The sequence below is a fragment of the Astatotilapia calliptera genome, chromosome 20, assembly GCF_964374335.1.
Source record: "Astatotilapia calliptera chromosome 20, fAstCal68.1, whole genome shotgun sequence".
NCBI classification, from domain to species: domain Eukaryota; kingdom Metazoa; phylum Chordata; class Actinopteri; order Cichliformes; family Cichlidae; genus Astatotilapia; species Astatotilapia calliptera.
In genome coordinates this window covers 8,930,902-9,075,080 of record NC_137441.1, presented here as the reverse complement: position 1 = coordinate 9,075,080, position 144,179 = coordinate 8,930,902, and the positions used below count along the sequence as shown (strand labels likewise).

General features: G+C 39.4%; 7 protein-coding genes and 2 long non-coding RNA genes across 16 annotated transcripts in view; 3 read left to right on the top strand and 6 right to left on the bottom strand.

Moving 5' to 3' along the window:
* Positions 1-7,865, bottom strand: part of rap1aa (RAP1A, member of RAS oncogene family a) — a 20,719-nt gene extending 12,854 nt beyond the window's left edge. Inside the window, exons 1-3 of one of the 4 annotated variants that reach the window (XR_013904333.1) lie at positions 7,705-7,842; positions 2,950-3,079; positions 721-808 (exon numbers count right to left, since the gene is read on the bottom strand). Coding sequence is in view for 3 of the 4 variants with exons in the window: in XM_080295488.1 (XP_080151614.1) it covers positions 721-777 (57 nt within the window). In the remaining variant the exon portion in view is untranslated. Of the gene's footprint in view, positions 1-720; positions 809-2,949; positions 3,080-6,349; positions 6,378-7,658 lie in introns of those variants that run through there. The other 3 variants (XM_080295488.1, XM_080295489.1, XM_080295490.1) reach the window with 3 other exon arrangements.
* Positions 7,866-19,691: 11,826 nt separating this feature from the next.
* kdm5bb (lysine demethylase 5Bb) lies at positions 19,692-44,863 on the bottom strand. Of its 2 annotated transcripts, XM_080295011.1 has the most exons (28): positions 44,459-44,863; positions 43,139-43,216; positions 42,681-42,803; positions 42,192-42,362; positions 38,914-38,970; positions 37,546-37,695; positions 37,335-37,428; positions 36,891-37,012; positions 36,287-36,445; positions 33,968-34,087; positions 33,721-33,879; positions 33,413-33,594; positions 33,126-33,288; positions 32,876-32,995; positions 31,435-31,629; positions 30,979-31,160; positions 30,749-30,873; positions 27,662-27,812; positions 27,436-27,550; positions 26,527-26,882; positions 25,546-25,684; positions 24,449-24,628; positions 23,793-23,954; positions 22,919-23,404; positions 22,324-22,408; positions 22,021-22,229; positions 21,685-21,939; positions 19,692-20,610 (listed from the first exon to the last, which is right to left on the bottom strand). In XM_080295011.1, the coding sequence occupies exons 1-28, from the start codon at positions 44,609-44,611 to the stop codon at positions 20,473-20,475; spliced, it is 4,629 nt and encodes a 1,542-aa protein (XP_080151137.1). In that variant the 5' UTR covers positions 44,612-44,863; the 3' UTR covers positions 19,692-20,472. The 2 variants fall into 2 exon arrangements, with proteins under 2 accessions (XP_080151137.1, XP_080151138.1); XM_080295012.1 differs by lacking the exon at positions 38,914-38,970.
* Positions 44,864-51,479: 6,616 nt separating this feature from the next.
* Positions 51,480-61,255, bottom strand: tuba5 (tubulin alpha 5). The gene is made up of 5 exons (XM_080295013.1): positions 61,027-61,255; positions 59,105-59,330; positions 57,044-57,192; positions 54,113-54,793; positions 51,480-51,920 (listed from the first exon to the last, which is right to left on the bottom strand). Exons 1-5 carry the CDS (start codon positions 61,027-61,029, stop codon positions 51,630-51,632), a joined length of 1,350 nt encoding a protein of 449 aa, XP_080151139.1. The 5' UTR covers positions 61,030-61,255; the 3' UTR covers positions 51,480-51,629.
* Positions 61,256-69,134: 7,879 nt separating this feature from the next.
* klhl12 (kelch-like family member 12) lies at positions 69,135-84,841 on the bottom strand. 4 transcript variants are annotated; one of them, XM_080295008.1, is made up of 12 exons: positions 84,329-84,838; positions 82,187-82,413; positions 81,858-82,011; positions 80,493-80,710; positions 77,947-78,096; positions 77,717-77,831; positions 77,525-77,631; positions 76,022-76,217; positions 75,742-75,900; positions 73,486-73,584; positions 72,024-72,210; positions 69,135-70,103 (listed from the first exon to the last, which is right to left on the bottom strand). In XM_080295008.1, the coding sequence occupies exons 1-12, from the start codon at positions 84,384-84,386 to the stop codon at positions 69,977-69,979; spliced, it is 1,797 nt and encodes a 598-aa protein (XP_080151134.1). In that variant the 5' UTR covers positions 84,387-84,838; the 3' UTR covers positions 69,135-69,976. The 4 variants fall into 4 exon arrangements, with proteins under 4 accessions (XP_080151134.1, XP_080151133.1, XP_080151135.1 ...); XM_080295007.1 differs by lacking the exon at positions 72,024-72,210 and having other exon boundaries at positions 84,329-84,441; positions 84,536-84,835; XM_080295009.1 differs by lacking the exon at positions 72,024-72,210 and having other exon boundaries at positions 84,536-84,841.
* A 55-nt stretch (positions 84,842-84,896) lies between these two features.
* Positions 84,897-101,394, top strand: ptpn1 (protein tyrosine phosphatase non-receptor type 1). The gene is made up of 9 exons (XM_080295010.1): positions 84,897-85,385; positions 87,558-87,648; positions 91,884-91,984; positions 93,823-93,921; positions 94,036-94,173; positions 95,035-95,244; positions 96,523-96,684; positions 99,114-99,268; positions 100,550-101,394. Exons 1-9 carry the CDS (start codon positions 85,329-85,331, stop codon positions 100,809-100,811), a joined length of 1,275 nt encoding a protein of 424 aa, XP_080151136.1. The 5' UTR covers positions 84,897-85,328; the 3' UTR covers positions 100,812-101,394.
* A 3,959-nt stretch (positions 101,395-105,353) lies between these two features.
* On the top strand, positions 105,354-107,814 carry LOC145422979 (uncharacterized). The gene is made up of 2 exons (XR_013904121.1): positions 105,354-105,636; positions 107,636-107,814. It is a non-coding gene; the product is annotated as an uncharacterized LOC145422979 (long non-coding RNA).
* Positions 107,815-117,316: 9,502 nt separating this feature from the next.
* On the bottom strand, positions 117,317-119,175 carry cebpb (CCAAT enhancer binding protein beta). Its single transcript, XM_080295005.1, has one exon. It carries the CDS (start codon positions 118,689-118,691, stop codon positions 117,813-117,815), a length of 879 nt encoding a protein of 292 aa, XP_080151131.1. The 5' UTR covers positions 118,692-119,175; the 3' UTR covers positions 117,317-117,812.
* A 4,991-nt stretch (positions 119,176-124,166) lies between these two features.
* Positions 124,167-141,984, top strand: peds1b (plasmanylethanolamine desaturase 1b). Its single transcript, XM_080295004.1, has 8 exons — positions 124,167-124,387; positions 127,092-127,211; positions 127,305-127,396; positions 127,475-127,619; positions 127,759-127,971; positions 138,750-138,898; positions 139,846-139,971; positions 141,385-141,984. Exons 1-8 carry the CDS (start codon positions 124,252-124,254, stop codon positions 141,529-141,531), a joined length of 1,128 nt encoding a protein of 375 aa, XP_080151130.1. The 5' UTR covers positions 124,167-124,251; the 3' UTR covers positions 141,532-141,984.
* LOC145422975 (uncharacterized) lies at positions 133,953-137,242 on the bottom strand. The gene is made up of 2 exons (XR_013904120.1): positions 137,126-137,242; positions 133,953-134,352 (listed from the first exon to the last, which is right to left on the bottom strand). It is a non-coding gene; the product is annotated as an uncharacterized LOC145422975 (long non-coding RNA).
* Positions 141,985-144,179: the final 2,195 nt, after the last annotated feature.

Genomic DNA, 144,179 nt, shown 5'->3' with positions numbered 1-144,179 from the left:
ATAAAAACTTTGCAACTGTGTGTGTTGTAATATTATATACACACACACATTTTTTCTTTGTCTGTTTGTTTTAATTAACAGCAAAATCATAATTATTTAGCAGTACTAGAGTTTGAAAATATAGTGGATTTTTAAAGTCTGTAAAAGAAGAACGAATGCCCTTTAACCTTAATTATAACTCAGCTCTATGCTTTATAACTACTATACAACCCAACTATAATAAACTGTATAAATAAATATGAACCTTCCTCTGTCTAATGGGAAGTAATTTAGGACTTTAAGGGGCCCATTTTACACTTGTCGTTCTTGCCCTTGAACACCAAAAAGTGATGTCACTGCCACTGAATCGAGCCACGCTTTGGTGTCATTTTGGCTGTCTCTCAATTTTTCTAATCAAACATGGGTCCCGTGGCAAATGATGTGTACGATTGTACACTCCCAGAGTATTGCAGCAATTACTCGTGGAGCTGTGGCGACATCACTATTTGCACTCAACATGACCAATGTGACGAATATAATGGACCCATTACTCAGTGTCAAAAGTAAAGGAAAAGGATGTGCTGAAAGGGAAACTGAGCACATAATAAATATTTTAGCGATTATTGATTAATGGACGCTAAAACTGTGATTAAAATTAGGATTGGATTCATTTACAGTCTTGCATAAACTCATTAAAAAAATACCCTCGGCTTTCAAGCTTTAGTAGCAGCCATCGCTCACCAGTGCAGACTTTCCCACGCCTCCCGACCCCAGCACCACAAGCTTGTACTCGCGCATGGTGGGCAACTTCACTGGACAGCGCAAGAATCTGTGAAAATACAGAAGACAGATGCTAAATATCAGACAGACAATCAATGTGTTACTTTCACTGAACTGTGTGAGATTATTCTGAATAAGCAAAACATTTTCTGGCACTAGTTTTCTTTATGTTCTCATCTCCCCTGAAAGAAGCCTTTAAATAATTAAATGACAGCCAAACGGGTAAGGTTTTTAAAAGACTACAAGTAATAAGTAATGACCCTAACACTGGTGCTGGGAGCCAAACAACCTACTGTGGCAGAGCATTGGATCTAAACCAGAACCTGCTGTCATGAAAAGTGTCTGATGAAACAACAGATGCCAAAATGTGCTATCAGCAGTGCCTCTGCCTGACATACAAGCAAAAGAAGTCCTGACAACTGAGATTGACTGGAGTCTTCATTTTTAGTGTGCCTGGAGGGCAATAAGCTCTTAGGATAAGCACTGATGCATTTTGAATAGTGAATCTACTGACTAGACACTGATGTCAGTGTGAACACCCCCGTCAGTATCCACAACAATGAGAAGTCACTGTTGACCACAGAGGATTGAAACCTAATCATTCGTCTGCCAAAAAATTTTGCTCGACTTCCCACCCACTATCAAGAGACTTCATGATGATACGGGCGTCACCTCTTTACATACAAAAAGAATTAGAAAAAAGTTTGAAAAAAGATGGGCTTACTCTCTCCAGGAATTCAAACCAGTATTTTTCCTGGAGGTAAAACTCAAGAAAGAACTACATCTGCAATACAAACATGCAAACTTTAATCTGAAGCACACTGTGAGGCAGATTCTGACAGTGACACTGCAGTCAGCAGGTAAGCCACAAATAACTTCATCTCATTATAATACAGAGGAGAAAGGCCACAGAGAATGACCCGTCATTAAACTCCATCAGCCTGACACATTTCTGTAAGCGTGACCTAGAAAATATTGGCAGAGGAGACAGGAGATGTGGGTTTTCATCTACTGCCTGTTTGATTATTTAAGAGGAAACTTCAGTAGATCTGACTAACTTCCTGTGTGCTTTCAGTGTTGACTGATTGAAGAATTTTCATTTTAACTTGAAAGTGCAGAAATAACAACCAGTAACAACAATGACAAAGTTTCAAAGTAGTATTAAAAGAGAGGCGTATTTTAAATGTTATTCTGAAATGCAAATGTAATGTTCATTTGATGTATAAATGTCAAAGAGGGGGTGATGCAGGCTAAAATCTCATTTGAGAGCCTCTTTGAATCTACTAATTATGCTAGGTCTGTGGGACCTTTGTCAAATGTTGAGCCAAACAATACAAAAACCACTCTGTCACACTCGAACAGCATTTGCAATTCTAATGACGACGTATGAAGCATCACCAGAAACCCACAGTGTGAGGCAGGCACACGAGGCCCTCTACAAAGCGCCATTGTAATGACCCTCATCTACTCGAGTACGCCAAACAGAAAACAGAGATCAGAGCGAGCATGACCACTGCACTGAAATCATTATTGTGGCGAGGAGGGTAGGTGTGCACGTTGAGACGCCAGCGTGTGCCTGATGCATTGGTTGATGCATAAAAATGAAGGCTGCGGAAAATGAAACCGTGTTTAAAATGTAAATTTATGTAGGTGTCGCAAAACTTGCTTCAAAGCCTTGGTATCAGATAAGAAAACTAAGCCTTCCGGTGATTAGATATGAGCCTGGATTCAAACAGTGGCCCTATCGAGCATGCGAGCTGTGGCCACCTTCGCTAATCCCACTCATTAATTTTTGCTGGCTTTGGTAATGAGAGTACGTGCCTGTGAATGCTAGCAGCACTGACAACTAAATATTCAACTCCATTTACAAATGAACAAAGACCCTTAAAATCCATTTTTAAAAATGACACATTAGCCATTTCCAGGTCCAAAGGCAAACACACAGCGAGGCACTGAGAGTTAAAAAGGTCTAAATTATTCTTCAATAAAATGCTCAGTGTGGCTGTTTTCCCAGATGTTGTAAAAAAGGTTAGTGTCCAGGCATAAATGAAAGAGAATTTCCAAAACTGAGCAAGAAGAAGCTAACTACTTACAAGATGATATACCATGTTCAGACTTCAGTAGACACTAGGACATGGACATATTTTCATTCTGTGAATAAAACACAACAAACAAAACTGCTCAACTCACTGTGTACACGGCTGCTGAAGATTACAACTCCCTCTACATCTGGGGAGGAGGGGCTGGCAGATCCTCAGGTACAGGGATGTCAACAGGAAGGGTCCAAGGGTCGCTCAGGTGCCAGCAAGGCCACGCCAAACTGTTCAGACAGGAAAAAAGTTCTAAATTGAACAATTATCATCCAGCAGGAATGACAATTACAATTTGACATAACTGCACATCAACTTTGGGAGCAACTTTTGTTTTCTTTCAAACAAATTTTCTTGAATGCCAACTACAGATATAGAAGAAAACTAACCAAACGTTGTCAAAAATGACACTAATGGAAAGAGTGGTGCTGAATTATGGTTGTATTGCTTAGTGTTTCTTGCACTGAAAGAAATTCAGCTTGAGAACTGCCAGCACAGGCGTCAACTCGTAAAATGCTCTCGCGCAACCTTTAGCCAATTAGATGACATTATACAAATATCCTGAGCGTGAGATGTGCCTGTGCAATCCAGCATCAAAATTAGGGGTGCAACGATATTCGTATCGATATTGAACCGTTCGATACAGTGCTTTCGGTTCGGTACGCATATGTATCGAACAATACAACATTTGTAATTTATTTTATCAATTTTCCTTCTGACGATGCTGTCTGTGTGGAGCGCTCAGTGAATCTGCGTTCGACTACTCCGCCTAGGCTGCACTGTCGAGCGCAGATCCACTGAGCGCTCAACACAGACAGCATCGTCAGAAGGAAGAGCGCAGGGCACCTCCCCCACCCTCATTCAGTTCTGGCGTTTGGAATTATTTTGGTTTTCATGTGACGTATGACCCTGAAGGTAAGCGAGTCATGGACTAAAGTAAAACAGTATGTTGGATGTGCCATGAAATGCTCAGTTACATTGGTGTAAACTAGTGTGCTAGCGCAGTTAGCTCGTTAACGTGTTGGCCGTCTAGCCCCATGCACGGAGCGATCGGCGGTAGCTCGTTAACGGAGATTTGCCGTGTTGTGGCGTTAAGGTCATTTCAACGAGATTAACCTGAAAGCACTAGTGGGAACACAACGAATATGACTCCACATTTACGCCGACATCATCCTAGTGCAAAGACAAAAACAACAAGCATGCTACTAACTTTAGCCGAGTCATTTAGACAGCTGTTAGCACATGATTCTCCTTATGCTGCTGAGAATATAGCCCAGAAGAAGCGGATAGTATAGCTTTTATTTTGGAAAGAGCCCTTTCTCTGTAATAAACTCTCTTTTCCAAAGATGAGTGATTCCTCAATCAGATACAGGGCTCGCAATATCGCTAGCCCGACGTCCCGGAGCTAGCAATTTTTTCAGTCGGGCTAACAAAATCTATCTCTTCCCTGCCCGTCGGGCTATTGTAGGAAAAATATATGTCAATGCTTTTGCATTCTTTCAGAAATGTAGCTGGGTAATTATGTCATTGGCATCGGTGAGCCACTGTCAATATGTGACATATTGAAGTCGCGTTTGAATTTGCGCTTGTTTTTTTGCTTTCACTTTGCAATCGTGCGAACTGTGTATAGAGAGCGACAGCACTGATCTGTGAGTGATGATAATTTGCGCACCAATTCCTCTGACATCGTCTTATTAATCGTTAGCTTACTATGCAAACATGACAAGTGAAATCTCCCGCAGCAAGCTTAAACATGTGAGAGGTTGATTGCGCAGAGAATCGCTGAGCTTATGTGAGTGAGTGTGTAAAAGCATTTCAGTTCTGCTGAGCCAAATAAGACAGGTCAGGGTGAAGAAGTGACAGCCAAAGAAAAGCTTACCACAAAACGGAGAAGTTATGACAAATCAGACTATAAGGCAAAAAGAAAGTGCAGCTTTATGGTTTCATGGACAAAAGAATTTCTGTGGCTGCAATATGACGAGCTAAATAACCAGGGCTGCACATAAGTGGTCCGCAGGTGCGCATTCGCTGTCAAAATAAAAAACACGCACAAGGGTTAGGGTTAAATTTAAAAACTGTACTTTTGAGTTAAAATATATATTTATAATTTTAATAAATGACAAATTAAAAATGCATGAACATTTTTTTGTATCGAAAAAATATCGAACCGTGACACCAAAGTATCGAACCGAACCGAACCGTGAATTTTGTGTATCGTTGCATCCCTAATCAAAATGTAGACAAAGTTGATCATTGCAGTGAATAATTAAACTGTTGTAAAGTCCTATATAAGAGTTACTAACAGGCAGCTAGCTTGACTTTTAACAAATGCCGATACGCAATAATAACCTATTACACCAGCAAAGATACAACCCACCAATGTGAGGAATCTCCTCCCATTAAGCACTGAAGCAGCGCATCTGTTAAGTTTGTGCTGAGGGACAATGATTTCAGGCACTGACAATGAACAAGTTGCACTTTACAACTTGTTCTCCAATTTGTCTTTCTCTTATTTTTGTATATTTCTCCTGTTTGCTATTTATTCCTGCTGTTATTCCTATTTACATTTTAATTTGACACAGTTAGTGTGGAGCACCCACAATTTCGTTGTACAAGTGCAATGACAATAAAGAGCTATTCTATTCTAGGTGACTGGCAATAGCTACCCACTCAAGGCAATTTTTATCCAGTTTCCTCATTGATGCATTATATAAATAATTTCATTACTCCGAGATTAACTAATTCAATCTGTCACAGTTTCTAAGTGTGGATGGGCGCAGCACAAGCTCACGCCTGGACTTCCACATGCTTTGAAGTTAATGTGCGCATATGGCTGCTGTACTGATGGATCATAATCATCATCAAAGGAGAGAAAAAAGGAGGAGGATACTTCCAACAGGTCTGGAGCCAATTACAGTTGGCTAAATCATTCAGCGTATATCATAGCTTGTATATCAACCTGCAAAGATTTGACATGTTGAAACCAAGAAGTTATGGAAACTCAAACAGGCCAAATTCTACCGGCCAGCTGTTCTGCTACTACAAAACAACTTTTTTGGGGCGGGACAGTCATAAGTCAAAATTTAACTCACTAAACTCAAACATCCGAGACGTTAATTCAAAATGTCAACTTAACTCTGTCAGTCAGGAAGCTCCCCCCCCCCCTTTCCAGTGGTGGACACAAGTTTCAATAAGAAATGCACTCCTGGAGCGTTATTCCCTTTCATCTGTGCATTCTATGCCACACATTGTACATTATGGAGGGTAGATGGGCTCTTCTGTCACCTGGCAGCTAATCTATCAGTCATTATAAATGAAATGCTGCTTCATTTGTTTTACGCTGCAGAAACTTCAGCTAATAGAACTGAAAAATGATTGTTCCTATTAGAGCTCTTTAAAAATAACTAAAAAAATAAATAAATAAATCACAGAGAACATTAAATGAGTAGAAACCTTTCACTCAATTACGGTTAAAACAAACAAGCAAAAAAATAACTTACCGGTAAATATGATTTATTACAAACTCTTAACACCTGATAGGGAAAAAAGCCATTTCATTCCGAGCAAACATTACACCAGTCTCACAAAAGAAGGTGATCAGAAGCACTGTAAAACTCTACTGTGGTGCGTTTGTGCAGTCACATGGACAGCTTGATGGACGACTCTTTATGGCTATTTAAATAAGCTAAGCTCAGCTGTCATGTTACATAACAAACGCAAAGTTACTCACTGTTTACAGGACCTGTTGCTGATCAACAAACAGACAGTAAAATATGCTGTTCTGAACTATTTAATCACACAGAGTAATATTTTTTAGACCCCTGTTTCCAACCCTGAGAGATACTAGTATCATGTGTCAGAGCCAGAGGGAGGGGGGATTTCAACTTAAAAGCACAAAAAAATACTTAAGTTAACTTCCCTAAATAAATAAAACATGTTTTTGAAGAAGTCTTTAAAGTAAAACTTTATACATTAAAACAGAAGGCTTCCATTCGACAATTAAATGACAACTTGTTTTCGGGATAACTTTTGTAACGTAGTTAGTTTCGAAAGGAAGGGTGTGGCTTTTAGTTTCTCAGCGCAGCAGACCTTCCCTGTCAAGCGTATTAAAACAACCAGTCACAGAGAGAAGTATCACCAGTTAAACACGAAACAAATGTGAGCCGAATGCCAAGTCTGGGAGTCTAAGATGCCCCAAAAGTAGTCACACTTCGACAACTCAAATGTTAGCATTCTGCTAGCACATTCCGGTGAAAGCTAGCTAACGTCCTAGCCCGGAAAAGACATGGCGAAGCTGTGCGGGACAAACGCCGCGTTAAGTAATGTCGGTTCCGCGGAAGAAATTCCATCGAGTTCACGGTTTAATATTAGTTCCAGTTTGACAAACTCTATTTTAAGTTGCGCTACGGGTAAAAGAACTGTTTAGCAAACACCGGGGCTAATAAGTTAGCTAGACCGTTAGCACAAGAGTGAACTCTTAAAAATAGCTTTTTCTGTTTCATCTGATGCTAACGACTCTGGTTACGCACAAGTTAGCAAACAGACATGCCACTAAACATGTTAGGATAAATGTTTAAAAATATAATCGGATGTTAAAGGACTTGAACCGCAAACCACATTTGCACCGATAACTCATTAGTTACTTGTTAGCACCTCAATCTAAGTTAGCTTCGAAGCTAAGCTATTTTACCACCACTATTATTTAATTACGGCGGAACTAGAAGTAACTCTGGTGTCTCATCAGAGACAAACAAATGCTTAGAGACTAATGATCAAAACAATGAGGACACGGCCCTAACAATTACTCACTAAAATAGCAGTTTTACTTTGAGATAGAGCTGCAGAGGGCACTCACCGTGTTCCGCTATGTGTGCGCTAACTGAAGCTGTGGATGTAAGGAAGGGTCGGGGGAGGGGGGGCAGAGAGACCGTCGTGTTTTGATTGGACCAGGATCAGCCAATCACTGCAATCCAGGTTACGGTTCAATTACAACCTCTTCACTTTGAAAACAAGCTCCAGTTACATACTAGAAGTGGGATAAAGCTTAAGGTAAATAACATTACACAATTTGGCATTTATCATATAATCTTGTGTACAGACTTAAACTCTTCTGCTTCGGACTCGATGAAAACAACACTTTAAGTTGTTTTCCTCTTCATTTAACTCTAACAAACTATTCATATTCTATATGGCTTCACTTATGGTTTAGATCACATTTGACCAGGGCCAATTAATTCTTACATTAATTCTGCAACAAAATTTGAACTACAGATCAATTTTGAATATATAAAAGCTTATCTGACATTAATAAATGGACGATTAATTCTTTTTTAATGATTCACAGAGCAGGGAGAGTGTATTTTTATGGGTTTGACAAGAATCGTTTTTTAGAGAAAAACAAAACTCCTATTTTACCAAAGAAATGAAAACAAAGCACTTATAAAGATATTTTATTGAAAGTTGGCAAGAACCTTTGGCGCTAATGGGATTTATTATATAACCACGTATAAACGCTAAAACTGGTAAACACCGTCCTCCCTTTGTCATAAAACAATACTAATAACTACCCTTTATAATTATCAATATTAGTTAAACATTAATTAACACTTAATTACTGCTTATTGCAAATTTCTCTGTATACATTTAAAGCAGTGGTAGGAAACGAGTGTGTGGGACTTCAGGTGTCATTATAATCCCCACTTTTGAGCTCTGTTTTAGTCACACTTCAGAGTAAATGGATTTGTTTGCTTTTGCATTATGTCTTACATTGTGGGTCCTTGTGCTCGCAAGTGTAAAGGACTCACAGTTTACTTTTTTCGTCTTACTGATCATTCAAAGCACTTTTAACTACATCGCTTTATTCTATACACTTCGAGCATTTTATCTACCTCACATCCCTGACCAATTTAGAATTACCAGGTAACATAACGTATTGTGAAGTGGCTCTCATGTCTGTTCCAAGGCACCACCTCTTAAGGCACCCTCTGACCTCTGTACGACCCATGTTCTGTGTGTGCACCATATATGATCACTCCTATGCCTTTTTACTGTTACAATCTCCAATTTCCTGTTTTCTGTGTCTATTCAACACATTATGTTGTGATAAAAATATATACATCTCTACATATCATTTTTGTGTTTTTCATGGCTGGACCCTCAGGCTTACCAGGGTCCCTGCCCGGGATGCACTCTTAGTGCAATAACTGTAAATTTGCCACCTTGTCACCATGTACATTCATTCAGCTGCACTTTATACTCAGGCACTGTTGAATATATGCAGACTGTAATTAATTTACCATTTCATTTGCTTCCTACCTTCCCTGTACATTAAGAGCAATATGTCTGCTTTACTTATTTGACATAAATCTGTGCATTTTTCTTTTATTTCTGGCTAAAGGTTATGTTAGGTTACAGGAAATGCCTGTAATTGTAGAGTTAATCCTAAACAACGAAAGTGTTTTCACCATTTTGGCTCTGGCGGGGAAACCCCCTGATAATATAATATAAATAGCACTCACCGTGCATGGCAGCTGTTCTGCTTTAAGTGCCTTCAATATATTTACACTATTATTAGCAGTAGTTTTACTTCTAATACATGATAATAACACTGCACTACATATTTACGTCCATTCAGCATAACTAACTTTATGCTCATGCTGCTGGGAAACTGTAACAGACATACGAAAACTATATTTACAGTAACCAATAAGGAAATACATTTAATATTAAAAGATGATTAATTTAACGTATGATGACATCTTTGTTTTTTAAGAGTCTCTGTATGTATAGAAATGGCTGATAAGCATTTCTCATGCTTTCTAGAGCATACAAATAAACAGCAGAGGATGAACATCCACCGTTCTCTCCTTAAAGCATCAGATTTTCACGGTTAAGGCTGCAGACAGTGGTCTCTTATCTGTTTATATTCGCAGATCTTGAGCAGCTCATAAGTTCTCAGAATATAGATTTGGCTCCCTGAAAGAGAAGAGAAAGCACAGCAGAGGGAAAGACTCCAGATTATAAAAAGTAGCACAGCTGCACTGAGGACGGATGTCTGGCAGGTGATTTTTGAAGTGACGTTTGAAGCTGAATCCAATAACGTGTTCTTTGATGTATATAATGCACAGTGATGTGATATAAAAAGCCATTCATGTTGCTGTGCTTCCTCATTTTGGAGTGCCAGATTTAAAGTGACAGGGACGGCATGTTTTCTGACAGCTATACAGTTTTTTTGTCAGATAAACGTTATTTAAAGTGTCACATTGGTTCTGTTCCGGTTTTTGTACTTTTGGCAGCCAATCACATGCTGTTATTTGCCTGTTGCCTGAGGGATTCGACTATATAAAGTGGCTGTGTATATAACATGTTTAATGTGACCTTTTAGTGCAGACTCTCTCCTCAGCTAATATACATGTACTTGCAGTATGAACAGGCATCAGATAAGGCAGTGCATATTTAACTTTCGATCACAGCCTCTGATATGATTTTATTTTCTCCAGGAGAGCTGAGCTGGCGCCCACCATGCCTTTCTGTTTGCTTACCTGAGAGGTTTGGGTGCAAACAGTGCAGCCATTTTAGCAGGGCTGAGGCCAAAGTCACCACAGACTGAAGTCTGGCCACCTAAGTGGCTAACCAGTGGTGCAGGTGAGGGTGAGGGGGCACAAAAAACTGCAGTTACATCCAGGAAGCACAAGTATTTTTTCTAGCTGAACTTTTTTTATTGGCTGTTGTTCCCATATATAAAAAATGCAGCATTTTCAACAATTCCATTTTTTATTGAAATTGGTTTTTATTAGATTTTTTTCCCAGTCAGACCTCATTAACTTGTATATGACTTCCTCATCGCAGCCTGCATAGACAAACAACCGAAAAACTGATTTTGGGTATACAGCTATAGAGTGCTGCAGGAATGAATCCAAAACCCCGGAAATGAGTTAGCACTTCTTCTACTTCCAGTTCCCTGTGGTAGGCCTGTGGTTTATACAGGCTTAAGACGTTTTCACATATTGTTCCACTGCAGCTATTCCTCAATTCAGACTGTTTAAAATGTGAAAATCTTCTGCAGCTCACACGGACCTTCAGTCACAGCTTCTGCTTTTGTGTGCTTTGGGTGCTCAGTTAGAGAAGAAAGCAATGTGTATGTATCTGTCCATTTACTACTGTCACAGATAGAAAATTAAATATTTCCTTTATGGTTTCACTGATTTATTTTAATCTTTTGATCATTTATTTGGTGAACTTGATACTCCATCAACAGCTTTAAGTCCTTTCTTAAGTTTAGCAATGACGATACATCTGAGTGAGACATTTTTAAACACCATTTCTTTGTTTCATTTGTTCTGTTTCTTTTTATAATGTAAAGATTTCATGAAAACAAACATATTTTATTTTGAAGCAAAGGTCTCATCACCAACTTGCAAACCACGGGTGTCAAATGTAAGATTTTCGAAGTTGGGTTTTTTTTATAGCTTTTTTTTTAAAGCACCAAAGTATCTAAGTAATAGATAAACAAAGAAATGATGGTAAAGTTCCTCTTTTTTCACTATCTGCAATAGATTTGTTTTTTATTATATGAAGATATTTGAGGAATTCAATGGTTAAACTTCTTTATACTGACAGAAAGAGGAGTTTCACTGGTCTGACCCACTTAAGGTCAAAGTGAGTTGCATGTGGCTAACAATGTAAAATTAGTTTTACATCCCTGTTATAAACCTTTCAGTTCACTCTCCATTTGATTGACCCTAGTAGTGCATTCTATCCTGTCAGTTTATCCTATAAGATTTTAAAAGTTCAAAAGATGTGACTTTTAAATTGGTGTCACTCAAAACACCGAAGATCTAAGACAAACCCAACCTCAGGGAGTCAGAAGCCTGGATAAAGTGCAGGGTTGTGCCGGGAAGGGCGTGCAGGCTAAAATCTGTGACAATTTCCACATGCTGTGGGGACATCTCAGGGAAAAAAGAAGTAGCAAGAATTTCACTCAACTAAAAAAAACAAAAAACAGTAAATTATAGTAATTGGCCTCTTACGGTCCACCAGGGGGCTGTGGACCATACATTGGGAATCACTGCTCTGCAACATAAACATGTAAAATACTCCAGCTGTGAATTCTGATGCTAGAGGGTGTTTATCAAAAAGTGGCTAGACCTCAGGAGCTGTCGGGGACCTTTAGTGCTGATGATGTTAAAGTCATTTCACCCCTGTGTATTTCATTTACAGCCTGACATTAGCATTTTGGTTCTTGCCATTGATTTACATTTCAATTTGGCGTCGGTTTGTGAAGATAACGTGTAAGCATCACAAACTCTTTGTTTTCTGCAATAATCCAGAAGTCTGTGGAAAAACCGGTTGCTTGTCGAGGGAATCAGGGTGATGTTAGCTTCCGTGTTGGACTCCTGCAGGATCCACCCAGGAAAACAAAAATTAGAAACATCAGTTTTTCTGCCACCCTGGTGCTCACACCCTGGCCACTCCTGCAAAATATTGTCTTGTCTTGCCACTTCATTTTAGAGCCTTATATCACTTAGGAAGTACCAACAGTTTGAATGTGTATTTTTAAACATTTCAAGCAGTTTATTAATGTATCTGCGGTATGTTTAGAATTTTAAGGGCTCCAAAAGTGATCTGAGTGACTGATCAGTTAGTCTAGACTCAAACAAACAGTTGGTATGATGAAGTTATTCGAGCAATCACGGTCCCCAGAGGATGGAGCCTATCTATTTTCCTGAGCCCTGCCCTCTCCTCTCTCAGCTTCCCAAACATTTCGGACTTCTCCCACTTGAGACAAAGAGACTGGATGTACAAAGAGATGAACAAATGAAAACAATTACCAAAACAAACCAGGAAGACAAAGGCACAAACACGGAGAGAAGTTAGCGGGAGCTAGAACAATAATAAAAAAAAGCCAAACAATATCACAAAACTGAAGCTCATCAATAGAATAACCAAAAAAAATTAAAAGCTGGAACCAAAAATCTAATAAAATGATAAAACCTTGGTGGCACAGACACCTGATGTGTTTGTCAGTCTGTTTGTCCTTCACTCGAGAGGTTAGATGCTGCCTTTGTTTGTCACACACACGTAATTACTCTGGGTGTGTCGCATTATTGGGAGTACATATCTAGATATTTCCTTTGTTTGATCATCGACAGCTATATTTGGACATGTCCTTGGTCGCTCGATGTGTTTCTCCCTATATGACAAAGAACCACATGAAAAAGCCAGAAGACGCCCGGCTGGTCACGATCCAGGGCCCGAATGGATCAGATGAGTTGCTCTTACTGCATATCTTCCTCATTACGCTGGCTAAATATGGATTTCATGACAGGCTCATCATCGGATGACTTATGGCTGCAAATATCATTTGATGGGCTGAATGCCGAGAACAGCGTTTCCATGTTGCTCAAGCAGAATGTGCCTTTATTCAAACAAACAAATTAAGGAGTTATTACCACGCTCACAGTCATAAACTGGAGTCATGGAAGTTATAAAGGACAGGCCTAAAATTAGATTGTGACTAAAGTAAACAGAATTACCTTTAAACAACAGCCCCTGGGAGCACTGGCATATTGTCGTTTGAACTCATTAAACACAGACTTAACTGGGAATTACATGTATAATCAGCTTTGCTGCTTTGAGGTTGTACTTTTATGGACTTTGTTGATCACTGTACTCTGACTGATGCGGTGGCCCTGAGGTCCAAAACGACAGCAACAGTAAAAACGTTTCAATTTAAGGACAAGGTAGAGGCAACATTTCTTGTTTTTGGGTGGAGGCAACGTGGCGGCAGGTCAATTTCACTTCCTGCCTAGAAGGCGCAAGAGAGCAAGTATGTCACGAGTCTCCGCCTTCACTCTCTGAGGTGTCAAAAGAGAAGCGCAGGGGACTCCCTGATGCAGAAATATTATGCGGAGACTATAAATAAGCTGATGACTATCAGCTCATCTCTTATTAACACACAGAACAAATGCTTCTGTTTATTGCAGAGAAACCCGTTCTAGAGAAGATGAATAAACTTTTAGATAAATGAAGTATGAAAAAGTTGAAAGTTGAAATAAGTGTCAGGATTCAGGAGAAAGAAAGAGGCCTGTTACACAACAAAAAGCCAGTCTCTGATTGGCTCATTTAAAAAAAACACAAACATCTAAAACAGAAAGTGTGGGCCATACTGGAACATTTCTACATGTATTTATATAAAGAGAAATTCACTTTCTAATAAAGTTTGAAAGAGATTTATGATTAAATATTAAGAAAGCAGAAGTCTTAAAACAAAAGCACACTCTTGGGTTACATGTTATTCTTATTATATTTGACCTTATGTGCAGTTTATATGCTGTCGCTGACAGGAAAATGGGTAAAATGGAGTAATGGCCTTCAGCTGGCAAAAAGAAAGCTTTAAGAAAAAAACTAGAAGTGGAACAGAAAACTCAAAAATGAACACAATGAAATCAGTGAAAACAAAAAGGAGGAAATGCTGAGTCGTGATCAGCATTTATGTGGCCCACATAAACTCTGACTTTCATTTCAAACTGTCTTTGGGAATATCTGATCCAAAGAAAACCGAATCCACTAAAGTTAAAGGGACCTTTATTGTCATTCAGGACGTACAACCCGGAGGCAGTCATTCTAGCTCATTGTGCAGTAAAGACAAAGGACAGACAATATGCAAATATTTAGCTAACATTAAAAAAGAAAAAGAATAAAAGTTATATAATAATCTAATCCGTAACCCTGAACTCCAGATTACTTACCTGTTCCTCTCTGCTTTGCAGAAAAACTGTCATTTCCCTGGTGGGAGAGAGAGAGGTCGAAGAGAGATTGGAGCTCATCGATAGACTGTTTTTTTCTCCAAAGGACCTTGTAAATAGAGATTGGAGATTTGTGGCTTCATCCGCATTTTGTAAATAGTTAACTTCCAGGAGCACTGTAAATAAACTGACTGAATCTGAGTACCACGTTTTGAATCCAGTCTGCTTCATTGGTTATGAGAGATGCTTTGAAAAAGGCAAAGATATGACCACACACACACTTGACTCCAGAATGAGAGGTGGGGAGAAAAAAAAAGAGTGCCTTCTTCATGTGGCCTCAGCTCAAAAACAGTGCATAGGGAGCTTCCTGGAACAGGTTTTCATGCCGAGCAGCTGCATCCAAGCCTTGCATGACTAAACGCAATGCAAAGCTCGCCGCTGCTGGACTATAGAGCTGTGGAGACATCTCTGCTTCTCTGTCTGTCAATCCAGTGGGCGAGTCTGGGTTTGGTGGTTGCCATGAGAACGGTACTTGTTCGACTCCATTGTCCCAAGTGTAAAGTTTGGTGGAGGGGGGATTATGGTGTGAAAGGAACACCTCAACATGATATGACACCTTTGGGATGAATTTGAGAACACACTCCTAAACTTTGTCTGTGAAGGTTCTCAGTCATCCAGGTCATCGTCGTGGAAAGCCTTCACAGGAGATTTGAAGCTGTAATAGCTGCAAAGGGTGGGCCAACATCATATTAAACTCTATGGATTAAGAATGGGATGTTACTTTCACCTCCTGCATCCTTCAGCAGATTTCCAGATGACAACGAGGCACAAAGTAGAGAAATGAAAAGTGAAAAAGAATGAGACACAGGTGGGAACAATCAGAGAAACAGATGGTAGACACAGACAACGAGGCCAAAACACTGAAAGCAAAACACCAAATAACAGAAAGACATCGCAGAGAGAGGAAGGGAAAAAAAAGAATATAGAAACACAAGAATGGATATCAAAACAGGAACCGAAACTACAACATAAAAAAATAAATTAAAAAAAAATCCCAGGACGTGACAACGAGAGAAAGCTTCTAAGATCTGTGTACAACACAGTGTGAAAAAGGAAGTGAAAATGGTACATTCTAGACTTGTGTTAATTCTTGTGGCTTGTGGGATGTGCTTGGCAGACACTTCAGACTGTTGTGATAAGCAGGTTACAGTTTCCCACAACTGAGCAACAGCAAGAATAAGCTATTGGTACTTGCAGACAAGTATGCAGCTTAAATGTTACGCAGATTTCTAGACACAAAACAGTAAAGCCCAGTAAGTGATAATGTGAAAATTAGTCAAAAATGATCTCAGATCTGTGCAAATCTAAATCAACATTTCACTTTGAGCAACAAAAATAAAATCAAGCATATCAAGATAAAAAATAAATATAAGCCAAACATGTAGTTTATATCACAGCTTTATAACTTTTAACCCATTTGTTTCCGATCTACTTTAGTATCTAAAAATAGTTAAACAAAGGTAAAAACTATTGTGGGTGGTGCCAGAGGGTAGAAGAGTTACAGGAGACGTGCACAGGATCCAGGAAAAAGACTTTCCAAACAGGCAAGTAGAATAACACAGAAACTACAGATAAGTAGGCAAGGACTTCCTAAACAGATTCAATGTGGTCTGATTGTCACCATATCGATGGGGACAGTCTCACAGAGAACTGTGGCACCACTTGTCCTTGATATACTCACAGCCTGAGTCTGTGGCAAACAGGTGTGTGAAGGATGACTCACATTGAAGAACTCCGCCCCAGGTTGGAGATTACACAAAGTGCCAGCCCAGCAACTCCGCCTCAGAAATAATTATTAGGGAAGGGTAGAAAAGGGGAGAGAGAAAAGACAAACCAAACCAAACCAATCCTGCTGAACCACATCCATCCATCCATAGATCTGTCTGTCTATCCAACCAACCATTCATCAATATATCCAACCAAACCTCCAATCAACCAATCATCCAACCATCCATCCATTCACATTTCCCTTCCTGAGTAGAAGCTTAGAGGCTAGACTAGACACAACCTCACTAATAACCACCCTTTCTTTGCTCTACTAATGACATGTTTCTATCTTTCAGCTCAATTCTTCTGACAGTTTTGTTGCTTTGGATCCGCCTGATGATGCTTTTTGGATAAATTTGATCTTGGTCCCTCGGAGTGCTGTCTCATTAGAAACTTTCAGTCTGTTTTCCACTATCACAGTGCTGCTTAATAAGCATTGTCCTGCTGGAAGAAGGCTCAGCCAGATCTATAGCTGCTAAACAATGGCTGCAAGCTGATTCAACTGAACAAACCTCTGATGGGCAGATCAAATATCTGAATCCCACTTCACTGGAAGGATACAACTCAGGGAAACCTGACCCCTTAAACAAAGGAGCTAATGCAGTTAGCACTACTAATCTGCTTCAGTTTGACAGTTGGTCTATAAATAGTGCACATCCTTCAATATTCATTCCTTATTTTACATGTCAGGATGTTACTAAATAACTTCCTCAGACTTTATGGTTACTTCCTTTTTGTGCATTTTCAGATCTCTGAATCTCAATGTGTATTTTCTCTCCTCTTATCAATTTTTAAAAAAAATCTTTGTTAACACTTTCATTTGTGTCTTTTTTTGCGTGTGCATTTTGTCGCATTATTATTTAGCCTCGTCATTTTTGTAAGACTACTTTGTTTCTCTTAGCTGGTTTTTGGCTCCCCCTTCAGGATAAACCAGTAAAGAGCTTAGGTCACTCTGCGAAAGACACTGATCAGGTGTACCTATTGTGTTTCCCTGTGGCTAAAGCTGCTGTCTTTGTCCCAGCTGCTTCCTGTTAATGAATTCAGTTTATCTTCACATAAGGAGCTGCTTCTATCACCAAGCTTCTCCCCCTGCTGTGAGAGGAGGAAATGTCCCCCAAACACAAAGACTTCAGACAGGCGTCGATAGGAAATGCGTGCACAATTATAAAGCAGGGCTTAGGCACATTTCACGTCTTTGTTAAGTAGTCTGATAAAATACCTAAAAATAATCATGTCACTGTGCAGGTCCACATGTTTGCTTTGTGCTAGGTCTGGACAAGTATTTATCAGATTTAGAAAGATTACACATAATCTGAAGTATGGACTTTGGAGTATAAAAACAAGTATAAACAGATAGATACTTTTATCAAGGGAATTAATCAGGCTCAAGGACTCTGAAATGATCACATTCATGCCAGTAGTTGGAAAGCTGCTGCCACAATGGTGGCATCTTATAGGGTTTTATAAGTCCTTGCAGCTTTTTCAGCAGTACGTAATTCTGCAAAGATATTTATTTATGTGGAATCTTTAAATTTATTAATTATTGCTAATTTTAGCAAATGACAATAATAATAGATTTAGATATGCTGTTCCTGTATCAGACAATTGGCTGAATGGTAAACACATTCTGAATTTCATTCTGAGTTTAATGGCAGCATCACATTTCAAAAAAGTTAGAACATGGCCATGTTTACCACTGTGTGGCATCCAGTCTTCTTTTAACAACACTCTGTAAACATCTGGGAACTGAGCTGCTGGACTTTTAAGGGGAAAATAGTCTCAGTCTTGTCTGATAGAGGATTCTAGCAGCTCATTCTACTCTTATACTAAAAAAACAAGCTGTTGTAATAACTAAAATATGAAATATGCAAGGCCTTCCCTGAAAAAGATGTCATCTGGATGTATGTTGCTCTGAAACCTTTCCAGATGTGCAAGCTGCTAATTGCATGGGAACTAATGCACCTCCATACCATCACAGATGCAGGCTTTTGAACTGAGCGCTGATATCAAGCTGGATGGTCCCTCTCCTCTTTAAGGACGTCAGATTTCAAGTTGTCTAACCCCAGAACAGATTTCCACGTTGCTCATTTTAAATGAGCTTTGGCCCAGAGAGAGTTTCTGGATCATATTCACATATGGCTCCTTCTTTGCATCATAGAGCTTTAACCTGCACTGGATGAACCATGTTCACAGACAATGACTTTTGGAAGTGTTCCTGAGCCCATCCAATAATTAAATAACAGAATCATGTCTGTTTTTAATGCAGGGCATGGCTTTTGTCCCTCGCAGACAGAGATTTCTTCGGATTCTCTGAATATTTTGATCATATTTTCATCTATAAATGATGAGATATTCAAAGTCTTCACAGTTTTACATCGACCAACATTATCCTGAAATTGTTCCACAGTTTTTTTAATTTACATTTTACACAGTTATCCTGATGTTTCTGAAAGTGAGGGTGTAATTTAAAGATTAGCATCCTATTAAATTATTAAACACTGAAAATAACTGAAATTTTATTCTGCGTTACACAGAATGAAAAATTGGGTTCTCAAACTTGTTTTGACAGGCCCGACTTCAGAAGACAAAAATGTTGATCAATTATTGATAATTAAAAGGTTTCAAAATTGAATTTCTGTAAAAATAAAACATAAATATAAGCTCTGTAGATTCAGATTTTATGTTTTCCTCCTGGTTGTCCACACCCCACCATCTGTGTCACCTACCAGTGAGATCGCAGAACCACCGAATGTTATCATTACTGTCAGACAGAAAACTGAAGCAATCTCGCCTGTTTCCGCACTGCGATCATTCAGAACAATATTTTTTTTTGGTAGAGGATTCAGACCCTTTGATAAACAATAAATACTAATAAATAAACAGTAAAAATACTCTAATTTACACTGTTTCTTAAGTAGTGTAACCACAATCCGGAAAATGATATTAAATTATTGACGTCAGCATCTGGTTAGACTCCGTGTTTACGGATCATTCAGGTCTTTATTGTCTGGCTTCAAAGATAAATATAACTGGGGATCATAAATGTTTATTGTAAAATTTGTTTCATGATGAAGCAATAAAAATCAGCATTATCAGGGTTTAATGATTATTACATTTTAAAAATCTGGTTTTTAGAATAGTTAGTCACTGTGATCTCTGATGGGTAAACTTGTATGACCACTGTCTGAACAGCGTATTTAAATCCTGTTTTGGAGGACAGGCAGTGTTTTTTTGTTTTTACTACATTGAAGTGAAAGGACAAGGCATATCCATAGAACAAAAGGGCTTTATTCCACAATATAAACTTGTAACATCTTCAGCTACTCCAGGTCCTTCCTGCTGTTTCCCGTGATGGGTTACAAGGCGAGGATCTGCCCAGCCAGCAGCCTCTTTTTCCTTTGGCGTGCCGCAGTGTTTCTCCGTAACCCAGACACGTAACCCAGTAGCTTTCTGTACATCACACCATCATCGCTAAAACACAACTCAGCCGAGATCAAAGCCATTTAAGTCAATTCAGACAAAAATTATTGCTCAGATAAATAAAACTATTCTACAAAACAAAAAATGGGAATAATTATATTAAGATGCATGTACTAAACACTGGATTTCAAAGAAAAAAAAAGTCATTTTTTGGGGGGTGAAAACCTCGACTTCTGTCCCCTTAGCTCTGGTTTAACATGCAAGAAAGTTTTAAAGAAGATAATATTAACCCTTGATTAATTCTCTTTACCGGGGGGGAGGGGGGTTCATGGTGTAAGACTCCTTTGCGTCGATGTAACGGGATGCCATGCAGCAGACTTCACATCCTGTGTTTTTCTTTTTTTCATTTAGACAACCACAAACAATTCATAAGAAGGAGGAAATATATATAATATATATATGTAAAAATACAAAAAAATAACTAAACATTATAGTTCTGGACAACATGTCAAAGAGGAGATAGCACCGTTGTTACAAAAGGGTTAGACAGACGGGACGAGGGGGTGAAGAGGGGTACGGGGTCAGTGACCCTCCAGACTGAAGACACGCCTCCCTTCAGAATGACATCTTTACTTTCTTACGCGCCCGTCGTTCAGTGTACACGTGACGCAAATGTAGTCCTCCTTCTCGGCCATTTCTGCCGTAACGCCGACGCACACTTGGTGAAACCACTGATTGCAGCTGCCGTCACACTGGACCCAATTCACCTGCAGAAACACACAAGTCAGTCAACATCACAGCTAAACAACAGGTCTACACTTCCAAAAGCTATATGCTCCACAATGTTCACCAACACCACCTGTGTTTTCATGGAGAGCAGCAAAACAATTTACAAGCTCGACCAAACAAGGTACCACCTATGCCATCAATGGAAAAAATCTAATAAAGATTTAGAGTTAGTCTGCAGTCGGATATTCATTGAAAAATTCAGTTAATCCGGAGGAAAGTTTTAGTTTGCGTTTATCCTGAAAAAATTCCCCTCCGTCCTGTTTATGATAGACCTGTCACACATATTCAATCAAGGGATCAACAGGAGAATCTAACATATATTTAAAGTTAAATGTGTCCTCCAAGAGATGATGGCTATGTTCTACTTCATGATGTTGTTGTTATTTAGTTTGTTTGTCTTATAAAATTGGAAATCCTTCAAACTCAAAGTCACGGGAACAGCATAGCTGGAGGGGGAGGATAGTTTCCACCATCATTACACCACCTCCCTGTGTTTTTTATAACTCATCCACCTGGAAACTGGAGTTTGAGGTTTGGCCAGTTTGACTGACAGATGTCCCGACACAGCTTTAGCTGATCAACCCTCCTCGGGCTCGACTCTGCTAATTTGAATGCCTGACTTGAATATCTCCGCTGTGGGGGGTGCCTTTTTTTGTTGTTGATCTGACTAATATTAATGCCTGCTGTGAGGTACAGACCCCCTCAGAAGTCTGTGACGTTGTTAAGGGGTCACTTTTGGCTCCAAAAATCTCACCCATAACCCGCCAACACATTTATGTGAAGGCTTTATGTTAATAAAATGAAATATTAAAATGTCATTCACCAGAAACCTACAGCACAGAGTTTTTGCACAGGTTTGTCTGGGAGCGCTGGTGTTTGCTGTTCACGATCAATTCTTTAGATAAAAATAAAGATTACAGCTCGTCTTGTTTTTGAAGCAGCAGTTTCCTGACCGGAGATGAGGTCCTCATATGGAAGACAGTAAAGTAACCTTAGCCTGTCCTCTGCAGACTAAATCCATTTATGTGGCTCCTGTCAGAGGTCTTTCTCACCTCATCTCCCTCTGGCAGCTGACACCTCTCTGCTGGACACACAGCCATTTCCTCATCAGAGTCGTCAGACTGGGAGAAGTTGGAGCGCGGGGAGGACGAGGTCGAGGTTTGCCTGCGCTGTGGATTCTTTTTATTCATCTTTTGTCTCTTGTGAGAGTGCTTTTTGTCCTTCGCTCTGCGCTCTCCATCTGAGCTGTCTCTCTCCAGATGCCGCTTCACCTTCTTTTCTGAGCTGCTTGCACCTTTGGCACCATCCTGAAAATAAAATCAGCACGATGAAACTGGCGCTGCAGTGTTCAGGATGTGAAATGGTTCCTTTATTGGTTTGGCTTGTACCTGGTTCAGTGGCAGATTTGTTCCCTGAGAGTTAAACTGCATGTGTTTCTCACAGTCTGTGGGCTCCTCCTGTGGTGGTGACATGCATGGGTTTGTTTGCTGGCTGCTGGCTCTGTCCAATAAGACAAGGTAGAGGCTCTGCACCTCTGGCAAAGACACCTGCAGAAGGAGCCCCTCCACCATCAGCTCTTCCAGGTCCCGACTCAAACCTGCAACATAAACACGCAAAATCTAAAATGTGACAATCTGAAACGACAGAAAAACTGCGAGTCATGTCTTCATGAAGTGGCTCAGGACACTGACCGTGCAGCGGTATGCATCTCTGCTCGGTGTAGAAGACGGTCTGAGCATGGCTTGTCCTATTCCACTCTGGAGTCAAACAAGGAGCCTGTATCAAAACCATCAAACTCCGATGTTAACACACGCAGGTAGGTGATAATAAAAACAACTCTTTAAGCTTTAAAGAGGGCTGGAACTGAGCTCTACATATGAATCAGATTTGTGTCATTTCTGCAGCTTCTAAGACATCTATCATCTTTTTATTACATCTCACAGCACCCTTTAATGGTGCATTTCTCCTCCTTCATTATTTTATTTTATTTTTTTACACCTGCCAGATGATTTATACTAATATACTAATATATCTCCTTCTGTTAGCTCCTTCTGTTTTGTACGAAATGCTTGGAAAAGCTGTAAAAACCTGATCCTGAACCAAAATCTTAAAATGGTTTTGTAAGGGAACTGGTTTATTGTGTCATGTGGAGAAAATCTAACTCTCTGTTGCAGACGTACATTTTCATTTAGCAGAGTTGGGGAGAGAATTGTTCCCCATCATTACCAATTAACATTTGCAAAAAATTAACTGCTTAAAAAGTGGCACAAAGAGATGAGGAGTGACCTGAGTGTTGCTCTGAGGGTTGTCACTGCCTGAAACCCAGCGGGTGAGAGTGGGAGGAGTTCCTGGCCTCTCTTCGAGTTCTGGTAGGTTACATGCCTGTGAAACCTCCTGCGCTCGCTGCTGCCAGTTTACTGTCCTCTCCATCAGATAGTGCAGTGCATCACCCTCCGGAAGGCGCACCCCGATGTGCCGCAGTGATGCCAGCAGAGAGAGGACTTTGCTCAAGGGGGGCTTTTCTGACCGCTGGCACTGCGGACAAAGCCATGGCTGTGTTTTGCAGGGATCTGACGGGTCTCTGACGCACACGCTGTGGAAGGCATCCCTGCAGAGTTCGCACTGTAGCATCGCACCCATGGGCGCCCTCTGACAGAAACACACCCTCAGGTCCATGCAGTCTGCCGTGGGAAGGAGCTTTGACTCATTTGCTGCCCTGAGATTAGAGAAAGCCTCCATCTCCCTCACCCACAGCTCCTCAAGAGTTGCCATCTGTTGAATAAAACATACTCAGTATTTTTCCTGATGAATTTCAGCAGTCAGATCTCTACCGCAGTGATTAAGCAAATAATTACTGTGTTATCATAATATTACAGCGAATGTTTGAATAAAAGTTAGTTTTTTTCTTAAATTGACTGTTATCACCCTGTTCAGCATTGTGCCCCTTATCAAGTTTGACTGCTCAACACACATCCCAAGCACCCTTCTATATGCAGTTAAGCTTTTCCTGCAACAACCTGAAAAGACAAGACTTTCCTTCCGCTCAAAACTACTTCTCGTCATCAGGATCTGACCACCAAAACGTCAAAATCAGGTAACTCAGCAAACTTTATTCTTTTGAAGCACACGTGTCTCAGGGAATAGCTCTTTGAATACTTACTGCAGAGGTAGAATCCGTGGTCTCTGAAAGCGCTTTTTCCACATCGCTGAGCGTATTGAACCTCGAAGTTTTCTTTTTGTTACTTTTAGGTAATTCCTTTCCTTTCTTTGCCTTCCTCTTTGGAGAACCGACGTTTCCAACTTCACATCGGGGACAAAGAACCTGCAGAGAACAAAAGCCTTGTGAGTCTCCTGGACTAACAGGACCTAAAACTAACAACCTCTGCCTTTGACACAGGGATTTTATCTGCACCGAGCCTTAAAATAAAGGAAATTGTGCTCCTGTTTACACTTAACCCTGCATGTTATTATTGTGCCAGACACTACAACGAAGCCTGAATTTGATGGAAATAAATGATTTTCACGTAGAAGTTTGGCAATAGTTTTGGTGACTAACTGTTTTGTCTAATACAGTTTATTGGGTAAGATCCCATAAAAAACATCTTCAAATGTTTTCTTTGTTTCCAGAGAATCCAATACAGTATACATATACAGTATTCAAATTCATTAAACACAAGCTCAACTCTCTCCACACAAAGAGAAGTAGAAACAGGAAGGATCGGACAAGTCAAACATTTTCTGCCTGCCAGGTTTTAACCTCAGCAGATAATATTTCAAAATGTCCTAAAAATCCTTTTAAATCTAATTTAATTTTACCTCCAGCAAGGTGAGGCTTGAGTCTTTCTGAAGGAAAGTTGCTGCTGCTGATTCTTTCCATTCCTGCACTTGTGCCATGAGAGACTCCAGCCTGTCTAAAGGCTCCAGGTGGACTTGAATGGCTTGTCCTCGTAGCACCATGTCAGAGAGGGTGTCCACCATCGGGATGCAGCCGCTGACCTGAATCAAGAAGATTATTTTAGTGTAACACGCTTTTTTTGCCCCACTGATACCCTGAACCAGCTGACCAGTTATGTTGGCCTCGTTTACATTTTACTGGTCCTTAAAAAAACAACTAATAACTTTCATTAAGTTATATACTACTGAATAGCTTAATAGTTATAATAACACAAAGAATTAATTATTCTAAAAATATTCTGAAGAATAATTAAAAACTAAAGCCTTCAAATAAAGGAAGTTGTGCTCCTGTTTACACTCAACCCTGCATGTTATTATTGTGCCAGACACTGAAAGGCACGGCAAAACATACAATACGTAAGCCAGCACTTTTTTTCAGTATGCTATATAGTTGCTGTATAAAATAAATCAGCAGAGGATGGGATCAGGCAAAAAGATACAATACATGAGTCGTTTTGGACTTTTCCACTCAGAGATTTCGATTGTAGTTACAGTAATTGTTGACTTTCTTTTCCCCCTGTTTTCGCTGCACCGCCTCTTTCCTCTCACTGCGTGTGTGGGTCAGAGTGGAGAGGCTCCAGCCTCAAAATAACTACGACAGCGTCACCTTCACTGCTGCTGTGAAACACGGAGGCTGAATCTAAAAATAGTTTTTACTCACACACCCCTTCACACTTTTTACACCCCAGACGCCTCTATTTTTGGTCACAAATGTGAGTGACACAGTTTCACTGCCTTCCTGCTGTCTTTTATACGCCTCTAAGAACAGCCTCTTTGTTGCAGTAACCTCACGCACTTCCTTTAAACTGGCAATAAGTTACTAACAAGTTTTCATGACAGGAGAACTCTCAATCGTTATAAACACCATCACAATTGTTTTTAAGTCACACCCTATCAAAATAACATATAATAATATCATATTTCCTAATAGTCCAACCATTCTTAAAATTTCTGCTAACCTGAAGCTCCTCAGCTTCTTGCAGCCACTCTTGGGCTTTTCTGATGGTGTCTTTCAGGAGAAGGCAGTTTGGGAGGTAGGCAGGGATGCTAGATGCCTTCTCAGCAGCAGCACTAAGGGTCTCTATGGAGTGTAGTGGTCTGGTGGGTAGAAAAACACAAATGACGCACCATAGGTTGTAAACATTGGCACAATATTTGCATCAGGTCCATGTTATCTATATTATCCATACCAAGAAATGCCATGACACTTCGTTCACAAGCTTTCTAAATATTTATTTTACCACAAACACTTTCAAAAATGTTCTGTACATACAGGTTTTATTGCATAAAATTGCATAAAACATAAAGCTTATGTTATTTTGAAAACCAAACTTATTTACATTAAATAATATTTTAATTGTCAAACATCTGAAATATTTTTCAAACACTATCTCAAATTCTGTGAAAACCCCAAATTCAAAGCTGCAGTGGACTAAGCATGATGAGGAAACACAAAACTTTTTTTTAAAAATACTGATATTTAAGTCCTGATTGGAGATTAGTTTGCCTGATAATGGTGAGAGTAAATGCGCATTCCTGACAGCCATGCCATTAAAAGCTTCTGAAAAGCACTAATGACAGTTAATACTGGACAGCACTGAGTACCAATGGAATGAGGGCAGAACTAAACATGATGCTCACTTTTTGTTGGTCTTGTTGAATATTCTAGCAGCAGCATTTTGCACTAGCTGTAATTAAAATGAAGCAAAATCAGGAGCACTGACGTAATATTACATTATTCAGTTACAATCAGTGCAAATACCTGGACACAGAGTTAAAGCTAAGAAGCAGAATAACATCTTAGAAATCATCTGGTTTTCTTTTGGATTAAACTCAGAGCATGACAAGCTACCATAATATGTCCTTGTTGCTGTTTTGGAAGCTCCTATCCTGTGGCTATGATGCAAACTTTATCATGGACTAATCGGTGCTGCCCTCACCTGACTTTAAGAAGACTGCTCGCCTTGTCCTCCCAGTGCTCAGACATAGTGAGCTGCTCCTGAAGTCGTGCCATGGCTTTCTCCACTGACGGATGAGGTGCTAATCCGACTCCCTGGTCGATGAGCCTCCTCATGGTCTCCAGAGTCAGGGTAGCAGGCTGAGCGCTGGCCTGTTGCACCCCCTCCAGCCATCGTGCTTGCTCCAGCCTCACTCTCAGACGCGGCAGCTCAGGCAGGTCCACGTCGAAGTCGAAGCTGACGTCCAAAAGGCTCTGGATCTCAGCAACACTGGGAAGTTCATCTGCCAGGACCTTCTCGCTGTGCTGCTGGAAGTCTTCAATGCGATTTAAGAGTTCCTGAAGATGGAAAATACAAGAAGTTGAAAAATGTCTTCAAATCAGATCAAGTAGTGCATTTTTATTTATTTAACAGGGAAAGTGCATGTTAGTGGACATTGACGTAAAAAATAAGACGTAAACGTGTAAGATTGTAAGAAAACCACTAATTTACATCTGTAGTCCTCAAGCAGGTCACATCAAACTATGCAATACAGAAAAGACATGTAACGCAAAACACATAAAAACACACAAATAAAAACAATACATCACATAAAGTTCAGAAAAAACTGATCACAGATCTAACATGTTACGCAGAGGTCTACTTTATTGTCATTAATAAGCTATTCCAACATTTACCTCCCTTCACTGACACCACACTTTGTGGTTCACCTGTGAGGCATAAAACTGTCTCATTTAGCAGTGGCCTTAGTGCCAATCACACTGCCATATTTTTAAATACAAGCAACGCAGGACAGAAACTGCACAAATAACAAAAGCTGCACAATGTGACTTAAAATTAAAGAAATGAAATTTTACTTTGGTAAAAGCAAATTTCTTCTCCTCAATTTACCTTCAACAGGGGCGCCTGAGGGAGACTGCAGGAGAGGTTATACAGCTGCCGCACAAATGAACTCAGCTCCTCCACAGTCAGCTGGCTCCGTGACTTCCCACTTCCACACCGATACCTGTGTCCATGAGTGAAGAAATCACCCTCATTAAGGCGCCATTACTATTCAACAAGAAGAATGTGTGAGAAGTAATGCATAAGCCTGGGTGACATCGCATATTAATGTTACCTGGTCTGCTTCTTGCCATTCAACAGCTGCTGTGCCACAGACGCGCACTTCTCAGCATCTTGTGTGACCAAACGAAGCCGACGCAGCAGGTCGTTGTCAGGGAACAGCTTGGAGTCTGACTCAGCAAGGAGGGTGCGAAAGACTGGCAGGCCTGAGGAGACAAGAGCAGCTTAATCATAGTCTAACACATTTGCAGCTTAAATAACCCAACATGTTGCTGAGCAACTGATGACTTACTGCAGCAACCTCTTTTTTATTGTTTTTGCTGAACATGGCACTGGCGCTGCAAAGAGTAATAAATACTTTTATCTTATAACTTACACCACTATTGACTTAACTGAGTCTTAGGTTAATTGCTTCCAGGAGCTCTTTGAGGAATTACTTTGCTGACAGTGACAATGGAGCGGAGTCATTGGTAGAAGGATTTTAGGATTTCATTTCTTTATTGACTTTATATAGAATCACTTAGTCCAACAGCTCATTATGATTATTGAGTGTGATTCTAATATCTTCTAATCTAATATCAAAAACAGGAACAAAACTCGGGGTACTTCTTTTTGTGTGTTATGTTATACTGGCCCGGGTCTGGACTGCGATGAGGCACTCACGATATAACAGTGATATGTGCTTTGTGTAGCATGAATGACTGGTTAAAAGGTTGGGGCAAGATAGAACAGGAACTCAGCAAAGAGGAAGAAAGGTGAACAAAAGCACCATGAAAGGCAAAAACAAAGGTGGCAGTGAAGCATTTTCATTGTTTTTAGCATATTGACTCACTTCATCATATACAAGTTCTTTGCCTGTTGTGACTTTTGTGTTCTCTGTCCCAAGGGTTTAACTAAAGGACTTATAGCAGCGCAAACAAGCTGCTCCAGAATGAAAGTAAATACCTCTAACACCTGATCCTAGGTCTGCAAACCACTGTATGCACAGGGGACGCCACTAAAGCTCACCTGGTTGAGCTGTAACACATGTCTTGTGTCTTTACTGTGTTGGGTTGTTTTCAGTGTGTCAGCCCCCCCCTCACTGTCTTCCCACTACTGTGTACTCTATACTGGACCATCCAATAAAGGCCAAAAACATTCTGAATGCACAGACACTCACACAGGAAATGCTGACCTTGACTCTGAGCTCGAAACACATTATTTCTAATCGCAGTGCAGCTGCAGAGCAACTTAATATTAGAGCAATATATGCAGTGATGACTCCCCACTTGGCCAATAGAAAGGGGGCTGTCAATGTCCAACATCATTCATTCAAGATGTCTCGCCCAGTGTGTGTTTTAACAGTGTGTGCAAACACAGCTTTGTTAGTCAAAATGCAAACGCAGTGGCACACGTTTGTTTTGAGCTTTCTGAAACCAGAAGTGAGCATATTTGGATGAGCAACTGTACGACTGCAATGCACAAACTCAGATATCTTTCAATTGGTACTAAGTAACAGACTAATAAAGTAGTTGGACAAATTTCTATTTACCTGATTAAAATGCTTCAAAAGACACAAACGGCAGTTTTGTTCAGTGACTCCATTTAGCACAGGTGGACTCTAGCAGACTTCAGTTGGCTACAGCTGCCTGGTACACCTACTCAAAACTTCATCTACCAACAGTTTTTAATCACTGGAGAATCCCAAACAGACAATCCCAAACAATTTCCAAACAATTATTTTTTTAAAAAGCTGTAAACATTTATTTTAATTTTTAAGTCTTTTCATTGGTCCTTTTAATGTGGGAGTTTTGGGGGATTGGGGGCAGTTTTGGCTCTTATGCACTGGCTTCTTTTTTCAGCCCTGCAGGTTACCACTTTGATTTGCTACATGTTTCTCCTATTAAAGCGTCTTAATTAAGATAACGAGAAAAAGCCGTAGAGCTCTCATTTGCAAGTTTTGTAAACTATTTTTGCTCTGCTGTCTATAGCTCCCAAGAACAGTGTGACAGCCTCTTCAGTAAACGAAATTTAATTAAACTAGTGGCACTTTTAAAAATAAACGTCAAACAGTTAACACCATGCTGAGGAGTCTAAACAGGAGGTCGATTACACTTCCTACAGAGTGACACTTTTCCCAGTTTGAGCCTAAAATACATGGAGAGGAGGGATGCTGAGGCAGGCAGATGAAGAGGGGATCCTGCTGCTGTGCCATAATAAACAAGAACACCAAACTCACAGTACGCAGACTGCAGCTGGTGGTGGACGCGTCACACATGACAAACTGTGCAGTTTGTCAAGTGTACAACAGCTGTATTAATTTGATGAGTAGGAAATTTTACGATCTGAAACTGAGGTAGTTAATAAGGTTTGGATACATGTTTGAGTAAAATGAATGGATTTCTCACATCTACTCAGGAAAGCTGACAATCTTCTACTAACAAGGTTTTCATCAGTGCTCTACTTTCTGAGATAAAAGACGAGCAAAATTATATTACTGACTATTTACAGATTGGCAGGCAAAGCAATCCTTTTTAATACGAGTCTTAAACATACATCCATCAACTTTTTTACAATCTTTGCTGGCTTGTTTTCAGCTCAGCACCTGCCCTGTTTTGGTGTAGATGTGTATTTTTCTACTTTTGCAAAACATAGTAGCTACAGAATAAATGAAACCGTCTGCATTTACATGGGCTGTCCATAAACTTCACTTTAACTGTGCCATCGTCTCTTCCAGCAGGTATGAAATCTCCTTGCCAAATGATGACTTGTTTGCTAAACTGAACATAGTGCTTTTGTTTTGGGCTGTAATGATCCATAGCTGTGGCCAGATAACTGAAACGGTTGATGCTAGAATAACCACATTAAATGTGGAAATGGAAAAAGAAAAAGGAGGAGGATGGTAGAGGTGGCTAAAAAGATGATAGAAAGCGAGATTCAGATGCTATTATTACTGCTTACTCAGTCGAGTATAAGCTAATGTTTTAAAATGGAAAGTAGTGCAGTCTTTATTACAGCACCATGGAAGGAGGTTGTCTACTGCAACTTCAAAACATTGGTTTTAAATTTGAATATAGTTTCATTTTCTGAAATTAGGTGCAAGGAAACACTGGTTATTTTACTTAAACACGTGAAACCATCTGTTTGGTCCTTTGCTGCTTACCTTTCTTTTTTTCGAGTTTGGCCTCTAGAGTCTCTGTTACACGGGAGGCCCATTCATCATACAGCTCAGATCGCTGCTTCACAGAATTCATCATCAAAACCAGGTCGTCCAGTGTGTATCTGTAACTGTAGCAGCAAAGCAAAACGATTGATTTTTTTAATAAGATGCACAAATCAGAAGAACCACAGTTTTCTGTAGTTTAATACTAAAAAATAATCAGTGGGACTTACTTCACTGTGTAGTTGGTGACGGGGCAGGAGCAGAGGTTGTTGATGTGGTACAGACAGACCAATACTCCGGGGGTACAGGGACAGGTGATGGCAGACAGGTAGCAGGTAGTCTTGCACTTGAAACATTGCCGCTCGTCATCCTGGAGGTGATCGTACTTTGCCTCCTGGTGGTGCATCGCTCCCTGAAGGTGTGAGATACCAACAAATGCATTAGGTGATGCAGTGTGTGTTTAAACACAACACCTCTTTGCACTTTTTTTAAACATGTATGCTACTTTCACAGCTGGCCAATAAAGCTTAGTGGCACATTTTTACACATTTCTGCGAGGCCAAAACAAAAAAGCAATTTTAAACTAGTGATATGAAAAATAAACCTGTATTTATTTATTAAAAAATAGTCTACACACTATGCAACTCTGTCATTATGTCTACACGAGTTGTTGAAAGATACTGTACCATTTTCTTCACTTTCTCTCTCAGCTCCTCCTCTTCTCGGATCATGGCGACCATGTCCTTGTGCACGGCTGAGGCCAGAACCACGCTGAGTGTATCTGCTTTTGTGGCCATGTTGCACACCATCTCATCATGCGAAAACACGTTGTACCGATGCAGCATGCGGTAGTGGTCAACACACTGTCTGCCAAGAGGCATCTGGTAGAAGAGAAAGGAGCAAAAGAAAGTTATGTGTGTAATTGGTGATGGAGCAATAGCAGAAGAGAAATGAGTCAGCAGTAGTTTTGAGTAAGTGTGTAAAGAAGAACAAAAAAATGTCAGCCTAATGTAAATATTTTCAGCTTTTCTTACTCTCCTGTGATACTAAAATGAATTTATTTCAACTTGTGGCTACTTTACAAAAGAAAACTAATTTTAAAAAAGCAACATGATCTTTTTTGGGTGAACAGATATAATATAATTTACTTTTAATATAAACTGCCGCTCCACATTTCTCTCCAGTTCATAGTAACAGCCTTTGCATAACACTATGAAAATACTGGAGGTAATCTAAATACTGATGCATGACCCGATAAAGCAGCTTAAGCTTTATTTATAGTCCTGCACTGAATCCCAAAGAGCCTGTGGCATAGGCTGTTGTTGGTATTTGTGTCTGCTTTTCTCTGCCCTCAGCATGATTTTTTTTCTACCTGCTTCATGGGAAAATTTCTCACAGAGACTTGAACTAAAGCTACTAAAAGTCTTCTCTGCACATTGCGCTGGTGTTCGTGGACTCTACAGCCATCACTGGTGCTTCATTCTCTCTTGCGATTGTCTTTCTTTCTCCTGCATGCTATCATGCCACACAGCCTTCTAGATAGTTTACATATTCTCTAATTCTGTGAGAACTCACTTTACTGAGAGGAAATCCCACATAATGTGATCCTTCTGCACCTATTGCTAACAGGTGCCATTGAATACCATCATGAAGGATTCTACTGTGTTTGTTTGAATTTAGAAACACACCAGTGCTCCTAGTACCATTTTACAGTTTCACCATCGGTGTTTTAACCTGTTAAAGGGATGGGCAGCTTTCAGATTTCACACATTCAGTTAACATGACCTCTGTTTTTATAAGACTTAAAGCAGTTGTTATAACAGTGGTTAAAAATGTGTGTTGCTGTGATGCGTAAATACTTTTCTGGGAAGCTGCAGATCAGGTAAAGTGTAGATTTTATACAGAACTATAAATCAAGCTGTAAAGCAGTACTACTAAAATAAGCTGGCATTTTTTTTGTACTCAATCAATGAAAATCTTTCATACTAAAAATAAAAAAAATGACCTTGTTATTCATTCACATCTTCTACTTTCACATAAAATTATATTAGAAAAAGTGTTTTAAATACTTTTTCCAAACAAAAAAGAGATGCTGTTTAGAACAGCGAAAATAAAGGGATTAAATACCCAGTCCACTGTGCAGAAGTTGACCGCCTCAGCGAAGTTGAAGCCCTGATTGAAGCCACTGTGATAAGCTCTAGGAAATGTGATGACAAACTCACCAGCACACTGGTTTGTTCTGTAAATCTGAAGCAAAGTGGAGAGCAGAGAAAATCCTGTGAGAAATATTCAAGTTTTATCTGTATATCCACTTCATAACAGACACTGACTACATATACAGATGTAGACTACACAGGATGTGAAAAAGACTACGAACTGGGACTCCATAGTCCATCAGGGTGTTGGGGTTCATGATAGTGACCAGCTGGTGGAGCAGGTCAGGTTGAGACTCAAAAAGCTCTGGGGCCAGTTTCTTCATAACGTCCTCCAGCTGCTCGGCAGCAAAACCAGGAGCACCATACCAGGTTTTGGGTTCCCCCCTTGAAATGAATAAAATAGAAAAGACTTCACTCCTGCTGGCCAAAAGTGAGGTGCAAATAAAATGTATTTGATTTTAGGAGCTCAAGCAATAATAAACCTATACAAGAAACTTTTTTTGTATACCAGTGCAGGTAATTGATGGAGTAGCTCCAGTGATCCTCGATGTGCCAGCAGAAAGAGGAGAAGCACATGCCAACATAAAGCCACGGCAGCGTCATCCCACAGATGTCAGCTGTTACATGAGTCAGTACAGACGGGTTCATCATCGCCAGGTTGTTGAGGTTCCAGCCACATTTGAGGTATTTCTGCGTGGGGAACGGCATACCCAGGTCAATAGCAGGAATTACAGTGCAATGCTTGTACTTCTTAGTTTACAAAACATGATTCAACAGATGTATGCAAGGTTTTATATTGCTTATTTAGACATTTACCTCATCTGCTGGAGAAACCTTAAATTTTCCATTTGGAATAGGGAATCCACTCCCAAACTCCTTCGAGGCGATATCTGCTCCATACTCTACAGTAACGTCCTCATCAATGGCTCCAACCAAACGCCAAAACTCTTTCTCTACCAGCTCTGTGGGCACCATCTGTAACAAAGAAGTGAGAGGTAATTGAATTTAAAATACTCAGACTGACATAGAGCAGTATGTTTATGTTTGGACCATATCTACTTACATGAACTGGCATGTTGAAGTAATCAGATTTAAAGGCATCTGCCATTTGGCCAAATGCACGCAGGGAATAGTCTCTGTATGCCTGTTCAAACCCGAACGCCTCATGAGGCTTGTTGCATTCCTGTGGGCAAATTTAAAAAAGCCTTTCAAAGATATTGACACGGTTAGCTTTTGTGTGTGTGGTTTTTAATTTATACACAATTATTTATGGAATTATGATGCCAAAAACCTATTCTATAACTACATAATTAAAAACATATAGGTAAAAATCTGAGAATTCTGAAATTGAATCTGTGGGAGAATGAATGAACTTCCAGGAGGTAAAAAAACGATCTTGGAGAAAAAGTGAGCAAACCTTTTAAAGCATTTTTTTTTTAAAGCAGTTCTCTTTCAAACCTCACTCGGTATCTCACTATTGAAAGTGGCCTCTGGCATGACCAATCAAGCAAGCTCCACTATTACCATGTCTGTCCAAAAACGACTAATTACGTCAACAACACAGGGTCCCCGAAACCCTTAGATCAATAGTGTTGGAGCCTGAACATAGAAGCCTGTCTCCTAGAGTCTGCAGTCTAGAGAGCCAAATTGGCAGCTTCAAAGACTCAGAACTTTCAGCAACAGTAGAGGAAAGTGAAAGCTGCAGATGAGCAATGGGGCACAGGTGGAAGCATCCCCACTTGGTTTCAGATTTGATATTTCACTCAGTGGTAAAGGGATTCAAGGGTGGCACTCAGGTTGCAGACTGTTATAATGCCAACACCTGAGGAGATCGATCTCCAACCTTCAGCACATACACATCTTAAAAGCCATTTCCAACTTGATTGGGTGTTTTATTATTTTAATTTTCCTCTTGCTCTGACATTTTGACAAACTTCACACTACACTTACAACTTACACCTGGAGAGATGATGCGACCATGAACAGTCTAGGCCAGATTTAAACAGCCATTAACTTCAAAGGCAACAAAACATTGGAGTAACTGCAATTTAGAGGTACTGTCACCTGTACGTTATCACTGAAACTCACTTACTATGTACACTGCTGCAGCTGTTATATATCTATAACTCAAACTAAACACCATTTTATATCAGTGAAGCAGCAGGTTATATGAGTCAGCCCCCAGCAGAGCATCCTGCCTGAGGTCTCCTCTGAGTATCAGATGCTTAATGGTGTAAGCAGTGTTTCAAAATTAGATAACAAAGAATTAAAAATATTTTTTATATTTCTTTGGCACCCCTCTGGTGGCCTGTGGTAAAAGCCAGCCCTGCCTCCTAAAGGTGTGACGTTCACACATGATTTCTTTTTCTGATTTCCACCCAGAAGACTGTTCAGTTCCACCATATTTTGGCTCTGATTTGGCATTAAAAATACATGGGTGTATTTAGAAGGTCCATACTAAAGTAAAGAGTGGCAAAGAGAAGTGAAATCAAATTATTCTGAGCTTTGCAGGTAGCAAAAGTCTGCCAGACATTAGAGCTGGCTCCCGGAAGGAGAACCTTTAAAACCGACCCTGGGAATACACTGGCTGCACCGGAGTCGTGTTCTTTTTGCGATTTGGCTATGGGAGCTGTTTGAGCCCACTCACTCCTTACATTGCTTAAACTAAGAGAAGTTATACAACTTTTTTGAGCTGTTAATTCTGCTATACAAGCCAGTAAAAGCCCAAAACAAAATACAGATGTAGAACTACGCATTTTAGTTCCCTTTTAATGTTAGCGTTAAGCTATACAGACTTTGAGTAACAGTTTAAGATAACCATACCTAAGAAACTTTCAATTGTAGTTACAGTATTAGTGTAGTTTTGTAACACATTTTCATTAGTGATGAGAGATTCTTGTATTTAGTGCAGTTACACTTGTTGCAGAACAAGTGACACTGATCTTACTTCTTATTTGTTGTACTGTAACCCAACCCAGTACTGTTTTTCTAAGCCAAACAAACAGATAGCAAAAGTGAAAGTAAACTACAGGATCACAGTCTTTACGTCACTGATAACATACCTGCTTATATGTTCTTTTAAAAACAAACACTATAAAACCTGGCAACAGCTTAAAAAACAAATACATTTACAATAAACAAAAGTAAACAATAATGTTTATAGATGGACTACACAGTATTTATGCACTACTTAGAAGCTTTATAAACATCCATTCCACCTTATAGATGTTATAGATGGTTTACAAAGAATTATTAAGTAATAATTAATATTATTTAGTATTTTTTCAATATTTGCTAACAGTGAAAAACTATTTAGCTCATTTTTCTATGTATTAACGATAGTAATTATAAAGTGTTACCAGACTGTGCTGTTTAATCTCACCTGAGCCAGACACTTGGGGCACCTCCAGTCTCCTCTGGGAACGTCGTGCAGAGGAGGGATCAAACAGAAGGTGTGGTAGCTGTCGTCACAGCCATCACACAGCAACAGGCGGTCTTCATCTCCCCCACTGCCACACACCAGACAAACAACCAGATCCACCTGGGCAATAACAACAGGAGCAGTTTGTAGTGAGACGAAAATAAACAGATAGAAATGAAAAACATTTTTTACATAGACTGAAATCTACCAGAACTCAGTATATTTATTACAAAAATGAAGAATTTTAACATGCATGTTAAAAATATACTTTGAAATGCTGTCAGTTTTAAAGGATCAGTTATGGTGCATGATATTTTAAACCTCATTTTTTCTCTTCTTACATTACTTCTGCCTTCTTTTCTTGTGCTATTGTATCTTTTAGTTTATGTAATTACATTCAGCATTAAAATGTCACATTTTTTTTGTTATGTGTTATTTGTGCTCTTCAAAAAATGATACATATTTAATGGACAAAGGAAGCAACTTAGTCAAATGACAAAAACTTAGGGTGGATTTCTCATCATGTTGCATTAAACTAAAACACACTCTTTTGGTGTCTACTTACTGGACTTGGAGGAACTGGAGGCATGACTTTCTTATACCGTGACTTGGGAACTTTGTCAGCTTCAAATATTAGTTCCTTGGTTTCAACTGGTTCCTGTTTCACCAGAATTGGAATCTCTTTCTCTGCAAGGCCACAAGAAACGTTACTATGACCAAGAAGAGGATTATCCTTTACAGGAAATGTTTAAAAATACATGGACTCCATATTTGGTATTTTTAAGTTACTATAGAAATATTATTTTCTTGGCTAAAGGAGGATTTGTAACTACTGAATATATGTTTAATTACCATTCATTTCTGCTTATCGCTACTTAACACTCTTCTTACAACATTCATACATGTTTATTAATGCTTAATGATTCCAAACAAAGTGTGTTGAAGTGTTTGCATTAATGTTGTGAATATCAACAGAATAACTGTTTTCGCTCTGGGGTGTGGGTCTAACCTGGTTCTGTCTTGACAACAAAAGACCCCATCCTCCGCCTCAGGTTTGGCTTGCTATCACCGGGCTCACCTGGTTCAGTCTTCACACAGACAGCCTACAGACAAAGTGAGAACTGAAACGTCAAACTATGAGATTCTTCAAATAACTGTTGAATAGTGAAGCTTGTACTGATGGTTTCAGGGCAGTTTTAGTCAGGCTTTGTGGCTCCCACCTCACACTTCATGCGCTTGGCTCTGCGAGCACTTGGACAAGCATCAGGTATCTGGACAGGTGTCCTCTGAGCCTGGTCCTGCAGCTTCTGCTCCTTGATGTCTGTGCCCTCCTCTGCACTGTCGACCGGCTGGACAGGCTTCTGAACACACTGAAAGAGCCAGCGAGGGAGAACTATATCACAAAGGCTATTAGAAAGAACCTATGCGACTAACTGGAAATACCTGTATAATCAGATGCAGTAATCAGGAAGATATAAACTGACTGCCAGGTAGTACAGTACAGTTAACTACAACTAAAACTAAAAGTAAGAGTAGAAGAAATATTTTATTTAAATATTTAAATAAATAAACTGAAATTTAAAAAAGATTATAGACTAAAGGAAAAAATGGAAACTGCCTGAAACAAAATTAACTAAAATAAAAAAAAATAAAAATACATATAAGAATATAAAAAATATCATTTAGTCTTTCTCACTCTGATGAAGTTTGTTAACCACTGTCAGGCACTGGTGTAAAAGTTTAATAAGATAACTGGCGGAAAAAAGGTACATTTACTCTAGCATTTTTGTATTTTTTTTATTAATCTTTATCTTGTTTAATTTTTGTATTCTTTTCTTTCTCTTTTCAGAGAAAGTTTATATTCTTTATACTGATGTTTATATTGTTTGAAAATATTTTGTTTTCATTAGATTCAGTGTTAGTTTTGATCTGTAAATTATAATCACATGTGTGGTACTTCTCACGGACGTGATTCAAGAAGTTCAGAGTATGACAATACAAACACAATATTTCACATCATGTACACATTCTTAGACAAACACATGCAATAAGGACTTAATAGTGTATCTGGTATTCAGAGTTATTTTAGTTTTGGTATTATAGTTTTAAGAGTGGATTTTATTGTTAAAATATCCAGATGTGGTTTACTTTTTTTTAAAGTTTGGTATCATTTGGTATTTAGGAGTGTTTATGGTGAAACAGTCAAAGAAGAAATGTCCATGAGGAGGATGTGGTTAGTTTGTCACCTCAAACAGGGAGCAAAGAAACATGCCAAATTAAACAGAAGGATGTGTGTGAGTTGAGACAGTTTGTGTGTGAAGGTAAGGTATCTCAGACTCTCAGGAGTTTGACTTTTTAGTTTAACTAATTACCAACAGCAGGTTATTGTGTGGATAACACATTACAACTGCAGAAAGTAGATCAAGGTGAAGATACCGTTAACTGACACTAAGATTAACTGTTTTATGAAGAGATTTAAATGTTGTCTGTAAATATAGCCCCACAACTTTATGCTGCCCAGCCACAGATAAACATGCATTTTGTTAGATGTGAGGCTGAGTAGCTTCTTAAACGTGACACAAACGTACTTCTTGAAGTTCAGGATCAGCCTCCAAAAGCATCAGTTTGGAAGCTGGATCTGGTGCCTAAGGCAGGAGAGAGCTTTGGTGATTACAGAGTTTAAAGTGACCTGTGTAAGAGGTCACAAATGACCAATTAAATTATCTCTCTTGCAAAATTTCATGAAAAATTAGAGCCAAAATAAATAAAAGAGACACAAGATGATAAATTCAAACTCAATATATCAGTAAGAAAACAGAGCTAACTTAAAAATACTGCAAAAATCAGACAGCTCTTAAAAACACAAAACATACAACCCAACATGGAACAAACGATCCTAATAATGCATTTGTTTAATCTTGCTCCTTCCATATTACATTCAACTTGCATTCAACAACATTTAGCTTCAATGGAAACATTGAACTATAAATCATTTTCATTTGCAGAAGAAATGAGAAATACCAGTTCAGTGGTTATTTCCTGCTTTTATTGTCCTACTTACGCTAATGCAAACGTGTACCACGCCTAAGTTTGTTTTCCAAACAGCCACCTGCTGTGTCCTAAACCATGTTCAAACTTCACCAGTTTTATTGTGACTTTGAATGAAGGCATACATTTGTTGATTTTACTGACTGAGCTCCTTCCTGTATTATATTTAGGTTTTGATCCACTGAGCTTCTCACTTTTATTTTCTATTTTCTATTTAACTGTACTCCTTTTGTGTACAGCTAAATATTTACCTTCCTAAGCTATTTTTTTTGATATTGTCTTCATTATACTGAGCTTGGTTGTTTTCCATGTTTTGGTTGCAGGAACTGTAGTGTCCCAACTAAATGTACCTTATCTTTGTTGTTCTCTATTCAGGTGTCAGTCTGTCACTGCTTGGTGGAAGGAAACTGGGCCAAAAAGCTGTGGTTTGGGCATTAATTGGCATATGCAAGCAAGACCACAAACTGCCTATAATGGCTTCCTCACATTGGCGGGCTGTTAAACTTGATTTTAAGATTTTATTGTTTGTTTTTGAGCAACTCAGGTTTCAGTATTGTGGCCAAGAAAATTTTGTCAAACACACTAATGGAGCCAGGAATGAACCAATCTTCTGGTTTAGTACATGACGTGCTCTACCTCCTGAGCCACAGCCACCCAGGAAGTGCAGCTATGAACCGTTATGAACTGTGGGAATTATTTAGGAAAACTGAACCATTTCTGTGGTTTAGCTCTTAAATGTTAGCGGTGGAGTCAACGTGTTTCAAACTGGGCTGGATAATCCAATCAGCATTCTGTGGATAATCCCTAGGGCTAACACTCACACACATTTTACAAACACATACATACATACATACATATACATAAACACACACACATATACATATTTATATATATATATATATATATATATATATATATATATATATATATATATATATATATATATATATATATATATATATATATATATGTATATGTGTATATGTGTATATATATACATATGTGTATATGTATATATATGTACGTGTATATATATATATATATATATATATATATATATATATATATATATATATATATATATATATATATATATATATATATATATATATATGTGTGCGTATATATATGTGTATATATACACATACATATATATGTATGTATGTATAAAAAAAACACCCAGCACGCCCCTGCGGGCGGTTTATCCTTCAAGCTCGGGTCCTCTACCAGAGGCCTGGGAGCTTGAGGGTCCTGCGCAGTATCTTAGCTGTTCCCAGGACTGCGCTCTTCTGGACAGAGATCTCCGATGTTGTTCCCGGGATCTGCTGGAGCCACTCGCCTATCTTGGGAGTCACCGCACCTAGTGCTCCGATTACCACGGGGACCACCGTTACCTTCACCCTCCACATCCTCTCGAGCTCTTCTCTGAGCCCTTGGTATTTCTCCAGCTTCTCGTGTTCCTTCTTCCTGATATTGCTGTCATTCGGAACCGCTACATCGATCACTACGGCCGTCTTCTTCTGTTTGTCTACCACCACTATGTCCGGTTGGTTAGCCACCACCATTTTGTCCGTCTGTATCTGGAAGTCCCACAGGATCTTAGCTCGGTCATTCTCCACCACCCTTGGGGGCATCTCCCATTTTGACCTCGGGACTTCCAGGTTATACTCCGCATAGATGTTCCTGTACACTATGCCGGCCACTTGGTTATGGCGTTCCATGTATGCCTTGCCTGCTAGCATCTAAACGCAAGTTTAGCGGGGAATTCAGTCCTTCTGCTCGGACGATCTCTTCGTGGGAAATAGTACCCCAGCTTCGGCACAGAAAGCGGACCGGCAGAAGCTTGACATCGAGGAAAACGTTAGGTTTTTATATATATATATATATATATATATATATATATATATATATATATATATATATATATATATATATATATACAAAGGTTCAAGGTTCTTTATTTGTCACATGCATAGTTATACAAGTATAACACGCGAACACGTGAAACGTAGCCTGACACGCTCCTCGACATGTGCAAAAATTGGGGGGGGGGGGGAGCTGTAGAGGAAGAACATTATATATATATATATATATGTATATAGAGTATACATTGGGTGAATGTGCAGTAGTAGCAGCAGCATATATACTATATATATATATATATATATATATATATAGTAATAAGACTACTATATTACTAAGAATGTTTTTAATCATAAAAAATGATTTAATCAGTATATTACAACACAGTACTCCATGCTACATGTGCGCCTTTCACTCCTACACTGCTGAGGCTGTTAGTCTCTCTAAACTCAGCTGGGTATCGATGCTGCAGTACTCCCAAAATTAATGAAACAAGAAGAAATTTTAAAAAAAAAGAAGAAGAAGAAAACAACAAAAAGAGGATGGCAACCGTGACCCATCATCTTTATGGAAACTGCCAGATGATAATTGCTTTAGTCAACAAGATCAGAAAGAAACATTTGCTGTTAAAATGAAAGTTGAAAATGTATTCCACTAAACGACACGCAAGCTAATCTAAAGTCTCACTAAAGCTCCCGAATGTATGAAAAAGATCTGGCTGCTTTAATATCTGCTGCTTTAAAGCACTTACACTTTGTATTGGGATGGTTACTTTTTATTTTACAGTAAGGTACAGCACTGCATGTATACTTTGCATTAGCACAAGTCGAGCAATGAAAGTAGAAAACATCTCCTAAATGGGCATTTCTCATTATAGTTAGTGCACAGACCAGATGAGTCACACACTACTGGGAAAAAAGATATGTTGTCAGGCTGATGCATGGGTCTAACTCACCAGCAGGTTTGCTCCATTCTGAAACAGATTGTAGGGATAGAGGATCCGCTCGTAATGCCCTCGCAGGTGTGAGCCAACGGCTTTGCCAGGGGCAAAGCCCATGTGAAGCGCAATCTTGGTCCATCGCCTGTCCTGGCAGACGATGTCAAACCCGCCCTCCTCTGCTACCAGCTGAAGTGACACATAGTTTGTTATAAGAGTGGTTTAACTAGATTATTACACATAAATGGACAGTTCTTCCTGCATATAAAAAGGTTTTCATCTTCCACTAAAGGAAATTTCCAGGACTCTGATCTCTTAACAAGTACTTTTTGGTTTAATTTACTCAAATTTGAAACACATTTTTATTTATCAAATTGCCTCAAAAACAAGAGTCTTAACTAATCGTGTTTATGTGAGTAGTCACCCATCCAAAGGGTGTTTTTTCACTCAGCTAAAACCCCTGGGTATTTGATTTAAAAATGATGTGCAGTGCAAGCAAATATCAACCTTATTTAGCTTATATAAATCCAAAATCTTCCTCTCCACATGAGGAATCTTCAGGCTACATCCCTGCAAGTCCCAAAATTTCGCAATCTGGTCCAAGAAGTTGAGTTTGACTCTGGTTTGTGCCTGAGAAAAGAGACAAGCAATGAAAAGTCAGCTAAAGACCAAGAACACCAAGAAGATTACTGAGCAAAACCAGAAAAAATGAATATTAGGTGCTGTTCTGCTGTTTTTGTAAAACATAAATAATTGCACTTTCAGTTTTAAATCCAGTAATCCTTTATTTTGTAACATTATTCCAAAGCAGTAATAACATTACTGGTCTTTGTTTCATTGTAGCCTCAGTGGGTTTACTGGCTACGTGAATGAGTTAAAAATAGAACCAACATTTCAGAGTACTGATCCACAGAAAGATAAACGAGTCAAATGAGGGCTGGTATGATCTGACTAGCAAAACTCACCTCCAGTTCATTGAGCCTTTGGATCCGAGGAACAAAGTGAAGCTTGTCGATATCGCAAGCAAATGGAGGCTGCCAACCCTAAACAGCAACAAAAATACAAGTGAAGGTCATTTAATTACGTAGTCTTCTTTGACTTTCATTTTTGCAATAGTATGCCATGTGACTGGGGCTACTGTTTTTTTTTTTTTAAAGATTTTCCCAGTTGTGTTTGGACCCAAATTAGCCAAACTTTTTTTTCTTTTTAAACACTGGTGGCTTATCTAAAGTGAAATTAGCCAGGTAAAGAGGCATACGACTACATATTTGCAGGCTAGGCAAGGCCTGCTGATAGCTGAGAGAACAACAATCAATAAGCTCTTCAATACCACACACAAACTGGGCTATACAATGAAAACACCCATTCAACACCCATGCTGGGCCCCTAAAGTTCTTGTTTCAACTCTGAAGCCAACATCCCCCCCTCACCACTGGCACACAAAATGGCCAGATGGAAGACTCACTCACCAGCACAGCTTACCACAAAGCCAACATGGAGGACAACACCCTACAACACAGGCATATACATGAAGAGTGGCTCACTCTTAACACACTCATATTCTTATAACATGCACGCCAGGGTGTAGGTCGCCGTAATATGGCGGATTTAACAATAACTTTTCAGAAAGAAAACCCAGTTGAGTCTTTGGCCCACAATGGGGTTCAATATCTGACACTTGGAAATGAAGAGTTAATCCTGGACTTGGCCAGGCGGAATAAAAACACCCAAAAAAGTGACGGGGCGCTCACTGGAGGGCGATGACCACTTCAGGATGCTCTTGAGAAAATAATCCCTAATTAATACCAACTTTAGGTATGCGAGGAAACTCGGGGACAAGCTGAGTAAAAGCATTGTCCCTCATATGATCACATCATAATCATCCTCTTCTTCTACGGAGCCTAATGGCTTCCGCATAGCCACCTATGTCAAAGCTGTGTGTTGAATTATGACAGGTTGAGCTGTTAGCCTGCGCTAGCCTAGCCAAGCAAAAGTGACTCAATGACTGAGACCATCGACGCTTTGTTGACACACGGCGAATCACGACTTTAACCCACTCAAAACACCGACAAGTCTACGAGGCTGCTGTCGGTCAAAAGCAGCGCGGCTACGTTGTAAATAGTCACGAATGAGAGGCAGCTAGCAGTGGCAGCACAAAGAATGAAACAACCGTTTATCCGCCATGTTGAGCAGTCCCTTTAAATCCCCAGCTCTCCGTCTTTAACGATGAACTAATTCAGCATCCGAGTCTCCTTAACGCTTTTTTCACCTTTAATGACACTCACCGGGGGCGGCCGCACTTTACAAATGCCCGTTTTTTCAGCGATGGGACGGATCTTATTGATGAAGGCGTACGGGTCTCGAAATTCTTCCCAGCTGGGCTCGAAGACCGGGCACTCCGGAGGAGGCTTGAACTCGTCCGGCCGAGGCAGGCTCATCGTTTCGGACGACCCGGTGGTAGCTCGGACAGGACAGGTCACCGTTCGAAGAATGCTTTTTCAATTTAATTAATTAATTTTTATTTCCTGTCTATTCACCACTAGAGTGGGTGGCAGCCAGTCGACATCAACATGAGAGGAGGCAGCTTACACACACACATACACACACTCAAATACACACATAACCTACACACTCTTCCACTTACACACACACACACACATCCACTCACAGTGAGGAGAATGTTCCAAGGCAGTGAGCAGTGAGCACTTCCGCTCGAAAAACTAGACACCACGCAGCTCTTATCTATGCATGTGTAAATTCTCTGTTTCTGCGGTTAAATCGACGTATTAATCAGTAACTACTGAAGGAATACAGTTTACAGCGTGTCCTGTAATGTGATATCTTAAATTACGCAGGACTTTACAGACAGAAATCATAGTTTTATTTATTTATTTTTTTCATATCCTCATGTTTTGTAACTGTACCCTGGAACAGGATATACTCCACTTTAACGTGGGGCTGATTCGAAATTAGGCCACTTGGAAATTTCGTTTTAATTCAGTTTTCACAACACAACACTCTCTTTTTTAGCGTAAGACAAGACCCTACAATATCAGAAACACAACCCCAACAATCAAAGTATCCCCTAAGAGCAAGCACTTGGCAACTGTGGGGAGGAAGAACTCTCTTTTTAACAGAAAAAGATCCCCAGAAGACTGTCCTTAGCCAAGGGCAACATCTGCCATGACTGTTTGTGGTATGGGGGTAAAGAGAAGACAAAAAAGAGGATAACAGAGCATGCTGCAATAATTAAAAATAAAAAATAAAAAATCAATAAAGTTCACACCAATCCTACAATTCTTGCCACTCACAAACAACAGATAAGGACTCATGTTAAATTTCACATACATAAAGGTGCATATCAATGCAACAGCATCGGCAAATTCTTTAAGCTGCTGGCCCTGTCAACACTAACAGAAAACAGGGGGAAAAAACTATATATTACTTATAACACCATAAGAAAGGGATCATTGAGGATCACCTGATCTAGACCAAACTATAAGGTTCATCAGAAAGAAATGTTTTAAGATTATTCTTAAAAGTAGAAAGGCTGTCTTTCTCTTGAACCCAAAATTGGAGCTCTGTTGGACTAATCTGGTAATAATATTTCAGAATTTATATTTAATGTGAAGGATTTTAAATTAAATTCAAAATTTTACAAAAAGCCAGTGAAGAGAAGCTATACGGGAGAACTATGTAGATACGAAGTGTATGCCACGTTTTCAAAAAGATAATTAATTAAATAGTAACGACTATATAACTAGATGGGGATTCACAGTGTAGGTATATGAAAATGTTTAATTCATTTCTAGAAAAAGGAAGTAACTAACTTCAGTATTTTGTAAGTGTGATGTGTTTTAGGCTTACTTACTTACTTCACAGTAACACGTCGTTTGTACTGCGCTAAAAACCAGAGGTACTGTCTTATTAATTATTTAATTACTTGCAGATCAAATTACAATATAATCATCAAATAAAGTGACATACATGCATTCATAGAATGAGTAAAAACTAATGATTTAACTCATTTAAGGAGCTTGGAAAGAAGCCCAGTCACCTTCTTTCCAGTCTTCTTAGACCACCATGACCTGGATGACTGAGAACTACACAGACAATGATTCAACTCCTAACCATCAATAAAAACACGTTCCTTTGTCATTGTGGCATTTGAATATCTTTAATTCCTCTTTTGAATGTTTTCTCACTAATTATGTAAAAAGAAATTTCAGAAACAAATTTCAGAAAAATTTGCATTACCTTTTGCCTTTTAATTAAAACATGTTACACAATTTCAAATGCAAATTCAATCATTTTCATAGCTTATTCAGTATAATGAAAGTTTCTTGTCATGTAAAGCTTTAAGCTTGCCACATTTTGATATCTACACTTTTACCTTTTAGCTACGAACACACATTTTACTCGCCTAATTCTACATAGTTTCGTTTTATTTATAAATACAGAACCAGGTTGAGGGAGGGGCAGCCAGTTTAACACAGGACAAAAGAAACTTTGGAGGACTGGACCCCGCCCACATGATGGCGTAATGGCCTACTGCCGGAATGGCCAACACGTGGCCCAGGGACCACAAACTGTTCACCAAAGGCACCAATTTGGCAGTGAAATCTATATTTAGGTAAATAAAGTGTTTTCTATTCCTTGTGCAATATCAGTATTATGCAGGTGAAAACAGATGAAGCAGGCTGTGTAAATCATAAAGGTGTAAAAACACTGTTGTAATCAAGAGTAGGGTTTTGTAAATAAATAACTCAGAAGACGTTTTGTTCCATGATGGGGTAAGATATTTGGCACTAAAACATGAAATAAATACATAATCTATCCCGGTCAGCCAAAAGTTAAGGTTAAAAGTATTTCTCAATACAGCTGAGACATCTCAGGCTGCACGTCATGTGCATTGTACATGGATTGGTCATTAAACAAGACAAATATATGTTTTAGTTGGACTCCTTAATTCTGAAAAGCTTGTGTTTTTGCCACTACTGAGTCAAACCTCTCAGTGTTCACAAGAAATAACACCATCTGATTTCTGTGGATTTCTCCAAAGGCAGTTTAAGTATAAGCTTTTAAGGTCAATATTTCACAATTGTTTGCAACTAATATCTGTTTAAAATGGACATTATTATGTCATGGTCTTGTCTGACCCAACTTAATTTAAATGACTTTGGATGCCTCTAGCTGGCAGCCACCATGCATCTGCTCCACAGGCTCAAAATCCTAGCTAACGCCAAAAAGTGAAACGACTCTTTACTTTTTCTACTTCAGCGTCAGCCTGTAACAGCTGGCAGCGAATTGCGGGTAATATCAAACGAATTTCATGCTTCCAATTATAATAAAAACACAATATAATGAAGTTGTGCGTTAAACGCCTTTCTTCTTTACTGAGTGACTTATGTTTATGCTTGCGCGGAGGGATACGTGCAGGTGACACTTTTAACGGCTGCCCGGACTCGTTGTTTAAATAGACACTGAGCGCAGTTTGATTAGATGTATCTCATAAAACATCTGCTTCTTTCTTTCTTTCTTTTTGTTTTTGCCATGAATAGTAGTTATTATCAGTTAACTTCCACACAAAGTGGAGTAAACAGTTAAATAAATAAAGAAAATGCAATATATATTTTGTTTTACCAAACAATAGTAAAACTTGCCCCAGTTTTTCTGTGGATTTAGGCTGTCTCATAATCCCAAACTGACTCCATGATGTTGGGATCACTGCTCTGTGGGGACCAGTGCCATCTGTGGCTCTTTGTCTTTCAGTTTACTGATTATTCATCCTGGATCTGGCTGTGTGCATTGAAGTAATGGCAGCTTTAATTTTGCCCACCTCACTTACTGTACTGTTTGTCAGATAAGAATCTAAACATCCAAGAGTGCATTTGCACAGCACTGTGTGTACTAATCAGAGGCAGCTGCTGTAATAAACTGGCTAACAGCTGCTACCTTACACTTAACCCTAACACTTCCTAAGAAGATGAAACTGCTATTTTAATAGAGGAAACTGGTGGTTTTCATACTTTAGGCCAGGGGTGTCCAAGCCTTTTGTCCAATAGTGCCATATTTATTCATGGGGATATCACCCAGGGGCCAATAATCTTTCTCAATCGTTTTTTTCTTTTTGAGGTGTAAACATGTTTTTTTTTTAAAAACAAACAAACAAAAAAAACAACCAGGCATTTTCATTAACACAAGAATAATGGTGACAAAATAAAACTACTTTTGATTCACATATGGACGGTAAAATAACACAAAGGTCAAGCTGTCTGAAATACATGAAACTTCAGTGAAGCTGCTGAATATCAGTGTCTCATGTTAATTGTAATCGATACGTACTTTTCTGTTGTTGTGTGAGTGTATAAAAGTGTTATACACCGATTGGTTGCATCTCATGGTGCTGACAACATGAGGTAAACAAAGAAATTGCACTTTATTAATTCTGTTTGTGGCGGGCCATAAATAATGCATTTGAGGTAGGCACTGGATTTTGGACATGTCTGCTCTAGGCATTTGAGTTTAACAACAAGTCAAAAAAGGGAGCTTGCAGGATATCGATTTCTGTGGATGTGATATAAGGCCAGTTTTAAGAAGAAATAAGATTAAACAAAGAGAAATAGTGATATTTTTACTGAGCACATCTGAAGGGAGATTAAAAAACAGTTTGCACATGGAAACAAAACAAGCAACAACACTGAGACCAGTGTACACAGGCTATAGTTGCCTGTTAACCCTATTTATGTGAAAATAGAGTATATTTGATTAACATAAAAACAAACACTTATTAACATGAACCAGGCCACCCGTAACCCACTTAGGGGGGTTAGATGTTAGATTAATGCTAAATTGAAACTGCATGTATGAAATTCACTTAAAATAACTTAAAACGTGCTCGTGAGGAATGGCTGAGCAGTAAATACAAAAGATGTAGTGGCATCTTTTTATTTCCCTTTTTCCTGATTAATGCAGCGTGGTTATGTAAAGAAAACGTAAAGCTAATAAAAATCAAAATAACTGTAAATCTCAAACTTAAAAGGATCTGAAACAAAATAACTGAGGAAACACCTCTGCATCCGATTACATCCTATTTCAGTTGATTCCTTAGAAGTACAGCTGCCGTGGCCTACTTACCAACATCACCTGATACAGTGAATCTGGAGGGGAGCTGCAGGTCCAGCCTGCGCTCACGGTAACCCGTTCCAAACCAGAGAATGCCATTTAATTACTAAATTGGCTTACAGCAGTGTTTACATGATTGTTCAGAGATAATTATAATAAGCAAAGAGTGGAGAAACATATCTGAAGAGAAACCTCACAGAATATCTTTCCGTCCTCCGTAACAAACCTGACACATTTTCACAGGAACCAGACCAATAAAGACTCCAGATGAGGTCCAAAAGGACCCAGGACCTGTCAAAGCAGAGACTGGTTTGGGTCCAAAGCAAAGGAAATTCATTTTTAATTTGTAACAAAGCTAGGTTACAGTTACTGGGTGTGAAATGTGGAATTGCATTCATTGCATTCTTTTAAATGTCCACCAGGAGGTGATATCTTTGGCTGCAAAAAGCTTTCCAGTCCTATGGAAGTCTATGGGAAAATTGGGACAGGATGGGAAAGCTCAGGCTGAGCAGTTTGGAGACAAAGTTTGGGAAGCAAGGCTTGGACATGTGCAGAGGAGGGATAGTGGATTTATGAATATGAAGCTACCAGGCAGGAAAACCGTGGAGAAGATTCACAGATGTAGTGAAGGAGAACAAGAAGAGGTGTGACGGAGGATGATACTGTTGCAGATCAGTTTAGCAGCTGAAAGAAGAAGCTTCCCTGATACATCTGACTTTACTGTCTTGTCTTTGTTTTACTTCCTGTTCTGAAATCTTGTTTCTGCCCATAGAAACTTTAACTAAGAAATCAGATTATCCATTCTAGTGTTTAACACTGAAAATTGTCCAAGATTCGAGCACTTTCACAATTGAAAGCTGTTCCACCTCCCGCCTTTGTCATGACACTGTGAGAGTGTTTTAACAGAAATGTAGACAAGAATTTAGTCGTCAACACCTGTGGAGCAACTCATGGCATCACTGCATGGGCCACCTATGTATTTATTTTCAATGGGAATTATTATACAGTTTCTCCTGTTCTGTTATCCTGTTACAATGGTGAATGCCTGTATTAACACGGCTGAAGTTTGGAATAATGATGTCATTGTATAAATAACTGTATTCAAGCTTCACACTGCTGTAAACACTATTTTGTAAAAAAAAAAGTTTCTGTTTTTGGCTCTCCATGATATCCCTGAGAGGCAATAGTTCTAATATGGTCATGTAAGCACACATCTTCCCTTCAAAGCTGCTATTTAACAAGGATCCGCACATCAATTAAATTCAATTTTACTTCTATAGCACCAAATTACAATAGATGCCCCAGAGCACTTAATGATGTAATGAAAACACAAGAAAGTAGTTGCTTTTAAGGGATACAGCAGGGAGCCAAAAAGTTTTAAATAAGGATTATTTTGGTCTGTGAACAATACAAAGCTATTCTAGCAGATAAAAATAAAAATATGTTGATAGAATTGAGCATAACACTCGGTGAAAACTCAAGCAAGACATACTGGAGATGAGGGTGACATGTCCTAGTGATCTTCAGTCATATTTTTGTATGCTGTATAGTTTCTGGAACACCACAACACCTTGTTGACCATTTTGCTGCATGTTGCTCTGCACGGTGTTTGACTGGCTGCTATTCGCAGTCAAACGACACATCTCAGGAGGACATGCAGCCAAACGAGAGGAAGCTGTTATTTTTAGTGGGTGGTGAAGCGGTTAGCAAAGGTGCTTCAAAGCAAGAAGGTTCTGGGTTCAAACCTGGGGGACGGCTGAGTTTGGTTGCGTATGCATGTTCTATCTGTGCCTGCGTGGGTTTCCTCTCGGTACTCCTGCTTCCTCCAACAGTCTAAAGACTTGCACGTCAGGTGAATTGGTGATTTTAAATTTGAGTGTGGTTGTCCTGTGTGTAATACAATTCCCACCTAAAGGCAGCTAGGATAAGTCCCAGCGTACATAGAAGAAAATGAGTGAAATAGTAACCTGCTATTTGATTAATAGGCTCTTCTTATTAGTCATAGGTAACGTTTGACACCAGTGGCTTGCGTGAAGTGTAGATGCAGACAGGAAATATGAGCAGGAGGGGGGTGGAAAGGCTTGCATCAAAGACCCCTTGGCCTGATTTGTAAGGGGGTCACATGTGGTTATCTGGCACCATCTTAGACCACCGAGTCTCTGACAAGTTTCACACAGAATATGCAAAGACAAAATTTATTCAGAGCACAATTCAAATACAACTTAGCTCACATAAAAATGGCATTACAAGAAAGGCACTGAGAAATGCATCGCTTTGGTTATTTAGGATTAAATAACAGCTTTGCTGTCACAGATTTAGGCCTTACAAATTTCAGTATTCTTCGTCGTTTTCAGAGTCGGGGTTCATTCGGCCCAACTCCTCGTAATCTTTCTCCAAACAAGCCAGGTCCTCTCTGGCCTCTGCAAACTCTCCCTCCTCCATGCCCTCACCCACGTACCAGTGGACGAATGCACGCTTGGCGTACATCAGGTCAAATTTGTGGTCAAGACGAGACCAGGCTTCTGCAATAGCAGTGGTGTTGCTCAGCATGCATACAGCCCTCTGGACCTTGGCCAGGTCTCCACCAGGAACTGCAGTTGGAGGCTGGTAATTAATGCCGACCTGTAAAGACAAAGTTAAAAGTCAGAAACATGACGTATTTTAAACACAACCCAGCAACTACTAAATATGTTTTCCCTGACCGACTGGCAAATGGCTGCAGGAAGTTGCAGTTATGATTGATTTCAGCAGTCAGCCATTTTTGGCATGAAAGATACCGACTTGTCTGCAAACAGTCACCAACTAATCATCAAACGGTAGTGAAAACTGAAAAAGTGAGATGCAAACCAGAAATGGAGAATGTTCACCTGTAATGTAAAAAGACGTGTTTTACTTGCTACACATGTTCTCTAGTGATGCCTGATTTCATGGGGTCAGTGACTGATTTCCTGGCCTGTGTGACTACTGATTACATCTGACATCATTAGCCATTTCTAGGTTTAAATGCTCCTTCGCAGACACTGAGGAACCACTTAGGGTTAAAACAGTCAAAATTCTCTACCCTGTTCTTTCGGGTGTTAAAGATTAACATCCAGGCAGCCATGGAAAGTGGATTTATGAGGCTTAGTCGAATAGTTTACACATTTGCCTAACAGTTAAATTCTGGGAGGAGACACAAATCCTGTTAGTTGAAGGGAACCAAACATAAAAATCTGCCAGATTATGGCACTTGCTATGGTGAATAGGGCAGTAGTGGGAAGTAGCTCTGAGGAGTTTGCAGAGGTGGTAGGTACCATAGTACAAATACTTCTTTACTGTGCTTAAGTACAATTTTCAGTTTTCTGTTTTTTACTTGAGTATTTATTTTTCACACAACTTTGTACTTTTTCTCCGTACATTTTAAGACCAATAACTGTACTTTCCACTCTTTACATTTTCAAAACAGGCTTCTCATTTTTGGTTTAAGACATTTGAGGGGAGTTATTATTTCACATCTAGCCTTTAAACATCAGACCTGTTTGAGCAGTAACAGTAAAAATGAAAGGCAATCCTAATGGTCTATCAATCACTGGGGGTTATTGCATACAAAAAGATGAAAGGTACATAACTTATAGCGCCATAGCCATTTTAAGCAGCTGTACCTAACTTCATTTATAGGTAAGAACTGTTCAGTGGTATTTGATAAACTGGAAAGCTAAAGCTTACATGCAAGTCCTCATTGGATAACTTCACATCATGTACATAGTGGATCTACACACGATGTGAAGTTATGTGTTTTTTTCATGTGGAACGCCCTGCAAAACAAACTAAGGTAGACTAACTATGTTAAAGGTTGCATTAAAACACTCAGCAATTTAATGCAGAATAAACAGGTTTGCTTGCCTCACTGTAATGAACTCACAGTAAACCAGTGTGTTGGACTGGTGTATAATGACTGTGGTGTTCATGAACTTTGCTAATGGAGCATCTTTCATGAACAGAGTTAGGAAACATTAAGTATAGTAGAGATGAATTTGGATTTAACCTGATGATGCTTAGATTAATTCACTGAATTGCACATTAATATCAACTGTTTACCATCTAGTACAAATACAGCATAAAAAGTATACTGTCTGTATACTAGACAGCATACTGTTTATCCTGTCTAGTATACAGACAATATAAACAGTATACTGTCAAGGCAGTATGTCATGATAGCCTGTGAAACATCCGCTTACATCTTGTTGAATTCAGCTGTGTAAATCCACAAAGAGCAGTAAACCTCAGAGTAGCAGAGCAGGTCAGCTGATCACAGCTTGTACATATAGACAACCTATTGGAGCTCACAATAGAAATCATTATGAGTTGTGTTTCTTTTCGTCATGCTAATCCACAGGATGGAATGGAAGGAAGAAGACACTGAAAACCTCAGTCAAGAGCACCTCTGAAGTGATCCATCCACAATGCTACGTTAGTTGTTAACATGTTGCTGTGCAGTTTGGATTACTCTGTATGAAAAAGCTCTAAAACTAAGGTTAATGTCCACATGGCCATCTTAGCTTTTTCTGATGACTTTATGTGTTCAATTACTGATTTCTGGTCACATTAAATAAAATATGATGTCCATTTTGTAAATTATGGACATCATTGAGGTCAGAATTGAGGACTCTTCAGGGTATGTTCACTGGCCGGTCAATTTCTAATTAAGATCAACCCCTTGCTCGCCATTTCCTGTTTTCAAACACCAAGATGTTAATGTGACATTGTTCAGCTTGAGGTTTCAAAACAGAACTTCATACCATCCATCTTTTGTAATGTCTCTGATGGCTACTAACCTTGAAGCCAGTGGGGCACCAATCAACAAACTGAATGGAGCGCCGGGTCTTGATATTTGCAATGGCAGCGTTCACATCCTTTGGGATGACATCGCCTCGGTACAGCATGCAGCACGCCATGTACTTGCCGTTACGAGGATCACACTTGACCATCTGGTTGGTCGGTTCAAAGCAAGCACTGGTAATTTCAGACACGGTCAGCTGCTCGTGGTACGCCTTCTCAGCAGAGATGATTGGTGAGTAAGTAACCAGAGGGAAGTGAATACGAGGAAATGGGACCAGGTTGGTCTGGAACTCCATCAGATCCACATTGAGGGCGCCATCAAAACGAAGGGAGGCTGTGATTGAGGAGACAATCTGACCAATCAGTCTGTTGAGGTTGATGTAACCAGGACTCTCAATGTCTATATTACGATGACAGATGTCGTAGATGGCCTCATTATCAACCATGAAGGCACAGTCGGAGTGCTCCAGGGTGGTGTGGGTGGTCAGGATGGCATTGTAGGGCTCCACCACTGCCGTGGACACTTTAGGAGCTGGGTAGATGGCAAACTCCAACTTGGATTTCTTGCCGTAATCGAGCGAAAGACGCTCCATTAGCAAAGAGGTGAAGCCAGAGCCGGTACCACCTCCAAAGCTGTGAAAGACGAGGAAACCCTGCAGGCCGGTGCACTGGTCGGTCTGACGAGACACAAGAGTTTTCAGTATTAAAGCAGCTAAAGCCAAATTTCATACAGTTTATCAAACAGGTAAGTAACCTTATTGATAGGGTGTTTCTTTCTGAAATTGTAGAGCCTTTTACTTTACATAATAAAGTATCTTGAAGTGACTGTATAAATAAAACTAAATTGAATTTTCATCATTTCTTTTTCACAACTGGTTCCATTTTTCCATTTCTTACAGGTTTCAGTTGTACCAAACCACGTGTGTATCAGTCTTGAGGACACCACAAGCCACTTTGCAGCATCTGCAGTTTTGATTATAGCAGCACAAGCAGAAGAAACAGCAGCCACGGCCTCCTGATGGAAATCACTATCAACCACCAAAACCAACTGCTTCCTACACGCACATGCCAGTTTCTGTTGAAGTTAAAATAAATTTTTAGCTTCTAGCTATCATTTGGAAACAGTTGCTATTGTGGGAGTTTATCTCCCTTAACAGACCAATCAGCATGCATTAGCTGATTTTATACGGGGCCAAACAGCTTCACTATAAGAAAAACTTGTGGTAACTAAACAACTTTAAAAAACTTTAAAGAAAAACAACTTTTTAAAAAAAAATTTAATGTGTTTATTGCCTAGAAGAAGGTATAAATGGTTCTTTAGTCATTTGCTCCTCTTCTTTCAGGGCTATTTCATGAGTGCCTGTAGACAGTTTCTGTACAATGGGATTAAAAGGCGGAGGAGAAAGTTCCCCCAAATCTCCTCTAGTTGTAGTTCATGTGGGAAAAGTAGCTCAGATACTGTTAATGAGCACTGAAGCAAGCCACCAGTCTGGTTATCTTGCAATATTTTCTTTTATTGCATTTCATTTTGATGCCTGAGTTTTTAAATTTCTTGGAATCTGCCAGTGTTAAGTCTTGATGCATGCTCAATCATCCAGGTAAGTAAATCTCCAAAAGTTGACTCTGTTCATCTGGACGTAGCGTTTTGTGGGAGAAACGTTTCATCACTCATCCAAGTGACTTCTTCAGTCTCAGCTGACTGCAGATTTCCCCAATCTTATAAACAGTACATTTGCATAATGACTGAAACCAGCCCATTGAAGGAACAAAGGGCTGGGAGGTCAGTTCCTTAATCTTAACTATGCAAATTCTCATGACCACTGATCAAAGCCCACTGATCAATGGCCTCTCCAAGATGTTTTGGACAGGGAGTCAAGGAGGCCATTTATGTGAAAAGGGAAAGACCATCTCTGAATCGAGGAGGGGGCCTAAGGGTACATCTTTCGCCATCTTACAATGCTGTGATTGCAGCCATTCACCAAATCTCTGTGAATGGTACTGATGGCCATTGATCAGTGGGCTTTGATCAGTGAGCTTTGGTCAGTTGTCTGTCGTTGGCTGCTTTCAGGTAGAAAGTGTACCAACCTGAAAATGATTAATAATAAACAAGTCTAAAATAAAATATTAACTGACTTTTTTTCATATTATGCTCATTTGCCTTATTCCTGTAACTTAATTTAGCATCACTCACATATCCGTCTGTTCAATATGTATCAAAACCCACCAACCTGTTAGCTTGCTATAGCCTAAAGGCTGAAAGTTTTATTACTGTAGTAAAACCAGTTCTTCTAAATTCTGCTAATTATTATTTTATACCGGTGCAAACAGGTTTTATGGAGTTGTGCCAAAGTTGGTGCAGCAGTTTCTTAAACACAAGCTACAACAAGCTATGCTGTGAGGTTAAGATGAGCAGGGAGGCGGGCCTGGGGTAACTGACGCCAGTAGCATTGGTATACTAGAGTTACCATCTCCTCATCTGATTCAAACCTAGAAAGGAAGCAGGATATTCCTTTAAGTGTCACGTCAATTATGATGCTTCTCCTTATTCCATGTCATGTATTTGCTCTAACAATAGGAATACAGCTGCTGTTTGACAGGAGTCACCTTAAAGCGAGAAGAGCTTAAATGGTTTGTTTCTGAAAAGGCAACAGCACAAGATGAACAAGGGTTATTTTAAACTGTGAGTCTAGTAACACAGATAAACTATATAAAAAACCAACAACCAAAAAATCCAAAACGTTTTAAACTACAGTCACTAAACCTCAAAAAAAAAAATAAAAATGAATAACTAGAGAGAAAAAAAGAAAACTTAAATAAAAGGTCCAAATAATAAAAAGGGTTTAATAATAAAACTATTATAAGAGCACCATTACCCCTACTGATAAAGAAAATAGCAGAGCTTCTCTTTCATCTCTTTCATTACTAACCATTTTACGGATGCGCTCCATGACTCCATCAATGATTTCTTTCCCGACAGTGTAATGACCTCGAGCGTAGTTGTTGGCTGCATCTTCTTTTCCAGAGATCAGCTGCTCAGGGTGGAAGAGCTCCCTGTACTTTCCGACCCTCACTTCATCTGAAAGGAAAGATCTCATTCAGACCCGACTCATCTCCCCTTTAGGTCATGATCCTGGTTCTTAGCCCCTGAATTTTGAAGGGGTTCTTTTCTTTTACTTTGAATTGTTATTTAGCACTGTGTTTGGTCCATAGATTTATTATTAGATTTGAGTTTCACATTTTTGCTCAAGTGTGTTGATTAGCATTCTTTGGGTGTAGTCCCTTGTTTCCTAGCGTGCTGGTGTCTTATCTCAGTGTTCACCTGGTTTACTCTCCCCACTTCATTATCCTTGATTAAGTTCACCTGTTCCTTGTTCCTGGTTTCTTCTCCCCTCATTAGCCCTCAGTGTATAAAAGCATGTGTATAAATAACCCCACCTTTTGGTTCAAACTACACAATCCTGCATTCCTCAAAGTTTTCTTTTCATTGTTTTGTTTGTATTTTGTTTTTTCTTATTTTGGATGTGAACTGCTTTTTAGGGGTTTTTATCTTAATAAACAACTCACTCTTTTTTTTGTCTGGCGTTTGTTTGCACACTCCTCACCTTTTAACACATCAATATGGTAATCCCATCATTTTACTATATTTTACCAGTCAAGATCTAATCTAATGCAGTGAGGATGCAGGTGATAAAATGTAGACTTTACTCAAACGTGATACAGCGTGGAGCCATGAAGTTGACAAAATGTAGCAAGAGATAACCTGACAGGTCAAAAATATCAAATTATATTTTAACTTCACATATGAAGGTGCTTGCTTAAACTTTTAATCACATAAATAAATAAATAAATCTATAATATTTTACCAATCTGAAATAGGGAATACAGGACATTTCAGTTATTTATTATATTATAAAGTTGTCAAGTATGTTTCTGATTTGTGTAATCCACAAACTATATGTAAAAAATGGATATGGCTACTATAGTGTTTTTTTTTTTTTTTTTAAATGCTTCAACATTGGGATTTAGTCCATTATACTGGGTTTGTGGAGTCTGGGGTTCATTGCTGTAGGGAGCCAAGGCTGGTTAGCAAGTTGAAATTATAAACTTTGCGTTCAGCACACAAACAAAAAGATCTGGAATTAGCATTGAGTAGACAAAATACTAGAATTTCATCAATCAAAACTGAAGCACAAACTTCTTCGACAGAGCATGTCACATTATTTTCCAGATAATTCTATCAAACTGCTCCAGCAATCACCAACAACACAAATACAACAAAGAGGTCCTGTTCAGTGGCTCAACAGATGAGTTGAGGCCTAGCAGGCAGGCATATCCACCACTGTACTGACTGCAGGAAGGGAGAAACTATCCCTACAGGCAAAATCTGTTCTTTATTCCTTTTCTTTTTTGGTTGTAAAATGCGCTTTTAAATGATATAAAGTTCTCTGTGGATTGACTCACCTCAAGTGGCCATTAGAGGAGCTGCAGCTTTTGACACTTGTGTTCATTTTTCAGCCCCAGAGGCTGCTGCTTGGGCTGGCTGTAGTGAAGGTCTGCTCCTTAACTATGTTACTTTTCATTATTTATCGACAGGTCATGTGGTTTTTTTGCAGAACCTTAGAGAAACTAAATTTGTGAAAGAAATATTTAATTTTAAGACCGTTCAGTGAAGGCTTAGTAAGCAGTTATATCAAATGAAACAATAAAAGTCTGGAAAAAGGTTGAGACATAATGGAAGAAAATGTTCTTTCCCTGCTCAAATCCACTGAATATTACCTTCCACATCCAGCTGTTTACATAATATCCATTCAATAAAAGGTGAAGGACTCACGACTGCACTTGTTGCCTGGATACCAGTCTTAACTGCCCATGGCTCATGTGGATTGAAATGCGTAACACTTGATACTTATGACCACAGATAATTGGACCCCAAATGATAATTAAAAAAATAAGGAGGGTAAAAAAAGCACATAATCAAAGCTGCTCACCAACCACAGTGGGCTCCAGGTCCACGTATATCGCTCGTGGAACGTGACGCCCAGAGCTCCCAGTGTTGAAGAAAGTGTTGAAAGGATCTTCTCGAGAGTTTGCTTCAGCTGGAGAGTCCAGGAAGACGCCATCAGGCCCAACACCATGCTCCAGGCAGAAGAGCTCCCAGCAGGCATTTCCCATCTGGACACCTGCTTGGCCCACATGGATAGAGATGCACTCCCTCTGCACAGAAGATCAAGTTGGAAGCTTATCATAGACACAAAGTATAAATCAGCACAGTCACCAACTGGAAACATCATTCAGATTCACAAAAAAGGATCTTTAGAAGACAAGTTAACTATAAAACTGTACTTTTTTTGCCATGCTGGATGCATATTTGAAGTCAGACTCATTTCAGATAAAGGTGCTCAGCACAGTAGCAGACAATGAAAGTTTTCTTTTTTCTTTTTTTTTCTTTTTTTTTTTTTTTACCAGAGAAACTTAATTAGGGTGTTTTTCTGCATAGAGGAATTTCTGGCAACACCCAAAGAGATTTTGTTCAGAGCCAAAGGAAAATTACTGGAAACTTTTTTAAAAACATTTTTGCTTAAATTTTACTCGAGTGGAATAAAAGGTTTATAAAATAATAAATGTATTGATGACAAAGCCCAAAATACCAAGAAAATGCATTCAAATCTCTCACATAGGTAAAAACAGACTTGTTTCCTTTACTGTTGTGAAACCACAGATTTAAACTGGGAGCCAAACAGAAAAGGTCCTCAGTATTTAAATTTAATTATCACTGAATTAAAAAAGAAAAGAAAAGAAAAAAGTTTTACTTTGGAGAAAAATGCTTTAATCACATTTGATGTGATTTTTGTTTGTTTATTTTTCTTTATTTTGGAGGATTTATAAAAATGCAGGCAGAATGTTCAAGTGTCCATAAATCAAAATATGACAATGATTATTTGATGAGTTGCTTAAACTTGATTCTTCAAAATATAAAGAAATGCTAAAAGAAGTCGAGTTACTCTAATTCAGACACATAAACTGAAGATGTAAAATCCTAACTTAAGCTAAAAAGAAACACCTGTAAGAAAAGAAAAACATTAATGAAGAGATACTATGTAAGTATATAAAAATAAATGAAATTGCTCAATTTTAAATTATGCTGAAAGTAAAATATGTAAAATAATCCACTTATTTAAAAATCAAATAATATTTAAAGTAATTAGATTTCATAATTTGGCTTAGAATTTTACTTTCGCACTGCAGTTAAGAGCTCAGAGCACAAACATCTCCTAATACACTCTCTTTTGTGCTGTGTCTGTGCCCTTTGTCTGTCTATTGTTAGGTGTAAACAATACTGAAAAACAGGCCACACTCATTTCAACACTTCACTGGTGCATCTTCCAAAATCTTCCAGTCGTGTTTCAGCATGTTGAAAATTTCAGCTCGTTTTACCCAGAGGCAGAACATCCCCTTAGATGGTTTTTCACTGTTGAGTGACAGTTTTTAAGTTATAGGGAGACAATAGAGAACATGAATGCTAAAACATGCGCAGCAAATCTTAAATATGAACCAATAAATAGGCTACAAACTGCAGATTAAACCACCTAATAGGAAGAACAAAAGAAAACTGGAAGATCATGAGCAAAATTATGACACATCCAGGTCCAAGCACTCAATGTAGGTTTGAATTAAAAAGGGAAAAAAGGTCCCTTTTTTCGAGAAACATTAAAAATATACCAAAGTGTATTTACTTGCACTTTCTTCAGGGTATAGGCCCTTAAAATATGATTAAAGAATAATGTGAGCAACAGAACAAATTTATTCAGTGCAGACTGCGTGTGCAGAGCGGAGGTCATTGAGGAAAAAGTGATTTTTATGTATTAAAAACCAAACATTAAAGTTTCTAGATTTCCAGAGATTCCCTTACCATGTTGCTTCAGACGATTTTAAAAGCAACTTCTGTTGTGGAGTATCTGAAGTTTAGCGTCTGTCAGTGAGGCTCTGGACAGACACAGACTGCGTAATTCCTCTGCCGCGTCCCGGGACGAGTAACGTGTCTCCACCAGCACAGCTCGGTTCTGTCCCGCGTGCTGCTCGCCGCTCTTTATAAATGTAGACGCCTCTCAGTTGGGTCTGTCTGAAGGTGCTGATTCAGGGCTTTGGGAGGAGGGAGAAGACTGATGTACGGAGGGAGGGATGAAAGCTTTCCTCCCCCATTAAGCCAGTTCTGCCTCAAAATGTTGTTTTAGACACTTTTCTGGCTTGTTGTTACTTGTATGCATTAGAAGAAACGGCATTAGGACAGAAAATCAGACACACTTGTCATCTTTGACAAGTTTGTTCACATTTTCCCTCTTGGTAGAGCAAAACCTGACTACAAACAACTCTCCGTTTTATAAAGTTATACAATTTTCTTTTGTTTTCAGCTCTTTGGCTCCTTTGTTTAGCAGAATGAAAAAAAGGAATAGACATTAAAGTGTACTTTCAAATTCTACTGAAGGAAAACAGTGATCAAAAATATAATGCATGCATAATAATGCATGTGTTGGCTACATTATAAAACTGTTGGGTTGTTACATTTTCTGGAGTCAAGGAGCAGCTATTTAACCCCTTTAAAGGGTCAGATGATAAATATGAGTAGTCTAAAGATTGGTTTAGAGAAAAGAACATACAGGTCTGTCAATCATTTTCCCCTTTTGACCTGAAAACAAACATTTAAAACAATTTAAGAGGGAAAAATCTTTTTGGTTATACTGCTGAATTTAACCTGGTAAACCTTCAGTAAGTAGTAGCCACCTGCTGATAAACAAATACACTTGGTTTACTGACCATCAGCAGGTGCGAGTACCACCATAAAAGCAGAAGGCTGGCGGTTTACTGGTCGGGAGCATTCAGGTGTGGGTTAACACAATGTCAAAGAAGAGAGACACAAGCAATGATCTGAAAAAAAGAAACTGTTGCTACACATCAATCTGGAAAGTTTTCAAGGTCATTTCTGAACAGTTTGAAGTGAATCAGATTATTCATAACTGGAAAATGAGACAGTTGCCAGAGTGGACATCCCAGGAAGTTTAACTGTAACTGTAACAAACATGGCTTGTTTGGAAGGATTGTGAAGAGAAATGCAGAAGTTTAGCAAAATTCTTGTTTAAAAAAAACATAGCTTGGTGACCTGTGTGTATTTTCAGTGATTTGAACAAAGCTTTCAGACTTTTCAACCATTAATATCTATGCACGCTTACAGATTTACACACACTGTTTGGGATACGCAAACAAAATCTCTGCACAGATCGAAATACACACATGTTGTTTAAGATACACAAGCATACGGTTTCGCTACAATAATGGCCTGAAAAAGGCTGTTCGTCTAAAAGGAACATGGCAGCACAGCTTGCAAAGGTATTTTCGAGCAAAACAAGTCTTCTGGAAAAACGTCCTCTGGACATATGAGACGAAAGTGGAGATGTTTGGCCATAATGCACAATGACACATTTGGCAAAAACCCAACACAGCATATCAGCACAAACATCTCGTACCAACTGTCAGCACAAAAGTGGAGGGGTGACGATTTCAGGCTTGTTGTGCAGCCACGGGACACCTTGAAATCACTGAGTTGAGCATTAACTCTTCTGTATACTAAAGTAGTCAAGAATAAAATTCGAGGCTATCTGTCCACATAGTTAAAAGTTGTATTGAAATTGTTTGCAACAAGACAATCATCCCAAGCACATGAGCAAAACTACAACAGAATATCTTAAAAAAGGAAAAGAAACCTCAAAGCAAACTTCAAACTGAAATGCTGTGGTGGGACCATAAGAGAGCCGTGCATAAACAAATACCTGCAAACCTCAATGAACTGAAACAATTTTGTAAAGAAGGGTGGGACAAAATTCCTCCACAACGATGTGAAAGACTGATAAGGTCATACAGAAAACAATTACTTTAAGTTATTCCTGCTAAAGGTGGTTCTACTAGCTTCTGAGTCATGGAGTGTACTTTTCTAAGAATTGCACAGAACCCTGTGAAAAATGTATTTTTCACATAATCGTACATGAGTCAATTCAATATGGAGGAGTTAAAGAATGCTAAATTTTGCCTCTGAAAACATGAGAATCCCAAGAAACATAATTTTTCTGCACTGTCTGTGACATAAAATATTTAGTATTTTGCATACATGAAGAACCTTAAGAATATCAGCATGTATTGCAAAAATATTAAACTTGAAAACACATTTGATTTATTACTCAGGTTTGCATTTACATACATTTTCTGTTGAAGATCTCTACAAGAGAGTATCTTTCTCGCATTTGTGCCATGAAATCTAATATTTCTCTTTTATTAAAAAACCTGTTGGAATGATCCTGTGTCATCATTTGCTGGTTTTGAAAGGCAGTCTTTCACCAGTATCCGATTGCTCTGTTTAGCATTCATCAAATCAAAGCTTCAGATATCTGTCAGATAGCATTTCCTTTCTGGAATAAAGGTACTTAGTGGTGGGAAAAGCACCCATTGTTAGAGATATTACCAGAATTACATTTGGTGAATGCGAGTCTGAAACTCCCCCAAAGGGAGACTGTCTTAATTAGTTTTAGTTCTTAATTGTCTTAATTATTAGCTTGACATTTCCACTTTGTAACTTTTTAACTCCACAATTTTTCTTTTTTAATGTATTATTTGACATTTTTAGTTAAAATGATCAATAATTAACAGTAAAATGCTGTTATTGTGTTCATGCTAGGCTAGGCTTATTTATTTATTTATTACCAGACTTTTACTTGCACACATAGTTGCAGTGTATAACAAAAAGTCACACATTATATTCTAGAGCAATAACTACTGTATAATATCAAAGCCTGGGTGAACAGGGGTGCCGAAGGAGCTGCAGCAGCCCCTGGCTGATTGTAGAGGACCTGCAAGTCCCCAGATACAGCTGGGTCGTGTTTAATTGAATTGTGTCAGTTATTTATTTTTAATTTGTAATTCAGTCCCACCATGGACATTAGTCTATTATTAATCATTAGTCAGTGATGCAATGCTGTCACAGGCCAGAAGGCCAGTATTTGGGAATGGACTCAAAAGCAGTTTGAAGTAGGCCCACACTGTAGGTGGTGTTGGGACCTGTCCATTAAAGAAGGGATTATGGTCTTACTGGAGGAAGTGAGGAGACCAGTATCAACGTCCAAAGCTATGTGGGACCAGGGTTTGTGAGATGTGGCTAGGGGTTGGTGCAAACCTGAGGGTTAAAGGGAGTTATTCTTCCTGCATGCACAGATGGAACATGCTGCTACATAATCTTTAACATACTTTTCTAGAGTGAGAAAGGAAGGCACGAGATGAAGCTTACCTTGGGGCCCGCATTTGGGGGCTCCAGAATTGGAGGAGTCAACTATAAACTGTTTCTTCATGTTGAGGTTAACCAGGGCAGATGCAGAGGTGAACAGCTGCTTTAATTTTTTGAAGGCTGACTTGGCTTCTGGGGACCAAACTAAAGGAGTCTTGGTGGAGGTGAGTGAGTGTTGCGGATACCTGTAGTTCCGCATTAAGAATCGTTAAAAGTTGTCAAACCCAAGGAATCGTTGCAGGTGTTTCCAAAACGTGGGAGTGGGCCATTTGCTCACTCCCTGGATCTTTACTGGATACGTCTTCACCTGCCCCCCTACGAAAATGTAGCCGAGAAAAGTGACAGAGGGAGAGTGGTATTTGAATTTCTCCGACTTGACATCGATTTTCCAAGAGGTGTTGCAGGACACTCCAGACATGAACCTGGTGCTCCTCTAGAGATTTGGAAAAAAATCTGAATTTCATCTAAATACACAAAAACAAAGATGTTCAAACAGCACATCATTCACTAGTACCTGAAACACTGTGGGCACATTGGTGAGACCAAATGGCATGATTAAATACTCAAAGTGTCCCATGGGTTATTCTGTTTCTGTAATCATGGGTAACCAGGGATCAGAGGGGTGCCTGGAGAGGCAAGTAAGTGGAAGGTTTAACTGTTTGGACAATTTAATGTCAATTGTGTTTTGTTCTGCTCCAGTTGATAAGCACGTGAAGAGAATGAGTAAATTGGTTAAAAACTGAATGAAACTGCAAGTAACAAACAGGGTTTAGAATTTTTCAAGGAGTTGCCCAACCGTATCTCTGAAACTACCAGAATCTTTTGGTCGAATAGGACAGGTTGCAAGGATATGACCTGAAGACTGTACGTGGCCCACCATGTAAGATGAGTTTGAATTCCTTAACATAAACAATATGGACTAATGTATTGGGCTACACTTCCTCATCTTTGAGTTCAGGTGTTTTCACTCCCATTGCCGCAGATACATATAGCCATGCAGTCTGTCACTGGAAATCTTTTTATTAGAAAGAATGGGATCCTCTAAAGCAGCAGTCCCCAACCTTTTTTGTGCCACGGACCGGTTTATGTCAGACAATATTTTCATGGACCGGCCTTTAAGGTGTCGCGGATAAATACAACAAAATAAAACCCGGACCGGCACCAAAAAAAAGAAGATTTATTCATAACACACAGGAAAAGACCCAGGGAAACCAGGTTAACGATAAAAACTATTAAAAAAATAACGCTAAAAATATGATAAAACCATGAAAACCATAAATTTCACACCCGAGCCTCAACTCTCGCTGCCCAGTATCAAACGACTCACAGACCGGTACCGGTCTGGTTGTGAAATCTCTTCCCTCCCAGCTATTCTACGACTAACTGTAAGCACTATAATTGCAAAGTGCAAGTGTTTAGCTCCGGAGTAACTAATACAACAGATATACACATACAATACTCAATAATGGTTTACTGGGAGCCATGAAAAAGATGGACGTAGCTACGGTGAAGTCACACTTTGAAGTCTTGAGAAGAGCATTTTTGCTGTTTCCATCTTGGTGTTTTGAATCCGGACATGAATAGCAAGGGGCAAGTCAGACTTGTCAGTCACAACTGGTTAAGAAAGAATACCTAAAAGAACCAAAATGTACAAATTGAACTTATGTTTCTTATAAAATGAGTGACTGAGGACAGAAACTCATCAGGAAACTTACCAGTAATATGATCACAGAGGTCAAATCTGAGGATCATCTTCCCATGAACTACATGACCCCACACGTGCAGACAGAAACACACACACACACACACACACACACACACACACACACACACACACACAATGTGTGTCCCTGAAAGCATTCTATTCTATTTTGTATAGTATGTTATTCTATTTTATCTTATCCTATTCTATTGTGTTTTTCTTAATTTTTATTGCTCTGAACTTTTACTTCCTGCTGTGACCAAAAACTAATAAAGGTTTATCTTATCATATCTGAAGAACCAGAACCACAGGTAGCCTGGTGGCTTCTCAGACCCAAACGTTACAGCCGTCATTTTTACTTTCTGTGATCTTGAATGCAGAGAGCTGTTTTCCTCAGCGTATCATCAAATTATGTTATATTTTCAAGTTTTAAAAGTTTGACCCTTACCATTAGCAACTCCCACTGTCATTTGATCCACAGCCAAACATCCACAAAATCTAATTAATAATAATAAAACAGTGGTTTTCTATCCTGTCTTTAAAAAAAAAAAAGTAGAAAATTTTAAGTGCCACATATTAAAATACTGCCTTTTATCCTTTTATGCTCTTCTTCTGGTTTTATATTTTTATTCTGGACTCCAGTAGAGTAACTGTGAATGATTCACAGTTCAAAGGAATGCTTATTTATCTTATACTGGTAGCTGGCACTCACCTCTAAATGTGAAATTTGAGGTGCATTTAATGTTGACATAATCCAAATATTTCAACATTTTAAAGGGTCTCTGCCAGAGAAGCTTGAAATGTGAACATGAATAAAAATTATCATATTACTTATAATTTCTTAAGGACCCTCTTCAAACTTCACAACAATATACTACACCTTGGAGGGCATGGGTACCTAGGTTGGCTAAGCATTTGGCCTTGACCTACATTGTTAGTGCCCAAGGACAAGGTTGACCTTGAAAAACAATTCCAAGAGACCATATCGAATAATATATCATATGAAAAGGCATGGAGAGAGCTGTACAACACATTTTAGTACAATGCCCTATGTCACAATGATGCCATAAAGTTTTACAAAATCTTAAATCTTAATCTTATATCTTAAAAATATAATGTTTTATAGCTTATAAAGGCCAAAGATTTCAGCCAATTCTGTTCAAATCATATGGGCAAAGATAATACAATACACCATTAAGCATCACATATTTAGTATGTAATGCTTCAAGGTCATAGGTCAAAGGTCAGACATCAGCATGTTGCAATAAAAACATCAACGTTTTAGTATAGACCTTGCTCTTCGGAGGGGGGAGGTGCTGGTCTCTGAGCGCTCTTGTTGGTTATATGATGTTCCCTCGCAGTTGCATAAGCTCATCAGTCCTTCAGCCAGATAAGCTAAAAATTGCCTCCTACCTCTTTTTCCAAATCATTTTTCCAAAACTTGGTCAGGGAAAGGTGTTAAGGAGATTTTATAAGGAGTTGGAAAAGCGTGCTGTGCAGTGATTTCAGTTACACTAGGTGTCTTAATGAAATGAAGGCAGAGATCGTTGACATAGGTTCACTGTGCTGTTCCACACAAGACATAACAGAGAACCATAGGTGAAAAACATCACCTAACTAGAAAAGTAACTTCTTTTTTAAAGACAGATGAATAAAGAGCCTGAAAGTGAAATGAAATGTTTGTCACATTGAGATTTTTTGCTCATCCTGTCCGCACATTATTTTCTCTTCCTGCTAGAGAGATGATCCAGTTGTTATTAAAGCTTTCTGTGACTTAAGTTGGAATAATCAATGATTGCAAAGGCAACAATAGAGCAAAAACAGAACTAGTGCAAATAGAATTTTATTCAACTTTCATGATCATTTAAATATTTCACATTCATTTTTTAAATATATATTTTATGTTCTTTGTGTAAGGCAAAAATTTAAGACATTGAGTCATAATATGATAATTTCACAGCTCACCTGTGGCTTTAAGGGGTTTGAAAGTTTAAAATATGTCTGAAGTGAAATGGAAAAAGCATTCCTAATTAATATTTATGTGATCTGTGCCACCTGTCAGTTGATAGGTTTTAAATCTGGGGTGGCTGTAGCTCAGGAGGTAAAGCAAGTCACCTACTAACCGGAAGGTTGGTGGTTTGATCCTAGGCTGCTCCAGTCTGCATGTCAAATATCCTTGGGAAGGTACTAACCCCAGGTTGCTCTCCGATGCATTTATTGGAGTGTGACTGTGTGTATGAATGTTAGTTAGACAGCACTAAAAACTGTCTAAAAATCACTAAAAAGTGATTGGGTGAATGAACGAGTTTTGTGAAGCACTTTGAGTAGAAAAGCGCTATATATAAGAACCAGTGCATTTACCAAATCTGTTTCTATGCCCGTGAATCTCTGTGAAGCTTTACATGTGATAGTGGGGTATAAAAAAAATCACTGATTTTTTTGAACAATGACAGATGGTGCACTTTTATGAGCTGTGGAACAGCATTATCGCTTTTCCTTTTATAAAGAACGGTCCAATGTATCCTCTTCTAAAGGTAATGAAGGAAGCAAATACTCTTCTCAGTATTTAGAACAGCGGGCCCCAACCCCCGGGCCACGGACGGTTGGGGTACTGGTACCGGTCCGTGAGTTGTTTGGTACCGGACTGCAAGAGTTGAGGCTCGGGTGTGATATTCATGGTTTTCAGGGTTTTTATCATTATTTTTTTAACGTTTTTATCGTTAACCTGGTTTCCTTGGGTCTTTTCCCATGTGTTATGAATAATTTTTTTTTTGGTACCAGTGCTGGTTTTATTTTGTTGTATTTATCCGCAACACCTTAAATGTCGGTCCGTGAAAATATTGTCGGACATAAACCGGTCCGTGGCGCAAAAAAGGTTGGGGACCGCTGATTTAGAAGATTTCAATGTGGCTCGCATTAAGTCATGAACCTTCCTCAGCAAATTGTCTTCCCTGTCAACAGGGGGTTCAGATGTATCACAGATAATCTTAACTGGTTCTCAATGTGTTTATTTACTTCCCAGGCAACAGTGATGTTAGGAGTGTATCATACATTTACATCCAAATCTATACTCTGAGGAAAGAAAAATAAATCACAAGCACCTCATACTTGAATTTTCAAAGTTGCCAAATCGAGGAACAAATGAATCAAGAACCAATGGGTACAAATCAGTCATTTTCTAAAACAAAAACATCTCTAAATATATCTTCTGAGAGAGAGAGAGAATATGTATGAAACATATTAAAGTTATTTTAATTAAAAAGCACTGTTTACGGGTAGGGGTTGAATTACTGACTCATTAACGACGTTGCAAATGCCAAATGAGTTCACCCGATAACAAGCTAATGTAGGGCAACGATCATCAAAGTCAAATGGGAGGCAACATGGATGCTCACCGCTTGATGTAGGCCAATGTCATAAGGCATATAGCAGCAACTGGAGCCTGAATCTGCTCCATTGTATTTTGTTTTCTCATCATGAGTAGAAATATATTGCACTTTGAAGACAAAATGAAAAAATAATCTCACAGGTAACGACAGACACAAGTACCACAGAAGAGAGTCATGCATGTCCTGATGGGCTCCTTGGAGGCCTCTTTTGAGGTAAGTCTACCACGGTGAAGCTGAATCTCTGTAGCACGGTCCGAGTCGCGGAGGGTTAACCGTCCTTTGGAGGAGGCGGCCCAAACTGCTGCGCTTCATAATCTTTTGAGGGTATCTATTTGAATACTGGTGAACAGACATCTCCCTTTGCGGCTGTGTTTTAGAGGCATTTAAGCGCAGTTTAGCAGCCTGCCCTCCCGCTTGCTTTTCCTCTTGTGGTTCTTGGCAAACGTCACTTTTCTCGTAGAACACAAACGCCCGCGTCACACCGCTGGGTCGCCATCGAGGTAACAACTTCCCAAGAGTCGATAACTGGGTCGTAACATTCGATACTGCTGAGGAGAGAGTTCCCGTCATATCTGGAGAAATGGAGAGGAACTGAGAGTTTGAAACACAGCAGGAAACAGAGCTGAGTGAAGCCACTGAACAAGATCACATTACTACTGTCTGACAAGCTTGCTGCAGAATGCTGTACCGATTCTAAGTTAAATCAGACAATTCACCTTCAACCCTGAAACACGTTGTGTCTACAGCTGTCTGCGTACATTAGTACCATGAAGAACAAATATGAAAACACAGTAGTAACTGCTGCTCAAATATCACTAATGTACAGTTAAAGTCAAAAGATTGCATGCACTCATTGTGCGCATGAATGTTGTGGTAATTTGGGACTTTTAATGATTTTGGTTATTGGTTCTTTATCAGGGTGGCATTTTTGTATAGCATACATCTTTAATGACTATAATAACAAGATTTGGGTGCACAAGTGTTTTTTAATTTCTCTAGTCAGGGTCCTTACAGGGCTAAAAGTATACATGGAGGCTCAAATATATGTTGTATGATGTTAGGGTTTGGGCTCATTGTCCTGTTAGAGCCCCCAGTTGTTTCCAAGTTGCTCTGAATTTAAACCACTTACAGATGCCTTTGCTTTGTCACTTTGGGGAATTCTGAAAATGAAATGCACTGAATGTTTAAGAAGAAGATTTTAATTACACTGAAATGCTAGAAGGGAAGAAAAAAAGGAAAAGGCAAAACACAACAAAGACAAAGCAGGGACTGCTTTGGTAAAAAGTTTTTTATCTTGAGAAAATACAATCAAGGAAACAATGTTTATAAGTATCAGATGAGCGAGTTTGAAGGTTAATTAGATGTCAAGAAACTACTGTTAATATACTATGAAACACGACTGTGCATTGCAGAAAAAAATGAACAAATGAAAAAATAAACAAATCTGTGTGCTTTGCCCGTAGCTTCCAGTGTTTGCATCTCCACTGCAGTCTCTGAAATTAATGACCAGGCTGAACCCGCTAATGTGATCTCAACCTCAGTTTGTATTAGTTCACATTTTTGCTCAGCTTTACCGTTTTCTTTTCAGTTCAGTTTACTTTCACAACGTTTCCAGAGTCGACGTGCTTGTTTTAAGTTGAGCTTTTACGGTTTGAATATGTTTAGTTTAAGTGTCAGTTTAGTTTTTCTGTTCTGGGACTATTCGTCATGAGCATGACTCAAGAAGGTCAGAACCTGTATTACAATACGAACACATGGCTCACAACCATGTGGGCACTCCAGTTTGAGTAAACATAATGTCCTCCTAATGTTTGTTGTGCTTACATTTTTGAACAAATATACTAAAACTAAAGCATGTTTTAATTGTAATTATTTTTCTAAGGATGCGGTATTGTTTCAGTAACTATAATAAACTGGGGTCTGACCCAAGATAAATGGAATATGGTGGGATTACATTATGCATTCATGTTAAAAAAACATTTCCTTTATGCAATCATTAAAATTCTCATGTCTGTGTGCAGACTTGCTGAAAATACATATGTGATCTATTCTTTACTATTAATGTGCGCACTGTATGCAAGGAGCTATGGGACATTCTTTCTGTACACCAGCTGCTCTATGCTGAGTAAAATCAGGAACAAAACCCATAATCTCTGTAAAAATACATTCTGAGGCTCAGTCGAAGCCTGAGTGCTCAAAAGTTGTTTTTTTAGTGCTACATTCTCTACTTGTGTTTCTCCACACAGCGTGAAGGGATTCCTCGTGTTATCACTGGGACAAAAAGCAGTCAGTAGACTTGACAGACCATTCCTTCAGAAAGCATTTATACTATGAGAATAACGATAATCTATTGAAACTGGTTTCACTTCATAGTCTACATGGAAAGAAGGCACAATAACCCAAAAGCCTACCAATATTCATATCATATGTGAGCGCTGTATTAAGTAAAACCCCTTTAGGACTATTGCCACAGCAATGGAACTCTTTCTTACCCGGCGATGGCGTAGAGTCGCCCTCGGAGAACGGTGGCTCCTACATAACACCGAGGAGTCGTCATACTGGCTACAGTGGTCCAGTAGTCTGTTCTGATGTTGTAGACTTCGACGGAGTCAAGGTGTGAAACGCCATCAAACCCTCCCACTACATAAATGTGGTCATTGAGCAAAGCCACACCGGCCCCTGGAAACAGCAGGAAGGCGTCAACAGACAGCAGCACAGCTCGCAGGAATTTGGATCGGATATCAGTGTGACCATAGCTCAAAAAGTTGTACTGAGTATCTGTGACAGTGGCCCATTTTATGTATGATGTTCTGTGTTTACTACACCATGCATCAGCAGCAGTGTGAATGGGAGAGCTAACAAAGCATCAAGGAAACAGCAAAAGGTCAGCTGTCTGGAGGAGATGCGTGCTTCCCACTCCAACAGCTTCTTGTTATATGCCTGAACTTCCATCCATCCATCCATCCATCCATCCATCCATTCGCTTCCGCTTGTCCTTTTCAGGGTCGCGGGGGGCGCTGGAGCCTATCCCAGCTGTCATTGGGCGAGAGGCAGGGTACACCCTGGACAGGTCGCCAGTCTGTCGCAGGGCTAACACATAGGGACAGACAACCGTTCACACTCACATTCACTCGCACATTCACACCTAGTGGCAATTTGGATTATCCAATTAACCTATCCCCACAAGTTGCATGTCTTTGGACGGTGGGAGGAAGCCGGAGTACCCAGAGAGAACCCACGCAAACACGGGGAGAACATGCAAACTCCACACAGAAAGACCCCAGCCTGATGGTGGAATTGAACTCAGGACCTTCTTGCTGTGCGGCACCAGTGCTAACCACCGTGCCACCGTGCTGCCTGAACTTGCAACTTCAAATTTTTGCCGTTTTTTTTTTTGTAGTCAGCAGCACACTGTGGTCAAGTCTGTTAACATGACTGAAACACAAAAAAAACCTTTCAAAACCAGCATCTCTTGCTCAATCACTTTCACTGTCTTTAAGTTTAGATTAACATTTGATTGGAAGCTTTTAGAAATATTAAATAAATAATTTTACAAATGAGGAAAATAACATGGTCCCTGTTTATGTTTTATTTTTAAATAAATACCAATCCATGGGCATGTGCAGAGAAAGGATAATAGATACACATGACAAAGGATGTTGAATATGGAGCTGCCAAGCAAGAGGAAAAAAAGCCCACAGAGGGGGTTAATGGGTGTAGTGAAGGAGGACATGCAGAGGGTTGGTGTGACAGAGGAGGATGCTAGGAATAGGTGAGATGGAGGAAGATGATCTACTGTGGGAACCCAAAACAAGGGAGCAGCTGAAATTAGGAGACAATAACTTGCAGTGGATTGGTACTCGATGTCAGCAGAAAGTCAAAACCAAGCCATCGGTAATGTATCCAAACTGGAAAAAAGATTGATTGGCGCATCCCTGATGTTTTATTACCTACCTGACCGTTTGGTGGCCATGGGTGTGACACTAGTCCAGTGGCCTGTGTGTGGGTCATACCGCTCCACCGAATTCAGGATGTTTAGCCCATCATAGCCACCTGTCAAGAAATGGATGGTCAGAAAACTAATCATGATGAGCTTGTTTATGCTGCTGTTCAACAGAGTTCTAACTAAAGACTGTGATGTCTCCTACTGGCTTGTAAATTCTTTATTGTGAAGACTCAAGCTGAGCGTTTTGACACTCGCCATCTTAACTTTTTAAAACGCTCATTTTGTACCAACTTGACAGGCCCACTTAAAAGCGCCTTCTGCTATGTCATCCTAACAAACATTATGCTTTGCATGCACATGCAAACATAAAGACTGACTGAGGGCACACATCAGGAAAGCTGAGGTCTGTTTTTCCATTCACTACGGTAAAATCTAATTTCTTTCTAAAGGGAATCAGGGACAGGTTTCACTTTTCAGACCCAGAAGCTACGTGCACCTTGTATATGACGTAAAAAATCTTTTTGGTTTATTTTATGAGCTAAAGCAGAGATTACCTTTGAGGTCAGAAGGAGAATATAAGCCGTTTTCTAAAGAAATCTTAACCAAAACGCTAACGTTATGGCTATGCCTACTTTCCCTAATTTCTAAAAAGTTATGAACCACATGATTAACCGAAAAACCAGCCAGAAAAAAAGACGCATTAACATAGTTTTTCTGACACGAAACAAAGACGAAATGATAACTCAGTTTTTATATTTGCCTGCACTGGAAAACATGGAGTTCTCATTGCATTGTGGGTTGCTTGCAGCCTTAATGTGTCTGTCAGAGTTAGTCAGCTATCAAAGTAATTTATCCTGTAGGAGTTTTTGAGAGGAGTCCAATGACTGAGTACAAACTGCCTCCTGACATCTTCTGAGGGAAACCAACTTTGGATAAACTCTTTAGGTGAACAGCCAAGAATTACTACTGTCATAAACGACAAGGAGCTCTAAAAGACATGCCTGTGAAATGGTTATTGCTGGAGAAAATGAAGACAGCTTCCACGAAACTGATGGTAGAGTGTTTCAGAACAACTGACTATGTTAAAATGGTTTTACTTCATGCTTTCATTGTTATAAATAAAAGGAAAGGAGGGTGAGAATTAGTCTTATAATCACATACTGTATGTATAAAATGGTAGTTGCTTCATGATTTGCTTCAAATGTCTACTGCTCAAGTGATCTCTGACCCCAGCCTACCCTTTCTTGATGAGTTTATGGTCTCAATTGCTAGTTTAAAGTCTTAAAGAATACAACGTGTGTTCGTTTCTTAGAATACCATCTTCGCTAGAGTCAAAAAGATCGATGAAATGTAGGTGTTATGACTTTAGCTGAGACCAAGAGGAGAGACAAACCTCTGGGAGGGTTGCGTCAGGAAGGGCATCTGATGTGAAAACCTAAATCAAATATGCAGAGCTACACACTGGTGACCTGTAGCTTCAGCGCAAATCAACACCCAGCATTTCCAACTTTTCTGTTCCACCTATACAGGCTTGCTAAATTTTCCAGTCAATGAAAATAAAAATCAGAACAAAGTAAATGGATGAAAAAGAAGAATTAACTGTACAAAACCAACAACAAAAACTCCATCCTCAGTCACACAGCACTAGCCATAATAGTTTGACGTGTGCATTTTCAGTCATAGTGACTACTTTTTTGTACTCAGTCATCACAACATGGAAAACTTCTGCTTAAGGGGTAATCTGAGCATAGGGTGCCCCTTGAATTTTGCAAATTTGAAAATGAAACGCACTGATTGTTTAAGAAGATTTTAAAGAAAAAAAAAAGGGAAAAGGCAAAACACAACAAATATAAACCAGGAACTGCTTTGTGAAAGGTTCCCTACTTCACATAATGATAAAATACAATCAAGAAAACCATGTTTTAAGTATCAGATATGAGAGTTTGAAGGCTCATTAGATGTCAGAAACGCATGACTGTGCATTGGAGCAAAAGCTGAACAAATGAAAAACAAATCTGTGCTTTGCCTGTAGCCCCCAGTGTTTGCACCCTAATGCAGTCACTGAAATCAATGACCACGCTGATTTTCGTGATGATTTTCATAAATCATTACGATATGAAAACATCCAGATGTTGACGGATGAAACAGTCAAGGGTTATAGGTCTATGTCTACCTTTTATATACAGTCTATGCTGGTTTTCAGGTTAATATTTGGGCCCATGTGATAATCAAATTTTGATGACTGTGTATTTTTGCCTCCATACCTAGACAGTATATAAGCCCGCTGGCCACCACCAAACCAGCTCCTTCTCTAGCTGTCTGCATATCACCCAGCATGCTCCACTGGTCGATGTTTGGATCATATCGCTCCATGCTGGTATGACGCCGACTGCCATCGAAGCCACCAGCAACATAGATCATATCTGTCAAGAGCCAATAACAACACAGCTCTCTCATTAAACATGAAAAATGGAGATGGACAAAGAAAATCACAGGCGATTTCAGAGAAGGGACTAAGCTCACTGAGCATAGAATGTCTCTGACCTCCAAGTGTTGTAGCTCCAGCAAGGCCTCGCCGAACATTCATGGTTGCGACGGTGTACCAAACACCGTCCTCATCCGCTGTGTAGTCCAGGCACTCCACGGAGCTGAGCCGCGACCGGCCGTCATAGCCCCCGATCACATAGACTCGATCGTGCAAAGAAACGGTGGCCACGTAACGCCTTTTCCGTGCAATATTCTGTTTAAGACACAAGTGTCAAACTCATTTGAGTTCATGGGCCACATACAGTCTAATTTAATCTACAGTGGGCATTGCATTATAACTAAAAAGAAATCAACTCTGCAGACATGAACCAGAGGCAGAGCAAAAGACACGTGAACTGAAATCTATTAGAATTCTTTTCAAAGCAAAGATGATAGTAGAAATCTATCTTCCAGGGAAAAAGCTTTTCAAAATCCGATGTTTGGGGAAAGACAGGAAACTCTTTAAGCCGAGCTGCTTTTCACTATACTTGTTATCACTGTAATTAAAGTAAATTTAGATAATTCTTCACAATAACTGCAAAAAAGAGGTGTTCAAACTTGCTTTTAGAACAACTTTTGCCATTTTGAGATATAAGAAAGCTGAAAGCAGAAGCCTGAGTAAAAGACAACCCTTAACACCCTACACCCTCACAAATTTACCAGCCATTAGAAAATACTGTATTCTGTAGAAGTCATTTTAATTTTAAAGGTTATTTTTTATTCTTTATTAAGTTATCGATTTACAAAACAGGTGCTGAAAAGCATGAGATGTCTTAATAAACATCTATTTCAAATTCAAATTCAAATTTTATTTGTCACGTACACAGTCATACACAGTACGATATGTAGTGAAATGCTTGGACAACTGCTCGTGACCTAAAGAAAACAAAAAGGAAAAGGCTATGAATAAGATAGGAAATAAATATGAAAAATTAAAAAGGGTAAATTTAACTAGGACGGAATAAAATATAAATTAAGGTTAAAAATGAAATAACTGTACAACACAAATTAGAATGAAGGGTAAATTTAACTGGGAAAGAATAAGATAAAATATATAAATTAAAGTTGAAAATAAAATAACTGTACAACAAAATACACAATACACAGTATAGAACTATATAAGAATGTATGAAGAAATATAAATAAATATATACACAATAACAGCAGCTGTACAAGTATTAACTGGAAATGAAGAATATAATGTCCAGTGTTCTGCAATCCACATTTTGTCTTGTGCAGTGCAAATATGCTTAAAGTGATTTAAGTGATACAATATTTCACTTTACAGATCAAAGCTGTACAGTTTTCGTTTCTGAAGAGGATTTCATGTGTTCATGATTCAAACAACTTCACATTTAATTTTCTGTCCATTTCTTGTGTAATGTGGGCATCATGAAAAACCTTGCATTTCATTGACAAATTGGAAGCAATTTATGAGTTCAATAACACGTTCACACTTTGCACTGCATGTTTGACACCCCTGGTTCAACAGCCAAATACATGCATCAAATTAATACTTACAGGCAGAAAGGTCCACTCTTGAGTTTTGGGATCATATTTTTCAACTATGTCTATTGGTGACTGCTGGCTGCCAAACCCACCGATAACCAGCAGGACTTCTTTGGCACCTTAAAAGAAAGTAACGTATTTTACAAAGCTTCTGTCTACAAGACAAGTATTTAGCTAAAGTGCAGTTGAAAACTGGATTCCTACCTAATCTGGCTTGTGTGCGTGGGCCTTGCATCTCACTCCTCAGCTCCGGTCTTAAGTGGAATTTCTTGGCTTCATCAACAAGGTCTCGACATGGCAGGCTACACCGAATGAGAGGCTAAGACGAGTAAAAACTTGCTTAATTACGGTGTGATAAAACTTGACAGAAAAATCTTTCATAGGAGGCTTGGCATGTGATTACACAACAACCCACAAAGCGTCGCCTGGCTCACCTCAGTATCAATGACATCTGTAATGTAGCGGGGGGTCAGCAGCGGCATCCGAACAAACTCCAGCATGTCTGGCAGGTAGGGCTCCCGCTCTTTGCGGTTGTGTTTGACCCAATTTAACACGGCCTCGAATACAGGCTCCTCCGAGTCCACCTGCATACCAACAACATATACAGTAATAACACCTGATAGTAAATCTACACAACACTGAAGGATTTGCTAACAGCTGCAATTGAACTATTGCAAAAGACTGATTTTTGATGCAAGCTTTTTTTCAATAAACATAATTACTTGTGGCAAGACTAGTGGCAACAATTCAAGAGACTTCTGCAACTGCAAAGACAAAATGTACAAAGGTGAAACAGCGCAGTCTGCTAAAATAAACTTCAAATCCTCAAAGATGACAGAAAACTTTAACTGAAGGCAAATTATGCGTGACTACGATTTACATGTATGGTCTGGTTTTATTTTAAAAACAACAAATATGACAGGAAAGACAATTTGACAGAACTTGTGATCTATAAATCATCATGTGATAATAACTATGTTTTCACAAAGCGGGGTATGTGGTTGGGAAACAGGAATTTCCTGAGCACAAAGCCAAACTTAAATCAGATTCACTTCTCTGCAATTTCATTGTCAGGTCAATCCACAACACTGACTGGAACTTGGGTGGTTGGGTTGTTGGGGGGGGAGGTCACAGACTGATTCTGTAGCAGGTTTATACTTGCTTTTCATTTTTGGCGCTTAGATTGTTGACAGATATTATAGAAGCTGTGAAAGTCAAGCTCAATTTACATTAAATCAACTATTTGTTTCAGGGATCTTAGACTGAAATTTAACTATTTCAGTAGTACTGCAGACTAAAGTTATCACACTTAACTGAAATAAAACTTTGTGAACTTGCAAAATGAACTAAAAACAAAATAAAAATAAAGTGGAAATGTCCTCATTTTAGTTTATTTTAGTAAAATCTATATAAACTGTCTGATGAGGCTTTAGTGCATTTGTAGATATACAATGTCTATGTAACTGTGACGCAACAGCCTTCACAAAAAGTCATGTTTGAACTGCAATTGACTATGTGCACGTTAGCATATGCTACTTCCGGTGCGGAAACTCCTGTGGGGAGCTTTGTTTCCGGTGTCCTATTCACACCCTGTTTACGGTCCAAAACAAGTTAAGCAAATGAATTAATCAAGCGGCGATTTACATTTCTATAGATGTCTTGGGCATTTACCCAATATATCTGTAAATGATATTCATCGACTTGTCGATATTTTTTCCCCTGCGCCTCAGAGCAAAAGAGAAAAGGGATTCAAATGTTATATTTCTCAGCTGTCCCTCGTTTATCGCGGGTGTTATGTTCTAAAAATAACCAGCGATAGGTGAAATCAAGTAGCCAATTTTATTTTTTGACGGTGCAAAACGTTTGGTGGATATTGTGGACATCCAGTACTGCACTTCAGAGTCACACTGCTAGCGATCGATGCAGCGATTCTGTACTGTACAGGAGAGACGGCATGGAGGAGATCGTCTGCAGCGATCAGGACGCAGGACACAATGTGACGTAAAAAAAACGTGCAAACTTGCACTAAAAAAAATCTGTGAAACAGCGAGGTGAAAGGTGAACCGCGTTATTAGCGAGGGACCACTGTAATTTTGAAGGTAAGTCACAACATACCCTTCGTAAATACTAATGTATAGAAACCCTTACCAGCAATCATTCATTTTTTGTGTGGCTTTTTTCATGGTTTGTTAACGGTTTGTTTGTGTACTTGACTAGCTGATATCAACATAACGGGGAAACATCTGGTTTGACTATTCTTCACCTGTAGTTTGAATGCTGAACATTTGCCTGTTTAAATCATAAGACCAGTCACTATACAGAGATGTGCTTCTGAATGTGGACGATGTGTCTTCTGCTGCAGTAATGCAGTTCTGCTTGTGTTGAGTGATGTAAACAACTGATCGATCTAAACTCTTTAAACGTCAAAATTGATCATTAGATTTTTTATGACACAACAGTGGTGAGTGTTCCCACCTTCTGCTCTTTGTAACTTAACGCGATCTTTCCGTTTTCGAGTTTTGGACATGATTTTGGAGTATATCTTCGCAGTAGCGATTGACCGCAAAGTAAAGCTACCGGAAATGTACAACCATACATCCAGTCTCAAACCAGGAAGTTAGCATTTTCTCGTGCACAGGGTCAATGCCTGTTTGGATTTCCCTAAATCTTCCCCCTGATAAATATCCTCCATATAACTCATACTAACCAAGGAAACTAAAATTAAATATTTTCAAACTACAGAAACTAAAATGAAACTAATAAAGCCACTCTGGAAAGTAACTGAAAGGGAACTGAATTAAAAACAAATACAAAACTATATCGCTAACTCTCATGCAGACAAAAACGTTACCAGGCAACTTTCAGGTGCTTGGAGTTACAAATTTTACATCATCCAGCAACAAAACACAAAGCAGCATTCACAGCACATTTAAAAAGATCTTTAAAGAGAAGCAAGCTTCCCTGCATGCAGTTTTCCTACCTGAATTTCGTCACATTTTATTAGCTTTTCCACTTCTGTCTGGCTCAGCAGCATGAACTCCTCATGCTGAACCACCTCGGAGAAATGCTTCTGGGAGAAGAGCTCAGCGGCCTGCATCAGGTCAAGGCAGTTGTGCGTCTCTGCAAAGTCTCGAATGCCCAGACAGTTGGAAGGATCGAGTTGGCTCTCCAAAAAATCACAACACGCTCTTTTCACCCCTAGGGAAGAGGGAGATAGGTTTGTACACACATGCACCATTTGTAGCCTTAACTCTTTCAAAAACCAGCATGTAATTCTCTCTTAATTTGGAAACGCAGAAAGCATTTTAATGGAATAGTACCACTGTTTAATAAACATTTCACTATCACACCAACCAAATTAGAAAGTAGAATTTTAAATTGATGATTAAGCCTAAAAAGAATTATTACATCACATTTTCTGCGGTTCCCAGCAGACTATAATAATTCTGGATGATATGATTAATATTACAAACAGACTCATGCACTCTACAAAAATATATTTTTGCAACATTCGCTGTCATTTTTTTTGTTTTACCCCATATAATCTTATTTTATATAAGATTATATGGGGTCCACTAAGATGAGCTGGATGAGGCGGCCAGGGAGCGGGAGGTCTGGGCTCTCCTGCCCACTCATCCTGGCAGAAGATGGATGGATGCATGGATTTTTCCAGGTGCCATACAAGGTATGAATACTGAATACAACACTGGATGACTGATAGATTACACTGCCGTAACTGGGGTTCAAATTAAGCCCTTACGTTGTTGCATGAATGGACTGGGGAATTAAAGATGATCCATTTAAATCTGTAACTGGATGAATTTCCCAGTTACTAACGTTTGCGAAAGTGACTTATTTCAACAAGCCTGCTTACTAAAACTCCAAAATCCAACATTACAACAACCCAGTTTATTCTACTGGGTAGACACATAAACTGACCTAAATCATGCTAAAACTAATACATTACTGCCTGCAAGAGGAAACAATTCAAACCTTGTAATACCTGGTAAAATTTATTTTTGAGGACACTGAATAAGACATTTCAAGATCTGGGGTTACAGTCATGAGAAAAGATGGCTTAAGCAAACTCTTTAATCATTATGTTTATATTCTTTAATCATAACACTGCACTTTAATCAACATGAACACTGTAAATATGCCACATTTACCCATACACACTAATTCGTATCAGCAGACTGTGGTAAACAGACATAATTATATTATGTTATATTAACATGTTAAACAAAGTTATAAAAGCTCAAAACACAGAAGCTTCTGAAGACAATGTCAAAACCAGAGACAATTATTAGAAACTTTTTAAATCAAGGTACAGCTCTGAACTTACCTTTGAGCTGTAGCAAACACGCTGCAGGGAGCAGCTCTTGTACGTTCTCCACCGTGACAAGCACAGTCTCTGTGTAGACAAAGTCCAACAAGATCTCCATAGTGGATGCCGTGAGCCCCTGAATGTCGACAAAAGATTTCCCCTTTTCTGCAAGCTACAGAGCCACAAGAACACATTTATTTGAAGGATTACTTTTGAGAATCATCCTGCATTTTAGGCAAATGGAACACCACCTTAAGACACCCAGAAAGGCCAACAAAGAAAAAAAAACAGCATAAAAGAGTGCATCAGGAATGTAACTGGGACATCTATTTTTCAAACATTATTACCTCGCTAGTGAACATGGCACAAAAATAGTCACTGCAGGCAGCCAAGACAATCCGGTGAGCTGGAAAATCAGTGTTCTCCACCCTCAGAGTGATGTCGCAGAGTGTGTTGCTCTTGCGAAGTGAGTTCATTGCATTGAGGATAGATTTGGCATGGGAATTGGTCATGATGTCTTTGGGAGCCATGCTGCTTTGAGAATCCCTTACGGATCTCAAACTACTAAATGAATCTGGAAAAAAGACAGTCTATTTTGAAAACATCCTTTGGGAAGAAAGGTATTCCACAGTAAGCATAAAAGCACGCCACAAGGACACATTTTTATATATTGTACAAGCAAGTCATGCAGCTAGTCAGTGTGTGTGTCTGTCAGTAATTTGTCAGTTGGGTTGAACTGCTGGCTATTCACAAGATAAGTTTGTGACACTTTGTGGGAAATGATAACAGATTCACTATTTTACACCCTTTTTACAACATTTTATAAAAAACAAACAAACAAAAAACCCCAACTGCTAATGAAAATGTACATGAAAAAAAACCCATTTTATACTAACTTTTACATTATATAATACTTACTTAATATATATATACTTTGTATTGTGTATTATTTCTACAATGTTTGTTCTTGACAAGGACAAGAAATAGCATAATTTATTCTGCTTATAGGACAGCAATGGAGAGAAAATACTGACTATCATAGAAGCACTATAGTATTTATAGTGCTGCATTTGCCTGACTTCTGGATTTATTTCTTGCAAACAATTACTTGATTTATTAAGGGGGGGGGGGGGGCTATCCAATTCTACCTGGCCCTGTGTAAAAACGGAATTGTTACCCTTTTTAAATCATGAATTAACTCCAATTAACCACATTTTTTTGGAAATCTGAGTTCAATTTCACTTGCCACACTTTGGTCTGATTACTGCCACACCTACTGAATCAAGAAATTACAAGAGTAACCTGCCTGACAAAGTAAAGTAGGCCAAAAGGCCTCAAAAACCATCATATTATGACATGATCAAAACAGTCACTAACGTCCATTTCTAAGGCTTTGGGACTCCAGTGAACCACGGTGAGAGCCACTAACCACAAAGGAAGAAAACTTGGAACAGTGGTGAACATTCACCAGAGTGGAGTAATTTTGGTAGGCTGGCCAAAAGCCCATCCATGACTGATCCAGGAGGTCTTAGGCATGTCTCACATTTGCCAAAGAACATCTAAATAAACCCCAGAACTTTTGAAATAAATAAATAAATAAACACTCTAAAAATACACTAAAGTTGAACCTTTGGAAGGTTTGTGTCCTGTTACATCTGATGTAAGACTAACACAGCATTTCACAAAAAGAACATCATGCCAACAATGAAAAACGGTGGTGGTAGTGTGATGGTCTAGGGCTTCTTGCTGTAATTCATAGAACAATGAATTCTGCTCTCTACCAGAAAATCCTGAAGAACAATGTGAAGTCATCAGTTTGTCCCATGGAGCTCAAGCATAATTAACATGAGTTACGCAGCAGGATCTGAAACACATAAACAAGTCTGCCTCTTAACGGCTCAAAAAAATAAGATTTTGGACCAGCCTACTAAAATTTTGGACTGAAACCAGATTAAGATGCTTTGGCATGATCTTAAACTGGTCGCTCATACTTGACAACCTTCTTATGTGGTTGTATTAAAATCATTCTGCAAAGAAGAGTGGGACAGATTTTCTCCACATGTGAAAGACTCATTCCCAGTTAGACTTCATTGCGGTTCATCCTTCCAAGGGTGGTGTAACAAGTTATCAAGGTTGTAGAGGGCAATTACTTTTGTCCACACAGGGCCGGCTAGGTTTGGATATCTTTACGCCATGAATAAATTAAATCATCATTTAAAACTGTCCTTTGTATTACCTCAGATTATATTTGCCTCATTTTAAAAGTTCTTTGAAGATTTCAAAAGTGAAAAAAATAACTCAGAAAGGGGGCAAATACTTTTCTCATCACTCTACTTCTTGTAGAAAGGCTTAAATGATCAGTTATTTCTATGAATAAAAAAAACCACATTTAATAACGCTAGTCAAATAAGAGCAATGTGTGTTTTTTTCTTTCCAGACTTTACATTTTTGGAATATTTTTCCACTACAGTCTTGCAAATACAACTTACCGTTAAAAGATCGGAATACTTTTTCCACCACTGGGAGGCAATAACTATAGCTACACATTAGCTAGCAGCAGCCAACGACAGCTGACGGCTAACGCCAACGCTAACAATAACAACTACGAAAACACAGCAATATAAAGTGAGCTGACGGCCAGAAGAAGACAACACATGGAGCGACACACACACACACAAAACAACTTGTAATAATACCTGTCGCAGCAGTAAAAACGTCTAGCTAAGTTGCTCAGCTAGCTAACGTTAGTAGCACCAAAGTCTCCCTGTCCCAGTTCTTTGCTCCCAGTCGTACTGCCTTTAGCAAAGCCCCTCAACTACAGCTACTCCATGACGACCTCTGCCGGGTCACTCTATGCACCGTGAGGACACATATATCGGAACGGCATCATATTAAATCCCGATGGGATTTTTATCCAGCTATAATATCCCGTTGACTAAACTGCAGCAGGTCACAGTAGCAGCAGCAGAGTAGCGACTCCACAGATTGGACGTAAACAGACCATTACGTGAGTGTACGTGCGCGTTCCCCGAGGAGACCGCCCAGACGCGTTTCGCTCCAGAAACAAGATGCCTTCCGCGCATGCCCGCTGGTCGGTCTCAACTGCCGCTGTAGGAATAGTAAAATAGCCGTCTCAAGCAAACAAAGTGTGAAATCCGGATTTGACGGGGGCTTATAAACCCAAAGTGACACACAGAGAAACGCAGGAGGAATTTTATTTCTTAAAAAAATATATTCTGCTCTCTTTTTTTTGGTCACCCAAGGACGGCAGCTACAGCAGGAGGAGGAGTTAGCGGCGTGTTTCCGCTAAGAGCAGGCCGAGACGGTAATCTATGCCGCCGCACTGAGAATTACAAAACAGCGGCAGACCAGTTGCCAGCTACTGCGCGAAATAGTTTGACTGAAATTTGTTTAATCTTCGGGGACTTTTGGTTGTTCGTATCGGGAGGCTAAACAACGAGAGAGTGAGTGGCAGCTGGACTGTCAGCGATGGAAGCTGAATTTCGGGAAATCGATGAAAACGGCAGCTGGAACGCCATTTATCAGGTAAGAGCTCTTGGCAAATTAAGGTGGAAATAATCAGACCGTAGCTGAAGCTGGTTAGGTCAATGTGTAGCTTACGTACAGTGAGGTGGTAGCTATAGTTTCTCTGGCTATATGAGTGTGTTGGTGTTTAGTTCAGTGCCTGTTCTTCCTGCTCGGAGTTATCCGATGATTGATACGTCTGCTCGGGTATAAAGGCAGCAGCTCAACGCTGACTGACGTCATACTTTTTTGGACGTACTAACTTATTTTTAACGATTTATTCTCAGTTTCGTCCACTATTTCCATTCCGCTGTTAATCGGAGGCTTAAATATAGTTATTATAAATGTTTATAATACATTACATAGGGGTATAACACCTGAAACCGAGTGAAATCACGATACAAACCTCCAAAATATCGTATCGCGGTTTTATCGCTCCCATACCATGATACACATGAGATGTAAAATGCCATAGGTAACAATTCAAATGGAAATGCATCACAATAATGGTAGAAACTTTCCTTTCTGTAAAAACTTTCTAAAGAAGCCACGTTCTAAAGAAGTTTTAGCCTTTCATAAAATAAAATTTAGTAATTTTTGTTGAATGGGGTTTGATTTACTCAAATTTAAATGCATTGTTAAGGGTTTTCAGTGGGGTTAATTTAGAAAAAATACATTACTGACAGAACAAATAACAAAAAAAACCAAAAAAAACCCCAACTGAAACCTGCTTTGAGCCAGGAATCCCCCTCTCCCAATATACTATGACATAAAGGATTCATTAGTCTGTTATATGTAACATACAGCTTCTATTTTAATTCTTTAAGACCATATCCTAAAACTTAAAATTAGAAGTACCCCTTTGGAATTTTTTTGTGAACTAGCAAAAGTACTGTTCAAAACATTTACCAACACATTAAATATTTTCTGTACATTGCCTGTACATTGTCTGCCAAACATGTTGAAGGCATTCACTTCCTCATTTATGATATGAAGTGTACTGTTTTTTTTTTCTTTCTTTCTGCGTATAAGAAAATTTGACCTGCTACTCGAACTTCATGTAATCACCCCAAAGGCTCGTTTTGAGCCAGGAAATGCTCTTAATGGAGCTTAATTGTTATTCATAATCCAGTCGTGATCAAACAATCAGACCTGTTGTGGACTTTGGTTTTCTCCCTCGTGTCTTGTTATTCATCCCTGCTGAAGAAAATTGAATAAACTGAAACAGTGGAACGTGAGGTTATGGACTATGATTGGTCAGTGAGTCAAATCTCAATCATCTCTCTATTATTTACAAACATTATGCAGTGGCTGAAGTTAAAACCGTGTTGTTGTTGTTTTTTCACATGGAATCTTCTTTAACTGTTACATAATTCAAATAAAATAGAAAAAAAAATCCAGTAGGCAGGGCTTTGGATTATAAAGCCAGACCAGGTGATGGTCCCTACAAGCCCATAGCTTCCATAACGGGATGTTTGTGGGTCCAGATGGGCGAAAGGCTGTAATAGCCTTCTTGGGAAACCGTTAACGCAGCCTAAGGTGATCCACAGAGAGCTGAAGCTGACAGCAAACTGTTCAGCATTGCCAAAAGCAGATAGGGTGACAGGCCCTAAGTGATCTAAAGTTGGAAACGGCTGCAGTCAACCATTAAAAATCCTTCCACAGGTTCCCCTACCTATGCCTTGAAACTTTTTCTCTCACTCTTTAGCTCTCTTGCAGTTATACTGCCTGCAGCTGAACTAAACAGCGTGTTTAAACATTTTAGGAAGAGGTGAAAGCAGAAGAGGTGGGCTTGGAACATATATATCATAAAACAATAAAAACAATGAAAATGAATGTTGTTTCTTGTTTTCATAATAGTTGGAAATGAGAATTGACATTTAAATTAAAATTTCATTAGCCACCCTAAGAAAGGGTAGTCTAAATACAAGCTTTTGACAGTGTTCGTATTGAGGCAAATATAATCCTGATTATTATTGAAATAGCTAGAGGAAATTGTAAAAGGGTCATCAGCGAATGTCATCATTATTTGTTTGTTTGTCTTAAAGAATACAGCAGTCACACTCAGAGCTTTTTAATGTGGAGTGGATGTTTCTTTTGTTTTTTTTAAACAAAACAAAACAGAAAAAAAACCCTGCGAAAACACCAAAACTCTGCTTTAATGCTTGTTTTCCTCCTTTTATTCTGTTACAGGAGATTCGGCAGCAGTCGAGTGAATTCCCTTGTAAGGTTGCCAAATCACCTGAAAACAAGACTCGGAATCGATACAGAGACGTTAGCCCGTGTAAGTTTGTCTTTGCTTGCCTCAGTGTGGTGGACTGCAGAGTCTGAAATACTTAAATATTCCCACAACTCTCAAGGTGTTGTAGCCACTAAAATTACATTTAGGACCTCATTATATACTCATATACTGGTTTCATTTATCTAGGGCAGATATTTGAAAATGTTTTCATGTAATTAACTAGGGTTTTCAGTGATTTTAAGCATCACGGTTATGCCAGGTATTTATACCAAACCTGCTGTAAAAGGGATACATTACCTAAAACTTCACCTGCCTCTTAAAGCTAGCACCATGCAGACAGAGGTTGGTCACAGGGATACAGTATTTGGGTAACTGCAGTAGAAACGTTGTCTAAATGCCCCTGAAAGTAGCAGATTTGTTTGTGTCCTGCCTGCCAGCTCTGGTTGCTCAGTTATCAAACCACATGTGCTTCAGGATATCTCTGAATCTTGCTCTGCCTCTGTGAACTGTGGTTCATTGCAAAACATTAAAGTGAGTAAGTAGAAGTGGAAAATTACAATAAAATCAAACACTGTTATGTTTTAAAAAACAACATGCTCACATTTTCACACAGCTTTCTACTATCTTTGCCACACCAAAGGGGTTATTCGTGTAAGAAACTATGAAAAGTTGTGGACTGGCAAATGTCATGTCATGGTAGGAACCTTTTTCTGATTCAAAATATCACAAAGGCACATATAAATATACAGCTGGGGTGATAATGCAACCTCATTTGAATACTTGAAGGTTAAGTGAATGCCACTGTGGGTCTCTTTGCTTGGTACTCTACCCGCAGTGTTGAAGGGTCTATAATCTCCTATTTATGTTTAAACATCTGTGGTGAAGTCACAGCATTATGCAGCATTATATAAATACCTAAGCTGGCTGGAGTTTCAGTAGGTACAAGAACTGTAATATCAGTTTGAAGTTAAGTGAAGGTAGTGTTGCGCAATAGAAACAGCCTTGCATCACTCTGACTGGCGTAGTGTTTCCAGCTAATTTATTACTGAGTGTCTCAAAAACAGCTACACAGGGTAAGATCAGGGAAAGGGGAAATTAAGTTGTTTTTTTTTCCCAGCAATGCTTTTAGTATCATTTATTTTTTAAGCGTTGAAATAAATGGTGAAATAAAAAGCAAACACAGAAACAAAAAAGAGAGGAAATAGAGGAAATGCTTATCTTATTAATATTAGAGCAGGGCGATATGGCCAAAAATATTTATCACGATATATATTTGAAAATTTGCGATAACGATATAACCGACGATATAATTGATGCGAGACAAAATACAACTCCACAACATTACTAGTGCAAAAAGACAACCTTCCATTTATTTTCACATAAACAAGAAGTTGGTTTTTATGTACATTAAAGCTTTATAAAAATTTAACAGTGCAAATGCAAATTCCTTGCTGAAAGTTTAACCAAAAGGCATTTCCAGTAGAAATGGGCTGACATATCCTGAGCATAACCATGTATAATATCCACTGAAGTTAAAAAGAGGTGCTTTGCAACATTAAACTGCAGTGTGCAGTACGTATTTTTCGCACCATAAGGTGCACGGGATTATAAGGCACATTAAGCGAAACAAAGCAGTCAGATAAATCAAACTTTATTAAACTCATTCTTCTTGCTTCCTCCACTTCTGTACCATTGATTCATTAATGTTGAATTCTCTGGCAGCTGCTCTATTCCCATGTTGTTGCAGTATATTAATGACTAACCTCGCATTGTGGATGGATTATCTCAGTTGTTCTCCTGACTGAAGTTTGGTCCGTTTACAGCATCCTGCCATGCGATTGCATTTGTCTCTAACCATGAAGAACCTTCACGTTAACTTTTATAAGTGGAAAAGTGTTAGTGTTCGTCCTCCAGCTTCACTGTTTATGTTATGCTAACATAGCTGTGTCGCTAGCGATCACGTAGCACATCATTATATACCAGCTAGCCCAACTTCAGTAACCCTACAAACATCACTGCTGTTTAGTTTCCTGTCTTCATTTATGTTGGAAGTGATAGCAGAGCTGTACGTTTGATTTTTTTCAGAAATCTCTCAGTTAGAACATGCAATATCATGCTTAGGTAACTAGCGAAACTAGCGAGCTAACTTCCGCTAGCTTCCTGCTAACTTCTAACTCCGTTAAAGGTAATAACTTTTGTTTTCATGGATGCCTGGAAGTTAAACTTTATAGTTACACCTGGTAAAGCAGCAATGCTGATCGTTTTATTAAAGATGAAAGAATTTAGACAGTTTTTAACTCTAAGTGATGCTACAGTGTTGTTTGACCTGAAGTATACGGAGTTTAGGACCCAGATTACTCCCAGATTTAAGAGCATCTTAGTCCGACAAATATGACAATAACAACGGCCGCTTGCATGTTCTGCAAAAAAATGTGCTTTGTTGTGTATCTGACGGACAAACACCAAACCAGTTCCACATCACGGAAGTTGCACCATTTTTATAAACCAATTCTGGTTCATCTGTTTCACTCAACAATTGGCCATGTGCGTATGAAAACAAAGGCACCGCGCATGCGCGTTTTACTCCCATTCTATCGCGATATTTCATTTTCCTATCGTTGCCTAACATTATACCGGTATTACCGTGAACGGTATAATATGGCCCAGCCCTAATTAATATATGGTTATCCATAATCACACAGCTCCTATTTGTTTGTATTTTACATAAAAAGTGAGTGTATATACTGATGCACAATTCATTCATAAATATTAACAGAAATTTTTTTTTTTTTCTGAATTGAGGATATAGCTTAAAAATCTTAAAGGAGCCACTGTTTTTTGTGAGCTTGATTTCATTAGCAGTGTTGCCCTCATTGGGACTTACTGGTGTCTTTGACCAAAATTTTGGTACTGTTACAAGCTGTGTGCTGGATATTGTGCTGTTACTTCAGGATATAAATCTGTGTATCTAAAATATATTCTTACTGGCAGTTTGGTGACCATACACAATGTTAAAGGTGCATGTGGATAAAAGCTGAATTTTGAAGCTTTAAAGTTAGAGTTTTGCCACCATCATAATGCTATGATGATTTTTGGGGAGCCAGAGTTGACCTTATATGGATGAAAGGGTGAAGGGCTGAGGTTACAGGTACAGTTTTTTTTTTTTTTTTTTTTTTTAGCAGAATCAATGAACTGTTAATTAATACAGTAGCAGTAAACACTCACCAAAAAGGAGCACAAACTTTGTGACTAGTTTGTATCACACATTAGTTATTAGTCAAATGATCTCCATTTAAAAAAGCTCAGTGACTGCAGTTAGTGGAGGCGTACATCAGCTACATGTAAATACACTTGTCAATCAATGCAATGACTAAGCTAACTCAATAACTCACTTATCTAAGTGAATGAGTTTCCTCTTTTTTTTTTTTTCTACACCAAGTTGTAAATATATATTTTAATGCTGTAAATTTGGGTGTTTTAACAGGGGAGTCTTGTGGGAATTATTTGCTTTTAGAGTCAACCTCAGGTGGTCTCTAGAGGATCTGCAGTTTTTGCCACTTCTTTGTTTTCAGCTCTGGAAGTTTCCCTCTTGCTGCTGACTCAAAGAACACAAAGATACCAATTTTTTTCCAATATGTATTTTTTTGATCATCAATGTCTTTGTTTGTTTGTTTTGTTTTCTTGCTTGTTTGTTTTCATTTTCTATAACAGTTTGGCATTTAAAATGGGTCTAGTGCACTTCCTCTCATGATTATCTTCTCACAGGTCACGCTGACCTCTTCTCAAAATCTTTTTACTGCTGGAGACTTTGCAACAACTGAAAGCCTCATGTCAGCTTCAGCAGATAGTCAGGTTACGATGAACTTTCTACAAACATCCTGAACTAACAGCTGAACACCAGAGTTTCCTCTTTTTCACACTCAATAAGCCATGCAAAATTTTTTTTCTCAGACCAAGTTGCAAATAGTTACCGTAAATACCAACAAGGGTTTTCTTATTCCCCTTTATCAGATATGAAAATGAGGAACCTGAAAGTTTTTTATACTGCTAACCTTTTACCTAAAAGGTTATTTCACTGGAAATCGTAAATAGCTAATCTCACAATAGTAAACATCTTTAGTTTGTATGAAGATGCTTGTTAAGTGTTCCCTACAGCTGTTTTGGTTTGAGAACTGCATTTTTAGTCCCTGGTGGGTTGTGGCATTTAAAAAAAAAAAAAAAAAAAAAAAGTTCATATGCATATTTTCATATTTCTTTTTTGTTTTTTCTCTTCTCAGTTGATCACAGCAGAATACGTCTGCAGTTAGGTACAAATGACTACATTAATGCCAGCCTAATAACAGTAGAAGAGGCACGGAGGAACTATATCCTTACTCAGGTAAGTGTAGAAAAGATTCAGCACTGAAAATTCATTATTTCCTCTAATTCAGAGAGACAATGACAGAAAAATCCAAACTTTTAAGTCAGTATTTTCTGATTGTATAAGATAATATAGTTTCCTGGTTGGCCTAATGACCATAATATCTTGTATTTTATAGTTACGCCTTATTTTAGGTCCTTGTCTGCAGCATTTTTAAAATGAATATGAGTTATTAGTTTGTTAGGCACACAGAGCTAAAGACGAGGCCACTCTAATGCAATAACTCAGCATGAAGTCCTCCCTTTATGAAGGTCATAATTCTTAGTTTCTGCTGACACCGTTTTCTTGAGGTTTTTATTTGGCTTTTATGATAAATTTAGAATCCTTTTGTTTGTTGTGCTTTTAAACGATGAAGGGGTTTCTTTTCATTCCACCCTCATTCTAACCTCAGTCGAGGTTTATCATGTTTTATCACTTTTAAGTCATCCTCAGCATCAATGAGTTGACCTTCTGGTTAGAGTGACACTGGGAAAACACTTTGACATTAGGGCTCGTTATACTTGCTGAGATGAAGTCACAATTGTGCCTCAGGTTTTTGTTTTTTATCCTGCTGCTGTTGGGTTCAGCCAAGTGGACATGAATATACCATTGTGTTGTTCTGCTGTTTATGTGGCTCCAAGTCAAAGAGGCAGCAATGTCAGCAGACGCTCTTCTGGGCAAAAACTGAGGTATTGCCAACCAAGGGATACAATCTTTAAAAGGTGTCCTGGGTTTGCTGGGGCTTCTTCACCCTGGAGGACCTTCCTGAAACAACTCACCTATGAGGTGCCAGGAGAACTCCTGGTCAGTTGCCTGAGGAGCACTGGCTCTACCCTGAGCCCCTCCTGCATAGCCACTCTCTTTATACTGTCTCTGAGGCTGAGCCCAGACATCCTTTAGAGCTTTGACTTTCTGCCTTTTTGATCTACTACCCACAGGTCGTAACCATAGAGAGAGAAACAAAGCTCATTGAAGATTGAGTTAAAAAAAAAAACCCCCACATAAAGTTAAATCAGTTGCCAAAAGCATTTAAAATGTCTTTATTCCTTCTCGCACTGAGAAAGCAAAACTTTTAAAGCACTTTGTGAAGCAAATATTGTCAGTTATTTACTAACAATACCAATATATTAAGCTGGTAAATGCTCCACATTTCATAGTGCACACATTGGAAATGGGCAAATGTAAAGACCCAAAGTGTCCAAGTCAAAGCACAGGGCAAAGCTTGGGGATGATCCCTGCTGGTACTAATGCCGGACAGACAATGAACTGGTGACAAGGCAGAAGGAACTGAGCAGGAACTGGGACTGAACTGATCTGCAGCTGGCATCTTTGAGCTGATAATGGAGGGTAGCTTCGGTGGCTTTGGGTCAAAGCTGATTTGGCAACATTCAAAGAAGTGTATTAGACAGGAGTGATCATGTTTCCTCTCCCAGCCATGCAATTACAACAAAACTGTATTACAAGACAGTTTGTTTGCAATACACAGAGCTTATACAATGTTATGTATTTACAAACAGCACTCAAAATTGCGTCTATATTTCCAGGCTATTTTTAGGAGTTTATAATGTAGATTAGATCAGTTTTTGATCCAAAGAAGTTACGCAAAGGATAAACATACTGCAGTCTCCCTCTGTAGGAAATTTCAGGGCAAGAGTGTTTATGCTGAAGACCAAATGTCTTAAAAATAAATGAATAAATAATAATAATCAGATGCCTTGGAAAGCTCTTTAAATAGATACTGTTTTATTGTGTTCTGTTACACTAAAAATATTATTTCCTGCCTTTTATATAACAAATGTGCTGTACTTCCTTTTTAGGGACCCCTACCAAGTACATGTGGCCATTTCTGGGAAATGGTGTGGGAGCAGAGGACCCGTGGTGTAGTGATGCTGAACCGGGTCATAGAGAAAGGCTCTGTAAGCAGCTGTTTGAGTCCTCACAATGTTTTAGTATCGTCATACCTTATTTACCTTTGAACCTCACTGCTGTCCGTTACCCAGCGTGTAATGTGTACCTTCATGTCATTTTAGATTAAGTGTGCCCAGTACTGGCCAGAGAGAGAGGAGAGAGATGCCATCTTCGAAGACACCAATTTCAAGCTCACCCTTGTCTCTGAAGACATCAAATCTTATTACACCGTCCGTCAGCTGGAGTTGGAAAATCTGTGTGTAAGTTGTCTTCCTGCTGAGTTTGGTTGTAAAACTGTAGGGTTGGGTAAAAATACACCGGTGTAAAGAAAAGGGATGAAGTGAAAATGAGAAAACTTTAAAAAAGTGAAAACTTTGTAAACATAGATTTTAATTTAAAGGAACAATTTTCATACTCAAGATCATTAGTGGAAAAAAAAAGAAAGAAGAAGAAGTCAAGCCTGACGGTGAAGTGGAAATGAAGAATCAGGCCAGAGTTAACAAAAAAACGGCAAATTCACAGGGCTTGTCTTTATATACCCCCTGTAGTGGATTTGATCACTAGATTTACTGTACTAGTTTTTTTTTTTTTTGTTGTTGTTGTTTTTAGGCAATTGTAGGCGCTATAAATATTTGAAACTGTGAGAAATGGTCTACTTTCTAATGAGCTGCTTTTGCTTTTGCTTCTAGTCCTCTGTTGTTGTTGTTTTTCTCTGTGAGGGTCTTTTACTGTGTAGCCTCTGTTTTTATTTTTCCTCCACTGGTTACTGTTCTGTGTAAGACTCAAGAACTGACAGCAACAAATGACATACACTTCCTTTTTGGCTCTCCAGCGAGTCTCTATTTCACACTTGGTGAAACAGCACTTCATCTTTGATGCTGGCTTAATTGTCACATCTACTAACGTGTGGTGCCAACATGCTAATGATTAAAAGGAGTGTCTGTTTATTCACAGATTAAAAAAACAAACAAAAACATGAACGTCATGCTTGTGATAATTTATAAAAGAGGAATTTGCACCACATGGTATTCTACCCTACATCCAGGTTTAGTTTGGAATCAGCACTTTGTTTTGAGTTTTTCATTTCTCCTACATGTTTTCTCTCCAATCTTTCTCTGCAGACTCAAGAGACTCGTGAGATTCTGCATTTTCACTACACGACCTGGCCCGACTTTGGGGTGCCGGAGTCTCCTGCATCTTTCCTCAACTTCCTGTTCAAGGTGCGAGAGTCGGGCTGTCTGAATTCAGACCAGGGACCAGTGGTGGTGCACTGCAGTGCTGGAATTGGGCGCTCTGGGACCTTTTGCCTCGTGGACACCTGCCTCTTGTTGGTGTGTACAAACTCTGTTCTTAGGAAGTTATGATAATAACAAATTTAATCTCCTAGGAGACTGACATTTGCACAGGAAATTAACGCAACCTTTTCTTGAGAAGCTGTAGTCTAGAACAACACTTGATTTTCAGATGAAATGTGCTAAGATAATGGGAATCCATTAGAATTTAGAAATTAGTTGTCTAAGCTGTCTTGTTGGAACACCTGGTTAGAAATTGGACATATGGTTAGGTTGTGTTAAAAAAAAACTATTTAAAGTTGTTAGTTTGCCCAATTACTTTTTTAGATTCTAAAAATGGGAAACTGTATCAAAATGTCTAATTCCTAAAAAGTCAATTTAATAAGAGTATTGCATTAATGTTGAATTAAAGCTGAAAGTTTGAACTTCAGTAATATATTGACTGAAATCCACTGTTGTGCAGAAAAAAAAAGTGTCATTGTCCAAATTCGTGCAGACCTTACTGCAGACCTCACTTTTAGAACCACATCAGCAGCCCAGTTTAATTTTTTTTTTAATCATTTAAGAAGTTTTATAAAGGTTAGAAGCTTTTTATTCCAGGGAGATGCTGAAAAAACCATCCACGCGTTTATTTCTACCTGGCTGGTTGTACTGAAACTCTGCTCAGAGGAATCTTTGAAAAGAAAGGGAAAAAAAAATCAGTTACTGAATGCAGCTGTATTTAAAAAAACAAAAATAAATAAATCAAATATAGAACACCTGCACTGAGGTCGTTACATTGGCTTTTAGTTGGTTGAAGAGGTGATTTCTTTTTCTTTTTTTCTTCTTTTTTTTTTTTTCAAAGGCCACCCTCAGGTTAAGTATTTCAAGCTGCTAGAACAGCCTGCTGAATCTTATTAGGTGTGCTCCAGTATTAGTATTTATAAACATATTTTCAAAATTCCTGTGTTTACCTGCCTTTCAGTCTAGGTCCTGATCTTGAAATTAGGAGCATTTTGCTTCTATTTATAGTTTTTCTATTGTTTTCAAGTGATTAGTCTTTTAATTTTACAGTTTTTTGTTATTTTAAAGAAGTATATTTTGTTGGTGATAGCTGCTCTTATTTATTCGTGTGCCTAAATCTATTGGCTTAAGTTGTCTTTACAGTTTAGTGGCTGAAACCTCTGGTAGCTCACTCATTGTTCTCAAGTACAAGCACATACAGTTTTGTTTATTTATTTATTTTCTTGCTAGTGTGACAGAAGTCAGTACGCTCTTGCACACCTTACAGAGGACGTCAGAAACGTCTGTATTGAATGTTTTTGCTGCTGTGTGTAGATGTCCCTACGTAAAGACCCGTCTTCAGTTCGTATTCGCGATGTGCTGCTGGAGATGCGACGCTATCGAACGGGCTTGATTCAGACTGCAGATCAGCTTCGGTTCTCCTACCTGGCTATAATTGAAGGTGCCAAGTACATCAAGGGAGATACTTCCGTGCAGGCAAGTCCCTCCTCTCGTTTCTGCTCTGTCCTCTTAATGCACAAATTTTACTTGGTTTGTCTGTTTTTCATTAAATGCTATACCAATATCCACCTTTTATATTTTTATGTTTGGAGGGCTATGAGAGTAACTTTACCTGCTTCAGAATTTAAGTTATTGTTTTATTGTTGTTGTTGTTTTTTAATGTTATACTGGACCTTAGTCCAAAGCTTCAGTTTATCTGCTCTCTGAAACAAACTGTTTTAGTTTCTTGCTCCCCTTAATCCATCTTTCATTTGATTAGCTGTCACTGGTAAAGCGTATCGCGGTGGAGCTATCCAGTCTTTAAGTCTGACGTCATTAGCCGTGCCAGAGCCCAAACTCTGCTGCAGGTCCCTAAGTCCAGCGATCACTGCGGCATCACTGAGAGTTAAAAACTGTCTAAATCCGTTCATCTTTATTAAAATGATCAGCGTTGTTGCTCTACCAGGTGTAACGATTAAGTTTAACTTCCAGGCATCCATGAAAACTGAATTTATGAAATTTAATGGAGTTCTAAGTTATCAGGAAGTTAGCTCGCTAGTTTGCATCTAAATATAATATACCATGTTCTGACTGAGAGATTTATGAAACAATTGAAGACAGGAAAGTAAACAGCAGTGACGTTTGTAGGGTTACTGAAGTTTGGCTTGATGGTTTGATGTGCTATGTGATCACTAGCGACACAGCTATGTTAGCATAATATAAACAGTGAACCTGGAGGATGAACGCTAACTTTTTTCCACTCAAAAGTTAACGTGAGGGTTCCCGAAGGTCCGGGACAGATACAAAGCATTAGAATATGTAAAAAACACAAAAGCCTTATTAAACGCACAGTAGTTTGGGGCTGGAAGCAGGATTCACCACGTCATCACTTAAAGACCGGATTCCCACTGAGATGACCATACAAGTATATCCCCTCATTGTACCAGTGTGTACGCTCACTGACAACATCTTTAGGTACATCTGTTCACCCACTTCTTAACAAAAATATCTAATCAGCCGATCAAATGGCAGCAATTTGATGCATTTAGGCATGTAGACATGGCCGAGGCGACCTGCTGAGGTTTAAGCTGAGAATCAGAATGTGCAGAAAGGTGGTTTTAAATTACTTTGAATGTTGTTCGTCTAAATATTTCAGAAACTTTTGATCCACTGGGATTTTTCCACACAATCATCTGTGGTTGCTGTCATCTCCGTATGGAGAAATAATTCCAGAAAGTTGTCAAATCTATGCCATGAAGAATCAAGGCATTTCTGAAGGCACAAGAGGTCCTTCCTAGCAAGGTGTTTCTAACAAAGTGGATAGAGTGAGAAAATGGATTATAGGTCATCTTTAACATCATAAAGCAAATGTCTTGATGCATGCTCAATCATCCAGGTAAGTAAATCCCAAAAGGTTGATTCTGTCAATCGCTACAACACAGAGCAAACACCATCCCCACAGACAGAGCGGCCAGAGAAGCAGAAGAACATCACTTCAGGAAGGCTCTGAGTAAATGTGGTTATCCCAGCTGGACATTTGTCAAAGGTGCAAAGGCGCCTAAAGAAAGCTCCAGCTGATCCAGGAGAGAAGGACAACTGCTGCCTAAGCAAAAACCCTTAGTGATCCCTTATGTGTCAGGAGTATCGGAACAGTTGAGACGCATTTTTTTCTAAACACTGCGTCTCCATGGCTTCAACTCCAAAACACACTGCGCCAAATATTGGCCCAGCCCAAGGATCGGGTCCCCCGACACAAACGGAGTAATGTAGTGTACACTGTTAAGTGCCAGGAGGATTGCCATGATTTATACATAGGGGAATCCAACTAACCTCTGGCAAAGTGGATGGCACAACACAGAAGAGCTACCTCGTCAGGCCAGGACTCTGCAGTCTATTTCCACCTACAGGCCAGTGGACACTCTTTCAATGATCAGGATGTACACATCCTGGTCTGGGAGGAGCGCGGAGTCAAGGAGGCCATTTAAATAAGACGTCCAGATGAACAGAATCAACCCTTTGACATAAAGCACATAAACATCCTAAGAGTGAATGTTAGAAATCACTACTTGGTCGTGTGTGTGTGTGTGTGTGGGTGGTTCATTTGACTTGGAGTTCAAAGCCTGTGTCTGTTTTTTATAAACGGGTTTTGTTTTGTCAGTTATGAGAAACCATAAAAATAAATGCACTGAGTTTGTTTTCATTTAACTGGTAATAAGAAACATAATAATAATAATTAAGAAGCATACTGTGATTAGACTGATATAATAAATATAAAGGAACATGCACAATATAATGAAGGTAAACTGGAGTCTCTGTTGATGAAAGGTCCCCTCTAAAAAAATAAACAAAACCAAAACATGCTGCAATATCTATCGATTTGAAATCTATTATTTTAGCTATTTTTATTTTTTTTTCCCCTCTTCAAGGAGTCATGGAGAGCGCAGTCCAACGAGGAAGATGATCCTCCCGAGTTCACCCCTCCTCCTCCTCTTCCTCCTCCCAGAGACCCTCAGAATGGCAAAGCAGAGCCGTCCTTTTTCCCTGAAGAGATCATCCGAGCAACAGAGACCTACAGTCTGGGGTAATCATCCAGATCACGTTTTGTTTGAGTTTATCTAATATTGTTAGGAAAACAGGATCGTGTGTCAGTGTTGATTCTAAAGCTCATAGCTCCGTGGAGCAGAAAGGCCAGGAAACATAATTAAATAGAGTGCAGTTTGAAATATGAGGTGTTGAATTCCTAAAATTAAATACACGGCTTTTAAGTATTTAACAGACACTACAGAAAGCTCTCTGTTGATTCGTGATCGACTTGCTCCATCCGAGGGAAGCATTTCACCAGTGGGTGTGTTAAGATGCCACAGGTGTGTGCTGATGCTTACAGGGCCTACAGCCTACGTACAACCTTGCAGATTGTTGTCTAGCTGTAGCTGTTTACTCTCAGCAGGGGGCAGTGTCACAAACAACTGCTCTGTGGACTACTCTCTAACAAAGGGTTTTAAAACCAATGAAAATTGTCCAGTGCAGCCTCCGTTTGTGCTTTTCATGCCACCCTTTTATCACTTGTTTTATTTGGCCCTTCTCGCTCTATGATGTTAACTCTTCCTGTTCAGGCCTACTTATCAATCAATAAGCATGCGACCTATGCACACCATCATCCCTGTACACCTACTTTTTTTTTTTTTTGGTTGTTGTTGTTTTTACACAAGCACATCTGTGTAGGTTGCATACCCAAAATCCTTCACACTGCATTTCCAACTGTGCAAAAACTCTGTATCATGAATCAAGATTAGTCTTGATACTTGATATCTTGGTTAAATAAATTTTACCCAGGCTCAGTGCACCATCTTGTGGCACATGTGGTATTACAGAAAGGTACAGCGTGGCCCTTTTTCACGTAGAGTTAAAAATGATATCTTTTCAATACAATACTTTGTGAATACAAGGTCACAGTGATTATTTCTTCACATTCTGTTGTGAATTTGTAATTTTGAAAAGGTTTCGTAAACATTTTAAATACATAAATTTAGAATAAGTACCACTAATCAAAAGGATGTTTTGCTCACAGTGATTCTTTGTACATATGCTGACCTCATTACTCGAAATTTCATTCATATTTGAAAAGAATGAAATCCTTATGCCCCACGTAACTGATTGGACTTTATGAGGTCAAAAAAAGGTAAAGTTAGTACGTTGTTGTGTTTTTGTTTGTTTGTTGTTTTTGTGTTTGTTCTTTTCTCTCAAAAACTAATCTTCCAATTTCAGCTAGCAAGGAAGTCCATGTTTCTGTGGAAAAAAAAGAAGTAAAAAAAAAAAAAAAAGAATTATTTTCTCATCTGAACCTTCGTTGTTTCTCATTCAGCTCCTCAGAAAAAGTTCGAAAAAGGATGCCAGCTGCTGACTCCCAGCCTGCTGCTGACCTCCAGCACGCTCGTGACGGTGTTGCTCAGTCCGACGGCCATTTGGAGATCCACGATGATACCTCCTTTCCGAACAAATCTGAGCAGCAGCCAAAGGAAAACTCTCCCATGCCGGGGACTTGGTCCCCACTACTAACCAAAGTGTGCCTGTGCACAGCGCTGGCTCTCAGTGCTTTCGCCTGCTATCGAGCCTATTTCCACTGATGCCCTTCTTCCCCGTCTCTCCACTGACGTTGCAAAGTGGACAAGGCTGACCAATCAGCCCGCTTTGACTCTGCTAGGGGGTGGATTGTTTGGTCTTCAGCAGATTCACTTCCACTGGTTTTAATTTTATAAATGCCGTGCGAGTGGTTGGCTGGCTGCCGACCTTATGACCGACCCAAACTTTCTTTCTGTGTCATCTTGGATGCTCAGGGCCTCAGTTTTTCAGGTGTCACATCCCAAATAATGTGTGCTGGCTTAAACGCAGACTCAGAGGGCTCTGCTGGTCTGTGAATCAGGATGAATGACCTATCAGCCCATTTTTTGTCATGAGTCTCTTCTCTTATTTACCAAACGACACGTGAATGTGTTCTTCCATGTTATTAGTAAATCATGAGCCCGTTAGGATTTTGCTTTCTTTTCTTTCTTCTTTTGGTTAAACAAACAGATCAGAAATCATAGAACCAGATTTATGACCAGCCTGTCTGAAAATATGCCAGTGTGGGAGAAACCTTATTTGTTTTGTTTGTTTGTTCCTTTGCTGTTGGTCAACATGGATCCCAAGAGTAAAATGAAATCCAGAGCATGTTGGGGTGGGCCTTGAATTGTTATGTGACTCCACTAATAGCCTGCAGGTTGAGTACATACAATATATGTGTTTGTGTGTATATGTACATTTGTGTGAGTGGTAGTTTTTAAATTCTACCCGGTGAAAAATATTAATATAACATTTACAGGACATCAAATGTGAGATGTAGACCGGGTTCTCTCCTGGTATGTGACTCTTTTTTTTTTTTCTCTCTCTCCGTGGTAGCCCAAAAGTGACACAGGAGGAGGGGAAAAAACAACAACAACAAAAAAACAAGGTAGAGTGACGTGTCTCACTCTGTATTTGTAACGTCTGAGTGATTTCAACAGCTTGAGAACTTTTAGAAGGTTATAAACATTGGGCTTTAGTTCTAGTATCGCTCACAGTGGATAAAATGCGTAACATAACCGAAACAGAGTTGATTCACATTGTAAAATAAGTGAATGTGTGTTCAGTTGGTGGAGTGCCAGCTTAAAGACTGGAGATGCAAAGTAGCCAACGTCCATCTCTTTTCTCCAGCAATACAAATACTCAGCAATGTGTCGCCCTTTACTAACTCTCGAGTTTGAACGGGGAACCAGGGACTTTGAACAAACCAAAAATCAAACACCAGCACAGGGATGAAAATAATACACTGTAGTGATGATCCATTGTATCTTGTCGTGGCCCTGAGCTGGCGATATTGTTTTGTATGATTATTATTTCTTTTAGCATGCTGCATTTGTGAATCAAAAGGTTTATCCTAAGAAGAGATTAGTTAAGCTGCTAGCGTTCGTTTACCTTTGGGACTCGATAGCTGTACCTTTCTTTAGAATGTATAATTCTGTATTAGATACAGCATACAACAGAAGTGAGTATACCCCTGCGAACTTTTTTTAATGTTAAATTTGTTATTATTACTTTACTAATAGTTTGAATGCCGTTAGAGTTGTTACGTTACAAAACAAAAGACGCTTCACAGTAGAAACTCTGTGCAAAAGAAGTAAGCACACCTTTGACACATACCCGACACAGTCGCATCCGAATGCTTGGTTTTTGGGCTCTGGTGCGTATGTGGGGGAAAGGACATTAGCTGTGTTGTGATTTCTGCTACATTTCTGTGTGAAATGATCACTTGGAGAGAAATCAACAGGTGGTCTGTTCTCTTGTGTCGCTGCTCGTGAAGTGAAAGTTGGGCCGAGTCTAGAAAGGGTAAGGTGACCGTGACGAGCAAGGAAGATTCCAGTGGATGTTTATCCGATTGAACATTAAACGACCTTTAACCTGACAGTTCTCTATTTGCTGCTCAGTCACATTTTAATTGGTTACCATTGCACTGAGTTTTTCATTTGCGGTGCTTTAACTATAGCTGGTTTTGTCTCTTTCACATGAGCTGACATTTAGGTGATATTAAAGAGTGGTGTACTCATTTCTTTTTATACTGTACATATATTTTAAATCAGGTTTCAGTGTGCTGAGTTGGGGTTTTTTTTCTGCTTTAGCGAGGGATTAAATCTCAGCACCTGTGCAGCCGTTGCACCAGGTTTTCCCGTTTTTTCTATTCTTATGCTGAGCTCAAAAACATGTATTTTTTTATTTACATTTGTTATTTTCCTTTTTAAATAAAAGAGAAAAAAAAGCACAGTTGCTGTTGATTTGTCCTGATTCACACCTAATCTTGTTTTCAGTCCTGAAATGTCTCATTGTATTTATATTTTGGACAAATAATCGCTGTGAGCTGAGAACTATGAGTCCTCTGAGGTTTCCTGCTTGTTGGATTGCTGTTGGGGATGGGGATGATTTCAGAATCACTGGAAAAAATGAAAATATGCACTCACTGACCACTTCACTAGCTGTACCTGTTCAACTGCTCGTTAACAGCAACTCAACGGGTTTAGGCAAATGGGTATGGCCAAGGCCACTTGCTGAAATTCAGACTGAGCATGAAAGTGGAGAAGAGAGCTGATTTAAGTGACTGGTGCCATACGCTGCTCAGAGTATTTCAGAACCTGCGGCTCTGCTGGGATTTCCCCCACATAACCATCTTTTGGGTTTACAGAGAATGCTCTGAAAACGAGAAACTGCCAAGTGTGTGTCAGCTCTGAGTGAAAATGAAGATAAAACTTTGCATGGATTCATTAGATAAATTACAGCTATTGCACAATTTAAAAGAAAAAAAAAAAGATTTTGGCGGGGTTAGTTGGGAGGGACTCGCTAATTTTTCATACAATGACCCTATTTATAAGGTTCTGCATAACAGAGGAGACTAAGAAAAATTTCATAGCTTTATTAACTCTCAAAGAGCCCGTCATGTTTTTCAGACGTAATTTAATCCTCCAGAAAAGAAAAGATTTTACTGACTTAAAGTGGGGGTATTTTTGTAGTAATATTGTACTTCTTTTACTGGTTCTGTTTGTTTCTTATACGGTTCAATTTATCTATGACAGAAATTCAAAAATATTCAGATAATAAAGTAACAAACTGTGCAGTTTTACTGTAAAAATAAAACCATTACATTTTTGCTCCTCAGTAGTTGTTATGCAAACTTTATGCGAACTTATTTTGAGCAGCCACGTATCCTGCAGTCATAAAATTTAGTGGAAGGAAGAATCAGATAACAGACAATGCATAAAATGGGGCAGTTTTGCTTTTCCAGTTATGATACACCCCCTGATGTTTCTACTTAAATATGCTTGTAGAAAAATGGTTCTGGCTTTAGAGCGTGACACTTGGAGGGAGTGTACAATTGATTTGGTTCTGGTTTTAAGAGCTTAAATATGTTTTTCATGTGGATATCTCCTGTACTTAAGACATTATATGTCAAAATAAAAAGCAAAAAGGTTGTGTACTTTCAAGGGGAAATCTTGCGTGGTTTTATTTAATATTTAACTTTTCTCAGATCTGAGTTTTTATGCCATGAGCCGTGCAGTACTGACCAGCCTCTGCTTGTCTTCACCAGTAGGTGGCTCTGTGGGACTGTGATCCTCACCTGTTTTCGATGTGAAGCGTGGCCGTGTTTGTTACGGCCCACTCTTTCCTGTTGTCTGTATGATATCGGTGTTTGCTCATCAATTATGTTTGTATTTACAGCGGTGGAGAGCCTGGAGTAAACCAGTTTGCAGACACTGCCTTCAGACTTCACAGTGACTGTGAGGAAGGACGTCACATTAATTTTCTTTTTGTCTTCAAACTTTTCCCCATCTTTTACAAACTGGTTTTAATGAAAATGTTCCCTATCTTTAAAGTTTAATTTTCATTATTTAATCTGAGAGATCCCCACAGATAAAACCACAATGCTGTACAGTTTGTGATTAGCAAACTTTGCGGTTGATAAATAACGAGATTTTGCTCCTGCTAGTGTAAAAGCTTTAACAACAATAACCATCAAACTTTAAAGTTAGGTTAAACATGTCCAGAGATGCATGCGTTTCTTGAGTAAACTTCACCACAGGGGTGTAGCGCAGATGATTTGGCAACAGTCTTGGCTAGAACTTCCTGTTTGGGAAGTTAAGACACAGGCACTGTGCTGTACTTGGTGTACAAGAATGCATTTTAAACAGTGAGTGAGTAATAGCACTCCCAACCACCGCTCTGCTGACGTCAAGGCAAAGAACACGCACCACTAGGAAAACTACAATCAAGGTGTGACCGGAAGTCCTAAAACCACAAATGTTTCAACTGAAACTACAATCTTTCTAATCTGACTGCGCTGCTGTGACTCATGCACTGTTTGTGGTGAAAATGAATTCTTATTTTATTATTAGACATGTGTTAAATGTCACTTTGATTGTGTTTCCTATCTATATATGTCATCTCGGCCTACATTTTCTGATGTTTTTACTTTAGTGAGAAACTTAAAGAAAAAAATGGAGGAAGACAGACGGGCTTAAATAAATGTCAGAGGTGCACTGTGTTATCTCTCTGCTTCCTTACTCAGCCTAATTTTCACAATGCTGACTCCACATTCACAGCTGACCAAAAAAAGATATCAGCCCTGCCCGGCTAACTCTTTCAGCATATGTCCTCAGTTTAGTTATTAACCTGGAACTTCCCAATAGCTGGCCAGCTGTGAGGGTGGGTGGGGCAATGGCTGACTGGAAGTCTCTCTTGTAGCCTGCAGTTCATTTTCACAGGGAGCCGAGCAGGGATCAGGAAATTCCTGAATAAGAGGAGAGTCAGATCTTTCCAAGAGTGACTCTGCAGAAGTCTGAGTCACCACACTCGGCAGCGCTGTACAATGGGAGTTCAATACCACAACGTGTGAGTACACTGTCATCAGGTGTATCATGTCTATTCATGCCCTTATTATTTCAAAACTCCAAAAACCCAGGAGAGTGAATAAGACAAAGCTTTCAGTGTTAACTTGTCTTGAAAGGTAACTTGGCTCAAATTTCCACAACATTTAAGATGCAAATAGTCACGATCCCTTTTCGGGCTTTAAAAACAAGTTGTTTTTTTTTTTAAAAAAAAGAAAAATCACAGTTAAAGCACAGGTGTCAAATTCAGTTTCTCTGAAGAGGCCACACCAGGAAATGAAAAGCATAGCAAGGGCCATACATATAGAGTTTAATGACTGATAATTTATGCTTCATATAGCCTTCTCATGTACACTTTGGACCACATAAAGGCCTCAATCAGCCCACATAAAAGTCTTTTAGACTTTATAAAGTTGTGTGTTTAAACTATAAGAAGGCTACCACACAACCAGCCCACAGCAACCTGTTTCACAAACCTGACAGACAGCTACCTACCCTATGGGTCACTTAAAAATACACCTTCATGTCAAAGCAAAGTAGCGGATCTTTCATTCTGTTCCCGTTCATATGCCCGCAAGTCTCACCGAGCCCGTTTTACAGGACTCAACATGATAGCACAGTCGTTCACCAGAACGTCTCGACTTTCCATCTGCGATACACAGTTTAGGCATGGAACCAGCTGGATGTAGGAATAGAACTTCCCACTCTGAGATTTAGCTGGAAGACTAATTTTTTTGCTGTAAATGCCTTTTTTTTTTTTCATTTAAACATCAAAATTCTTCTTCTTTCAACTGGTTCCTTAATGACACAATTTTCTCTTAAAACAGAAACTGCCTCATGGCTAATGCCTAAACTGGCCTTTTTTCACATGACCTACTCAGTCTCATACCTCAGCTGCCTTTTGGTTGGACTGTGTGTTACCTTGTTAGCTGTCAGGTGTTATGAAGGTGCGGCTCTTTGTTTAATTTGGTGTGCACACCACAGCTATAAGCGGGCCAGATTAAAATTTGCAAAGGGCCAGATTTGGCTTGTGGGTCTTGAGTTTAACCCTTTTGCATTTAAAACAGAAGCTCTCACGTTTTTTTGTTTTTTTTTCTGGTACGCCCCTCTTCAGGAGCCAAAAATGTTCACACTTGACCAATTTTCACACTTTACTTATTAAGTTTTACTTAAATTGTGAGTTAACTTTTGCTTGTTTAATATCCTTTACCTCACTTTAGCTTTATTGTATATGTTTCCCCTGGTGGTCTGCACTCCACTGTTTGAGAAACACTCTACCAATAATAGAAAATATGTTCATTTACTTTCTTGTGAAAGGCAGCTACCAGCAAACAGAAAGCTAGAGGGGTTGGCTGAACCACAGAAGACTAGAAACAGTTTATCTCTGTCCAAAGGTAATAAAATCAACCTTCCAGCACCTCTAAAGCTCACTGATAAACATATCTCTTCTAACTGTAAAAACTATACTGTGCCAGGAGTTAGACTGAAAATATTGACAGCTTTATGAAGAGTTTGATTTTTGTTAATTAGTAACCTTTAGAGGCAAAAGATTTTCGTTACCAGTCGGCAGAGCCAGACACGTTGGCTCCGTCTTTCTTTAGTCTTTCTAAACTGCAATGCAGTTGGTTTTTTTTTGGTTTTTGTTTTTTGTTTTAAAAAGGCTGGAAATATATTAGAAACATAAAACCCAGAAGAAAATTCTTCATCCGCTCACCTCCTCCCCGAGCCTGGTTCTGCTAAAGGTTTCTTCCTGTTCAAAGGGAGTTTTTACTTCCAATTAAGGGGTTGTTCATAGGGGTCATATGATTGGTGAGGTTTTCTGTTTTCTTTGTGTTATTGTAGGGTCTTTACCTTACAATATAAATTGCCTGTTGTTGTGATTTGGCGTTATAGAAATAAATTTGAATTGAATTGAACTGAATCAAAAAAAAAATTGCACATCATTTAAACACAGTGATTAGTTTGAAGAATTTATGCTCGTTTTATTTATCTTCCTCCTCCAGCTCTTCAAGGGAAAACACTGATGTAACCTCTCCTGCATGTCTTGGGTCTGCTGCGGGTCCTCCTCCTGGTTGGACACACCTGTAAAACCTCACCTGGGAGGCGTCCAGACAGCATCCTTTTCAGATGGCTGAGCCACCTCAACCGGCTCCTTTTGATATTAAATGATTAAAAACAAAAAGCGAAAATCTGGTTGAACAACTCACACCTCAGTTTACTGGCAACAAATCTCTTTTCCACTGATACAGTGCCAGCGGTGATGCCAAATCTAAATCAATATTGTCTGAACATGATTCTCAGGCCCTTCAGTGCGACTGTAGTAAAGCCAGGAAAAAGTCTACTGGAAATCACTGCCCTAAAGGCTCAGGAAGACTCTCAACAACAAGTGTTACTGAACGCTGTCCATTCAAAAAATTCAAAACAAAGCATATATAAACAACATCTAGAAACATTACAGCCTTCTTTGGGTCATGAATGTATGAAGCGTACTGATCAGTCTAACACTGGTTTCTGAGATGCGTTCCAGGCAAAACCTGTTCACATATTCTTTTCCTTATTCCTTTCTGACACCTTTGACCTTTCTTGACGGTGTCCTCCTACATGCACATTTAGATGACTGCCTCTTCTGCGCGCTTGGAAGCAAAACCAAAATACAAAAAGTGCCAGTGAGAGAAGTACCACTCTGCTAGTAATAAGGATTTATCTGTCACTCAGACAAATCAGAGTCATCTAATGGATCACTCCTATACATCCTGCTATGACTTTGGTCTAATCCTCACCCTAATGAAGACTTGGACTCTTAGTGCTAAACTAAGAAAGAGGGTACGGAATAACAAACAGAATCACCCAAGTTACGGTTTACAAAGCTGTTGCTCTCTGCAATTTGCTTGGCGTACATGGACACTGTATGCCAAACAACATGAGAAACGTCTAAATATCCTCTGCTGAAGATGCTTAAGGAGTATTTTTAACATGAAGTGGTGAGACAAACTACCAAATGTTGAAATATTTGCCACCAAGCCTGCATGCTATCTTATCTCAACACCCAAACTTGCGCCATAAAAGTAAAAGTAGTAGTAAGAGTCGAGAAATGTCACCAACTGTAAACATAGGGCACATTTGAAATAAAACAAAAAGACCCCACAAACTGCTGAGTAGCTGAAACGTCTTTCCAAACGTTACGTCTTTCCATTCTTCATTGATATATTTCTTTCAGAACTACAGCAGCTGATCTCTTTCATTCTTCAACGCCTACAGGCTGTTAAAATAAGAGGTGATGCAACACTGTGGTAAACATGTGTCTGTCCCAGCTATTTTGAAACCTGTTGTTGGCATCAAATTCAAAGAGAGCATTAAAATAAGAGAGGCTAATTTCTAATCGAAAGGCAAATGTTTTCCATTTCAGGGTTTCACATGTTGTCTTCTTATTGCTTTGCCTAAACACACCCTTAAAATGGTTTGATTTCTGTTTTTATCTCCATTTTACACAAAGTCTAAACTTTTTTTTAAATAGGTAATTAGTAATGAGCTGCTGGTGCTTCGTATTTAACATATCCTTTAGTGCAGGGGTGTCAAACCTAAGACCCGGGGGCCAAAATCAGCCCTGCAAACGCCCTAATCGGCCCATGGGGCAAATGTGAAAATGTGAAAAAGGATATAAGACTCTTGCCGATTGATTTTTTTCATTTATTACAGCAGCGTCTCTTTATCATGTAGAAAATCTGAGACGCACTGTTGAAATTGCTCTTCTTTAACTTATATTAGGTTATCTCAGGAGTTTAATGCACAAAGTCAAACTTCTTTAGATGTAAAATGAGTTCGATATCCCTGCTTCAAGGGGGGACAAGGATTTATGACCTCGGACTGTAAGCTTTGTGTAACTGGGGCCTTTTATCACAAAACAGTTACCACTTCCACCCCAGAGATACTTCCCCTCTAGTTCCCCTAGTAGCTATTTAAACAAAAACCACATGAGAAGATCAAACAGGTATGCAACAAATAAAAGGATGTAATGTTTTAAGGCAGCAAAGACGTGAGAAAAAAGACTGGATATAGCAGAACTTTGCATCTCATCTCATCATCTGATGAGTCCTCGAGGTTAACTTGTGACCTCTTGAAGTCACCCTGACGCTGAGGTTGGAAAAACCCTTGGATTACACCCCTGCTGCTCCCCCCCAAGCAGCTGCACAGCTTACACGCAAACATGTCAAATTGTGTTTTTATGTGTTAGTCGCAGGGGGTAATTTTTCTGCAAACCAAGCAGCAATGTTGTTTTTAAGTTAAATGGAAAAGCTCTGTTTTGCTGCTTCTCTGACAGAGGCTGATGCCTTTGGTTGTTTCTGTTGAGACATTCAGCCGTGAGCAGTTCCTGTTCCTGTTCCTGCCCCCCCCCCCGGTTGCTGTTGCTGGGACCAACCGACACTCTCACTGATGCGACATATACTAATCAACTATCATAGGGTAAAAACATGCATGTAGGTCATAGCGTGAATAAGAGGTTCGAGCCGGTGCTTCCCCGCTTATAAGCTCCACATCCTTCCTCTTGCTGAACGCAGCAAGGAGCGAGGACTTTGACGTCGACACATGGTCGACATGTAAACAAAGCTGGCTGACCTGCCTCACCACAGATGTCATCACTGTGTTCCTTTGGGTTTGTTGTTGATATTGTCTTCGTAGAAACGGTGGAAAGGAACAAAAGAAAAAAGAAAAAAAGAAGTGTTGCGTGTGGTGTTGTGTACCGCTGAGTCTGTGCTACCAAAAGCTGTTGTTACAAATGAGGTGAAAGGTAAGGGTACGTGAACGTGAGGATGGCCACATAGTTGTGTGGGTGAGTGAAATGTTTTCATGGCTGCCACCCACGTCAACACACCCTGTTTCCTCTTGAGTAATCATGTCAGTCAAAGCCTACACACCACTACTACTATGATAATTCAAGCTGCTGTCTGTGATTTGATTATTTATCAGCCGAGAGTTTTTGCTGTACAGTGTTTCATCATTATATTATTCTCCCTCGGCCTCAGAGGTATATGACCTCCCAACGGCTTCAACTACCTGTTTAAACTGGTTTAAGCTGGGCTTTTGTAATCCAGATGGCGCCATATTTTTGCGCTGTGCCATACTGCAAATTTTGGTATCAATCTATTAATCTATTACCAAGTAAATGCAAGCCCAGTATTGCTAATGCCAATGCCGATACTGATAGTTTTAACTTACAAAGGCCGCTTATATGGGGGAGAGCAGTGTCCCATGATTTGTGAGATGAATCATCGATTTGTACTTTTTACAATAATGAGTTAATACAACAAAACACACCTTTCAGCATTGTGTATATTTTGAAAGTGGGGCAGCTTTTCTTGTTTATATGTGATTTAAGCTATGAATAAAATAGACGTGACCATCATTAAAAAAAAAGGCTCAGACTTTATTGAAACTATTTGAGGTATTATTTTTTCTTTACATGTTTTTTAACACAATTCAGTGGGCTAGAATTCAGAGGCCCAGTATCGATACGATACCAAAACCCACATTGGTATCAGTACTATCATACACCTCTAGATGGAAGTGGAATTTCTTAAATACACCGAGTACATCAGAGGACAAATTTTCACTTCCACAATATTCAACATTTTCAAGGAGTGGTCGTCAGAATAAAACAGGATGTTTGCTTTGTGTGCATGGCGATTCATTTGTCTGGTAATCTAGGAAAGTTTTGGTGGGCAGCTTTGAGGAACAGTGCATTAGACTGAACTTTCAATATTGATATAAACTTCATTACCTTAAAGATCAGTGGGATGTTGTGTTTCCTTTCCTTTCCTTTTTTTTATTCCTACTTCAGTGAAGTGCATGCAGTCATACCTAGAGTCAGTTTCTCTGAGTGATGAAGTCTTGACTGTTTAAACGAGCTCAGATGCACATTTCTGTTTCTTTATTTCTTGACTATTTTCTTTCTTGACTATTGATTGGCTAGCAGTTCCTAAAGTGGCTGTAAGGCTGCCTCCTACTTAGTGGTTACAAATAACTAACTAAATAAACAAACAGTTGAAATTTACCTAACTTGTTTAACTTGCTTTTTTATTTATGCAGTCATTGGACATCTATTGGCTTATTTTATTGTGACATGCAATAAACACAATCTAATATTTTACATAAACATGCTAATAATAATTGGTGACTGCTTCTTGGTAAAAAATGTACATGCAGTTTGTTTGTTTTTTAAATTTTACTGGGATGCTTTTGCATTGTGGCCTTTTTACTTTAAAAGTAAACTGTGCAAATGAATTATCACATTACCACAAATTTCAAGAAGACTCAGAAATCTATTGCATTTTAATATTTTGTAAGACTGCATATAAAGATGAAAATGTGCTTTTTGAAGTAAGTAAACTTTGTGACTTTCTAAACACTTTAAAAATTATTTTCAAGTGGATTTTCCCTAATATCTTTACCGCTGAAAATGAAAGTCTTTTCAGGTTTCATGTGAATAAAGATGTATTATTTAGTTCTCTAATCATCCCTGTTTTTGTACTGTACATTTTGAATGCTCTCCATTTTCACACATTGAGAGTTTATTAGGATAAACTCTTCTTGATCACAAACGTTGCTTGAATAATTAAGCCAGCATTCGTTTTGCAAGGATGGCCTGCTCTTATGCAAGATCTGGGCAGGGAGGCTTGCTGCGTAGTGACCGCAAGTCACTTCTGCACGTCAGTCTTGAATTTTCACAGTCATCCACAGCAAAAAAAATTGCAGAAGTGAACTAAGATGTTGAAATCTTGGTTCACTTCAAGACAGATCATGTACTGGTCCGTTTACCGTATCTCAGGCGGTTTGGCTTCCCGTTACAACTCATGGTCCGGATATCCGGTGTGCCTTTCACTTAGGAGGAGGAACTGTAATTAAAAATTGAAAATAAAAAGGCAAAATCAGTGTTAAAATCACCCTTACATATTTGTTTTCATTGTTGCTAAAAAATGGCAAGGGTTTGGCTACTTTTGGTTCAGTTCTGATAGTTGTTTGCCTTTAGTGTTAACTTACAGGGTCTATGTTTTTAGTGCAAAACTTCAAAACACTTAATCTATCTTCCAGATCATTTTTCTATATATACCCACTCTGAACACTTAGACAGGGTTTAAATACGCATTTTTTACAATATCGACAGGTCTTAGATGTGTTCTTGCTCAGTCCTCTCCATCACTGAGTTAGTTTGTTAGATATATATATATATATAAGAAGGTAATACATAAGAATACAAAGTGCAGTGCATGGGTGAATGTGGCTCATAGTTTAAACCTCTTATACTGGTCAATAAAACAGAAAAGCTCTATATAAATGTCCTGTTTTTTTTCCATTTCCAATCTCAGAAGCTTTCGAGTCTCAGCATTTGTCACTCGTGTCAAAAGTGTCGTGTGGCATTGTCCTTCAGTAATAACTTCAGTTCCTCAATTTTGTGGACACTTTGTAAAATCAATCCTTTTTTTAAGGAAATGTGTTGCGATAGTAGTATAGCTTAATGGATACATGTTTTTTAGGATTAAGTTAGACTAAAACTAGAAGGATTGCCCAAGGTACAGATATTTCGGCAGGAGCGATTTCTCAGTATTTAAGAGTCCCACATTACTCAAATGTTGCTCAATGAACCAACTGCAAGTCAAAGAAAGTTCTCCAAACTGGGTGTTACCTGAATCTTGATTTAGTTGTACTTATGGTTGGCCGCATTGTGAAATGAAGCAACACTTTGAAACATGGGAACAACTTCTTGCAAATTTAAAGTACAGGTCTCATAATACAGAAGAAATATGGTGGGGTTTTTAATGTAAAAGTATTTTCTGTTTAATTACTAGATAGTAAACTTTAGAAAGTGTATGAAGAGCAAGAAAGTAAAATTTTATCCAGCTTCATTTGAAGGACACACCTGGAAATGAGATTCATATCAAGGGCCCAAAAGAGCACGTATTTTACACAGCTAATCAATAATGTGTGTCTCATACAGCCCTTTCATATACAGTTTGGTCCATATAGTGCCCTCAACATTGAGCCAGGAAAAGTAAAAGCTCTTTGATCTTTTGCCATAACTCTGACTGATGCCTGCCCGATCTGTGACTCACTGCTTGCTGCTGTGTGGATTAAAACAGCAAAACAATAGCAGAAAAGATGTTTCTAAAACAAAAATTCTCTCTTCACACTCAGTACAGATAAAAGATACTCATTCTCCCTCTTTCTCCTTGAACTTTTCTTTCTGTTGCAGTCTTTGTTAACTTGCAGGCACAGTGGAAGTATAACTGTTTGTTTAGTTTCATGCGTACAGGCCACAGCTTCGACTAGGTGGTCCAAATTTTAAAGAAAGCCAGATTTGTTCCATGGGCATATTGTCACATGTACTTTAGGGTCACCGGGTTCAAGATACTCAGCAAAGGTGCGTCTGTTTTAAGGTAATTAAATTTTAAAAAAAAACACACAAAAGATGTGCAAACAGAAAACAAAAATGGCCCCACTATAGTACCTTGAGATACTTTAGTGTGATCATATATAGGTTAGCTATATTTTTGTACCATAAAGCTTCAATACTAAAACTAATGTTATAGAGCCACACGTGCATTATCCTGCTGCCATAAATCAATAGCTGGAAATATTGGTTAACAAATGATGATCTGCTTGAATTATTTTGTTGCTAAAAACTATAGTATCCAGATGTTTTAGGGAATTATTGAGCCTTTCACGTTAAAAAAGCAAACAAAGATGAAACTACAGTTTTCAAGGTGTTGTTTAAAAGAACCCAACAAGCTTCAGCCTGATTTCTACTCATAGTCAGAAACATATCAAGCATATCATTGTTATGTGTTGTTTTGTGTTTTGTAACTCAATGACAAAGCTGATTATGATGGATACTAATATGAAGCAACATCTGCAGGCAGCAACAACAATACTAGACTTAAAAAACATCCTTCTATCCACTTACTTATCCAGCTTGGGCGGCTGGCTCTTATGAAACTGCTGACATAGGACGAAAGGCAGGGAATATGCTGAACAAGTTACCAGTCTGTGAGATAATATGACAGAATTAAAACTATTAATCTAATAATACGATTAATATTTTTGGTCTGCTCAGTTCTGACGGTAGAAAAGTGAAAAATTAACACAAATACTTTAACTCTTCCACAGAGAGTCGACTAGTTTTCTAGTTAAATGTTTTCACATTAAATCTGCTGCAAGATCAGTGACTCAATGTGTATTGCAGCTTTTTACTCAGTCATGCACTAAAAGGACTTTCTGTAACAAGTCTCATTCACACAGACACACAGAGATTTTATCTTTGCTTCAACACTTTCTAATTCACACGAACTATGATGGTTGCATCGGAGGCAACTTCGAGTTCAGCGTCTTGTCCAAGGACGCTTTAGTGTGTGGACTACTGGAGGAGTCAGGGATCGATCTACCAATCCAGTCCTGAGCCACAGTCACCTCCTTATATAGCTGAACACATATCATGTCATAAAATACCTCGTTTGTAAAGGTATTTCATTCAGCAAACACTGCATCACAATCATAATCAGTAGTTTTTGAAATGTTGTTTGTTTGTTTGTTTTTGCTCCATTATAATGTATTAAATTCACTCTGACAACCTTCTGTGTGATATAAAACATGTAGTGTGCTCTTGCTGCAGTCAGCTGAGATTTTAAAAACAAATGAGAAAAAGGGATAAATTAAAGATAAATTAAATTTTAAGAGTTCTTCAAGTTTATTTAAGGAAAAGCACAATCTGTTACAACATTATAACAAATTGTTCTGAGGAACAAATAACTGCTAACATATAAGAATGACTCACATATAAGAAAAATTCTTCAATTTCACAACAACTAGTACAAAGTGAGCAGTGGGATAACAGGTGTGTGTGTGTGTGTGTGTGTGTGTGTGTGTGTGTGTGTAATGTGATTGTGTCCTGTGTGTTTGTATTGGATTATAGGAGACCAATTGGAGGAGCTGTGATGCAATGAGGAGTTTACGGTCAGACACTGCCCATTGACGGTAAAATGCGAACATGGGGGGCCGGGCTAAACACTGAAGCACAGAGGTCATCCTGTGTGGGAATTTCCCTCTTGCCTGTCAGCATGTGAGCCAGAAGCAGGGAAAGACTGAGTGGGGCTCCAGTAGAAAACGAAGGGGTCATCGAAGAAAGTATGCTGAGAATGTTTGAAGGAGTCTGTGCCAGCGTTGCAGAGAGAACGAGAGCAACGGGAGCAAAGAGCCCTGCTGACAAACAATGGAGAGCTTCTCTGAAACATTGCTTTGTTTCTCTGATTGGCCTTGGGGATTAAAGCCAAACCACAACCACTTAAAGCCATTGTCGTGAACATAGAGTACAACAATGTCTTATTTAAATGTGGGTGTAGCATTCTTCGTGGGGTGATGTGCTGGAAAGGGAGGATATTGCACAACAGTTAAAAGCTAAACTGTTCATCATGGAGTGTGTTGAAATATCCTAAATGTCATCTCTCACTGCACACAAACAGCATCACATAGTTTTTATGCTTCATTAAGAGAAGATAAAGTGAGCTTTTCCCCTCGTTTTTCTCTTCACTGTCAGTGTAGTACATGTGTCACTTCTTAAAAAAGAGAAAACCTAACAGAGGCACTTTTTTTTCGCTGTTTGAGGAAAGGGTTGAAAAACATTCTCCACCCTGAATTGTCATAGATATCCTTTAAAATCCCACCGTGCTCCCTTTTCTTTATCTGCTCAGTCTGGGATTTGCTTGCTTGTGACAGATATGTTTCATATTGTGCACACAGTGAACTGCCTTGTCAGGGCTTGGTAAATTCCACTGCAGACCATTTGTCAACTTATTGTGTCTGTTGTAGCTAACCTACTTCCATTTTTTAAAAAAAACTTCTACATTTTTCCTTTTTCCTGACTTGAGGGTTAAAATAAGGTTTGCGCTCGCTGCCAGCCAGATCTTGGCTGTTGAAGCGTGACCTCAGGTTGTGCGAGGAGGTTAGTTGCTGATTAATTTCCATGCAACCTTGAACCCCTCTCTGGGGCAGTGGACCCTGCAGACTATTGACAGAGCAGTGTGCTAAAGATAAAGCCAACATTTCTGTGCTGCGTGCAGTGTGACCTGGTCTTTTTTTATGCTTTTTGCTGCCCTCAGCAGTATCGTTTCATCATAAATTGCCTGGATGTATTTCAGGATATGAGAACTTTTCTGCCAATCATTAAGTAAACAGAAGCACTACAGCTTTCAGATTTACTCAAAGAGCTTTTTTTTTTCTTAATTTTCAGGAAGAAAAATCATCTTTCTATTTTATTTGTCAATTTTTCTCTATTTACCTTCTGATCAAACCGCTGGGTGCCATTTTCTGCTTCATGAATACACCACATGAGCAAATACTGTACATATAATGTAATGTTTCTTTTTTTTTTATGTCCTCCATCTCCAAGAAGAAACGTCAAATTCCTGCTCCATGTTTCTTTTGGGGTGTATTTCAGTACGCAGGCCTCAATTAAAAGATTAGGAATATGCTTTGTCGCTGAGCCAGTTTCTTATCTGCAATATGTTGTAAGAGAAATATGTGGTATTACACAGTCAGTCTATGATGAGTGTAAGCATTAGACAAGCAAACGCCCCTTTCTGTCTGTCTGAGCCTTCACCTGCCTCAAAGGGACAAAAAAAGAAGATTTACAAGTGAAATTGTTTAAACAAAGTATAAATCTGTTTAATTCAATAAAATATCAAGTACAATTAAAGCATTTCACCTTTCAATATTAAATAATTAGACTTATTTCATTCATTGCCAATACTATTACAAAGAGTTGCATCATTTCACTGCAGCACAACTCTTCCCTTGACAACCACTGCTCCAAATACACACAAAAAATGTAGAAATTCACTCGCATGTACGTAAAACCTGCACAGAAATACTGCATACACACACACAAAAAGAAAACAAAAATCACATCTGAGAATAAAGCTAAGGTGACATGTGAAGAGTCGTGAATGATTGCGCAATACATGCACCCACTCCTTCAGTCCCATTCAAAGTGTCCTTGTAAACTGGTGGTCGCCGTCTTCACCTGTGAAGCGTACCGTTTTCAGCACAGTGGATTCCCTTTAAAGTCCACCGATGATCAGACAACAGCACGGAGATCCGTGCAGTCTCCGGTGTGTGAATGTGTGTGTGTGTGTTTTAACACTGTCCGGTGGCAGAGAGCAGGTTGCGCAGGGTGGCCAGCTCTCTGGACAGCTGCTCCACTCGCTTTTGTAAACGATCGTTCTCAGCGGCCAGTTCCAGCACTTTGTGTTGAGTCTCCAAGTTGCGCATTTTGGCTTTGTCCCTGCTCTTCCTCACGGCGAGGTTGTTCCTCTCCCGCCTCACCCTGTACTCTTCACTGTCCTTGTCCAGACGTTTCTTTGCCTTCCCGCTTGACATTTTGCCGCTGTGCGATGGTGACCTGCTTTTACCTGACGGAGCAGGTGTGCCGGGCGGGCTGGAACAAGTCGAGGACGCAGTGGAGATGTTTCCGAGACTGCCACTAGTGGACTGGTAATGAATGTAGGACCTCATGTCAAAAGCAGACGAGCCGTTCTCCATCTTTGCGTCTTCCTGACTGTCTTCTCTGTCGGCGGCAACAGCAGCAGCAGGTCTGTAGCGGCTCCCGAGTTCAGGGCTCAGCACGCTATCCACGCGGGTTTCCTGCAGCTCCGGGTAACCTAGCGCGTAGGGCTCCCTGGGGTCCCTCAGGTTGTCGCACTGGCTCGTCTCCAGCTCGTTCAGTAGCGAGTAGTTCTTGTAGTTCTGCAAAGCTGCAACTCTTCTCTTGTTCTCTGCCAAGAAATCTGTGAAAACGTCCCCCTGCTGCTGCTGCGTCTGCGCCGCCAGCTGCGGGTAGTGCAAAGCTGAGTCCAGGTAAACACTGAAGTCTATCGCTCTCTCCCGCTCTTCAATGCCCAGCTCCGTCATCGAGTCACCGAGCCTCCAATATGAGCCGCCGCCGATGGGGCTGATAACGCTGTCTCTACTGTGGATAGCAAAGCTGCCCTCCTCGTAGAAGCCGGCCACTTCCATGGATCTTAACACCCGCCGGATTGCAGAAGCATGGAGGGCTGAGGTGAGACGCCCTGAGTGTTCTGGGTTGAGCTGTGAGATGCGTCTGAATGTGGTGAGTCTATAGCCCCCGTGACAACATGCAGTAAACTACTTTGAAGAACTTGTGCTCTGGGAGTGAGAGGAATTGACAGGTTCTTCCTGTCTCGAGGGGTTTTATTTTTTCTTGCGAGGGGCGGAGCTCAGGTATGTGACGCGCAAGGCAAGTGGACAACCTGTGCTGTTCTTCGAGGATCTTTGGCACACTGAACTGCGCTTGAACACAATAAAAAGCAAGTTTAAGCACTTAAGCGGTTTTTTCTGTCTTTCTCCCCCTTCCCTGTTTGTTTGGTGGTATTGTAGCACTTGGCTACAACAGGAGTGTCAAGATAGGAAATGCAATCATTTGTATGATTTAAAAAAAACGAAACTTAACTTAAAAAGCAAAATAAAAGTGAAAATATTATCGCACAACGGTGAGTACTTAACCAAGAGCGCAATAACGAAAACAAAACCATATGTTAGGAATTATTTTAAACCAGTTCTGACATCGGGTCCCATCACGCCCTCTACAGTCAGATCTCATCAACTCGACAATAATGGAAAAATTCCACTCGGCATGTTTACCATTTTCTAACTTCGTGCGTAATCGTCTCATAACAACGATACTCATGAGCGCAGCCCCTGACAGCTGTTTCCTTTGAGCTGACTAGATTAAACCAGTATGCTGTTCTGTGGTAGACCCCTATAAGATGATACATCTCTTCCAGCACTGTATCAGGGTCAAGGTGGGTGTAATGAGAAATTTAGTGAATCTGGTCTATGTCTACCTATGACAGTCCGGTGGCTCCACGTCTGAACCCAGGCTCACTGCGCAAAGATAACAATTCTCCCAGAACATACAATCTAGAATAAAGCCCAACATCCCAGTGTTACCAGTCACACGTGGCCTCTGAATTGGATTTACAGTCAGCACTATCTGTTTTCTTAGACATGCAATTCCGATAAGGAAAGAATTCCCAAAAAAGGTCCTTTGATGGAGAACCGGAGATGGTGGTGGTGGTGGGTGTGTGTGGTGGGGGCGACTTGTAAGAAACCCGAGATGCAGCGTGAACAGCGAAGTTAAGAGACATAGTTATGGATTAAGTCTTACTGCCACCTGCTGGTGACAAGAGTCATTATAACTGACTCAAAACCGAGGTTTTGAGTTCCTGGCCAACATCCAATCTGATTTCAAGTAGACCTGAGCTGTTAAATCACTGAATAATAACGTATACACATTTTCTCTTTTTTACATTTAAAAGAACTATCCGCTTGTTTCAAGTTTACTAAAATGAGATTTATGTAAAGGGACAGACTCTTACACACACCCACAGCTGAGCTGTTACTAATTTGTGAAACACTTTTGGTGCCTCTTTTTCAAAACCTTCTATCACCGTTTCCCCACATTATTAGGTACACTTCTTCTACAGCTAGGACAAATATTTAATCTGCCAATCACATGGCGGAAACTGGGCGCATTTGCCGTACAAATCTCACTTGTGTCTGTTTTTCTGATTAAAGGGAACCTGTTATACTAATTCCCAGCTTTGTATTTTCATGTTTGGACTGCTACTAGAGAAGCCTCCCTTCGCCCACTGTCTGAAACAAGCTGTTTAGCTTCCTTCTCGCTCGACTTAATCCAACTTTCTTCTGATTGGCTGTTCCTGGTAAATATTTGAATATCAGGGGTGAGGTTGTTGCGCCCACTGCGAAGACCATATAAGGATTTCCCCTGGCACTGACGTCATCAAGAGTAAGAAGAACTGTCTGAAGTATGAGCTTTTGGCCCCCAGAGACTGTTTGTGCATACACTGACCTATTTGTAGCAGAATACACACTCACTGACCGCTTTATTAGGTACACCTGTTCAACCGCTCGTTAACGCACACATCTAATCAGTCAGTGCATTTATGCATGTAGACATGGTCGAGATGACCTGTTGAAGTCCAAACTGAGCATCAGAATGTGGAAGAAAGGTGTTTTAAAATGACTTTGAATGTGGCTGGTCTGAATATTTCAGAAACTACTGATCTACTGGGATTTCCCAAACAACCATCTCTAGGTTTTAATTTTTCCTCTTTGGGGATCAGAGGGATTACCTGCCACATGTTGTTTTAAATCTTATAATGTGTCACGTTATTTTTTAAATAACCAATGAACCGTTAAGACACCTTACCTGAGCATATACTGGCAACCTTATACGCAGCTGAAGCATCACAGGTGACAGATATCACTGTAACACCTGTTCCTGTTTTCAGCAGTGATGTGGCACTTGCTCAAGATTTGGGGTCAACAAAGGAATACCTGAAGGATTTAGCAGCTTAACACTTTTGTTGATAATGGTTGCCAAGTTGATGTCTGTGATTACACATAGTTGCAGTGAAGGCTTAAACGTGATGAAAAAACAGATGACAAAAGGTCAGATTTGTCAGAGTGCCTAACATACAAGACAAAAAAACAAACACATAGATCTACAGTGCATGATGTGATAATAGAATATCAACATGATCATCAAAACTGAGAACACTGTCCAAAATGGTAACATTGCTGTTTTTCACGCTGTATTTCAGAGAAAGGGATGACAAATATGACCACATTTTTCTGTCTCTGACTTTTTGGATCAACAACAAAGTTTCTGTTTTGTTTCTGTTCTAAAAGGTTTGGAGGCATCCAGCAGTTAATGTCATCAGTGCAGGTAAGATCATCAGAGGAAAATGCTGAGTACAAATGTACATCATCTGTGTAGGAATGGCAGGATATATTATGATTCCTTATGATAGTAACAAGCAGAACCATGTAAAGGTTAAGGAATAAAGGACTGAGGACAGACCCTTGAGGAACCCCAGTTGAATTTATCTTATTCTGTGGATCTAAAACCACTAACTGATCCATAAAATGTTCTATAGGTGTGAAGTTTTTATGACCTGTTAAAACCAACTGAGTCATGAAGGTTTTGGTTTAAAATTTCACGATGTGTCAAAAAAAGAGAGATGACACAACCCTCTATCTGAAAAATGAACTCATTAACTCCCTTTTACCTTCCATGTGATCAACCACTTCCCCAAAGCCTCAGGTCTCTAGCTGAATATAAGTAAATGTGAGATACTGGCTCTGCATGAGTCCCCCCTGCAGTCAATATGTAATACACATTTAAAAGGAAGTGAAATGTTATGGAATTATACAGATGAGATAGGAACTGAAAATAGGAATATTTGTGTTGGTATAAGAAATATAAACCAGTTCAAAATATTCATTTTAAACTGATTGCCGCAGAGGGACATAGCAAAGCAATAAAAGCAGCTTTCAGCTACTCCGTTTCCACATAGCACCACGTGTTTGATTTGGCATAGGTTTTTAATGCTTATTTATTTATTTATTACAACAGATGTGCTTATGGACACACACTCCAAAATGGATGGCTGTGTCTGGCTTTAATTGAGCCAGCCAAATTTTCTTGCTAAGCAAACGTGTTAACCACTACACCATTGGAGGCATAAATGTAACATGTGATATGGTTAAAAATTATAAAGATGTTGGGGCTAATGCCATTTTTTTTAAATAATACGAATAGTACTTCAAACTGAGATGGTTTAGAACCTTCATTCTGAACAGACACTACTTTTGAACGTTATTCCCAGTATGATTTTTGGAAAAGGGGCTCAAACAGACTTTGTTTGCAGTTCTTTATCAGTTAAACTCACAGATTTCTATCAGCAGGTCATTCTCTACTGGAAATGAATCTATAGCCATACCTTTTGTCCACACAACACACCTGTGTGGAACTCCAGATGCATTAGACTTGGTACGATATCTGTGTACGGATGTAGCTCATTTTATGGATTAGAACGGTAATCTATTACAGCCTGAGGTGTACTGAAAAAAATTCAAGTTAGTATGCACTGCTAAGAGTTATAAAACATTGACAAGAGCCATCTGGGTCCCTCTGAGATCAATGATTAAAGAAGACACTGTGTACTCTAGGACTTCTCCCAGACTGACAATAATTGACTTTTGTCATAGCAGGTGCACAAACAAAGTTATCAGAAATATTTTATTAGACAAAATGTATCATAACCCAGTAAAAAGGAATTATATCCTGAGGAAGCTCAGGTGTTGCAGAGAAATATGTTTCACTTCCTCTCCTAAATGAGATTTACCCAACTAATGAATACATAAAGCTGAAATTTTATTTGGATGTGAACTCTGGTTTACAAAAGATATTGAAAGTGTGGACCTCATGATTCTATTTTTATTCATTTAATTTCTAGAACAACGTGTGAAGCTGGCTGCAGTCCAGGCTGCTTCAATGCCCACATTTAACAATGACTTAAATTAAATTTGAAATTATTATCAATCAATCCTAAATTGGATTCAATTATCTGGATTGTGGTATCATTAGGGATGTCTTTTATTCACAAATACTTGCATTCAATTTCTAATTTAAACCATGCATAAACATGGCTGGTTATTTTAAGTTTAATGCACCGTTTGAGTGTCTAGTTTCTTTTTTTTTTGTACACTGGTTTTGTACATAAATATTCTTAGTGCCTTATTTCACTGTGTGGTTGTTCATAAAGAAAGTTGTCTAAAAACTCCGCTTCCCGTTAATTCCATTGCACAGATATTGACTGCAACTCACGTAGAACACCAGGAGAGGGCGCTCAAGATAGTGTTGAGGGTGACTGGAAGTAAAGGCATTTACAAATACTTCTAAGAGAGAAAATGCCACATATAATTTCAGTTTTCACTAAACGGTATCGATAGTGCGTTCGCATTGAAATAAAAGTTCATTTTTTTCTTACAGGAGAGTATAATTTGCAGATAAAATTCTAGCATTCTGTCAATGTTGCTGATTGGTTAGTTAAGGATTTACGACAAGATAGACTCCCTTGACGATACCCATTAATAAGCCTCTACTAGTAATGAATATTTGATTTAGAAGCGTATTTATATTAACACAGGAACTTAAGCGTGTGTAAAACAAAATAAAACAAATAAGTACTTTTTTCTTGTGGTCTCCGTGGCTGCAAGCTTCATGGCTGAAATGAAAATGTCATATACCGTACCGTAAAGTGGCACACAGTGCGGTGACCTACCGAAAGTAGAAAGAAATGTAAGATTTTTTTTTAAGGAATAGCTGTAAATTGTATCAGCGCCTTAAAACATTATTGTCCCTAGTGAAGGTTACTGTTTACTGCACTAAATTTGCGTTTCCTGCTCATTCTGGACTACCGCGGGCACGAGCAGAGCGGGTTCTAGACAGCACGGGTGGGGTCAGGAAATTCGATCGCGTCCCTCGCAGCCCCCTTCCCTATTGGTCACTTGGCTGCCTGTGAAGTAACCAAGCAGCCAACTGGCTGTTGATTGGTAGCTGCGTTCAACGGCTTGCACCTCATTGGCTGAAAACATTGCGCTGTCTGTGGGCTGAGAAGTTGGTGATTCTGTTGGTTCCTGGTGGTGAGTAGAGAGATTGAAGGGGCCGGGCCCATAGCGGAAAGAAATGGCGAGTATGGTTAACGAGAACGAGTGTGGAGGGGAAACACAGAGCCTTGAGCCACAGGGACCGGGCCGGGGAGCGGCCAGATGGGGTCCACAACACGCCGGTGCCCGAGAACTGGCTAATTTGTACTCGCCAGGTGAGTCGATCCTCTCCGCTGCAGCTCCGTCTAATGGGCATGTTCACCGAGTGGCGGTGTGACATAACGACGGTCTTTATTCAGTCACCAAGAAACAAACTGCTAAAACTACTAAACGAAAATAAGCAGATTGTATTTAACTGCTCCACTTAAATGACACCGAGCAGTCGTCGGCAGTATGGGTGTATTACAGCCACGGTGCTGTCGTGACACAAGAGGAAATTATGTCAGAGTGGCTGAATTTGTTTTCGAGTGGCTGTGCTTCTTTGACATTTCGAGCATCAGGGAGAGAGGTTATAGAAGAATACACTGCCTCTGCTTTAGGCTCAGAAACCTCGTCTGGTCACGGAGCTGCTGTGACCTTTCGTATCTGTGCTGTTGTTGGTTGCCAAGTCAGCACACACGGGCTGCAAACACAACCAAAAACTCATGCTCTGAATTGTTTGGAGAGCTCCATCGGTCACCCTGTCAAAACACTCAGTGGTGTTTCACGCCCATCATAAAAATGCATTTTCACAATGGCAACTGAAACTAGGTTTTGCATGTGACTGATTAGAAACTTATTTTAGTTCCTGGGCCACATGCAGCCCCCGTTTGATCTTAAGTGGGCCAAACTGGAAACACTGCATTAAAAACACCCAGGAAGTCCTGTGATAGTGGTCATCTGGGCCAGAGAGAAAAGACATCCTTTATCCCAGGCATTTGCCACTCAAGAGAAGATATTTGTAATGCCTTAAGAAAAATGTGCAACTTCAAAAATATTCTGCTTTTCCACATTTCTTTGAGTCTACTGTCATTACACGCGCATTACATTTCTACACAGTTAAGTCACAGCAGGTAGCATGGTTTCTCCTGCATATTAAAAACCTTGTTACTGTATGATTTAGTTTATCTAGAGCTTGATTTCATTTGACGTTTTCAAACATCAGGGATAGATGTTCACATGGACAAAAAAAAAAACCCTGTTTAAAGTCTTAAAAAATGCCCCAAAAGTAGAGGCTAATGCATGGTTATTGGGTGCTGTTGATTGCTCCTGTTTGTTTTAGGATACTTTTTCATGGCAGGTTTTGGACCTTCAGTGAGAGAATATGAGGAATAATAATCATAGTATCAGTATTCGGACTCACAAATGTCAGCAAATTCCTGGAAGGAGATTTGACGAAACTGACCAAAACAAAGGCTGATGTCCGCAGGAGGGAAGAACGTCTCATCATTTTATTTGTATCTGGCAACTGGCACTGGATACATTATTAACACATAATGCACCAACACAAATGCTGGCAAACACTTAACATAGGTAATGTCGGTTAGGCAAAAGTCTAAATCAGGCCTTAGAGAGAGGGTGAGGAGACATGTGAAGGGAGTTGGGAGCAGAGCAGCTGCTCCCCTGAAAGAGCCAGCTGAGGTGGGTCAGGCATCGTTTCCTAGGTGCCTTCCCTTGGAGGTTTTCTAGGTACGTTCCTCTGGGAAGAGATCCCGGGATAGAACCAGAATTCACTATGTCATCTGCATTGGGAACGCCTTGGGGACCTGGCAGGAATGAGATATGTTACTGGAAACATAATGATGTTCTGGAATACCCAGTGCACGTCTGGAGCCACAAAAATTTGACTTAAGCAGAACAAAACTGATGAATGTTTCTCAACGTTAGGGCTTTCTTAACAGCTCAGCAAAGAGCACCAATATCACTGACTAACATTTCTGACCAAAAGCAATGCAAATTCACGTTAGGCAAGGAAAGTGATAAAACCACAGACTATGATGGAGCGGGTAGATAAGCTGCCATGTTCAGCTGTGTGTCTGGTCAATAACACAGCTGGCTCATGTTTCCTGCTTCGGCTGTTGAGTGACTCTTTGGTGGCAGAGGGGGTGAGATAACCACCATCTTTAGTGTTGCTGAATTCGCCAGTGGATTTCTGTTCATTTGTTGTGTGCATTAAATCTCATGCTTATAGTGTCTCTGGGGTGTGCATCCGACTGGTGGATGATAGGGCCACGGCAGACAAGATCTGCTGAAAGCTGAATTAATCAAATGTTTTGTGGGCTAAATTATCATCAGATCATTCTAATTGTTTTTAATGTTTTGGTAAAATCGTTATGGTTTCACAAGTGGGGCATGACAGAAAAAAATAAGCACCACAGTTTAATGGAACATACATTTGTTCGGGACAGATTTATTGGAGCGTAAGCTGATGTAAATATAAAACAGCCAGTAACAATGAGGTCACACGTTAATGAGGGTTAATGCAACAAACTAGTGTTATATTTTTTAATGAATAAATCGAAATGCTTCAAAAATGTGAGTTGGTTCAAAATGAGTTAGCGCATGCTCAAAATTTCCCCTTTGACAAATATTAAAATCTGTGGGATAAGCACTAAACTACTGAGTTTTTTTTAAAAGGAATAAGTCCTATTCACCCACTCCTTTTACTAAGATCTAGTCTTGTGGTTTCACACTGTGTTTGCTGCTTTTTTGCTGTTTTGTTTCTAGGTCACTAAATTACAGTCTTTGTGCTGTAACATGTGGACAGGTATTTCAGGCCCTGCTGCTCATTATTGTCAAAGAACAGAGGAATGCTGCCACATCAGACAAACACGCAGAGTCGTTTCCTAACCTTTGAACATCACTGGAATATCTGCACTGAAAATGCTGCACAAGTGATTGAATTTGTCACTAAAAAGCTCCTGTTTCTTGTTCTTTAAGGCAAAAGATGTCAAGAATGGATCAGTGTCATCCTCTGCTTCTCTCTCATGGCCTTCAACCTCATTTACCTCCTTGCCAATTTCCATCAGGGACATATATGGTCCATCCTGCTGGGCATTGGTAAGTACTAAATTTTAAAAAACGATGTAGTCTTCTTATGTGTTATTATTTGCTGTCTCGTTTAACAAGCTTCTCTTTTTTTCTTCTTTTCAGTGGCGGGTATCCTCACTGCAGACTTTGCATCAGGATTTGTTCACTGGGGGGCTGATACGTGGGGATCGGTAGATCTACCCATCTTTGGAAAGGTATGATTTCCCATCATTTACCTCCAAATAGTCATTTTTCAAAGGGAGCATTTTCCTTAATTTGCCACATATATGCAGGCCTTTATACGTCCATTCAGAGAGCACCACATCGACCCCACAGCCATCACCCGTCACGACTTCATTGAGACCAACGGTGACAACTGCATGCTGACCATAGTCCCTCTAGCAAACATGGCCTATAACTTTCTCACCTTCTCACCTGGTGAGTTTCGTATCAAAAAAGCATTATCTCCACCGTGACAATGCTCTAATCTGATAAAAAAAATAAAACTGTTTCTCTAAGAAAAGGGCAGGAAGGCAACAGCAAACAAACTACCATGTTTGTCTTCTTTTACCTGCAGCGGAGATTTACCATATCTACCCCCTGTACTGCTACCTGTATGCACTGGCCATCTTTGTGACTCTTACCAACCAGATTCACAAGTGGTCTCACACATACTTCGGGCTGCCTCGTTGGGTTGTGTTCCTGCAGGACTGCCACATCATCCTTCCCCGCAAGCACCACCGCATCCATCATGTCTCTCCTCACGAGACCTACTTCTGCATCACTACGGGTTTGTAGTATTATTTCGTCAGGATTACCCAGACCTTTTCTCACACTACCCAACCAAACTCTGTCTACCCACTTCTACTATGTTTGCATGTTCACATGGAAGATTTGCTACATTAGGGCTTAGTCATACAGGCCCAGAGACTGGTTGTTGACCCTTTGGCAACTGCTGTGCGCTAAGGAAACGTGTATTCCCTGACCAGCTGGTAAAGGTTGCTGGCTGTTGCAGGGCGAAAACGGTTGCAAAGAGGGTGCTTCATGTCCAGGCTTGCATGACTGACTTTGGGTTGTAGTGCTTTACAAAACCTCCCAACAATGAAGCTGCACCTGTGCTGACTTACTGACAATGTGTTTGTCATGAAAACTGCTCCTTGCGCAGTTAGATTGTGTGTAAATCCATGTACATTTATCTGCCAACTGCTCAAAATAAGATCAGTACTCTGTATTTAAGCCCATACTAAGTGTGTAATTAAAAATTGTCCTAAAGTTCTGTATTTAAACAGGCTGGGTTAATAATTAAGTTAATAATCTTTTTTTGTTCCACACTTGGGTCTTAAAAGTGAGTGATTATTTCACCTTGCTGTAATGCCTGCTTTAAGGTATCTTCGGAACCTGTGGGCAAAAGAGAGGCTTTTTTTGATTGCAGCCCGCCTGTAGTCTGAGCAAGCTTTAGTAACATGTTTATAAACTGTCTGAGTGGAGAACAAAAAAGGAACTTATTGACCTAAATTCAATTTAGAAACCACTGGTTACCCAGAGCCCGGTCATTAACAGGAAGTTTTGATGCAGGTATAGGATATCCGGCTGCACGTGCAGCCTGGAGACATTGGCGGTTGATCGCAAAAGCAAAGTCACAGAGTAGCTGAGGGATTCTCAGTAGTAGAAATATCGGATATGGTTAGTTAGTGGAAAGGGTTATATTATTACAGATTTCCAGAGCTTATCAGAGTTAAAAAAAATAAGAATATGTTTCAAAGAAAGAAGGTTAGGGCAGGTTTTATAGTTTTCCATTGTGTGTTTATTTCTGTTGAAAGATGGGTTTTGACCCTACATCTTCATTAAGAGTGCTTCGCTCAGTGTTATGCACTGAGTGAGTGGGTCTGACTTAAGAAAGACAGACAGAATAAGGGATGTAATTAAAGATGATTTGAGAGTTAATGTTTGTTTTTTAATTCTCCAGGTTGGCTGAACTACCCTTTGGAGAAGCTGGGTTTCTGGAGATACTTGGAGGATCTCATCCAGGGTGTGACAGGAGAGAAGCCAAGGTCGGACGATCTGAAATGGGCTCAGAAAGTCAAGTAACACAGCGGGCTAACTGCACCCTACCTCAGACAACACTGGGTCCGTCCAGGCTTCTCATCCCTTTTTTTCCCCCACACTTAGTTTTTCTTCCTATGGACTTACAATCTAACACTTTCTGATGCCATAGCTTTAACTATTGCACATTGTTTTTCTTTTTTTCAAAAGGAGGGCTTTGTTGGTGGAATTTTTCATCACTCTCACACAGATAATATTTAAAAATAAATGCAATATATCCTTGAAACTTTATATATTTAACACAGCCCATCACTTTTTAGGGGTTTTGCTAAGGAAGAGCGATCATATACATTTGAAATCACTTTCTAAGGAAATCAAATATTTTCTCCACATAAAAAAAAAAATCAAACTCAACAAAAAAAATACTTGAAAGGTTAAACTCTTTGCTTCTCCAGAGCCACAGCTGTTAATTTGAAGTGATGATGAATCACATTATATTTAGCTCAGCTTTATTTTCTGTGGATCTGTTTCTGCATCTCCACTTTATCAAGGATCTACTTGATGTGCAAGTGATTTTAGGCTTGAATTTTATTTAGGTCACGGTGCGTAGTCAGGCTGCAGTGATGTAGGACTTTTTGGAAGCTTTACCAATTTTGATATCTAAAGATCAAATTGATAAATATTACTGTTACATTTATTGTATACTTGCACATTTGGGTTCAGCTCAGCCCACTTTTGACACTCTTTAAAAGCGAGGTAAAGATGCGTTCAAGGATGATTAATATAAACAGTTTCTAAAACACAGCCATATTTAATTGTTTAATCTGGGGCGTGTCAACCCCCCCAAAAATGACTCCAAAAATACTGAGAAACATAGACGGTGTAAAAGATGGACGTAGCCACAGTGAGGTCACCCAGAAGTCAGTGAACTGCAGACTTGTTGGTTGACGACTTGTCAATCACAAATGGTCAGCTAATGGATTATTATCCTTTCTGAAACTTAGAATGAGCAAAATGTATTTAATATTTTATCTAATATGATCAGATCCATAAAAGCATTTCTTGGAGGCCATTAAAAAGAACGTATATTTAAAGCACTTCCATGTTGGCTTCATGTCCTAGGAGCTGCGTCCATCTTTTATACTTTCCTAACAAAGAGGAGATGTTACCACGAGATGCTAAAGGAAAAGAAACCCTCCCCTAAAAAAAATCAAAAGAAAAGCTAACTGCTCCTGTCGGATCATAGTGGTATTTTCAATTTCATTTGTGGATCTTTGCATGTGATCCAACCATTGAAAAAGTCATTTTCAAGCAAAACCATTTGATTTGAAAGGCTTGTAAAAATTTACAAAACTGCAGTCATCACTGATGTTAGGTCATTATAAATTTGGGGCAAATAGAAATAAATTCGGTTGTTGTATCTGCTGGGTTAGTCTGGCCCTAAAATCAGACGATCATGTGCCCTCCATGCAAACAAACCAGTTTTCAGGAAAGAGGCACATGCAGTTTTTTGTCAAGCTGCCTTACACGCCGCATATGCAGTACTTCTGTTTGTTTTTGGTTCAGCTGCAGCTCTTTTTGTTGTGATGTTGCATTGTTCTGTCATTCTGGGGTTTGTATCTCGCATGGTGAGACGCAGACACTCCAATGTTACGTGTCAGCTTTATGTGATACCGTTTTCACTCCGTGCTTCTCGCTATTGCTTGTATCGTGGAAGGAGACTGTCAGGTTCAGAGCATAACATTCCCGCTGACCAACGTTGCCACCGTGTACCTTCTCGGTAACTGACGAGCAGGCTCGGTGATTGTTTCAAGGGCTTCACTGAAGGGTGACGATCTTGGAGTTTCCTTTAAAACGTCTAGATGAGATTAATTGGTTGAAAGTTTTAATGTTTCAGTCATTGATTTGTAAATGTATTGTACAGCAATTAACTATGCATTGTAATAAGAGGCCCTTAATTATATGTCTTAACTCATCTGATTAGGTTCAAATGCCTTTCTTTTTCTATAGTTTACACATATTTGCTAAATCAGAAGAACAGGAGTTTAAAAATTTAGCTACTTAAGAAATTGCATGACAATTTTTCTTTTTTCTAATTAAGATGTCACACAGACGAAAGAATGCATGCATGCATATAGCATGTCGGCTTGTGCAAGCAATGCACTGGGTCACCAGCTTTCCTTTGAGTTTGTGCAAAAGCAGTCATGAATGGGGAGGATTGCGCTCGCTCCAGAGGAAACTAATCGTACTGCTTTTAAGAAATGACCCCAAACTTTGACCAAATGGTCCCATGTCTGAACCACCAAAGTGTTATCTTCATTCCAAGGAAATCCTGGCAAAGTTTTTCAGGCGGAAATGGGAGAAGGTAACCTTCTTAGGTTGACTGGGTTAAAGGCTTACTTGTTAAGCTTAAAGTAGACAGATTAATGATCATTACAGTTACGTTTGCAGCCAAAGTTCTGCTTTATGTTACGTGATATTCCACTTTTAGAATCCTTCATACTTGATTATATAGGATTATTTACCATAGGTCAGCAGCAGGAGTACACTGCAGACTGCATCGTGCTTGTAGAGTATTGTGAGAAGCAGTTCTGTGTGCGCTTGGTAGTGTCATTTTGCTGGTAGATGGATGGTGTGACTGCATTAAAGTTTAAGGCCCGCTTGAGTTCTACTCCTGTAGTTCTTCTTGGTCAGTATTAGGCAAAATGTTTGTGCACTGTTACACTGCGGTGAGTGAACGCGTTAGAGCCTTTGCAGACAACTTTCCAAGTGGGAATCTTGGCGTTGGCTTTGCTGGATGTTTCAGTGCTTCAGCAAGTTGCTTTTTGTGATCTTATAAAGGTAATGGCAGTTTAAAGGATGCTTTGTGCTTTTATAAATCAGCAGAATAGAAAAAAATAAGGATAGAGGGTGGAAATGATAGATATGACATGCTGTCATTCATTTGGAAACTGACAACTTTATTTTAAATATGTATGATGAGCTCAGAAGGAACCCAAACCATAATAATCTTTTCTTGGAGAAAGACTGGACATCTGTTGGTGTGTACGGCTTTCATGGTGAATAACATGGTTGTGAGTGTGGCTCTAACATGCATAAGCTTTCTTCTTACTCTCCAGATGATCTCAGGATTGTGGTTAGATGAATTAAAGTAATTGTGAAAAACAAATTCCTTTTTTTGTGAAGTTAAGGCCATTATTTCAGAAGTAAAAGTCATATACATCAGATTTTTTTTAAAATCCAGAGTAGTCACATTATCGTAGATGCTTTCTGGGATCTATTGTTACCATAAATCAGTACAGTTAACTTGGCCACTTGTTATTGAGGTAGAATTTGTGATCGAGCTGTATTTGGATTTTCCGCTTAGAGACAGTGAACTTTCAGCAGTGGATTTGAACGGTGTTTTGCGACAGTATGTGGTCAATTAAGTATTTTTTTTTTCGCACCTGAAAAATTTAGTGAGAGCAAATGAAGATGTTAGTAAGTGAGATGGGCAGTCGGAATCTCTCCTGTAATGGTCCTCGGACTTTATTGAATCGCCTTATCCTCTTGCCAACAATGTGGGAAAAGAGTTCATTGACTGACTTTAAATTGCTCATGATTTGACTCTTGCTTCTTCTGAGGTAAGGTCCATGTGGATGTTGTTGTTGTTGGTTATGTACACCGGTGGTGGGGATGGAGTTTTAGATATCAGATTAATGCCTTGATGCCTTTTTGTTGTCTTCCAGTTGGAGGACTTACAGTGTAAATAATATACTGTATTTATAAATAAACTAATAAACATATTTCTGTGTTTTTCTTTCTGTTATCATTATTATTTTTATTTAGTTTAAGGCTGGGAAAAAAGTGTATTATTTAATCTGTTTTAGGAACTTGTGACGATTTCACAGGGTAAATGGTAAATGGCCTGTATTTGTATAGCGCTTTACTAGTCCCTAAGGACCCCAAAGCGCTTTACACATTCAGTCATCCACCCATTCACACACACATTCACACACTGGTGATGGCAAGCTACATTGTAGCCACAGCCACCCTGGGGCGCACTGACAGAGGCGAGGCTGCCGGACACTGGCGCCACCGGGCCCTCTGACCACCACCATTAGGCAACAGGTGAAGTGTCTTGCCCAAGGACACAACGACCGAGACTGTCGGAGCCGGGGCTCGAACCAGCAACCTTCCGATTACAAGACAAACTGCCAACTCTTGAGCCACGATCGCCCACGTGCACAAGTACACAGAACACCACCTTCTCATACATAATAATTCTATTTTTTAACCTTGTGATGAAATTTTAAAAAGCTAATTTGTATATACAGTTTTAATTTGAGTTATATTAGCAAATCTTTTTGCAATGCATTCTTTCAAAATGTATAGTGCAATTTATTTATTTTTTACATGGGGAAAAAATCACACCAATAAAGTCTCTAAAACTTGCAAAAACTCACATATCAAACATGATACACTTAGCATTAAAGGGTTAAATCAACTGCTTGATTGTGTTTATATTTGCCTAAGTAAAGACTTTCTCACCATAACTTTTTGCAAAAAAGGTACAATAATCTGCAGCATCTGATGGTCTTCTGCCGCTGCTACAGGTACTTGCGTCAGTGGTTAAAACATCCACAATGAAAAGCGTATTAATAATTAATGACCCTGTCTGTACCTGGAGCCTGGCCCTCGACACATTTACTGCTAATCGATGCACTTCTCACAGACGCAGCTGTCATGTTACATTCCAGGCTTCTGTTTATTCCAAGCAAAACAAACACTTTAAATTCACTTATTCAATTAATCCTGTTCAAGCAGAACAGACAAATTATTCTGCACTCAGTTCGACTACACCATATTGAGGAGATTCTACAATAACAAAAGCATTCAGCAGTCATTTCATTAGGCACACCTGTTCTGCTGCTTGTTAATGCAAATGTTAACCAATCACATGGTACAAAGACAAATCTATTTAAGTGTGTAGACATGGTCAAAACGGCCTGCTGAAGTTCAAACCAAGCACCAGAATGGAAAAGAAAGGTGATTTAAATGTTGATGCCTGACGGGCTGAGTATTTCAGAAACTGCTGATCTGCTGGGGTTTTCCTGCACAACCATCTCAAGAGGTCACGGAGAACGATCTGAAAAAGAGAGAATATCTTTGCAGAGCTGCAATTTTCTGTGTGAAAATGCCCTGTTATCTCAGAGGTTAGAGGAGAGTGGCCAGACTGGTTTGAGCTGGTAGGAAACTAAGTCAAACAATCCTTTTATACAACCAACGCACAACAGAAAATAACCCAGGTGCCACTACTGTCAGTTAAGATCAGGAAACTGTGACTACAATTCACACGGGCTCACCAAAATTGGAAAACAGAAGAATGGAAAAAGAATTTGCCTGATCTAGTGTCTTGATTTTCTGCTGTCACGTGTCAGAATTTGGTAGAAACAGCTTTCAAGCATGAAAGCATGGATCCATTCTGCCTTGTCTCAACACTTCAGGCTTGTGATGTTTATCTAATGGTGTGACGAATATTTTCTTGGTACCCTTTGGACCCTTTAGAGCCAAATGAGCATCTTTAAAATGCCACAGTCTGCCTCATTATCGTTGCTGACCATGTCCTTCCCTTCATGACCACATTGTATCCATCATCTGATGTCGGTTTTCCAGCAAGATAAAGCACAAAGCTCACAATATTTGAAACTGGTTTCTTGAACATGACAGTGAGCTCACTGTTCTCAAATGGCTTCCACAGACACCAGATCTCACAGAGAGAACCTTTGGGTTGTGGTGGGATATCATGGATATCATTGGATATCCCAGTTCTTTGATCTTTGGGCTGAAGGAAGAACAACACAATCTCAACAATCTCATCAAAACAATTCTCTTTATTCCATACACACTTTGAGCATTACAAACATCCGGACAGGAGGGTGTCCGCCAGAAGTGTCTGACCATTTCTCACATTCTTATAGCTCCGGCCCCCCTCCGCACTAAGCATTCACATTCACGCCTCTGTTAGTGCGACCCAAGGCAGCTGTGGCTACAATGTGGCTTGCCATCACCAGTGTGTGTGAATGACTGAATGTTCTGTAAAGCGCTTTGGGGTCCTTAGGGACTAAGTAAAGCGCTATACAAATACAGGCCATTTACCATTTACCATCTTTCTCTCTTACAGCACCTAAGTGACGGCCTTGGCTTCCTGTTTTATCTCCTCCTGATGAGATGGGGCAGAAAACCTCTACAATATATTCTGTTCTCTTTGTAATCAGAAAAGGAAGGCCATGATTCGACACAAACAGCATTTCTTATAACTCAGCAGTATAATGCATCATAAAACGGTGTAATGATTTCACAATCTTTAATCCAAGGAATAATGTGGCCTATAGCCGTATAATGATTCAACAATTCTTTGATTAGAAGTAAAAGGTGGCATAAGGTAGTATAGTAATCTCACAATGTGCACCCAACAAACCTACAGCAACTGTGTGATGCTGTCATGTCAGTTAGTAGGGCTGGGTTAATTGATGACAGGGTACACCCTGGACAGGTCGCCAGTGTATCGCAGAGCTAACACAGAGAGACAGACACCATTCACACTCACACCTATGGACAATTTAGAATCATCAGTTAACCCAACTGCATTCAAACTCCACACAGACAGGCTCCTGTGGAGTCAAACTCAGGACCTTCTTGCTGTGAGGCAACAGTGCTAACCACCGTGCTGCCCTGTGAATCAATAAATGATCAAAAGGGGGGAATGTGATGGCACTGGAGAGCTGCTGTACTCTGTACTGTTTTCTGAGACCTTTGCCAAGGCAAATTAAAATCTCACAGAGACAACTTGTTTTGTTTCAGATTTCCGTAACAGCTGATACTGACATAACAGTGTCACACAGTTGCTGTTGGTTTGTTGGCCACATATCCATGATGTTCCACCACATCCCAAAGGTACTCTCTGTGAGATCTGGTGTCTGTGGAAGCCATTTGAGAACAGTGAGCTCACTGTCATGTTCAAGAAACCAGTTTCAGATATTGTGAGCTTTGTGCTTTATCTTGCTGGAAAACCGACATCAGATAATGGATACAATGTGGTCATGAAGGGAAGGACATGGTCAGCAACAATAATGAGGCAGACTGTGGTATTTTAAAGATGCTCATTTGGCTCTAAAGGGTCCAAAGGGTACCAAGAAAATATTCGTCACACCATTACATCACCGTCACAAGCCTGAAGTGTTGAGACAAGGCAGAATGGATCCATGCTTTCATGCTTGAAAGCTGTTTCTACCAAATTCTGACCCGGCCGTTTGAATGTGACAGGAGAAATTCAAGACACTAGATCAGGCAAATTCTTTTTCCATTCTTCTGTTTTCCAGTTTTGGCGAGCCCGTGTGAATTGTAGCCACAGTTTCCTGTTCTTAGCTGACAGGAGTGGCACCTGTTGACGTGTTGTGCGTTGGTTGTATAAAGCGGTTGTTTGACTTAGTTTCCTATCAGCTCAAAGCAAACTGGCCACTCTGCTCTAACCTCTTGAGATCACAAGGCGTTTTCACACAGAGAAATATTGTTTCTGAGTCAAGAACACCTCTTCCTTTTAATTTGCAAGCTTAGGTCAACCTTTTGACACCAGACTCCACAGCTTACTTGCTATGTAATAAGCCTGCAGTCAGTCAGTGAATGACCTAATCAAACTTGGCATGCTTTAATCTATCCTTGCTAATTAAGGGTTTCATGTTTTAATCTCTCACAGCGATCTTTTTCTTCTAATATATTGACACTCCCCCATCTTTTTTATTTTAATTGTGGCCTTTGCCTTCAGAAATACCTTCATTTTTCATTCCCCATGACGCTGAGGGTGCTGTAAAATGGTTTCAAATCAGTAGATGTAGATGCACATGCACAATACCTATACATACCTGCCTAAAAGTAGATGCACATGCTGATGAATGACCTCTTATAGGCCCATCCTCCTCCTCAGTCATGCTGGATTTCCACAATTTCTGCAGAAGCACAAAACTCTGACCTAAATTACATGTATACTGATTTATCATGCAATGTGAATAGAACTAGTAGAGAATTACATGCTACATTTGAAGAAAGATGATTGAAAGATATACCATAAAGGCAGAATTCTGGACAAACACTCTTGCCTTTGGAACTGGTGGATTTAAAAACCCCTGGAGCAAAAGGGCAGTTAATAATATCTCTATTTAATGAAATGACTATTAAAATAAGCACAGTTTTTTTTGATGCTCTGACAGAATTAAATCGTTTAATATAGTGACCTGCCTTGGAAAGTATGCCAGGTTAGATTATCTCTAAGTTAATGTGCTACTCTGACGACAACAACAACAACAACAATAGTAATAATGATTATTATTATTATAACAGTTCCGTTTTATGCAGCCACATAGCTAATCAGTTTGCTTAGAGCAACAAAGGAAGCGCCGCTGCTGTCTTCTTGCTCGCGCACGCACCGCTGGCTACAATGGTAAAAGTGCGTGCTCGCTCCCGCTGTGTAGCGACAAGATGGCGGTCGCCGCCGGATCAGGTAAAACGGTTGAGACGTATTTAATCACTGCGAAAAGCTATTTTTGAACAGTGTTGTCAGTGAATTTTTACCGCGTACCTGTTAGGTTTTATGATTAGATGGATTCCGCATTGAGGCGCTGTGCTATGTTGTGTTATTACATAGAAGCTAAAACAAAGCTGAGGAGAATGAATAGGAAGCGATGCTAGCAGCTAAGCTATCTTAAGTTAGATAAAAGGACAGCAGGTCTCACTTCAGTGCTGTTTTATGGGCGTGGAGCCGTTACTCGCCAGCCATCAGCAAATATGAGGCATTGCAACTTGCTTATGCATTTGTGTATTCATTTATACATTTTAATTTAATAGTTTGATTTAGGATGCTGCTTAAATTACAGCATCCTGTTGTCAAACCACAGCACCGCCACCCCACCGGAAAATGACAGCCTGTTTGCGACGTCAGATTATTTACAGGCGCGATGTGTTGCAAACCGGGTGTGTAGCGTTACTTAAATGTCATCAAGAAATGCGGGTGAATCCCGCAGTAAGACGGTCTTCCTGCCCGGCTGTTAAACGTAAACAGTGACTGTACGTTTTCCGAGAGCTCATGAGGGAAACATGACCTGCGCTGAGCTTCACTGAGCTTCTCTGGAGACGCCGGTGAGCTGAGCTGAAATGCTGCAGCAGCTGGCAGTGTGACTGGGTTTGTTTGGATGGCTCTGTTAAGGGTGCAGCCTCGTCGTATCTCACTGCGGAGGCCAAGTGATGCGGCACCGCCGGAGCCAGATGCTCAAGTCTCACAGGACGTGAAAATAACACCTGCTCTTATCAAAAGGCTCACGTAGGCTGCGCAGCTGAGGCGTCCCTTATTTTTTCTGTCTTATTGAGTCATAACTTCATAACTGCAAGTCATTTTGTCTGGCACACTGCTGGCAGTTTTATTTAGCTTCGTAAATCTACCTGTGGCTCTGGAAGTTTGCATGACTGAATGGCTGTGTGTTTGCCCACAAACAGGCGTTAAAGTTCCTCGCAATTTCCGGCTCCTGGAAGAGCTGGAGGAAGGTCAGAAAGGTGTGGGAGATGGAACGGTGAGCTGGGGCTTGGAGGATGATGAGGACATGACCTTAACACGATGGAGAGGGGTGATCCTTGGCCCCCCAAGGGTTAGTGGTGCCATTTTTAACACCTGGATGAGGACTTTGCAGGAGCAGGGGAGTGTTGACCAAGCCAAAAGATTAAGTTACTTAAACCAAAGGTGTCAGGTTTGATTTGTGCATGGCATGATGTTGGGGAGCAAATCAGGTCGTCCATGTGAAGAAGAGGAAAACATCGAGGCACTAACACTACTTTGCAGTGCTTCGAATGAATGTTTTTGAATTAAAACAGAATAAATGTGAAGCAGAAGCACAATTAAACTCCTGACTAAAGACCAAATATCGCATAAGTTTGCAGCATAATGTTGTTTTTGACTGCTGACATGTCCCAGTATCTTTTTAGTTAATTTTTATTTATAGGTATTTATAAATACTTAGCACTGCTCAGTGCTAAGCTGTAAAGTTGAAATGACCTATATGAGACTGTTATTGAAAATGCTGTTTTTAAATTATTGACTACAGTCCTTTGAGGACCTCTTTCACAGGACCATGGACATTACCGTATGTTAGATTGCAGCTGGGTCAGCCAGTTTGTCTTCATCTACAGTGTATTCATTTACTGTGTGACTGGGTAAAACTGCAGCAGTGCTGTCACAGTTACAGCCTGTATGCAGGGAGCATAAAAAAATTCTGGCATGCCACCAAATGTTTTGGCCAGAGCCAAAAATTGTAATAAAATTAGCAGTTATGTTAATTATAGCAGACATTTTTGTTGATTAGATTAAAGCAAAAGGCACAGATTTGTGTAAAAACAAGGTACCACAGACTCTTTAAACTCTCCCCAGGGCCTTTGTGAGTCAGGAGAAAAAAAACCCTACAAGGGTATTTCCTGCCTTAGTTTTCACATGATGTTGTTGCACACAGTGAACATTGTGTACTTTTTTTTTTTTTTTTTTTTTCCTTCAAAGTTCGGTGTGCTGTCTTCTCACCTCTCCCTAACTTCCTTTGATCAACAGACAAGCTATGAAAACAGGATGTACAATCTGAAGGTTGAATGCGGGCCAGGATACCCAGAATCACCACCTTTTGTCAGATTTGTGACAAAGATAAACTTGAATGGCGTGCACACCTCCAACGGTGTGGTATGTGAATTATTTATCATTATTCTTAAGCTTGATTGGCTCATTTTGGATGCACTCTGTGGAAGGAGCATCATATCTGCTCTGTGGAGTCAGATAAACAACTGATCAACTAGCTTAAACTGGCCTATCACTGATATGTCAGGATATATGTTTCTTATCATCTTATTGTTTAATACTCTCACTTACTGGTTGAATATTGGCTGAAATATCAATATAAGATTTTATTTACTCCTTAAAAGTCCCAAAAGGTCCAGCTCTGCAGTTGTCTGGTTATGAGTTCATATCATCTTGTTTAGAAGACGGCCATTGGTTCCATGGAAAAAGACGATAATAGATGATTTACATAATGTACATCTCGATCTTTATTCAGATGTTTTAGGATTTTCCAAGAGTTTTTTTATTTTTTTTATTTTTTTTTAAAGATCTCAAAAAATTGGTAATATGTGGGATCTTTTTTCCTAACTTACATGAGCACCATGCAAGTTAGGAAGAAAGACGAGGGCCAGTTCAGCCTTCATTCTTATTTAAAAACCCACTTAGGGGCAGTAGGTAGAGTGGTGACCCCATGATCAGAAGGTCGGGGGTTCAACTCCACTGAACGGCTACCCTGAGGTACCCCTGAGCAAGGTACCGTCCCTACACACTGCTCCCCGGGCGCTGCATTGGTGGCTGCCCACTGCTTCACTGGGTGAATGGGTTAAATGTAGAGGAACTATTTCCCTATGGGGACTAACACATACACACACATTATACACACATTATACTTTCAGACTTTTTTATTTTTATTTTATTTTTTTACTTTTAATGCAATATAATATTATAAGAGATTAATTGTCTAATATGGTCATCTCAGGCACACTGCTCTACCTTTAAACACCCACCTGCTACTCAAACCTTTTATTTTACGTGGCAAAACGCTGGGGGCAAAGGATAAAATTGCTTGTTTCAGTCTGTGGATAAACTGAGATGCTGTACCAAGGTAATTCATTAAGGATCGCTGTGAGCTATGGATCATGCGAAGCGACACTAGTCTATTTGGAAATGGAATAGATACAAAGGTCCCCCTTTTTTGCACGTAAATAACATGACTTCCTCGCTTCTTTGTGGGTGGTTGCACTCATTTCACTTGGTCAAGCGTGTCAGTGCTCATTCATCTGTTGCTCTGCTTTTTTTTTTCTCTAATTGTATGCCCAAGGTTAATGTGTGAAGCTTGACTTAAACACATTGCAGGTTAAAGCAGCAGTAAATCAGTTTCTATTAAAATAAATATGAATAAGGGTATAATGGATCTGAACAATGAAATACAGTTATTAAAAAATAAATAATTTTTAAAAACATTTTGGTGCTTTAAAAAGGTAAATCCAAGATGGGGGATAATTACAATGTCTAACTGCATCCATCTCCACCCTGCAGGTTGACATGCATGCAGTGTCTGCGCTGGCCAAGTGGCAGAACTCCTACAGTATCCGGATGGTGCTGCTGGAGCTTCGACGGCTCATGACCTGCAAGGAAAACATGAAGCTTCCTCAGCCACCTGAAGGGCAGATCTACACCAACTGAGCCCCTGCTACTTTTGACTCCATGTTTTCTTTTTGTTTCCCACTTGTTCCTCTCTCTGTTTTGCTTTCATCCCTTTATCCCATCCCCCGCCATGTGACATTCCACCTCCTATCAACACCTTGGCTGAATGCACACACAACAGAAAACTTATGAATACAAGCAGATACATGCAGACGTACACACAGACACTGCTGTACACACACACACACACACACACACACACACACACACACACACACACACACACACACACACACCCCACTTATTAAGCCGTCATAAGTCATTCCAGCCCTCTGTCCTCTCCTATCACTGGAGCTCTGGGTGGACTCGAGTCTTCAGTCCACACCAGATACGATCATTCGAATACTGTACATCTTACTAATCTTTTTTTTTTATTATTATTATTTGTTTAAAAATGCAGATTGTACAATAACATAAATAATATTGAGTGTATCTCGTTGTGTGTTGACTTTTTTTGTATACATATCTTCACATCGATGCATGGGTTCTTCGAGGATAGTTCTCCATCAGGGTGTACGTCTGAAACCTCTTATCCAAAACACATTAAATTTTTATTTTTATTTATTTATTTTTTCATGATGAGATATTTTATTAAGCCCGTGTTCACACGAGCTTATAAAGAATTGACTGGATCTCAATAAGTGGGTGCACATGACTGTTAAAAGAAATTCTGTCTAAGAAAGGTCCAAAGTGAGCAATGCATATTCATGCTACTATACCTGATCTTAAGCATATGTACTGTAGGTCTGCAGTTAAACCATGCTCTAAAAATATAAAGGAAACAAGCTACCTCTTTTGAGCCTGTATAAAAAAGAGCAACTATCTAATGTGAATGTGTCTTGCTCTTTCTCTTTCATAAATCCAAATTCATGCTTGTCACATGGTTGTGATGCTCGATCTAACTATACAGGGCGGGGCATGTGAGTATGAAGTCATGCAAGTTTACAGGAAGAGTGACAATGCTGTTTAAATGTTCTTTAATCACCTTAGCAGTTGTGGTAGAAGATATGTAGACATGTAATTCATTTAACAGGAAATTTCCCCCCTCAGGCCATATTTACACAGATACACAAGTCTTGCATTGCAATTATATTTAATATACCTTGATAAGCATGAAGTAACATCTCATGTTGTTTTGGCACCTTTATGGTAATTGAAATAATTAGAAACCTGAATAATAAAATGTGCTGTCAACCAAAAATGTTCAATTTAATTAATCAAGATTAAATAAATGGGGTTGTCCAAACGGACCATTTGTTCTAATTTTGGCTAATCCTAAAGGGCCTTACTAAGCAAGACACTCAGTGTAGAAAGCTTCAGTCCCTGTTCAAATACAGTGTACTAGTGCCTCTCAAAAATGACTAAATATTATAATAAGTTATTTTTTTGCAATTTCATGTGCAATAGGTCAAACCTTTTTTATCTTAATTTTGATCATAGCTTGTCGCTCATGAAAATTAGAAATCCAGTAAATGAGTAGTTTGAATAAATTATTATTTATACAGTATAAATACTGCAGACTAGTACATGAAACCACTATGATGAGTGACTATGCTGATTTGACAGATGTCTGGATGATGACCATTGACACCCTTAAGCCACCGAAGGTCACTGCTGAAAAGGCCGGCTGTTTGTAAAATAGTGTATTAAAGCATATTAAGGGAAAGTTGACTGGGGAAAAGACTGATGACTGCAGGCTCGAGAAGAGTTCAAGAAGGAGCTTCACAAGAAATAAACTGAGGCTCTGTATGTCCCCCAAGAACCACCATGCACAGATGTCTTCAGGAAAGTAACTACATCTGTCGCATTTCTAATCTAAAACTACTCCAGAACCAGGGACAATGGCAGAAGCATCTCGCCTGGACTACGGAGAAAAATGAACTGGACAGATGCTTCTGATTTATAAAATCAGGTCCTAAAGTCTGGAGGGAGAGTGCAGAGTTACAGGATCCGAGGTGCTTGAAGTCCAGTGTGAAGTTTCTGCAGCCTGTGATGATTTGGGGTACCATGCCATCTGCTGATGTTGGTTGTGTTTGGTTAACTGGAGCTATAAGCCAAAAATAATCAAAATGAATAAAACAAACAAACAAAAAGCAGAAAGCCACCACAGCTCCCCACAGCTGCTGAGCTCCAGGATGGATTGACGTCATTTGCTACAGATTCTGTCCACTGAGAATTTATTCCCAGAGAAATGATTCAAAGTACATTAAATTTGTTTCTCTAACATCTCCAAAATGTGGTCTGGCTGTCAGTTTGCATAAAGGCTGAGCTGACTCTACAACAACAGACTGTAGCCTGGTTACAGGCTAAAAAAAATCAAGCCACTAACACCTTTAAAGATGTGTGACTGGAAATGATAACTTCCTCGAAAACACCATTGTTCTCTCACTTTGTTAAACTTACAAGAGTTTTTTTTGCTCTCAGCTTAGAATATTTTAGCACGTCTTAGAGTTAAGTAAAACCTGACTCTACTTCTACAGAGTGTGCTTTCTGCATTAGTTACAAGTGATAAACTGGTCATTAAACACATCAGAGCTGCTTTTCCACCATCCCTGGACTCGCACCAGTTTGCATACAGGGAGAACCGGTCAACCGAGGATGCGATCGCCACAGTGCTGCACACATTA

What these genes read in the sequence shown, in the direction of transcription:
- cebpb (XM_080295005.1), bottom strand. Translation starts at nt 118,691, where the DNA reads ATGGAAGTGGCCGGCTTCTACGAGGAGGGCAGCTTTGCTATCCACAGT.
- tuba5 (XM_080295013.1), bottom strand. An exon ending in CCTGGAGCCCACTGTGGTTG is followed by an intron (nt 57,193 to 59,104) that starts GTGAGCAGCTTT and finishes CTTTCCTTTCAG; the next exon opens with ATGAAGTGAGGGTCGGAAAG. An exon ending in GGTGCCCCACTGGCTTCAAG is followed by an intron (nt 51,921 to 54,112) that starts GTTAGTAGCCAT and finishes TTGTCTTTACAG; the next exon opens with GTCGGCATTAATTACCAGCC.
- ptpn1 (XM_080295010.1), top strand. Translation starts at nt 85,329, where the DNA reads ATGGAAGCTGAATTTCGGGAAATCGATGAAAACGGCAGCTGGAACGCC. An exon ending in GGAACTATATCCTTACTCAG is followed by an intron (nt 91,985 to 93,822) that starts GTAAGTGTAGAA and finishes CTTCCTTTTTAG; the next exon opens with GGACCCCTACCAAGTACATG. An exon ending in GGGTCATAGAGAAAGGCTCT is followed by an intron (nt 93,922 to 94,035) that starts GTAAGCAGCTGT and finishes ATGTCATTTTAG; the next exon opens with ATTAAGTGTGCCCAGTACTG.
- peds1b (XM_080295004.1), top strand. Translation starts at nt 124,252, where the DNA reads ATGGCGAGTATGGTTAACGAGAACGAGTGTGGAGGGGAAACACAGAGC. An exon ending in CTTTCTCACCTTCTCACCTG is followed by an intron (nt 127,620 to 127,758) that starts GTGAGTTTCGTA and finishes TTTTACCTGCAG; the next exon opens with CGGAGATTTACCATATCTAC. An exon ending in CTACTTCTGCATCACTACGG is followed by an intron (nt 127,972 to 138,749) that starts GTTTGTAGTATT and finishes GCCCACAAACAG; the next exon opens with GCGTTAAAGTTCCTCGCAAT.
- kdm5bb (XM_080295011.1), bottom strand. Translation starts at nt 44,611, where the DNA reads ATGAGCCTGCCTCGGCCGGACGAGTTCAAGCCTCCTCCGGAGTGCCCG. An exon ending in GAGAGAAAGTGAAGAAAATG is followed by an intron (nt 31,161 to 31,434) that starts GTACAGTATCTT and finishes TCACACCTTCAG; the next exon opens with GGAGCGATGCACCACCAGGA. An exon ending in GAGATGCATACCGCTGCACG is followed by an intron (nt 22,230 to 22,323) that starts GTCAGTGTCCTG and finishes TTTATGTTGCAG; the next exon opens with GTTTGAGTCGGGACCTGGAA.
- klhl12 (XM_080295006.1), bottom strand. Translation starts at nt 84,386, where the DNA reads ATGTGTAGCTATAGTTATTGCCTCCCAGTGGTGGAAAAAGTATTCCGA. An exon ending in AGTATTCCGATCTTTTAACG is followed by an intron (nt 82,414 to 84,328) that starts GTAAGTTGTATT and finishes TCTTTTTTCCAG; the next exon opens with ATTCATTTAGTAGTTTGAGA. An exon ending in CAGATGTCATTGATACTGAG is followed by an intron (nt 77,832 to 77,946) that starts GTGAGCCAGGCG and finishes TACTCGTCTTAG; the next exon opens with CCTCTCATTCGGTGTAGCCT.